Raw genomic sequence first — 119,404 nt, forward strand, 5'->3', positions numbered from 1 at the left:
GTACCAGTTGGTATGTTTTTATTTTACCGAATGTCAATATGAAGTGCAGAAGGAATAATGATGGAATAGTTCATTGCTTAAGTGCAGAAGGAATAATGATGGAATAATTCATTGCTTAAGTGCAGAAGGAATAATGATGGAATAATTCATTGCTTAAGTGCAGAAGGAATAATGATGGAATAATTCATTGCTTTAACTGTATTAAGCCACAAAGATGAAGAAATTTTTACTTTATACACTATAAGATGGAATTTTTTATGACATCGACGATAACGGCCCGTTGTTTTTGATATATATAAATACGGTCAGGTTAGGTTAGGTTAGGTTAGGTTAGGTTGATGTACGCGCGCCGTAGGCGCGTATGCACCGTTGTATACGAGGGGTCTGACCACGTTCACGGCCCTTCTATTGCTAAAAATTAGGTACAGAGTTCGTTTTTTTAATAGGTCTTTCTATTAATTATGTCCGAGATAATATTTTGTTTTCTACGTCACTGCGCTCAGGTTTTTTTTCTGTATATTATTTTTCTTTAGTACAGTTTAAAGAAATAATTATTATTCATAGAGTCTACTGTATCTCATTCTGACTAGATGTTGCCTTTTCGATTTACTCCCAAAAACCAGTAGTTTTACCCTACATTAGCTTTCGATCAAATTTCGTTCGATCAAATGCCATTCGATCAAATGCAATTCGATCAAATGGGACCCGTTCGATCATTTGGGAATCGATTAAATAGACTCAAACCAATAATTCATGTATACAAATAATTTTGTATCAATTGACAAGACGCTTGAAAAGGGGCTTAGGCCCGACACCTTGTTTTTAAAAATAAAAATAGTACCATGAAGTATGTGTCGATGGAAAAATTTTATTATTAAATTAGTTATTAACCATGGTGAAAAATAAAACATATATGATAATAATACTATAATTTGTAACGTTTATTCTTTACACGAAATTTCTTATATTATCAAAGCAAAAGAAAAATTCATGACCCAAGGGCAACTAAGATGGCTAAGAGTTAACGATTATGACAAATGTCAACAATGCCTCGACGACGGCGGCGAAATATGTACGCTTACAACGTCTGGTACCATATGCTTTAGCCTATGAATGTTTTTAAAGTATTTAACGGGAAAACGTATTGACTGGAATAAATAAAAATGCTAAGAGTTCATCATAGAAGTGGCAGTAGTATTCTAGTGTAGAAATTATGATTTTAATACGTAGATTAATTTTTATTTTATCAGGTCATTCTAGACAAAAAATATTTGAAACATGTTCGATTGGTTTTTATATCAGACCAAAGGTCGAATATTACATATTCGATGTCAAGTAACGGTAAGGTAATATAGAATGCTAGTTATGATAAACTTTTATGTATACGTAAACGATTTATGTTGTTGTTAAAGTACACTAAATTGTTTTTCATAAATAGACTGTTATAATTACCTTAATTATAATTATCTAAGGAACCATAAAATATACATAAAAGTTCTATAGGGACCGCTCGTTTAATACCTCAAGGTTAAAACAACTACCGTGAACGTAAAAAGGTAGGTAAATCAGATGGCGCGGATTCAAACGTAACCTTTTAATAATCATTAATTAACGAACCATGTTCATGTTCATATAGGGACAACTGGTTTAAAACCGTTACCTTGAACCCACAGGTCATTCATCTATTTTACAATACACCCCGAAACTATTTTAGTTTTCTAAAGGTTATTCAAATTGGCCAAAAATGTCCGTTACAAATCTAATTAAAATGCACCCTTTTCAAACCACATGAAAAGTTTTAGCACGGACTCCCTAGTTAAATCATCAACCGATACAAACTTTACCCGGAACAAATATGTACGGTTTTAGAAAACAATTAACTTTAAACACGTAGGTCATTGATCTTTTAATGTATTTACTGTAAATATGAACCACAAGCTAACGGTTATTAAAGATGGCGGCCACTGGTACAAAACACGTAAATACAGGTAATTAAATATAACTAAAATATATTTTCTTCTTAAGAGTTCATATAGCGTCACATTTCGTTGAAAACGCGTCAGACGTACTTGGGGGGGGGGGGGGAGGAAACGCGTTTCCCTGCTTTGTACCCCCTTCGCGACAGGTATCTACAAGCGGGGGGGCGGTGGCCACGCCTGAGACTGTTGGAATACGGTTTCTAACTACTGATGATTAAATTATTAAACTATTCCATTGTAGCAACAGCAATCGTTGCCATTTCTGCAGTGAAATATGGTTAATTTTACCGATACCATAACGATTGCTACTGTAAAGGTAAGCTTTTTCGACTATTAGCCTTTTAAATAAAACTGCAACTTATCTAGTGCAGTTCTTAAGTACTTCATTCGATTAATAAAGGTTTTCAATCTAAAATTCAATTTATGAAGAGATTTGCGATATATTTACAAATAATGTAAGAATTACGAAAAAATACATAGCTATCATATTTGGAAATAAGTCCGACACATCTCCCAACTTATGCTTAGCGACGCAGCATACTTATTGTTAGTGAAGTTTTACGAATACTCCAGATAAAACTAAAATATACTCATTATAAATATAATGGAAGCTTCATTACAGTATATTAAGTATACGAAATGGTTTTTTTAGTGTACAGAGCAAGGAATGCGCATTTGAAGTGTGAAATATTATTTTCGATTCTTTATAATCAGTCTTGCTTTGGTCAGTAGCGTGGAAACATGAATTATGCTTTTCGTTAATAGCGCGCAAATTATGCAATAAATACATATTTATTATTAATGTATTTGCGTGCATTTGTGAATTATGGTTAAAATGCTATACTTAAAATTGTAAAGGATTATAAAATTAGCGAATAAGTAGATTAGTCCATTAAGAAAAGGGATAATAAAGTTAACCCTAAACAAATTTGAAGAAATTAAAAAACTTACTAATAGCTCGTACCGATAGGTCTTCGAGCAAACAAAGACGCGAAACTCGGACTAAATAGATCTTCGAGTGAAAAACAAAATTAAATTAAATAAAATTGCCAGAAATTCCAACGGTAGACCGGTTTCGTCCTATTTGGAACTTGTCAGTACCGTGCGGGAAATCTGTCTCGCAACTATAACACCGAATAGAGAAACTAAGCCTAGATATTTCAAAACGAGTTGCATAGCAACGGAAAGCCGAATAGGGGGAGAGTGGTGGAATTGATTTCCTAGTATAAAGTCACAAATATTAATTTCAATAGAATATAGACTACAACGATGAGCACTGGTGGGCGTCTTACAAAGTGGGAACTTCCAAAGGACTCGACCCTTTTCATTATATGTTTCGGTTCGAATATAAAAGGTATTGTGGTTTTAAAAATATAAGTTCACTGTGTGGGCTCAAATTTGTGTTAGGTTCACAATATCAGTTATTCTAAAGGGAGGGGCTAAAATGGTAAACGAGACCAGGAAATATTTACATAATACACGTGGATGAGTGTTTCAAAAGGTTATGCCAAAAATCTAGGAGTTGTAGGGGATGAGTTGAGAAGTATGGCCATTTTCCCCCCATTTTCCTACTTTGAGTTAAAAGAGCGCCAGAGAGCTTCAAAGTGTGGCCTACTAGCCCCTGGAAGTAGGCTGCAACAAGCGCAAAACCAAGCAGCAGGGACTTTAAATACTGTTGAAGTTACCTTTTTACGCTGGTTACGTCGATTTGTTTACAAAGTCCTTTTTTACCTATCACACGAACCCAAACCTTGGTTTTGCGCAGCCTACTTCCAGGGGCTAGTAGGCCACACTTTGAAGGTCTCTCGCGCTCTTTTAACCCATCGCAGGAAAATGGGGAAAAAGCGGCATACTTCTCAACTCACACCCTACAACTCCTTTAATTTTTTGCATAACCTTAAGAAACACCCTGTATTGGAATTGTTCGTACACGAATCGGTAATGTTATTGCTTAAAAGGAAAACAAAATGGACATACTGAAAACGTATTCAACGCTAATAAGCGAAAATACATCTCTATCTATTAAAATTCAAACACAGAAGACTTTTTTGACAGATTGTTTTTCTACAACAACTGAACCTATTCGTTAATTTATTGATGTGAACATGAGTTTATATTATAAACGTGTTAGATAAAACTAAAATAAAGCTTATTTATTATCTATTTTTCAGATTACGTTTTCTGGTTTTGAAGATATTCAATCCAAGAAAATTGAGCCACCATTGGGAAAAGGTATTAACGAAAAAAAATTTCCAAAATAGCGCGGAATATAAAATATATCTCTTACTAGAAAAGTAACAACCTAGACTATACATTGTGTTTGATATTGATCGATGCAGGTGTTTTTCTCAAAAACTATGTATTGTAGAAGTACGAAATTTTCAGGGGCTAGTTATCGTTTTATATTTTAATATTCACGAAAATCGGGGCATTTTTCATGTTTTAAAAAAATATATATTTTTCACCGATAGGTTGCAGTCAAAAAGTTTCAATGAGAAAGTGAAAGAGTAGACTCAAAAAGATTAGAATAAACTTGGATTGGCTAAAATTTCCAAAAACAAAATTAGTTTACATATGTGCTTCAATTATACCACCGTCAGCAGCGAAACACATCTGGGCACGGTAAGAAAGATTTCGAAGAGTCTTGTATCATTTTTGGAGCTTCTATAATTCACTCACGTAACTCTTGAACGGTGGCCATAGGCGTCCGGTATACGTGATCTTTTCTGAAGCCCCACAAAAAAAATCCAGAACTGTTAAGTCCGGGGATCTAGGAGTCCAACGAACGGGTTCTTCATTTCCATCCATCGATTTAAGAATTCATTGGTGAGGTACTCCACGACATCACGATGCTGGTGAGCTGGCGCTCCATCCTTCTGAAACCAAAGACACGTGAAATCGTGCCGAGAAAATCATACAATGCGTACTCTACCTCGTTTTGAAGAAAAACCAAGTAATTCTGTCCATTAAGAGAAGCTGCTAGAAAACATGGACCAGTTAGTCTATCTCCTACCACACCAGCCCACACACTGACGCGAAAATGTTGCTGATGGTGAGGACTCTCATTGCACCACAAGGGATTATTCTGGTGGAGATAGTGCACTCATCGGACATTAGCAAAAACGCTGAGAATCCCGGTTTCGTCAGCCATGATGTTAAGCCAGTTGCAGAATTAGTGTCTCCATTGTGTAGTGCTTGATGGAGTGTCACTCGGTAAGGATGATAATGGTGACTGTTAAGAACGCTCCAGACGTATCTATTTGCCACACCCAGGTCATTTCTCGCAACTCTGACACGCTCGATCGAGGATATGCAATGAAGTACGCCACGATAACAACTTCCAAGTCCAAGTGGTTTCGACCTTGTCCGCGGAACCTCGGATTGATGTTTCCGAAATTGTTCAAGTCCCTGGTGATTCTGAGAACAGTTGTGTGACTAGAGCTACAGTTGGGAAAATGATTTCTAAATAACGAGCTTACTGTACGGGCGCTCAAGCATATGGGTGCGCCGCTTCAAATTTTAACGAGGCATACTTAACTTGAATTGATTATTTCGAATAATAATTTTATTTCGTACCGGTACAGCTTTAAATATTAAAATAATATTTTACAAAACGATGAAAAACGCCCTAATTTTCGTGAATGATTACTAGTCATCGAATACCCCGAAACATTTCCTACTTCTTCAATACATAGTTTTTGCGATAAGTTAAGTTAGAAGAGACCACCTATGGACTGTGAGAAGGATGATAAAATAGGCGAAAAAGTAGATTAGTCCATAATTAAAAGGGATAATATATCTAAATCCTAAACAAATTTGAAGAAATTAAAAAACTTACTAATAACTCGTACCGATAGGTCTTCTTTTCGATATAACAGTCGCCAGCCAGATTTCCCGCACGGTACTGATGAGTTCCAAATAGAACGAAACCGGTCTACCGTTGGAATTTCTGGCTATTTTATTTAGTTTTTATGTAGTTTATTACTCGAAGATCTATTTGATCCGAGATTCGCTCGAAGACCTATCGGTACGAGTTATTAGTAAGTTTTTTAATTTCTTCAAATTTGTTTAGGATTTAGATATATTATCCCTTTTAATTATGGACTAATCTACTTTTTCGCGTATTTTATCATAGTTTTTGCGAAACACGCTTGTATCGATCAATTTCAAACACCTTGTATAAAGTTAAACGTTGTACCTTCGCCTGTTCCACGTGCGTTAAAAAAACAATGTAAAAGGTATTCGAATAACGGATATTTAACTTATAATAATAATCAGCCAGGCTAATACCCAAGGCACCACCTTAGGCCTAAGTCATCGAGCGACTTTTAAAGCCATTTAATTAATGTGGCCGGGTTACAATGCGTAAGAGGGTGGCGGCAAGCCCTGCTAGCCACGCGAGCCAACAGCTCCCTACACTAACTATTACCGTTAACCTCAACAAGTTTTTATGGAAGGGGAAACCGAAGAGCTCGGAAGAGAATTTGCAAACTCAACGCAGAAGGAGTTGTTCCGAGTTTTCACCCAGTGCCACAAGCTGGGATCGAACCCGGCTCCTCTTGCTGCGAGGTGAAAGTGCTAACTACTCCGCCACCCCATATAAACAATATTTACCACCTACGGGAAGGTTTTGATTTATTTTCCCAAATTGTTTCGAAATATATTTCAACAAAGCATAGGAAACCGACGAAGCTTTCAAGTGAGGAACATTTATTGTGTTTTTAAGATAGGAACTTATCTCTAAGCATTATATTTTAACATCTGATTATACCAATTAAGTAACCATAACCAAATTTTTAGGATATCGATATTGTAATCGACCGCGTAATTCCAAACTCCCAATCTTATATTCAAAGTACTATTAGCGAGAGTATATCATCAACCTACACCACTATCCTTTCCCGAAAGAGCACGGTCAAGATCAACGTCGATTACGAAACATTTGTGAATCTTCCGGTTGATGTCTGGTTCTGCTTCGTCATTTCAGCATTTATTCTAGTTCTAGCGAAACGGTGGAGCAAGTTTATAATTGGATACCACGTTTTCAAGCGCGCTCGGATTTCTTTTCGATGTCACCTTCGGCAGTTTGGACGTTTCATAATTTCAAGTAAGTGAAAGACCTAATTCTATTGTTACCTGTTGATTGTAATAGTAGATGGTAATTTCTTTTTACGAGGCGTATATTTTGGAATTTTCCAGTTGACACTGAATTTTAATAATATTCTAGCCTAGTCAGGAAATAATGAATAATTAATGCTGTTTCCAGAAACGAGTGGAAAAATATTAATTGACAAATTTGTATTTGAACTGAATTTTATTCTCAAAGTAAAAGTGGGCAGTAGAAGATTCATCATATGCATTAGGCATGAGATAAAAATAAGAAACATAAATAGGCGGTTTAATCTACTAATTTTCAATACAAAAGAAAAACGAAACGTGTAGGCAGATCATCATGATTTAGCCCTTTATGTGCTTTCTTCGATAGAATTAAGTAGTTTTTCCATTGGGTCAACTCACAAGGAGACTACCCGAGATGTTTATCACCGATTTTGTTGAAACTCAGGGGTTAGGTAGACCTCATGGTAGTATGAAAATTGCCAAAGGGAAAAGTTGCAATGGGCTTTTCCCATGGGATTTTCTCGGTTTTACTTAAAAAAATTAAATTTTCAAAACATACCCAAAAAGATGAATTTGACCTATTTTGGATAAAATTGATCATTGATTTTGGCTAAAATTGATCAATTTTGCTTAAATTTTAACAAAATTTGGGTAACCGAGAAAATTCCATGCTTTTTTAAATGGAGAGGTCAAAAACATTTTGGGTTGCCATAGGAAAACTAAAGCCCATTGCAACTTTTCCCTTTGGCAATTTTCATACTACCATAAGGTCTACCGAACCCACGAGTTTCAACAAAATCGGTGATAACCACCTCGGGTAGTCTCCTTGTCAGAGCTTCCTTTCTCTATCATTTATTTGTGTGAAGTCCAAGGTAAACATACAGGTAAAGTAATTGCAATAATACTAGCGTAAGATCTAGAGTAGCCACAGGGCTTTGACGACGACCAAAAACACTGTCTTCTACTTTTTCATTACAATGTAGGACTAAAAATATCGCGTTGGTAAATGCGTTATAAAATAGTTTTGAAATGTCATTGTTTTCAGACGCCCAACGTCTCCCACAGTGTTTTACTGGGAATTTCATCCACAAAATTCTTATGTTTGATTTAATTTGGCTTGTGGTTTTCTACAATGGAAACTTACAAGCTAACTTTACATTTGACAAAGATGATGATTTGGACACTCTCAATGACTTAATCGAGAAAAGAGTCGAAATAATTTTTGCCCGGAAAGCCAAGTCGTCGTTTGATTTAGTTGCTCAGGTGAGTTTTACAACAACAATTTTACTTTATATTTCCGTCTAAACTTGTTTCAACTGAATGAAACCACGTTTTTGCGCAACCCTTGTTTTTTTATTGGACATTGTAAAGCATGCTTGCAAGGGCTTTAAGAAAATGTTTTTGACCATTTAAAACCAAAATAAGATTTTTTCCTTATTTTACCCAAAAATTGTTACAATTTCGTGATTTTAAATTTTTTTTTAAAACATTTTCGTAGGAAGGACCCTGTGAAACCGAGAAAATCCCATGCTATTTTAAATAGATTGTTTTTGGTTTTAAGTGGTCAAAAAAATTTTTGGTTGCCATGGCAAATCGAATGGGTAGTGCAAAGTCTACTCTTGTGAAATTTCATGTCTCATATAGATCTTCATTACGGCCGACTTTGAACAAAATCGGCAAAAAACACCTCGGGTACTCTCCTTCTAAGTTTGCTTCTTTTATTGTTTAAAAATGTTTTTCAAATATTTTGGGTCACGTGAAAATATTTTTAGTTGAAGCAGGCTACATGTACATGGTTTATTTTAAAGTTGTCTTATAGATGGTTTTAGCTTTCGATATTTTCAATAAAACACTTAAATGTTTTTCAAGTTTTGTAAACAGTTCGAAAAATACGGCTCACTTTTGGAAAAAATGAAAGTATCCTCTCATCAAAATTTAAGAGAGTGTTTTGAAAACGATATTCTAATGAGGAACGTCGTTTCTGGAAAAACAGTAATTATCGATACGAAGAACAATTTACAAGTTAATCTTAAGTACATACAGAAGAAGAAATGGAAACATTTAAGCCTTGGCAGTGGAAAATATTTCTACACACCAATTGCGTACTTAATGCGTAAAAATATTTCGGCGCAAGTCTTAGATCATGTAAACTCGAGGTAAGAAATAAATGTTAGTTCATAGAAAATATATTTTTTTCCAAACGGGAACATAGATTAAGGTTATATCTGTTAACTTGTTAGACAATCGAGGAACAGGTAATTTTAATCTTATAATGATGAGAACCTGAATCTATATTAGCAGCATTACCTAAAATATCTTTCAGACCAAAAATTTCAAACACCGGAACTGCATATATTATTCAATGAAAACATTTGCCATCGCAACCTGCCGCTGATTTCTCAGAAAAAGGTGTAAGAAAAATATTGCAGGAGGCATTATAATAATTTAAAAATGATTAAGATAAGAAAGTGTGGGTTGTAATTGGCTTGTGCAATATCCATTATCCGTGAAGTTAAGTTTGAGCCGTGATGCAGTGTACGCTTCTCCAGATTTTGTGGGAAATTTGCGCTCATTGAAATGTAAATGAATCATTTTTATGACCTAAATGAATAACTAATATTATTATTTACTTCTATTGAGAGCTAGTTGAAGTTACTTAGATAATTTATATTGAATTAGTATACATTGTTAATTAATGTATTCCTCTGAACCTTGTTTTAATGATTCTTTATAGGATATTGTGGTTTGTCTGCACACATCAATATACGCCGTTGCAAAGAAGAGAAGAACGATTTCTTAGTGAAGTTGAACCAGAGCCAAATTCCTCTCTCTATTTCGAAGGACTTTCCATCCGTGATCTCTTACCCCCGATTGCGGCTTACTTCCTGTTTCTACTACTTAATTACATATATTGCGTAATTCAGTTTTCAGTAGTAATCATAAAAAATATTAAAGTTTCCTGAACTGGCGTGAATTTTGTAAGCAATGGCGCTGGAGAAAAAAATAGCACTCGATAATGCTGTACTCTGATGTTATTAAAAGCAATACACCGATTCGGAATTATCTTCTGCGCATGCGCAAAATACACGAGCGCCATCTATAACCTATAAAGTGAAGCTATAGTACGGGAATTTGCTATTAAAAATTTTTCCCTCAGTTTTGCGTGTTGCTCTCTAGAGTAAACATCGACTTCAGAAAATTTAATTTGACCAAGGCTTAAAGAAATTAAAGTTTAGTTTAAACCTATTTTTCTATGGCGAGTACCAGTTTTACAGATTGTGTATTAGACACAAATAAATGGAGGACTTTAGGTTTCAATTATAAAAAGAATAAATCGTGGGTTAAATGTTTAAACGGTTTCCCTTCTGGTTTTGCTGGAACTTGTGGAGATTCTTTTACCAAATTATTCGATGTAAACAGAAAAGCTAAAGGGCTTAGGTTCTTTGAAGAAGGCTATATTCAAAAACTCTAGTAAAATGACCATCCTCTTAAAGCAAGTAATAGGGTATGTGCAATTCGTTTAAATTGCTTTCCGTCAATGAAGAAGGCCAACTACAATATTGTAATCGGATTGTCCAAGCCAGAAGGGCAAATGCTGCATAGCTACTGCGAATGTCCTGCGGGGTAAGACAATTACAACATTTCTTAAATTTGTGAGACTAACATTAATCAAAATTTATCATTACAAAATTACAGGCAAATGCCATCATATGGCTGCCACTTTCTTTGCGTTAAAAGAGTACATGGGCTTAAAGGAGTTGCCTGAGGACGTAACTTGTACTGGGAGGCTCTGTAAATGGATTAACCCTGGAGGGAACAGTGTCAATAAATGTCCTAATTATAACTAAACGTGTGTCAGGAAAACCTACAAAAGTAAAGAACTCGCTCAAGATTCGGTAGGACCCAAGACCAATAAACCGTAGATCTCTCGATGAGGGCAAAAGAGCTCAGTTATTTAAAACTTTAGCGATTCATAATAACACATGTGCCTATTATACAAGTTTTGAAAGCCCTTGATTTTTTCACGTACACTGGAAATCAAAAATATCAACAAATATGTATCAGAATAGTGAAATATGACATTTTTTGTGAGTGCATGGTTCAAAGTTTAACATATTTATTCATGAATACATTTATACCCGAGATAATTTTAAAACGAGTTAAAAAGAATGAACCACTGTATGAAGTATTTATACCATATAAGAATGTTAGCAAAACGGACTATTTAAATGAATTTTTATCAAGATATGAATGTTGACAAGTAATCAAAATAAATATATATCAATGGTTTTTAAATTTTTACACAACTATTGTTTATTTACTTATCGATAACCCGAAAGTTAAAACTCTTCTTCAAGAAGAAATAAATTTCTCCCCTTATTACCAGTAGTTCTTGAGAATCAGGGGTGAGTGTCAGTGGTGGAACAGATTCACTGATTTGTTGCGTACCAAAACTACCAATAGTAACGGAACAGTCTTCTAACTAATATGAGACAAAAAGTTAACGGTTTGTTTACATTACAAGAGGTAATTATAAATAACTTACATTGGTATTCAAAGATAATAAATAAGGTACAGAACCTTTTTTTAGAAACCTTTTCTTGACATTTATTATTTCAAGAAAATATTATGAACATACCCTAGTATGCTTCGTTATATTGATATTAACATTGAATTTTCCTTTTACTTTACTCAACCAAATATCTCGTAATGGACGATCGTTTGGAAAGGAATGCCACGCCAAGCTTTTGTTTAATTTTGGTATATTTCTACAAATACAGTAGGCACACAACAAGAATAACCGCCTGATACAGCGGTTGCCATACCAAGCATATTATTAATCCAAGGCCATACTAACGAACTTTGTTTTCTAAGCCTTGGGAGTTGGTGGTTGTCCAAGGCCCCTAAATGTTTTCTCTCGCGTTAGGCATTTTTTTTTAAAACACAAAATGGTGTCGGCTTAAAGCCTTAGACACCAGCCTTACGTCAGGCATCACCTGCTAATTAAGCTTCCCGCAATACACATTCCCGTACTAGAGTTTCTCGAACTTGCCGCCGCGAGCGCTGCACGTAAAGCCTAAGTGGTGTATTTCTGTCTTCACGCACCCCCTTAAATTGGATATTTAAGTTCAAATTTTGAAAGTGAGAGGTTCAAAATGAATCATATGTAGTTACTATTAATAAATAATTAACCAAAACATTTCTTACCGGTAGTTGTATTTCTATTTGTTATCGTGAGCGCAAAGATAACAAGTTGGCAAGCCAAAATATACCTCTCCTCGGAAGAATTGTCCCTAGTGGTATTAATTTCTCGAGATGACCCTTAAAGATATATCTCCGCAATTCAGAGTTATTTACCTAAAACGTAATCCCGGTTCAATCCCGCCCGGTATAAAATTTTAATTATAATTAATATAATTGAGAGTGAGTTAGACGTACTAAAACAATGCACAATTGAATTTAACCCTATGAACAGTACAAGTTTATCAGTGAAATATAATACGAAGCCAATTTTAATGAAAGAAATATCTACAGAGAGTATTTGTATTTTTCTCGCTTACGAAATACTTGCCGCATCTTTAACGCTCATTTTATTTCAACACTCGCCCTTGCTGAAGATACCGTAGAATAGCTACATTCGACATCTGGTAGTGGACGACTCGTAGACTTCCTGTTGACGTCGTGACACATACCGCATGAAAAAGACCAATGCCGTCCAATTTCAAATATCATATAATGACTCGCACACCCAGGAAATCAATGACTGCATTAGGAATCGTAGATATACAAATAACCACACTAATAGAAAATGTACTAACAAGAAGCGAAAACCTTACCATTAACAAAGCACAAAAAGCCACTTGACTAAACGACAGCTCCTATAGCAATAAAAGTCAAACCAACGCTACCGCATTAATACCACTATATCTAAGTCGATAAGAAAACCCGTAACGAAATTACAAAAAACTAACTTAGTGGACCACCAACAGGTTCTACTCTTTAACCATCTTATCTCTGCTGACTGCGCTAAAACAAGATTTTACCGTTAAAATTTCATACGTAAAAAATGGTAGACACGGTGATTGTCTAACCACTCCTAGGAGAGGTAAAAATACAGCAGTGTACAAAAACGCGTACCTGGGGAATAACTACCTTGCAAACAGAATTGCGGCATTTGATGAGGAAACGACGCGACAATCCGGTTTTGTTATTTTTGATTTGAAGAATTTCCAGACAAATTGAGATATTTAACACAATGAAATTTTTAACGACGTATACTCACTGTAAAACTTATTTGCAAAATGAAAATGCTATAATCTTTTGGGTCATTCTATAAGTATTATTAATGTGAAATTAATTGACACGGGAATTCTCATAGAATTCGATTACCAGTAGGTGTCGACCGGGGAAATTTCGAATTCAGACCCCCCCCCCCCCCCTGATTAGCATAAATCACAGTCACATGAGAAAATTGAACAAAACTCTGTACGCTGTTGTGGACCTTTAACATCTGTCCCTTCTTATCCGTAATATTTACAAGAATAACCACGGTCTACTATGCTAAATTGAATTGCAATGTGTTTATTAATGTCAAAATAAAATAAAGCTTATATACAGGGTCTTTTTTTTGCTCGGAAAAGTGTTTTTTTTTCAAAAACTATTTATAGTACCGATTTCAAATTTCTAAGGTCAATTCTCTATACCGGGGGACATCAGTTTGAGAAATTTGAGCGTTTTCGGTAATGTTTTTCACCAATTTTGAAAAATTATTTTTCGACCACTAGGTGCGAGATAAAAAATTTCTATTATAAAGTTGTAGGCCGTCATCGAAAACCCTTAAAAATTGTTCACTCGACGAAAAACAATTTATTTATCAGTGAAAATTCGAGCTTGAAAAATTTACAAGTTGGTGAAGCCAAATTACGATTGTTTGAAACGATAATTGAAACCGAATTACCTAATCCAGTTGAAACTTTGGTTAAAAAAACGACCGGATTTAAAAAACACGAGGCTATAGGTCAATCCTAAACATGCATTGGGTATTTAAAGGAAAACTTTGGGAGATTATTATCAGTGTTTGATAATATTTCGAACAATGCCTCGTTATTCAGTAGCTGAGCGTACCGAGATAGTTGCCATTTACTATGGAGAAGCAGCGCAAAACCTTAGAAGAGTGACTGAAATCTTCGCAGAAAGACATCCAAATGGAGCACCATCTGTAAATACAGTAAGACGAGCAATTCACGATTTCAATCAATTTGGTAACTTGCAACCTAGGTTTCGCGGATTGGGTCAACCGGATTTAGACTTCGAGAACAATGTACTCGCGTACTTTGTGGCATATCCTCGTCACAGTTGCGCTAACGCCGCTGCTGATTTGGGTTGTTCTGCAAATCGTGTGTGGAAAATTCTTCGTAAGAATCGCTATCACCCATACAGAGCTACGCTCCACCAAGGACTAATTGACGGAGACCATCAAAGACGTTATGAATTTAGCAACTGGTTACTAAATGCTGTCCAAGAAGATAGACAATTTTTGCGCCATGTTTTGTTCTCCGACGAAGCGTCATTTTCTAGAGATGGGCCCTTTAATCATCAAAACAGCCATCTTTGGTCTGACATCAACCCACATTGGGGTTTTGAATATCATCACCAGGTTCAATTTGAACGGGTCAATGTTTGGGTTGGACTTGTTGGAAACCGTTTGATTGGTCCCTTTTTCCTGCCGAAGAACCTCAATGGCCAAAGGTATTTCCATTTTCTACAGAACGAACTGAGTGACGCAATCGACGACCTTCCATTGGCTGAAAGACGTCAGTTGTGGTTTCAGCAAGATGGCGCCCCTCCGCATTTTTCCCGGCAAGTAACTGAGCACCTCAACAACGAGTTTCCTGAAAGGTGGATAGGGAGAAATGGTCCAGTGCATTGGCCAGCAAGGTCACCTGACCTAACACCGCTGGATTATTTTCTCTGGGGATTCGTTAAAGCAAAGGTATACGCCACGCAAATTAAAACTAGGGAGGAACTCATTAGACGAATAATCAGTGCTTGCCGAGACGTCACACCAGAAATGGTAGAGAAAGCGTTTGAGAACTTAATTGTCCGCGCACAAACCTGTGTTACAGCCAATGGTGATATTATTGAAAATGTTTTGTAAAAATTTATGTGAATAAAATATCTGCATTTAAAAACCAAACGTGTACATTTTTTCAAGTGTGAAAACTCTACTACGTTTGTATTAGACTTGTTCCCTTTTCAATTATCGTTTCAAACAATCGTAATTTGGCTTCACCAACTTGTAAATTTTTCAAGCTCGAATTTTCACTGATAAATAAGTTGTTTTTCGTCGAGTGAACAATTTTTAAGGGTTTTCGATGACGGCCTACAACTTTATAATAGAAATTTTTTATCTCGCACCTAGTGGTCGAAAAATAATTTTTCAAAATTGGTGAAAAACATTACCGAAAACGCTCAAATTTCTCAAACTGATGTCCCCCGGTATAGAGAATTGACCTTCCAAATTTGAAATCGGTACTATAAATAGTTTTTGAAAAAAAAAACACTTTTCCGAGCAAAAAAAAAGACCCTGTATATTATGCATATTATTTTATTTGAAAAGAGCCATTAGAATTATTTATACGTGTTCATATAGTAAAATAAAAATAAGACTCAGAAAGAACTATTTTTTGCCAACTGAATTTCCCAAAGCTTTTTTGCATTTGCACTTCGTTTAAATTGAGGTTTCCTTTTAACTAGTTAAAGTACAGAGTCACTGATATTAAAATCATTATCTCAAAGTACTTCATTAATTAAGTGTGCCTCGTTATAGCCGTGACCAGTAGTCCAAGATGGTAGAGTTATACTACGGTGATGGTCATAAAAACGCACGTCTAGTAAGTCAGTTATTTCAAATGTTCTATCCTGACAGTCGACCAGATCATCACCCTCCTACGCATTGTAATTAATTAATGGCGTTAAAAGTCGCTTAATGACTTAGGCCTGAGGTGGTGCCTTGGGTATTAGCCTAATATTATTATTATTATTGCTACTCTCCGTGTTGTTCGTGACTTTGAAAATGATTGCAACGTGATCCCAAATAACGTGGACGTGGACATCATAACGTAAATATGGACAACACAGTCTTTGTGGCCTACCCAAGTGTGTCAGAATTTATAGCCCGGTGTACCTAGTAACAGCCACCGGAGGCCTATAATCATAGTGCCCTACGCCAACGTCCACCTTGCCCGGACAGGTCACAAATCCAGCATGGGTAGCAGGACCCTACTACTGATTGTCGCACCTTTGACGCAAGACACTCAACGCAGCAGAAGGAGCAGCAATGGGTGGACCAATCCCCACTTCGCACACAGCAGTGGGATTAAGAGTGGATGCTGTAGCAACTCCAGCCGACACCCTACCTACGTAGGTAAAGAGTCAAACCTTTTGGAGAGAGCCTACCCAAGTATAAGAACGGCATGCTCCGATTTGAACTGGTCAACGTATTATGTCTGGGGTGTCCTTAACCACCATAACTTTCATCCATACAGTGCCACGCTCTACCAAGCACTTCACGATGGTTTTAGGCGACTTAGATTGGACATTTGAAACTAGTTCAGTACCATGGCCGATATAAATGAGAAGTTCCTCCGTTTGTTCCTCGTGCCCTATGAGTGCTCATTCTCCGCAATTGGGATTTCCTCACCACAATCAGGTCCAAATTCGCTTCAACGTCTGGGCTAGACTACTAGGAGATCGCTTTATTGAACCGTTTTTTCTACACTAAATGAAGTTGTGAGCCAGGTTTTTATGCAAAATCATAACCAACAATATACATAAGTATAACACTAAATGCAGCTGTATTATATTATATTATATTATATTATATTATATTATACAATATCCAAAAGGTTTTATCTACTTATGGGCTGATTTACTAAGGAACTTTACTAAAGAACTTCTAGGAAAAAAACTTAACCTTCAGTTTAATCCCAATCAAATAGTTTGTTCCATTCATTTATTTGGCATGAGATTTTTGATTGTAGTCGCAAAGGCTAGAAAGAGCTTCCCAAATGTTGAATGTTTACGTTTCATAATTTAATACGACAAGGCCTACTTTTCGAAATATAGACTTCGCATTTTGAGATGTATTTGTACATGCTTTGATTGCCAACGCTCTCACTTCATTTTTGTAGTTCAAATTAGTTAGTTCTCCTCCAGCTTGACGTTAAAATGAATAACCCTTAGCACGGTCAGGCCATTCGCGGCGAATAGTTTGTTCTTAGATCTCCATTGAATAACTCCAGCTCAAAATAGGGCTTGCAAGAATCAATCCTGACACGAAGCGCCTATGTCCATAGACCAACGATGACGGATTTTTTTCCCTTAAATCAAAAGTTTTGTTTTTCAGTTTTTACGTCCAATTAAAGGGGCTCAAAAGTTCGGTGGCACAGGGGGGGGGGGGTTGAAACTTCATGGAGAGAGGGGAAAGTATATTCATTTTTTTATTTTTTATGCGGGAACATATCCTTTCCCCTCTCTCCATAAAGTTTCACCCCCCCCCCCCCTGTGCCACCGAACTTTTGAGCCCCTTTAACTTTACGGCCGCTATAGCTGCCATCTTTTTTATTTTATATAATTTATCGCTATTTTAATAAGAAATCTCTTGGCCTTTTTTAGTTTGTAGTTCTGCCGTATTGATGTTGTTCTAAAAGATAGAACTGCCTACTTAAAACTGGGCTTTACTATAGGCTTCGTGCGTAGTTTAAACTTTGGTATTGTATTATATTATATTATATTATATTATATTATATTATATTATATTATATTATATTATATTATATTATATAAAAATGATATTTTGGGGACCCTAGACCCTAGGCCCTTAACGGGTCAGAGTGTGCAATAACTGGTGGCTTTACCGGGGAGTCGGGGTCCGGCTCTTGCAACCTATAAGGGCGGTGGCGCACTGGGAGATGTAAGCTCTGATCAAATGGTCTTATCTCCTCCTCAGGAAAACGGAGAGGGTCCAGGCAAACTGGTCCCCTCGGAGGATTGGGTAGCCTGCTGTGGGGCGGTGGGTCTCCGTGTGAGGCACAGTGGTGCTGTTTCCAGGCCTTTTGGGGTCCACCAGGAAATCCGGTGCCAGCTGTTCTGGGTTCTTTGGGCCGCTGTGTCGTTCCCCTTTAGGAGCTCTTTCCGAAGGGTATGGCCCTCTACCTACGTAGGTAGGGTGTCGGCTGGAGTTGCTATAGCATCCGCTCTTATTCCCACTGCTGTGTGCGAAGTGATGGGCTGGTCGTCCCATTGTTGCAACTTCTGCTGGGTTGAGTGGCTTGCGTCAAACGTGCGACCAACAGTAGTAGGGTACTACTACCCATGCTGGATTTGTCACCTGTCCGGGCTAGGTGGACGCTGTCGTAGGGCACTATGATGATAGGCCTCCGGTGGTATGGTCTCTGTTACTAGGTACACCGGGCTATAAATTCTGACACACTGATGATAGACCTCCTGTTGTGTGGTTGTAATATTACCGGTACACCGGGCTATAAATTGGGACACATGACCCTAGACTCTAATGCGGCAGTGGTGCCCGGGACGGCCACCCCACCTGCCCCTGCCTAGCTACGGGCGTGACCTTTTTTGTTGAAAAAAGAAAGACCAGCCTTTGGTACATACCCTTAAAACTCAATTGGAGGAAGCTATTGCCACCTACTACGAACTTGTTTTGGTCATGAGCTAATATCTCCGTCTAATGTTGGCCTTTTCATCCGAACCAACTTTATTTTAAGTTTCTGAGTACGCTCTACAACTTTTAAATTTAAAGTTTTCGTCTACCACCAGCGGTAAGAAAATATTTTTTCCAAAGCCATGAAAAATTCCACGATTTTTCTGAAATTTACAAATTGAAAATATCTCTCCCAAGTGTATACATCCTGAAAATTGCACATTTCCAGAATATATAGTTTTTGAGAAAATGCCTGGGGTGATCACATCAAAACACATACAGTTCCATTAAAGATGCAATGTTAGGTCGTTCACGATGGATGAAACGCATGAAGATGAGTTCTCCTCCGCACAAAGGGGCGCTTCCTCCTTTTAAAGTTTACCCCAATATCCGTTGACGGGGATACGCAGCATTGCGCCACGTTGGTGGAAAAACACCAAAGTTTGTCCAAACCGTACGATATCGACATTGCTGTTGTGATATTTTTAGTGAACCAGCACTTTAAGGGAAAACCAGCCATTGTATAAAATAATACCTCGCTTCCTTTTCATAACATGGATAATAATAATAATAATAATAATAATAATAATAATAATAATAATAATAATAATAATAATAATAATAATAATAATAATAATAATAATAATAATCAGCTAGGCTAATACCCAAGACACCACCTTAGGCCCAAGTCATCTATCGACTTTTAATGCCTTTAAACAGGTGGCCGAGTTACAATTCGTAGGAGGGTGGTGGCAAGCTCCTCATGCCACGCGAGCCAACAGCTTCCTACACTTACTATTACCGTTTACCTCTACAAGTTAAGCCTTGATCTACTTGACATTTTCACTGTTTAAAAGATGTAAAAAATACCCATAGTCAAAGTATCGTCCTCCATTTTAAGAATAGTTTTCTCTTAGCTAGAAAAATATATAAATTCAATCAGTTTTACAAACTAGTTTAAGTTTTTTGAGGGGAATTTGGACTTTATTTTTATAGTTGCCGTTATCAATATATATTAATAAAACTTTGATCACCAGATGTCGCCAGCATCAAACTATACAGTATGAAAAAAATTTACATCGAAAATCGCATAGGTTTTTAATTTTTCTCTAACGACGGCAGCAGCCAAAATTTGAAAAACGGACCATAGAAGAAAATGCCTCTATTTTCGAAAAAACATTTTTAAGATCGCTTTTTGCGTGATGAACATCAGATGTCGGTAAAGTCTCTACTAATATCTTGTTTAATCTATTGGATAACGTTGAAAAAGGTAACTGCTCTTATCAGCCCTCTCGCTTAGAAACGCCATTCAACGAGCACAAAGATTCAAACGGTATTGTTTCGGGAGTTAAGAGAGACTTGAAATTGTTGTTCGTTGTAACGAAGGAGCTTTGACAAACTATCGCTAAGGTAAGCTATAAATTTTCATTTCATTCTAATTAATCCGGCAATAAGGAACCCGTGCATGGCTAAAAGATGCGAAGCCGTCACAAAGATACAACGCCCAACGACGAAGCCCAATTAATAACGCAACGTCATCAGAGCGTAATGGCGGCAGTCCTGTTCTGCCTGCAGCTTGAAATCGAGGCGTGGTTTCTTTGCCAAAACTTCCGCGGATTTTAGTAATACCTGATATAATATCTCATAAGTTTTGATCTGTATAACCATAAGTCTATAATATTTTTCCACAAATTTGTCACTTTGGGGAATATTTTACTGGCAGCTAGTAACGGAGTGACGTCATCACAAGAAGAAACTATCCTACTAGCGAGGTGCTGTCAAAGGCTACGTGTGACGCGTTATAGCAAGTGGACGCAAAACGGCGACGAAGCCCGTAATGCAGTCTGTCTTGTGAATAGCTCTCAGTAAAACTTTTACATGTGAAGAATAAGAAGTGCCACACTTATGTCACAAATATTATACCCTTATGGTATAACATTTCCAAAGAAAACCATTCAATGAGACCTTACTTTATTCGGAACATACAATTAGTGAGCTGTAAATGTAAAATTCTTTGTGTTTTTGAAAATGGTACCATGGATTTCAAATCTTGTGATTGCCAGGAACGAGCTAAACTATACATTGTCAAAGTCATAGACCTGCATTTTCAAACTCCGCATGCCTAACTTCGGTTTATGACGCGTTTTTCCAACGCGTAGTTTGTAGTGACGTTATTTACTTTATATCCAGGCCGTAAACAATGCTTTGCCACGAGGGAATTAGACGGCAAAAACTCGATTTGACCAAATATTATAATTCTTAAGTTTACGTGCTCATTAGAATGATCAAACAAATAAATCTGAGACATTTTACATAATTATTAAGAAAAGTTCTAACGATAACTTTGGTGGTGCTAAATTTGTGCTTCGTCACTCCGGACTCGTCTCGACTTGTGTCATCTGGCGTCATTTTACTTTTTCCCACCGTGTGTTCCAGGGAGCTCAAAAATCTACGCTCGCTTAAGCCTATCATCATAATCAGGGCCGCCGAGAGAGTGCCCGGGCCCCGGTAAATTATAAATTACGGGACCCAGGAGAGCCGTTACTTCTGGAGATTACTTAACTTTTTCGGAGATAAGTATAAGAGGGGTCGGACATTCCCAAAAAAAGCGTACGGGATTTCGAAATCTCTGTGATTTCGCGATTTCGTCAAAGATTTCGCGATTTCGTCAGATTTTGCGATTTCATCAGATTTCGCGATTTCGTCAAAGATTTCGCGATTTCGTCGAAGATTTCCGATTTCGTCGGAGATTTCGCGATTTCGTCAGAGATTTCACGATTTCGTCAGAGATTTTGCGATTTCGTCAGAGATTTTGCGATTTCGTCAGAGATTTCGCGATTTCGTCAGATTTCGCGATTTCATCAGATTTCGCGATTTCATCAGATTTCGCGATTTCGTCAAAGATTTCGAGATTTTATTAGAGATTTCGCGATTTCGTCAAAGATTTCGGGATTTTATAAGATTTCACGATTTCGTCAAAGATTTCGCGATTTTATTAGAGATTTCGCGATTTCGTCAAAGATTTCGGGATTTCATAAGATTTCGCGACTTCGTCAGAGATTTTGCGATTTCGTCAAAGATTTCGCGATTTCGTCTGAGATTTCACGATTTCGTCAAAGATTTCGCGATTTCGTCAGAGATTTCGCGATTTCGTCAAAGATTTCGGGATTTCGTCAGAGATTTTGAAATTTGGTCAGAGATTTTGCGATTTCGTCAGGGATTTTGCGATTTCGTCAGGGATTTCGCGATTTCGTCGGAGATTTCTTTCGAAGTGTACGGGATTTTGTACAAATGTCCGACCCCTCGTAAGTATACCTCGTTTGTTCAAACCCGGGCCCCTAGGCTGCACGGGCCCCGGGAATTTGTACCAGTTTCCCCACTCTCTTGTCGGGCCTGATCATAATAGTATTTATTTCGCAAATTAAACTTAGCTGGAAACCACAGAGGCAAAGTCTATTAATGGCTTTAAAAGTCGCTTGATGACTTAGACCATAAGTTAATGATACCTCTAAGTAGACAAATGGATATGCTGCCTATGGCGGATAAGCTTGTCCAAATCGACCTATGTCTCTCCGTACTGCGTATCAAAGTTGCCTTAACATACACTTGGAACTGCCGAAGCTGACGTTTCTTTAATCCCGTTTGGTGCAAGGCTAGCTTGAACGTCCCCAAAAGAGATAAATTTCGGTATTCCGTTAGAAAATTCGTTCCCCCCATAGAGGCAAAAGAAAGTTTTTTTGCTATTGGTTTATTTATCTCAGCCCAATATAGTTTCATTCTCGACCGCACAGTGGCGCTGGGTCCGAGATATTTTTCAAATCTTTCATTTTCGCCAGAATCGGAGAGACAAGATTTGACATCACATTTTCTGGACAAAGATTCCACCTTGAAAGGGGCTTATTTGTCTACTTAGAGGTATCATTAACTAATGCTTAGATCTAAGGTGATTAGCCTAGCTATTCGGTGTGATTACCGAGGTATACACAAATTTACAAATAATTAAATTCAAATTTGTAAAATATGCAACCAAATTAAAATAATATAATATAAATAAATAAATAAATAAATAAAATATAAATAAATTAAATTTAGCATAAAAAATCTTAAGAATTTGGAGGAAGCCAATTATTAAAAAACAAATAAGAAAATCAAAATCGCAACTGAGCAATTGAGCAACAGCGATATCGGATAGCGTAGCTTTGTCAAATCTTAGACGAATAAATACGGGACGGCTCGCCGGTAGCTTAGTTCAAGCTTTTCAGTGTAGAACCAACTTTGAAGCAACTGGACGGTTAAAGGGGGCAAAAAAACAGGGGTTTTACTGGAGCGATATAGGTAGCGCCATCTACTAAAACTTTTCAATGTTTTATTTTGACGCTGCGGTGAAAGGGAGCGTCTGTATTTACGCTCCAACTGCGAAGTAAGTTCCTCGGTTATTTGATGCTTAATAAACAAGCTCTTGTTATTGTGATTTAGTAATTTAGTACAGTAATTTCAGTAAACCGTACGAGGAATAAATATTGCATAGTGAAAAGTTGTAAAAGCGACTCTCGATATTATCATCGTAATCATATGGTAGGAGTTCATTTGGTTCCTTGGCCTAAGCCTAAAAGGTCACTAGAAACATGTAAAACTTGGATGTCTTGGCTCAACGGAAAAGATTTTAACGTTAATCAAGTGATACCTACTTACATTTCTTCGAATATTTCATTGGAGACAACGGACCGACCCCTGAGAATCCCAACTCAGTTCATCAAGAAGTATCCCATTCTAACGAAAAAACTGTTTGCGAATTATTAGCAGACTACGGAAACGCTTAACTCTAGCACGTGACGGAAACAGCCTATGATGAAGTTGCCCCGTTTTTCCTGCAAGAGAAAGAGCAGCGTTGCCAGATAGGCAAAATCAAATTATAGACCCAAGGATTAAAAATTATATATTTCCAGTCCAAATTATAGGACACATTGTATTTGGCGGTAATTTCATTTTTTATGAAATTTTAAATGAAAAAAACTTAAATATTAAAAATAATAAAAACACATTTATTCATTTTTATCATTAATTTAGTATTTTTCAGTCTGAAATTATATCGAATTCCCGAACCTGACTTATAAATTTTGAAATTATAGGATTTATAGGACATCAATATAAAAAAATCGGAAAAAATGCCCTATATAGGCCACCGAAAATTTTGTGACAAAATTATAGATTTTCCCTATAATTATAGGGCGTCTGGCAACGCTGAGAAAGAGTAACTAAGCGGTCGAATCAATGTTCGTAGCGTAAAATCGTAGGCGTGAGCCGTCCCGTAAGCTTCAACCGTGATGCTCCTATATTAAGTCATGCCTAGATAAAATCCACTATTGGTTCGATACTGACAACAGGTTTTTTCTAATATAAATATTGAAATTCGTGCAAAAATTTCATTCAAATCGGTTAACAATTACTAAAATCCGTGAATAGGTAGAATAGTCCATAATTAAAAGAGACAAAAAATCTAAACCCTAAACAAATTTGAAGAAATTAAACAACTCGTACCAATAGATTTTCGAGCAAACATAAATACGCGAATCTGAGGAATCTTGGACCAAATAGATCTTCCAGTAAAAAACTAAATAAAATAGCCAGAAAGTCCTATTTGGGACTCATCAGAACCGTGCGGGAAATCTGGCTTACATTTCGCTATTTGAGTCGGTGGTAAGGAAGCTTCGCTTCAGTAACTAAAAATAAATAACCTAACTAGCTTTTAGCTGGAGAAAGTAAATTAAATACAAATTAATATGATAATGCTCTTTGCGAGCTTGAGTCAATGTCCTAAATAGCGGGCCCATAGGGATTGCCGCTTGACTTGGCCCCCAAAGAAAAAGGGACCCCAATAGAAAAATTGGTCCCACGATGAGAACGGGCTCCAGAGACCTTATTTACGCCCACCAAAATTGTCTAATGAAAGCCCAAACATTTTTGAGAAAAATTCTTGGCCAACACTGGTCGAAAACAAAGCTGCTTCGTCCAAATGGAGAAACACATTTCGGCCATTTTTGACAAATGATCATTGGAGCATTTAATATGCCATTCGAACAAATGGTGGCAAATTTGGGAAAAGAGGCAATTAGGGACCTCCAATTTTTATTCAAATTACTAGAAAAATTTATAACAAGTTGTTGTATTTAAAAACGTTTACGTACATCTGGCGGCCATCGGAAAACCCAGCTAAAACGTGACGTTATGAAAGTTGTTAGTACAAATCGCTGCCATCTTATACAACATAGCCGAATGATAAAAGCAACCGTTCAACCATGAATGCTTTTATTTCTACGAAGGGTGAGTTATTATGTCGAGACGATGCACGGGCATTTTGTTGTCTAGTTCTTCCCCACCATGAGAGGGGGAAGGAAACACGTCACCGGCTTGTGGTTCAATGAGATAGTGGCCCGATTTCATTGACATGGAATTTGTCTTACCTGCAACACTCCCCTTGCATTTATACTTCCCGCAAAACATGATTTTGGCGAAGATTGAGCGTCGTGCCTGCTTCTGCGACCGGGACATTAAGCTTACTGGCCAACCGTGAGGTGCACTGGTAGAAACGCTAAAAACCGTCTCAACTTATTCATTTTCTCTCAGTGTAAATAAAGGTATTTTTGGTTCAAAAACGATCTTATTAAACGAAAATCCGAATCCGTTATTTAATCCTTCCTAGCGTTACTTCAAAGAAACGGTAAAGTAACAAGTGCTGATAACTCAAACCCATTGTTAAAGATATTTTTAATATCTTTGGGGAGGGGGCTCAATTGATTAGCATCAGATTACGCCTACATCGGAGAATCAGTAGAAGATAATCGTTCAAACAGCGATTGTTTGTCCATTTAAAAAATAAAAATAAAAAATTATAGGAATTCATGTTGAAATTGAAAACAGATATAGCAATCACATAAACAGCTAGGCTAATACCCAAGGCACCACTTAAGGCCTACGTAATCAAGCGACTTTTAAAGCCTTTAATTCAGGTGGCCGGGTTACAATTATGCGTAGGAGGATGGTGGCAAGTCCTTCACGCCACGCTTGCCAACAGCTCCCTACACTCACTATTACCGTTAACCTCAATACGTTTCGCATATAATGTGAAACAAAAAACGGATAGAAGTAACTAAGAACTATCACTTTGTCCATTGCTGTCTTGATGTTTTAGACTGAAATCGAAGAACTTTAAATATTCTGGTAGCCGTGTTATTTATGAAAATGTCTCTTTCCTCAGTTTGAAAAGTAGAACTTGATGGTAATGGCACCAGTTAACATGTCCATAGTTCTTAGTTTCTTTTACGAGTCCTTAGTAAATTAAATCTTGAATATCTGTGATTTCATAACTGACGTGAAGTTGGTCGAAATGCTACGTAATTTTAGGAGGACATTGAAAATATAGAAAATAAACCGGGTGTAACGGATATATGTGTCACATATTTTAGGGCGTCATCTTTGCGTTCTAATGAGTCAAAAAGGTCTCATGACCATTGGTCCTAAAATGCTTGGTTTCAGAGTTTTAGGTCCACAAAAACCGAAACAAAAACTACGAATTAGCGTGAAGGTGAAGTTCGGTATTCTGCCTTGATCCCAATTGTTACCAATTATTATTCATTTGTTTTTAACGGTGAAACGATAAACACGGTAGCAAATGCCAAAAGCTCATTATTGAACTAGCAGAAATGTTCTAAATCCTACAATGATTTGATCGAGGGGTCGGACACTTTCCATTATTTTGTTCGGGATTTCGGGATTTCGTAGAAATTTTGGCGATTTTATCATTACTTTTTCAAGTGATTTTGGGATTTCAATGTTAATTTACCATAGCGAGAATTAAAAGATTTTGCGATTTTAGACAAAGTGTACGGGATTTTGGTAAATGTCCGACCCCTCGGATTTGATTGCCAAGTTCCATTATTTAAAGGACCCATGTTCACAAGACATTTTTGACTCATTAGGACGCAAAGAAGACGCCCTAAAATTTATGACACACTTAATCGAAGCTCCCTGTGGTCAGTCTTAGTTTATTAGTTTTGATTTAGTTTATACTGTTTTCGAGGTTTTTCAACAGCAGACTTCTACTACAGTTTAATAAGCATACATATTAAAATCTTTCATGTCCATCGTATTAAAATGATTAAATAAATTAAACCCAGATCGTATTTATTTATAATTAGGGAGCACCATTTTAGAATTTTATAAATATTGTCCGAATTCGTCGTCGGGCGATTAACCTATCTCCGACAAAAAGACCTACAGCCCTAAGCAGTGGCGTAGCCAGAAATTCGTCAAGGGGGGTCGAAGTATGTGATTGTTAAGAGGGGTAGATATTTAGTACAGTCGAAGGTAGACCCAAAGGAGATCTGGACCCGGAACCCCCCCCCCTTGTCTACACCACTGGCCCTGAGATAAAGCATTTATCAAAATATATAAGAATAGTGGGGTCTACGGTTTTCATTTAAAAGATCCAAAAGTTTAAATGACTTTAAAATCTGCAAATATTTCCTTGACGTTCATACAGTTTCATGGGTTGATAATTTTTTTTAATATAATGACGTAGTTAATAGGTGGCATTCACGAGCCATTGCTCTAAGGTAGATAATTATGGGGGAAAGGGGGATGACACTAGCCTTCCACTACAGTGATGATGACGTCACGAGAATACACCCTATGTAAACATTTCGTTATCAAAATGCAGGGATATTATATATGTATAGACTTGGAATGTTTAAAACTATTAATTGGCACCGTGCTACGAATGCACCCGGAAAGACCGGTGTTGCTTAAATTACGTTGAATGTAAATAAATTTACCAGAAAATTGATCTAAGAGACCCGAGGGGCTGACCACTATCCGTAATCGGTGTACAAGCCTGTAGCTTTGACTGTACTAAAGTTATTACGTAATCGATTACAACTTTAGCACTACCAAAGGCTGTACTCGCTGTAATCGGTGTACAGAATTTGAGGAAGTGGTTATCCCCTCGAAGAGACCTCACGCTGAATTTGTGGCATAAGTTATAATTTTCTTCGCGAAATTGACTTAGTTTCTTAGTCACGGATGTAGATGGCCTAAAAAGAAGGTCCTATCGCTGCGCCTTTGGGACGGTTGACTGGCTAGCGTCAGCAGTAGCAGGGCCGTCTTAAGACCTTTTGGGGCCATGGGCTAAATTATTTCATCAGACCTTTGCGATCCCCAACGGTTAGCCTTTGCATGTCCGTTGTCCAAATTCAACTACGCAATAATCAAACCAAAGCTTTTAATTTCAAAAGTATAACATAGTCCTACTGAAAATAAGATTTTTACTGACAGTGACTCGCTGTTAGGTTTTAGAAATTGTTGGTACCGTATGATGCGCGATGTGTCGATGAGTCAAATTACTTTAGACGTAACTAAAAGATACATAATATTAAATGAGTATAAATAATATTTCGTTAACTAATCCCTTATCCCTTATCCCTAGAGTAGAGACGGTATGGATGGCCTTTCCAGGGCCCCCAAACTGGCTGGAGGCCCTGGGCTGTACCCCACTTAGCCAATGCCTTAAGACGGCCCTGAGCAGTAGGATTCTCTCGCTGTATATGGCTGTTGCTCACGGGTGATAAACGGCCATTGCTATCCTGAGTAATTTACCATCACAGTAATTAATTGTACAATAACGATTTATTTTTCCAAACAGTGAAAACGATTTCCTCATTCGGAAAACATGGGAGCAATAATCAACCCTGCCGACGTAATTGATTTCATTAAGCGCTTGGTAAGTATCACTGGTAAAACATGTCAGGATTTTCAGGGGCGTGGGAGTATTGGGGCAGGACTACAAAACTCCGGTTAGCTGGGTCGTGGGCCCTCTGGAAAATGGGACTTTATTATTGCACAAAGCGCGTAAAATTTCATAGTTTTTCTTCTTTATACAAAATGTCCATTGTTCTTTAATTTTAATATTTCGATATCGATTGCCAGTGGGTGAATGTTCTCTCCCCCGTTGCTAAGAATAATTTGCCCGGTCGTCTACCCTTAAGATTTTGAGAGTGGGAGAAAAGTGACGGAAGTAGTAGGAAACTAAATATGAACATGTAAAAATCCAAGATGGCCGCCAAGATGGCCACCAAAACAACCCCCCACCCCCCCAAAATATTTTCCAAAAATTTTTGTCCTTCGAAAAATCGAAAATATTTAAATCTCAAATTTCACCTTGAAGATGATCTTTGACCTCGACGTCTGACACCTGTCCACAACCACTAAGCCTCAGTCTATCAAATCAACACGTTTGGTCACGATCGGACAAGGTCGAACCGAGATATCAGCGGTAATATGTGACCCCACCAAATACTTATGTTAATTTACTTTTGGTGTCATTTTTTTGGTTTTTTCGTTTTTTCGCCGTTTAAAATGCTAATTAGTTATTTGCGAGATGGGGAAACGAATTCGCGACCTTCGCTTTATACCCTTGGCGGTTTTGGACCCACCCAAAATACTTTAAACGTCTAAACTTGCGATAATAACTATTTCTATAAAAAATATTTGTTTTTACATTTAAAAGTCAAAGAATATGTGTAAGCGTAAGACGTCTCAAAAATCGAGCTCTTTAAAGGTTAAAAAAATGAAGTTATTTATGGGGAAACCAGAAATTAAATGCAAATCGCCTAACGATAATCCTTGTTATTATAATGAGCCATGTCGCAAACACGCTTTTAATTTCTTTGATAATTTAAACTTTAGTGTTAAATGCTGGATTTGTCAAGAACAATGTCTTGACAAGACAATTTTTAAACAACACTTAATGGATCACTTATCGAGTAGTTATAAAAATCAAATTCGTATTGATGTTTGCGATTGTCTTCATTCAAAGAAACCAGAATATACAACCAAAGAAGAAATATTAGACGATCAAATTATTGATTATTTGAACGAGTTTAACGTAAAACATCAAGAATGGTTAAACGAGTTTGTTAATGGTACTGGAACTCCAAAGAAAATTCATCGTAAAAAAAAGACAACTGGTATTAAGAGTGAAGAAACTTTAAATTCAACAATGAAATCAAATATTGTATTTCCACCGGACTTTGTCATGCCATCTGATGAGCAGATGGAAGCTATTATTTTTTTTCAAGAATATTGTAAAAATAATCAAATTTTAACTCTTAATCAAGTTGAAACACCCATTGAGGTTTTGGAAAATCTTGAACAAACTTGTCAAATGATTGAAAATATGTGAATAAATATGTTTTCTAATATATTGTGATTATATTTCCTACGTAAAATAGATATTTTAACTCTTTCATGTTAAGGTTTAGCGTGGTAGATCGGTAGCGTTGCAGGACGTTATTCAAAGAGTCTCAAGTTCAAATCCCAATCCTTTCGAGCTATCACGCTCAATCTTTTATTAGTATAAAACGAGATGTCGCCCAACTGAAACTGTCATTATAAAGATGTCAAGTTTCGTAGTATTTCTACCTTCGAACGCATCACCCGATATTTACCCGGAAAATACACCTTCTAGCTTTAAAGTACAATTATCAAAACCTTTAAATTTTAACAATGAAAAATGGTCTTGCGCATTAGCAGAAATAATTCTTCCTGAAACTTATTCGAATATAACAAATGAGTATTCGCATTTCCAAGTAGGGCACGTGTCAGATGTTATTTCACCCGAAGAAAATCAATGGGATTATATTAAAATTGAAATTCCACCAAAACGTTACGAGGGTGATCTAGATCGAAATAAGAATAATATTCCAACATCTCTTCAAAATAATATACTCAACGAGTTTGCTAAAACTATTGAGGCCAATCAAACACTTAAAGGAAAAATACATATGAATACGGTAAAAGTTGACGAAAACGAAGACGGTTCAAAATTAAAAATACAGTTACAAAAAGATGTGCAAGTAAGAATACCTCAAGCATCGCCCCTAGCGTCTGTTCTGGAATTTCGAGAAAATGATTTTGTCGACAGTGATTATCTTTCTAATTATCCTCTCTCGAATCACGCCAAAACTATTTCTTTAACTTACGCAACAAATTTTATCGAAGTACGAATTAAAAAAGCGTTAGTTGTGAATAAATATCAACAAAAATATTTACCACGACAAATTCCCGTGGAAGAAATACAATCACAACCCAGGAGAAAAAAAACAGAAAATTAACAAGAAACCGAAACTAAAACCAGAAGTGAAACAAGAGGAAAAACCAAAACTTGAACCAAAAACAAATTTAGAAGAAAAGTCAAATTTGAAACCAGAAGAAAATCTAAACAACATTTTTCCAACAGAACCTTTAATTCCAAATATTAATGGAGACGTCAACCAACCAAAAGTTTTAAATCCTTCCGAAGAAAATAGATTACCAAGTTCTCTCCCAATACCCATTAATCTACCATCTCATCCTGTTATTAAACAAATACAATGGAATAATTACGCGATTGTGTTTGAGGCGGTCAGATATGAGGGAGAAAGACAATATAATAATGAAATTCAACCGTTCACATTACACTTAATTATACGTGATTTATTAGAACGATGTAAACCAAGACAGTTTGATGGATTAAAAACAGCGATATCTTCCGATGATGAAGATAATTTATATTTTAATTTAGAAATACCGGTAGGGATGGAAATTAAATTTCAAAATCCATTAGCAGACCTTTTTAAAATTCCACCAGACACTTATTTTACGGGTAATCAAAAATTTGGACCGTTAAATAATTTAAATAATATTACTTTTAATTCGCGTAACAATTTTATCGACATACGTATTGAGACTACAAAAATACCGCAATTTGAGCAGGAAGATTGGACTTTTTACTCCGTATCAATTATCCAACCTTTTTTATTTGAAGGTCAGAGAGATGATTTTGGAAATATTATCCCATTATCTTTGCATAGGCAATTAAAAAACGAGATTCAACAGGCGACTAACTTCCCCCCTTTGAATCGGTACGAAATTAGTTACGCAATAGAAGAAATAAATCGAGGTCATTACTTAAGAATTTCATTCCCTAAAGATCTACAAATTGCCTTCACTGGGAGATTAGCAAATATTTTTAATATAAACGCGCCAGAATTTCAAAATGGTGTAATTAGCAGTCAAAATCCTTTAAAAGTTTATGAGGAAAAATTTATGTCAGATGAGGAATCTGTTATAGATTTTAGGTACAATAAAAATATTCCAATCGAACACCCTAACTGGGAAAATGACAGTTATACGTTTGAACGAAACTATTACGAGGCTGATAAAGATTTAAGCGGGAATTTTAAACCGTTATCTGTTCATTTCAAAATTTTGAATGAACTTCAAAAATATTTTGATTCGCATATCTCACTTAAGGCTGGATTTTTTATTTTCAAAGAAAATGGAAATTATTATTTTCAAATTGAGTTAATGAGTGGGCTGGAAATTAAAATATTCGGTCCTCTAGCAGACCTCTTACAAATTGAGTACAAAGTAGATTATATATCCTCAGTTTATAAAAGCAAACCATTAGACCCTCTTCAAATTAGATTAGAATTAGATAATACGGCTAATTTTATAATTTTTCGAAACGATTTAAACAGAGTTGAGAATAGTCGACGACAAAAACGTGATATTGATTTCCACAATTACGAACATGGTAAAAATAATAAACTAAATATTGTAGACAAATTCCATTGTCGAATTCCAACTGGTGTGTACCACACTATTGATGATATTTTATTAGCAATGAAACAATCATTGCCACATCAGAGTTGGGCTAAATTCGAGTTTAATTTTAATTCAGATTCGACAGTTTCAGTTAAAGGTTTGGGTGGAAACAGTTTTTTAACCTTTCCAATAGATAACCCCAAACTCGGGCGAATGTTAGGTTTTTCAAACAATCAAATTGAAAGGCCTCTTTTTAACGAAATAGGTATGTACCCCGCAGATCTCAACCACGGAATATCCGGAATTTATGTCTATACAAATATTATACAACCTATAATAACAGGACACACTAATACCCCCCTGCTGAGAATTATCAAATTAAACGAAAATAAAAATCGAGCACAGGTTGAAAGATTTCATTTTTTAGACCATTTTCCAGTTCTCTACGATCAAATACAGACTATAGAAATTTCTTTAAGGTCGGATTACGGTGAACTCCTGCCATATAAAACAGGCAAGACTATTATTAAATTAATATTTAAAAGACTGGATGCTTAGTCTAAAGTACACTTAAAACAAGCTCATCATGGAAAGATATTATCATCATTATGTTCAAACAGGACGCGGATATAACATCTTTCGAGGAAGCCAATATCAGACTGGACGTGGATTTGGGTCAATTTTTAAAAGTTTAGCAAGATTCGTAACACCTCTTTTTCGACCCGTAGCTAAATCACTCGGTATTCAAGGGTTGGTTATGGGGAAAAGGATAATGGACGATGTTGTTGCTGGTCAAAATTTTAAGGAGTCGTTAAAAAAAAATAGTAAAATTGCTGGAACAAATCTTTTAAATAGTCTCGGTGATACCATATTAAATACACAGAAAGGCTCTGGAGCTCGAAGAGTAAAGAAGCGCAAATCAAAATTACGCAATAATCAAAGAAAACGCAAGAGAACAAAAACCGATTTTCTTGACTAAAGCATTATGCCTCAATTTGAATCTATGTGTTCAGAGTTAGAACTTTTTAACGAACCCATGATTAATGGTAATATTGAGGGGAATAAATTTGTAGACTATTTCCCTATAGCTCCGTTATCTAATGCTACACAGATTGATTTTTCTATCCCCGGGGGGGATTATTATATTGACATGTCAAAATTGATGCTTAAAATTCGAATTCGGGTTAAAAAAGAACAAAACGGTGTTTTAACAGATATTCCAGCAGCCGAAAAAAAAGTATCATTATGTAATCTTCCATTGCATTCTATTTTTAGCCAAATAGACGTGTTTATGAATGAGACTTTAGTACAATCTAGCAACAACTGCTACCCATATTTAGCATATTTAGCAACATTTTTAAATTTTGATAAAGGCGCCAAACAATATTACAAAACCGCCGAGGGCTATTACGAAGACGGGTTTTGCGACCCAACGCTAGCGTTTAACGATGTTCATAAAGATAAAAAAAACAATGGAATTTTAAAAAGAAGTAAAGATATTGCGGGATCGAAACTTTGTGAATATATGGGAAGACTTCATGTAGACTCTTGTAAAATAGACAAATTTCTTTTAAACAAAGTGAATTTAAGAATTCGACTCTTGAAAAATTCCGAGGAATTTATAATTATTTCACAAGAAGATGTTAATATCAAATATAGATTGATTATCGAAGAAGCGGTTCTTACTGCTAAACATATTCTCGTAAATCCAGATCTCCAGCTGGCACATAATGCGATATTGCACAAACAGAGGGTTTGGACGATCTAACACAAACTGTTGTTAAAACTCTGACAATTTCAGCAGGCGCGAGCGATTTCGTGAAGTCAAATATTTTTTTAGGTAAAATTCCAAATCGTGTAATAATCGGAATGGTAAACAATTCAGCTTACAATGGATCTAGTAGAGAAAATCCCTTTCAATTTAACCATAATAATCTCTCGTTCTTACAACTTTCATTAGACGACCAGAATATACCAGAAACTGCTCTAACTCCAGATTTTAATAAAAACCTTTACACTAGGTCGTATTATTCACTATTCTCGGCAATGGATTTAATCGGAAATAACTCTGGTAATTGTATTGATTACGAAAATTATAAAAACGGTAATACATTATTCGCGTTTGATTTAACTTACGATTCCTCGGCAAACTCTAACAACCTCTCAATTCAACGAAATGGTAGTTTACGGATGGTAATGAAGTTTTCTTCCCCCTTAACTAATATTCAAAACATAATTATTATTGGAGAATACGAAAACCGATTTGTCATTAACCAAGAGCGTCAAGTTACGTATATTACGGAATAAAATCAATCAACGAGGGCAAAGATTGGTTAGTTGTTTCGCGAAATCGTAGTGGTAAAGATGTCTCGAACTCACAGTCTCTCACCTAAACAAGAAGTAACGGTGCTAGGTTATGTAAATCCATCCATCAAAATTTACCGACTAGACACTTGCGCCGAATTTGAACTGAATTTGGAAGCCTGGCAATCTCTATTCACATTCGAAAAGGAAATAACTGATTTTTTTGAAGACCAAGTTGCTAGTTTTCACACCTGGCTTCCTCTTGAAGGTTCAAAGATAAAAATCGACTGTTTCAAGGGACAAAAGGAAAAACTCGTGGATGTACGCGCTTGTGCCAGAGGAAAAAACCATTTGTATCATCTTTTTTATTCAACAAATTATGGTTTTAATCTCAACCAAGCAGGGTGGAAAAGATTAAAACATTGTAAACATACAATCGATCAGGAAATTAATTTAATTTTGTCGGCAAAAAATATTATGCGTGACATAATTGTACATGAGCTCACGGATAAAATGTTTGAAATTACCGAAAATTGTGAGAATCCGCATTGTAAATCTTCGATTGCTCACGATGTCTCTTGTAAACTAGGATTTAGCACAAATTTTGAAGACCGAGTGGAAAATATGATATTAATAGCTATCCCCCAATTAAACTACGATCATATTGTTGTAAGATTCCAAAAGGAATTTGGTCTTGATCCCTTAATAGTAGAAAGTCAATTATATTTTGATATTGTACAAAATGTTTCAAACTTAAAATGTGATTTAATTTATTAAAATAAAACTTTTACTATAATCTGTTTTTATTATTTCTATTCACACATTTAAAGATGGTGTTGTCAAAAACAGACAAACAATTAAGTAAAGTTTATTACGATGTTGAAAACCCATACAGTTATTCTGACAGTGTTACTTTAAGAAAAAAATTTCCCAAAATTTCGGAAAAAGAAATTAAAAATTTTCTCAGTAAACAACCAACCTACACACAACACAAAGCTAGGAGGTTAAATTTTAAACGTAACAAATTATATGTAACGACGATTGATGAGACATTTATGGCCGATTTATTAGACCTCCCTATTTTACAAACTTTTAATAAAAAGTACCGCTATACGTTATTAGTTCAGGATATATTAAGCAAATTCGCTTTTATTCTGCCAATTAAAAATAAAACCTCGAGCGAGATTGTGAAGGCCTTTAGAGAGATTTTCAAAAAACGGGTACCCCTTAATTTATGTACCGACGCAGGGACAGAATTTCGAAACGCCCCATTTCGCGCTCTCTTAAAACGTTATAACATCCACCATTACCTCACGTACTCCGAGAAAAAAGCTTCTATGGTCGAGAGACTCGTTCGCACGGTAAAATCTAAAATTTTTAAAATAATTACCAAGACCGGCGATTTACACTATCTTAATAAACTACCATTAATTGCAAAATCTTATAACGCTCGAAAACATTCAACAACGGGAATCGCCCCTAAAGATGTCAATAAAAACAATGAATCGGCAATTTGGGAAAAAAACTATGGCAATCTTAGTATGATTGGAAAGGCAAGTTTAAAAATTGGGGATAAAGTTCGATTAGCCGTTGCAAAAACAACATTTGATAAAGCATACAAGGGAACGTTTACAGCCGAAATATTTGAAATTCATAGAGTAATTACGAGAGATCCCTGTATGTATATTGTGAAAGATTTGACCGGCAATATAATTAAAGGAGCTTTTTACGCTCAAGAAATAGTTAAAATTCAAGTGTAAAGCGCTACAGTCTTTATTCAACATTTTGTTATCCATGGGTAAAGTACACATTCTCCTGGGTCTCGCGATTGTAATATTTGGCGTGAGCGCAACAATAGTTTCATCCGCGATGAAATTTAAAAAAAGAAGTCCCGAATACAGCTTAGATATTGGAATTTGCGACAAAGCCTTCGATTTAGGAAGAGACACGTACCTTGTAAAATGTAACGAAACTTTTGACGTGCGACATTTTAAAAAAGAAGACGGGAGTTTGAAACCATCTATCAGAGGAATCAACTTAACAAAAGATCAATATGAGAAATTATGCATTTTGACAGTGACGTGAAAGATGAACACTAATCAAATCCAATCTATACTTAAGTGTGACCCCCGCTCGAGAGATAAATTTATCGGAGTGTTTCCCGCTAATAGATTACCAAAAGTTCCAATTAAAAAAAAATCATATTGTTTCGTAATCAACACCGATCCTGATACGCTTCCAGGGTCTCATTGGACGCCTGTTTACAAATCGGGCGACACTCTGGACTTTTTTTGTTCTCTAGGAAGATCACATCGTGATTATGGATTTTTGCTAGAGCGATATAGCAAGCGTATTCGACACAATACTCATAAATTTCAATCAAATAAAAGCCAAAACTGCGGACCTCATGTAATTTATTTTATAACCTCGAGATGTGTGGGGATTTCTTACAGTAAAATAATTAACGAATTGTATAATTTCGATTTAAAAAGAAATGATAGTTTAGCCATGTTGAATATATGTATTCATTTGATGAAAGAGTGGAAACGAAATAAATCAATCTGTTTAAAATAAAAAAAATGTTTATTTATTTCACACATAATTATTTTTACACATTTTTATTATTCTTGCCAACGAGAAGGAGGGCGGGTCTGTCTTTTAGGCCTTGGCGATTTTTTGGGGGATGGTAATTTTAATTTTCTTTGCGGCGATATTGAAACACCACCGACAGCACCCTCCTCCAAAGACAGCTCTCGATCCCAATCATCTTCCTGGCTTAATTGACTTCCAATATCGGTATTTTCTAAGTATTCTTCAAATATTTCATTTTCTCGATTTAATCGTTTATGCATTCTATCATCGGTAATTGTCTTTTGTTGCTTAACAATCGGCGTAGATGCTTTCCTCTTCCAAGATTCTACATTTTTTAAGAGACTCGGGAATTTTCTACTCTGCTCGTTTTCTCTCTCGCTGAGATATTCTTTCATTTTGCGTGTCATAGTATTTAAACGCACCTCCGCAGCGTCGCCAGCGTTAACTCCCTCGGGCGTTTTGAAAGGTGAATAAATTTGCGAGGTGAACGGGGAATTTAATGGAGCAACAGGTCCGGGGGCTTGAAAGTTTGTAATTTCAACTTTAGGTACCGGTATCGCTTTTCTCATTTCCCGGGCCTCGCTCAGTATTTTTAGAAATTCTCGCAATTTAGAGCGGCTGTTTAATTTAGAAGTTAATATATTTTGCAACTCATTATCTAATAAGTTATAATACGTTTCCTGGGGAGAAACAAGCTGTTTATTTTCTTGAGATATTTGTCCGACACTCGAGGCGGGAACTAAAATCATTTTTTTCATTTTATCTTTTATTGAATAAATTGGCAATTAAAGGAACAATAGAGCCTAATAAAGCCGGTATGAAGAATCCCGTACCTTTCTGAATTATTAGAGCACGCTTCTTTTTTTGCGAAATTTTCGGACTGGCTAAGAACCGTATTGTTTTTTTATATTTAGAAAGTTGTTTTTTTTTGGCTTTAGATAATATAATTCCACCCCCTTTCAAGTTTTTGCAAACGGTTTGTAAGGCTTTTAATTGCTTTGGAGAACTGTTAGCTAATAAATTTTTACGTATCCCTCCTTTAGATTTATACAATAAATTTAAATATGGATAGTGTGTTTTAAACCTGTCAGAGGGATTTGCAATAGGAGTAGTTTTTTTACGTACTGTCTTTTTTGGTGTCATTTTCTTTAATGAACTTGATAATAATATAGTAAATTATTTATTATTGGAAAAAACTACCATTTGTGGTCCGATTTGATTAAATGTGTACGATCTTAATCGTAAGCTATCTGGAGTGGTTACAGATGTGTCTATAAATAGTGAATTGTAAGGTTCTCTAGTAGACATATCGTAGGCCATTTTAATTATTTTTGTGTTATTTGGAGATATTTGATTGGCCAGATATTGGATTTGACTTAGATCTCGAGGAGATTTAAACAGATTTAGATATGACATATTAAGAGAGATTAAACGAGATTGTTTGCCTCGAGGAAATAGGGTTTGTGAGATTAATACGACTGAAATTTCATAATGATGACTGTCTACGGTAACTAATTTAGCAATTTGATCATTTTTGTAAAGCTCTTCTGCTAAGTCGTCAATAATAAGTAAAGAATTTCTATTTGATTCCCAGAACTCGCTGTCCATTGGAGGAAGTCCTTGAATAAACTCTATATCGGTTAAAAACTGAGATAAATCATGGTAACCTGATTGCCAAACAGAATAACAATAAATAATTTTAATAGGAGGTTTATCAATTAATTCATTCCTCCATCTAATTAGTGAGTTCGTCCATGCTGACTTGCCCGACATAGTAGGGCCTGACACCATCATTCGAAACGGTGAAAGAAATTTTATATAAGACATTACTGTTTAAACAAAGACAACATACTACGTATTTTGTTAGTACATTGCCTGTTTTATAGAATATATGAAAAAATAAACAAACACATTTTTAAAATTTAAAAAATTATTTTATTAAAGATTAATGTTTCTTATCAAAACCATCCCTTCACCAGTTATATAAAGTTTCAAAATAACATACAAAAATAACATTTTGAATAAAAAAATAAAATCATAATATCTCCTTCACCAAAAAATAATTAATTCCCGTTTTTTAGTAAAAATTCAATTTTGGAAGTTAAAAGTTTAAATCTTAGGTTATTTAAAAATAAAGTATTTACTCGATTTTCGGAAGAGATTTCATTTACTATAACTATGTGGTTAAATGACACCTGTTTTGCAAGTTTTTTTGTTACATGTTTTTTAGATTTATAATTAAAAGACAACTTTATTTTACAATTCATTATTTTCACATTCTAAATAGCCATAGGGGACACTGGAAATATTATCTTGTAGCACACGTTTACAAAAAGTCTTTTTGAAAGTTTTACTTAAGTTGCCAACACGTAAAAGCATTTTGTACTTATCTTTTATTACGTTAAAGGGAATTTTCACCTTAAACTCGGTATTTGGCACAAAAATCATTTGTTTGAAGGCGTCGAAATGTATGATTTCTGAATTTTCCCTGGTAAGAGTTATTCCTTTAAGTTTTATAATTGTCCGATTATTTTCAAGTTTATAGCTGTAGCTTTTTGGTCCAGTTGATACGAATTTTGTGATATATGAATTCGGAGTCTCGCACGTAAGTTCACCTAAATTACCACCAAGGGGGGGTAGTTACTCGTGTGGTTTATGTGTAAATTTTATTCCGTCAGTGTCATAATAAATTACACGCTTTCCCAGCTTATTAATTAACTTATGAAGATGAATACGACCGTAACTGGTGACAAAGGAAGCCACAATAACATTACCTTTTGAAAATGTTGGGGCTAGCTCACTTTTTTTTTATAGCTTACCATGGCAACATCGTTGTTGATTAAATGAAAGTCTGTTAATTTATTCGATGTGTCTGCTATAATCTCGGTTAATTGGGAGTATCTATGTATAATTTTAGTTGATGATTTATCCATTCTTAACGCCATTCTGCCATATAACGAATTTTGCGCCAATTTCGCGGAAGTTCTTAAGGATGGGTTATCAACAATTTCCTCCGGCTCTAACCTTACTCCATCAGCTTCGTATATCGCGTCTAAATACTCTTTTTCTCTTGATATGTTTTAATATTGGGTGGAAATCCTGAATTTTTAACTTTTGCTCTAAAAAAAATGTCAATATATGTTTTGAAAAAATTGGGTTTAATACTATAGTGGTATACTTCGAAAATTTCTAACAGTTTGTAGTTACATTCTTTTATTGAATAGTAGATTTCCACCGAGGGTAAGACTACCGTTATAGCGCGTTCGTCAATACTGTGGGTACATTTGTAATCATTATTTATTACACAACTTCTGCATAAAGGATAATAAAGTTTTTTATTAAATCGGTATGGAAGAACGGGTAAGTAGAGGTCTCTGAGGGGGAGGATTCGACAACTAATTATTCCAAAATACGCGTCTGGGGCATAATCAAAATTGTGTGTGATAACTTTAACATTTTTACAACCGTATTCCATTTTTTGTAAACAATAGGCGTACAGACTACAAAAGTCAAAATATCGGATTTGTTCTCCAAGTAAGGGTTCAATTTCATGGTACAGCTTAATTGTTTCTACACGACCACCCACTAGCGAATCTCTAGGGTTAATTTTAGGAATGATTTTAATTGTATTAAAAAATACTTTCGCCTCGGCATTTTTTCTCAACAGTTCTAATATTTCACATTCAAAAATTTGAATATATGTATGGTTTGGTAAATTTTGTTCAATAAATTCTTTTCGATCTAATTCTCTTTCTCTAATTTCTTTGAATGTTTTTCCGACAATTGAATTAAAGCTCGAGCTAGAAAAATGTTTTGGACAACCGTGCCAGAAATCACCCATTACATCAATTACTATGGGTGGATTTTCACAGTAGCCATCTACAAAATACGGACCTACAGCCTGTTCCCCTGCCGCGGATCTGACAGTTTGCAAAATTAAATTATTTTCCTTCTCGTACCAAGATAAATATTTTAATGCAATCTCGCTTTGATTCTGTCTACTTGCCAAACCGATAGCAGGAATAGTACATAAGGTATATGGTTCTAAAAACTTGTCGATAAATACATTATTAAGTGCCCCAGAAAGAGAAATACCCCCATAATTACTGATATCAATTTCAATTAGTTCATTATATAAGATGCGAAATTTCTGCATAGCTAAGCGTAATAAATTACAATCTAAAAGACAATACGCTCTGGATTCTGATTTAATACAATAGACCGGTTCGAGCTGTTTGTGTGAATACCAATTTTTAAATTCTCGGTATTCAAATTCTTTCATTTTATGGGGTTCAAAGTATTTTTCGTCCGGTATTTTACCTGAATAGTTCAAAGTGTCTTTCGTCCAAAAAATATAGGGAAAATATCCTTTAGATTGAGGCAAAGAAAACATTTTAGGAAAATGTCTTAAAGGAGCACTAACATAGTTCAAAGAATCTACAAAACGAATGTCTACACTTTTAATATAAATAGTGAGTATCTTGGCTCCATCGTAAATAACCTCGGGAATGACATGATTAATTAATTTAGAAATAATAAACATTCCGTCGAAAGATCTTAGATTATGGGCCATTACGATGAGGTTTGTAAATTTTGGTCTAATAGTTTTTCTCTTTCGTTTCCCATCAGTAGTAAAATAGTTTCATGTTGAAACAAAAAATTGAGAAAGTTATTTACACAATATTGTCCTTCAAAAACCGTGGTTTCCACAGGCTGATTTAAAATTTCACTTTGGGCCACTAAGAGAATTGGTTTATGCACATTATTCTCGATTATAGTCTCAATATCGAAATATACATAGGATCTTGGATTCTTTTTAAATGTCGATTGTTTAACATAATGCTGGTTTGGAGGATGATCGATTTTACAAAACTCGCAAGCTGTTTCACATTTGTGAGTTTTTGAAGTTTCAAATTGAACACAGCATTTTTCGCATCTGTGGAAAAGCTTGCAAGTTTCATTTTTTAGGTGAAAACTGTAACATTCCCCTTGTTTTAAATATCTTTTGCAAAGTTTACAACGAATTAAAGGAATTTCTAAAATTTCGTGAAATTCTCGACCTAAACACCTTTTACATTTAATATTTCTAGTGTCAAAACAGTGGTGTTTGTTCCTACGAGCGGTAGAATAAAAAAAATTTTCACAATCTAAACACGAAGCTACACCGCCCCAAATGGAATGTAGATTTTTAGCTAAATGAACGTGCGTGCCAATTTTTACAAGTAGTATTTTGTGTTCGGCAGGGGGAAAACCCTTGAAATAAATTTGAAAATTTTCCGTGGCGTTAAATATTATTATCTGATACTTTGGGGCTAAAAATGTCTGAAATTTAGCTATATCGCCAATTTCTACAGCGCCTCGAGCAATTCCTACATCATCGTGCAATTTCTTAGCGGCTTTAGTTTGTAATTTACTACGAAAGAATGTTAAGGCTCTATATTCTTTAAGAACACTTGTTAATGGAAGTTTTTTCTTTTTGTACTCGGCAATTTCACAGAGCTTTATTCCTACTGTAAGGGCTCTTGCTACGCATAAATTATCGATATTGTTGATATAGTAAAAATTGGTTTTAGTTTTCAAAAAAGCATCAAGATCGATAATATCCCTGTTTTTTAAAGCTAAAAATTTTTTCCCATTTTCTGTGGGGATTTCAAAAGAATTATACTAAATTTAATTTCTCCATCTAGTAAGAAATCTTTTTTTGATTGAGCAACGCGAGCTATATGGTTAAATATTCGAGAAACAGTTAACTGATCAATTTTAATAAATTTAATGTTAATTGGATGTTCTAAATTTTCCGATTGAATTGCAAATCTGAGGAAATCGAAACCGGGTGCTTCTTGTCTTACGTATTTGATAATTTTGGACAGAATCTTTTCAAATACTGTAAAAAAATAAATGTGTGGGGATTTCGTTTAAGTATATTAGTTCTAGGTCAATATCCAGTTGTTTACATTTCCACTTTTTTGAATTTCTAGGGCTTAATTTTTTAATTTTATAAAACTTTTTATAATTAAAACTGTTTAACGATGAAAAGTCTAATTGAGAGTCCGAATCGTAATCACTCGAGTCTTCCATGTTCTAATTTCGTTTCCAGGTCTAAAATATTATTCTAATTACTATTACGAATAATTAATTAATGAGTTTAACTTGCCTTCGTGGGTGGAACAACAATTTTTCCTTCCGTCTGCTCAATTAATTTTTTCAGCCTGTTTGTTGAGTTTATGATTCGAATAACATCCATGGATAGTGTGTTAGCTAAGAATTTCACCCTCTTATAATCACCCTTCCAGAGTTCATCTTGGGGAAGATGTTTGATGTTTTTATATGAATATATCTGGATATCTAGATATAACCCCTTGTCGCTCGCTTTTTTTCTCGGAGTTTTAGTTTCGTAACACACTCCACCTTTCTTGACTTTCACTGATTGTTCGATTCCAATTTCTTCGATGTTTGACATGCGACGAACCTCTTGAATATAGTCCCCATCCGATTCGTCCGACTCTAATAACATCTCCTGTTCGGACCTATCAAGAACTGAAACTACCTGACTCGCGGAGATTTGACTATTACTTGTGGACGCCATTTTAACCTGTTATGATTCAATAGTAAAATTTTGCCCATTTATACCAAATGTATTTTTCATTAATTTTTTTCAAAATATAAAACCTTGAATATTAAAGTAATTAATACTACAAGGATAGAACACAGTTATAATTTATCAGTATGTAAACGGTATTTAAAATTGTTTGTGAATAACAATTTAAATATGTAGACATGTAAAAAAATATAAAATTATTAATTATTTTTTTGAAGGACTTTATATTTAATTTCGTGACAAAAAAAAGACAACGCCCTAAGAGTTTTAATATTTTTGCTTTAAAAATCGATTATAGATGTAAGAATTTTGGTAATTACAGGGTTAGATGTTTTAAAATTCTATGGGAAGAAATATATTTCTGCGAGGTATAAAATTTAAACGAAGGGATAAAATTATATTTCTGCAGGGTGTCTTTGCTAAAAAATTGTCTTTTGACTTGATTTTAAAACAGGTTAAAATCAGGATGTAAAAATTAAATATTCTGAAATCTTTCTTATAAAAGCGTGATTTTCAACGTATTCCTTTTATAAACCATGGGCTCTCGCGAAGTTTTGACTGTTTCTGGTAAGATTTCTCATCCTCTCGCTATTAACCCTTTTTCACTAAAATATTTAGCTTTACGTAAAGTTAGGAATTATAACCTTTTTAAAATTAACGATATTTCAATTAGAGTTGAAAATTACTGTATGAGAACTGTCTTTCTTGAGTGTAAAGCATTAATAGAACCCTTTAAAAAAATTGTTTTTGCCTGTCCCTTTATAAAAAATTCTTTCAAATTATCGCCAGCTGTTTTCGCTTCGGTTTTTTCTAGAAGAATCAATAACAATTCTTGTCTATTTGACGTTCATTCTGTTAATTTTGTCTGTCCCCACGAGGCTTTTGAGTTTGACGGCTTATTGTTCCACACTCAATCCTCTCTTGAAGGCTGGTTTTCTTACGAAATTTTACGCCTAATTGGAAAACATATGCGCCTATATAAAAATTTAAATAAGATCCCATGGTTCCATCAACACAAAAATCGTAGGAGCCTTCAACGTGATCTTTTGATACTCATTCAATTACAACAAGTTTCCTTTTTTCGAAAAAAACATTTATCTATTACAACTGACTTTCGCCTAACACGATATAACATCCGTTTAGAATTAGGCATGATCGTTCTATTTTTTATTAATGATTTGGATCGACAAGAAGTTAAAATAGTTACAACTTTAGAGTAAGGAATACTAATTTAAAAAAAATAATTACAATAATTAAAATAAATATTTTTATTTAGTTGCAAATTATCTCGACCGAATCAAAATTTAAACGATCGTCGGCAACTTTTCCAACTGCGACTCAAGGTATTTACAATAATTTATTAATTTTTTTAAAAAACTAAAACTATTTATTTTTTGAAATAGGACTTAAACCTTATAAAATTTTAATTTTTTTATTTAAAGATTTTTTTGTGTTTTTATTTTTTAATTTATTTATTTTGGTGAAAGATTTTAATTTTTAAAATGTTTTATATTTTTTATTTTAAATGTTTTTATTTTAGAAAGTTTAAGTGTTTTTTAAATATGTTTTCCAAATCAACTAGCTTTATTAATTTAATTCAGGCGGTGGAGGTTGTTTTTAATATTTCATAATCTACTTTTTCTTTTTTAACTAGCTTTATTAATTTAATGTTGGGATTGGTGTAAAGTTCTTTTTTCTCTATATTAAAAATCCTTTGTTTTCATCTTTTTTATCCAACGCATTTTCAAGAAATTTTATTGGTACGCTTTGTACTAGATTTAATATTTTTCTATTATTATTATTATTATCTTTTTTGTTTTTTTCATCTCTTGCGCTATCTTTTTTGTTTTTCATCTCTTGCGCTATCTTTTTTGTTTTTCATCTCTTGCGCTATATACCCTTGAGCCTAACCGCCTATATCAAACGACCCATTAATTATTTATTATTCTTTCTGGTTTTATTTCATGTATTCTATGTACTTTTTTATACTAATATCGGTTAAACTTTAATGTTTTATGTTTGTTTTTGTAATTGATTAGTATATTAACTGAAAAAATGTATAAGTACATTTTGTACTAGGTTGTTTTTAAAAATTGAATATAATTGTTTTTTATTAATTTATAAAAACAGGTTTAAGAAGGATAGTGATAATTAGTTAACCTTAGTTGTATTAAAAATTAATAATTATTCCCAAAGACAATATTTTTAAATTTTAAAAATATATGTCAGGCTTAAACTATAAAATCTCAAAAGAAATCTATAATTAAGATGTCTGGTGAATTACATCTAAAGCCTGTACTTTCTTTGCCACGATCTTTAAAAAAAAAATTTCTCTTCGAGTAGTAAGAATGTTTATTCTTTGTAATACTCGTCAAATTTCGCGATGGAATCACAAGAATTTAAAGTCTGAACTTCGTGTGTTAGATCAAATTCAACATGTTGGCACTGTACAACATTCGATCTGTTTTAATTCACACATTCTCGAACTGTATACTTCCGAAGCGATTAAGACCAAAACCAGTGTTTTTATTCGTGCGATGTTAGAGCAACAAAAAGAATTCTTGTGGTAAATATTTTTAGATATATTCGTTTTTAATAGGTTAATTTATTTATATTTATAAATTCTAGCCTGAATTTCCAACCCGACATCTTGTTTTGTACCGAAGAGGAAAAATACCTTCTACGAATTGATGTAATTATAATTATTTTTATTATACACTTAAAATATTTTTAACATTGTGTTTTTATATTTTTCATTATTAATTTAATTTGTTAGCTTTTAGTTTTATTGGTAGTGTTTCATATTTTGTTAAATGTTTAAAAAAATATATTGAAAATATTAGTTATTAAATATTACAATAACTAATTGTGTTTTTTTGATTACTTAAACTAGCATTGTTTTTAAAATAATAAAATATTTGCGAAAAATGAAAACTTATTTATATTAGTTTAATTATTTAAAGTATTTTGGGTGGGTCCAAAACCGCCAAGGGTATAAAGCGAAGGTCGTGAATTCGTTTCCCCATCTCGCAAATAACTAATTAGCATTTTAAACGGCGAAAAAACGAAAAAACGAAAAAAATGACACCAAAAGTTAATTAACATAAGTATTTGGTGGGGTCACATATTACCGCCGATATCTCGGTTCGACCTTGTCCGATCGTGACCAAACGTGTTGATTTGATAGACCGAGGCTTAGTGGTTGTGGACAGGTGTCAGACGTCGAGGTCAAAGATCATCTTCAAGGTGAAATTTGAGATTTAAATATTTTCGATTTTTCCAAGGACAAAAATTTTTGGAAAATATTTTGGGGGGGTGGGGGGTTGTTTTGGTGGCCATCTTGGCGGCCATCTTGGATTTTTACATGTTCATATTTAGTTTCCTACTACTGACGGAGCAGACGAAATAGGCGAATTGAATTTTCGCAAATCCCCTCACTAACACTCTTCGAAAGATATGCCTTACCCAAATGACGTCCCTGCCTCCAGCCCTAAGCAGTGGTGTAGCCGGAAATTCGTTAAGGGGTGTCGAAGTATGTGAATGTTAAGAGGGGTCGATATTTAGTACAGTCGGTGCCAATTAATAGTTTTAAACATTCCAAGTCTATAAATATATAATATCCCTTCGAAAGATAAAATACCTATACATTTTTCATTCAGTGCACATGTTGTACCATAAGTAGCATAATAGCTTTGAGTATGGCAATTTCAAAATTAATAATCACCGAACTGATTTGCAGAGTTTTAAAGCAATCAAGGTTTAATTCAACACGGAGACCCACAGTGTCTAAAGCGAAGTATAATGCTCAAAAGTAAAAGTGCCTGTGTCGAAAAAATTCGCATTATAACAATACGAAGTGTCATACTTATAAATCCTATGTTACTTATGGTGGTACTTTTTTTAACCCTAATTTTACCGCCGTTAAATGAAAAAATAGTCATTTTCGTTTCAATTACAGCTCACAGATGGTGCCACCAACCCTTATTGGGTATTGTGCACCGTTTTATTATTGGTTGTTCTGTACTTCTTCGGGAAGGTTAGTACAAAATATCAAAATATCACTATAAACCGCGACACTTTTTTTTTGTAAATCAGGAAACACAACGGTAAAAATGTGTTCAAAGTGCCAACATGAACGTATTACATAATGGGGCAAATGTCACCGGTGTGCGCTTCTATCGCGTTGGCAGACGTCAGTTGCAATGAACCAATGAGCTTAGTCTTCATCATAATTCCTGAATTGGGAAATTTCATGTTTTTACGAAAACAGTGTTGTAGCAAGGGTGTGGCGCCGGGGGCAAAATTCTAAAAACTCACCTAAAATTGAACAATAGCCAATTGTTATGGCGTGGCGTCCAGTTCAAGTGGCTCTTCTTCATATTAGTTTGATGGCCGCCGCCGTATTGTACATAACTCTTCAACTGTTATTGTTAAAATGGTCATGGTGAATAGTATGGCTTAAAAACACATTTGTCTTTCCCAGGGACAAATTACAGCTGGAAGAGACCAAATAAATGTCGTTTCTAATGACGGATCCGAGATTACAGTTAATAAGTCGGTAAGTTAACACCCACGGATCGACTACTAAGTTTCTGGTGTCATTGCGATGATATGAAAGTGAAATAATTCTCATTTCAATTAAATAGTTAAATCCTCAGAAAATATAATTAATCTTTTTTTATTTTTAGCCGATTGGAGGTGGGACTGACGAGAGCAGAGGTATTACGAAAATTACTTTTTTCCTAATTCGCATTTGGAAGTGCTCTGTTTTTTTTTAAAAACTACGTAACCCATATCCCTAACTCAGCGTTGCCAAATAGGCGATCTCGACCCTTAATTAGAAATGAAGACACCCCGTGTAGCATATCAAACCTCGAAAACGGGAAATTTCGCCCTAGGGCAGTAGAAAGTGTGACCGAGTGATCTGCGGCCATTTGTATCTATGTTAGAATTTTCCAAGACGTTTCGATTTGTTGTAACTGAGCCAATTCTCTATTTTTTCGCGACATTTTAGTGTGCGCGTCCAGGTTTACTTTTCACCAAGTGTAGGACCCCAAATAATGGCGGAAGAGCGGTGGGTCATAAGAATGGTAAAAGAGTGAACAGTCAAAGAATTGACCTCGACCTTAAAAATGACAATTTAGATTTTTTTTTTAAATTTCGTAAACGTTTACAATAAAAATGCAACTAATTGAGCAGCTTCGACCTTCAAAATGGCAATTTTTTAAATTTAAAATTTAGGCCCACCTAATAAAGACTCTTATACGCGCCTTTCCAATCGACCGCCATTACCTTACAGAGTACAGGGAGGGTGATGAAAACAAGTTGGCAAGCCAAAATATACCTCTCCTCGGAAGAATTGTCCCTAGTGGTATTAATTTCTCGAGATAACCCTTAAAGATATATCTCCACAATTTCGAGTTATTTGTTAAAAATGTTATCCCAGTTCTATCCAGCCCGGTATAAAATTTTAATTATAATTAAAATAATTGAGACGAAACGACCAATTTTAATTTATTCAGAATATCATAAGTTAAGTAGTTACAACAGTGAGTTAGACGTACTATAACAATGCACAATTGAATTTAACCCTATTTACGGTAGAAGTTTGTCAGTTGAATATAATACAAAGCAAATTTTAATGAAAGATATATCTACAGAGGGTATTATAACGACCGTTCGCTTTTTGGTTTATAATTTTAACGGAATCGGGCCGATTTTAATTAAACGATAGATTATCGAAATTTTGTTAAAAGAATATTCAATAAGGCCGCGCGATAAATTTACGAGAATAATTTCCCTGCGCCGTTATATCGAAAATTTATTTGATTCGGGAATGCCAGAACTATAATGTTGTGGGCGAGTGATTACAAAATAAAATGGCAACCAGAATTATGCAAAATTATAAATGTTTATTTTTATTCAGAACAGTCTATGGAACGTTCTAGATTTAACTTTCATCAATAACCTAACAATATATATCCCTTCTACGTAATTGTACAGAACTGGTACTCAAGTGTCCAAGACTAGATTTGTCTTAGTTCATCGTGATTGAAAAAAAAACACACTTACACTTAAGTAAATATCATAAATTATACTGAGTAATTTTAACTAAATTCAAACTACCTAACTATAAACTGTCTTAATTACTACTAATTACTTCCAATCTCCTTAAATAGCATCACAGGTTGAGTTGATAATTTCAAGGGTATAATTTGGTTATTCCAATTCAAAAAATAATAACAATCAATTTTATCTTACAGCTGACTTGAGTTAGTTCACAATTACTTTAACACTTTCAGTCTTAAACACGCACTGTTCATACACTTAAGTCCATTCACACAATTTAACTCTTTTCTTGACCGAAGACCGAACATACTAATTAAAACCGCAAAGTTACCTCATAACTTTTGACCGACACCAGGACCCCGTCCTGTAGTAGTTCGTCTGACAGCCAAGAACTAAGAAAGACTATATCTTCTATATTGACGGCAACGGCCTTATATACCTTTATTTTGTGTTTTTTTGACCGGTCGAGATTTGACTAAAGTTCGAAAAATTGAAGAGATTATATTTTTTACCCGGTTTGATTGATAGTTCTCCACACGGTGGCGCTATATTATTAATTTGATATAGTTTCCGCGGGAGTTTTGAATAATTATCCTTTTTCTAAGCGTTATTAAAAGGTAACAATGAACTACTTTTTGTGTTTTAACGAAATTTTGTTAAGAATTTAACAAAAATTTAAAACATAACAAAAAACCGTAGCAAAGAATAAACAAACAAAGTTCAATAAACAACATACATGTATACAGATATTGTATTAATCCATTTAGTAAAAAACGCCGCCTTATCATAATGGTTCCTTTACTTTTTTATTTTCCCTAAGGAAGTCAATGGCTCGGCTGTGGACTATCTGCATTGTAACAATGCAATCCGAGTTCAATTTCTGATCACGATCAAATTTTACATTAATATACTAAAATATTTAATTAAATATAAGATTATTATAATTTATAAATAATTAATTAAATACAAGATTAATATAATTTATAAATATTTAATTAAATATAAGATTAATATAATTTATAAATATTTAATTAAATATAAGATTAATATAATTTATAAATATTTAATTAAATATAAGATTAATATAATTAATAAATATTTAATTAAATATAAGATTAAGATAATTTATAAATATTTAATTAAATATAAGATTAAGATATTTTATAAATATTTAATTAAATATAAGATTAATATAATTTATAAATATTTAATTAAATATAAGATTAATATAATTTATAAATATTTAATTAAATATAAGACTAATATAATTTATAAATATTTAATTAAATATAAGATTAATATAATTTATAAATATTTAATTAAATACAAGATTAATATAATTTATAAATATTTAATTAAATATAAGATTAATATAATTTATAAATATTTAATTAAATATAAGACTAATATAATTTATAAATATTTAATTAAATATAAGATTAATATAATTTATAAATATTTAATTAAATACAAGATTAATATAATTTATAAATATTTAATTAAATATAAGATTAATATAATTTATAAATATTTAATCAAATATAAGATTAATATAATTTATAAATATTTAATTAAATATAAGATTAATATAATTTATAAATATTTAATTAAATATAAGATTAATATAATTTATAAATATTTAATTAAATATAAGATTAATATAATTTATAAATATTTAATTAAATATAAGATTAATATAATTTATAAATATTTAATTAAATATAAGATTAATATAATTTATAAATATTTAATTAAATATAAGATTAATATAATTTATAAATATTTAATTAAATATAAGATTAATATAATTTATAAATATTTAAAATGATGTAGAATAAATTATAGTACCTAACGTTATAACTTTGTAAAGGACATTCGCCAAAGAAAACGGCCATACAAACACAACAAACTCAACATCCACAACCGTCATAACACGAACTCAACATCCACAACAATCATAACACAAACTCAACAACCACAACCGTCACAACACGAACTCAACATTCACAACCTACACATAAACATTACAATAACGAAATATCCAATCAAACTGAAGTAAAACTGTCGGGACGGTGAGCGTTGACGAAAAAAAGACCAACCAAACCAAACCCAACCGCAAATCAATCCGTTAACGCTCACCGTCACACGATGGTTTTGCCAACCCTTCGAGAAACTGCGAACGCAGAAATTTCGAGAAACTGCGTACGCAATGATTAACCTTTGCCCCGAAAATGCGAACGCGTTCGCAGGCCTGACAGACAGACCCACAGACAGACAGACAGACACGGTGATTTTATAACCCCTCCTCGGAGAGGTAAAAACGGTTTTTGGGAGATGAAATTTCTGCGGTAGAGCGCTTGCTCGTTGATTGTCTGTACGATAATGGCGGCGCCCATTAAATGTTTCTAAAAAGAGTGTATAAGAAGATAATGAACAGCTAATACAACCTACTTTCTTTAGATTGGTAGATGAACCAAGTTTAAAAGCCCCTAATACATTTTTGTTTCGTTCACGTTGTAATTGTTTTGCGTTTTAGTTGGCGTCCTATTACCCGCATACGAAAGGTAGAAATGCTTTATTAACCAAATAATAGTTATATCTACGTAAGAAATGAAAGAAAACACGAGTCAATTATAAACGCGAGAGTAGGATATTTCAAATCGATTGATATATCAGAAACATTTCTGGCCGTAGCGGTTCCACTGGCGATCCGCTTTATACCGGAGTCCTACAAGAAGAGCTTGAGAATACGTTCGAAGGAGGAATCAGACATATAAGTTCACCGTACAAGATAAAAAATATGACACCGAAAACCACTTTCTTAAAGAATTAAATTAAAGTATATGAGCTTGAGACCAATTTCACGGAGGCACCTACGCGTGGTGCGTGAAACTTGACTGAATGTTTACGAGGGGGTCCATTTAATTAGATTTATCCCGTTCGACCTTGGTTTGGCTAGTAGAGACAATCCACACAAGTAAAAGGACATATAAGAAATGTTATCAGACGTTTTGCAAATAAATATCGATGTGACCCAAAAAGAGTCGCGTATCGAGGGTATACGAGGGAACAATGGTGTGTTCAAATTGTTGAGATTTCAATTGTTCCTTTCAGATGTTCAAAGAGGGGAATGGGCAGAATTGGTAAGTCTTTTCATCAGCTGCATCGACGAGAAAATCCCAGTTTTGTGAAAACCCAGCGATCACCATATTTTAGGCAGTTTCAGTCTATAGTAACCCTGATATTAGATTTAGACCAGCTGACAGTAGGTAAAAAGAGGTGAAGCCCATCGTCCCAGGAATAATGTTTTCACACGAATTAGGTTTATGAGCGTGAACAACCTCCAGCTGGTGTAGATAGGTGTTGGCTCGCGTGGCATGAAAGGCTTTCCACCACCACCCTCCAACGCGTTGTAGCCCCGACACATGGACTAATTATAATTAACACAGGGACACCCCGTTCCCGTGTTATTCCTATACACTCTTTTTCGCCGCCCGCTAGTCGTCCATTACCTGGAACCACCGGTGGGGGGTCTAAGCTCGGGTCTTTGGTCCCAGGGTATGGAGAATGGGGGTTAAGGGGGGCAGTGGCGTAACTTTCGGTGAGCGCCATGGGACAACTTGACAGAAGGCTAGATTGCGGCCGCTACGCTACGTGTTGCCGCCTTTTTTCCGAAATTTTGCCGCCAAGCGCGCGCTAAGCTTCTTACAAGGATGCTGGCGCGTTTATTCCTCCTACTTCGCCTCCCTTCCTATCCTCTATGGATTTACGAATCTTGCCGGAGTCTGAAATTTCATCCCTTACTTCTAACGTCGTTAGTTCTGTTCTACCGAAATTTTTTTATTATTTATTGATTAAATTCCCAACGCTATAAAAACGAGATCCATCCGTCCTTCGACAGTGTTTTTAAAGTGTACTAAGTGTACATTGAGTTGAAACTCCATCTGCGTACACTTAATTTTGCACGAATCTGAATTTTAATTTTATCTTTTTTTTTCAGAGATCAAAAATATATTTAGAAAAGTTCTTAAGAAATGGCGCCCCTGAAAGTGGCGCCCCTTTGGGTCACATTGACCCATTTGCCCCACGTAGTTACGCCACTGAAGGGGGTAAACTCAACTTGAACGCGCACGGCAAAATTAAAAAAAAGAGTGTATATGGAGCTCCGAAGCACCCTTGTTAAATGATCTTCCTCTTTTTATCCCCCCCCCCCCCGACAGAATTTTACTCGGATCGAAAAGTCACAAAAAGGAAACGTCTTCCGAAATAAAGTAGTTTTCAATATCACCACCAGCGGCAGTCGCGGCAACCAAACATTAATATGACAATAATAGTTCTAAATCAGTCAAATTTGGCCATCGCTATCGAGATAAAATTTTATACCTCATGAATCGACGTTTCTTTTACATATGTGGCCTCAGCGGTTTCCGAGAAATCCATGGCCCCCGATGGCTCATACGGGTCTCACGCTTCTGAGAGCTTTTCACGGGCCCTTGAGGGCCCCAATGGGTATCGTGATAGAACAGTTTTTAAATTTAAATGATCATTACCCAAACTGAATTTTGACATATATATAGTTTTAGAAACAGAGTAGCCCATTCCTAGCTACGCCACTGGGCAACGGCACTTTAAGTGTGGGTTATATGAACAAAATTATATGAACAATTTTTCCGGTCACTTACGCAGACCGCTTTATTAGTGTGCGTACATCGAGGCGGGAACAAAAGGAGCGCGAATTTCCCCCTCATTTGTCTAAAATGACGGGACTGCGTTCGAACGGTGGAGACGATCCAGATAAATCTCCTTAAAAAGGAACGACATTGATTAGTAGTTCTGGGCAGGAATCAGTAACGCTACTTGGAATGAATATCTTCACATAGCCCCTGTGGTATTTTGTAGCGGAACATTGTGGGTGTTATATCTCTGGGGAAAGCTATTTGATTCTTTTTAAATTCACACTTAAGTTTCCGCACTGAAACAAAAGCTAAGTCCTATATTTTTACTTTAATTAACTATTTAAATATTAGTTCCCTATCGCGTCAAAGTGCTGAGTTATCTAATTTTTCTATCTTACAAGAAAAACACTGTTTAAGCATAGAAACTATGTAGTTTCTATGGTTTAAGACTACGAATAAAATTATTTATTACTTTGAACTTCCAATTTGACCATTAGGGTCTATCCAAGAGAAAGGTTTTTTCAATTCTGCTCTTCCTCGCTTTCTGGGGTATCGAAGAAAACTCCGCGTCACAATGAAAAAGAGAGGGGCCGATGAACAATATCCGTTGCAGGTGTGACCACTAGGAGTGAAAATTTTGGTGACGTACTTGGGCTTTTCTGGATTTTATCCGGGGAGCGTGGAAGATTTACAAATACAATACAATAAAATAAAATAAAAGACAATAATACATAGGAATTATACAAGGATTTTAACAAATGTTGGAAAGATTTGGCCTACATTTTAAGGTTTACAATTGTTTAAAATTATTTAGTATTTCATATTTAAATTTTAAGTTTTAATTAATGAGTGTGATTAAATATTTAACAGTGGGTGGGGCCAAAAACGCTTATACCGCCATAAATTACATAAAATTCGGTGACTTGAAAGGCCTTGGGTTTGATTGGTTATAACAAATATACAGTTATTTGTATATTTCACCCATGGTTTTTATTAGTCGTCTGCTAGTTTTCATCATCGAGGAAAATGGAAGAACCCGTCGGATTAGTTGATTTAGATGTTTTTCCGGTTTTAGAGTCCGCGATAGATGAGTCATTAAAACCAATTCGTGGTGTCGAAAAGACAGTAGTTTGTGACCAAGCTTGAAAGAAAAGAGCAATAATATTTGTCCGTAAATATCAAGACAATTCCATAAAAATTAGCACAAAGTGTTAAAATCATTAGATCTTTCCTTGCATGAACTGAATAGAGTCTTCAAACCGTCGGGAATATTAAATACGCCGCTCTCTAAAAATATGTTGACTTACGAAACAACTTTCTCAATTAATACTGATTTCAACCGTATTTTAAATTCTTTAATAACTTTTTCTTATTCATATTTTGGTTTACCAGTACTTTATCACCTTCAACTCTGCCAAAGACGCTAAATAGCAAGCAGACGACAGAGCAAACGACGCATTAGTCACGTGGTTTTATGGGAGGAGGAGTTAACACTTTCGACTTATAAGCTCCGCCTACTGTGTTCCGCCACAACGGCGGGGAATCAAAGCCGTTATTCATTCCAAGTAGCGTTATCGATGAAACTTCAGGGGGTGTTCAACTAAAAAGGGCGTGTAATCCCCACAATTACAAGCGGGAAGCCTTATAAATATAAAAAAGAACGGCATTGGTAGACCCACCCGGCGGCAAATTATGTTGCAAAGTAGGACTCCTACTACTCCCATTACTACACTTCAAAGAAACCAATAATTCCACTTTTATCGAAATATATATATTTCAATGTGGAACTAAAAACGGAAAATGCCACGAAATTATTACAATTTGTTAAAATAAATGCATTATCCGAATTCTCAAAAGCAGATCCTAAAAATTCTAGTATATGATATTTATCCCATGATTTGACAATTAGGAGCAATTAACACAGCACCCCACACAAGGAGAACTCAACACGACAAATGGGGAAATGGCGTGCATTTTCTTGCGTACAGTTTTCATTGGCTAGACGCTTTAGCGCCTGCTGCCGTCAGAAGGGAACAATTCGGAAATGTTCTTCCCCCCGCCCGTAAAACGTTCAACCTAAAGGTTCGTCCAATGAAATTTGTACACAACACTTCGTTAGAGTGTTTGAAGGCTAGCTGCGTTCTCCTTGTGTTTGTTGCTCCTAGTTGGCAACATTGCAGGTCTTTGCTTAAAGCCACGTTTTTTCAATTTTGCCCTAGTTCCGTCCGTCCGTTCGAAGAGATGATATCAATGTCAGGGCTAACAAAAAATCAAAAATTAAATTGGATGAATCGGTAAGTTAACTCTTGCAGGCCCTATAATTATCGGTTGACATCTAAAACAATTTAGCCGTAACTCCTTTTTACTTAGTAGTCATTCTGTCAAAAAAAAGATAAACTACTAGCTTGTCTTGAAATAAACTTGTTTTGTTTATGCAGAAACAGTTTATACGGCTTTTAAAGGGTCTCCAAAGTTCGGTGGCAAATGTGTGTAAAGTCCGTAAAGTGCGAAATTTACGGTTGACTCTGCCCGCCTCTGCCAAGGCCGAGTGAGGGGTTGGGGGGAATGAAAAGGATGCTCAATTTTCTTTCTTTTTTGCCACCGAACTTTGGAGCCCCTTTAACTAATACGCGAATAGTGATAACATGAATTTTAATTATATAGCGAAATACTAATAAATCATATTTGGGTCTTCTTCAACTTGTTTATAGGGTCCACTCCTTTTAGCGTTACAGATCGCACGCTCCCTAAAACTTTAAAACGCGCGAGCCTCTTTAGTATTAACAAGTAGAACAAGACGTGAAGAATATTTATACTCTTATTAATTTTATTCCATGTTTAGCCGATTGGTGGGAAGAATACTCAGGTACATATGAATTTTGTTTTTCTTTGTACCCGCTTCGAAGTTATGAATATTTTAGGACAAAAATAAGATTTTGGGAAATATTGGCTCTTACACGTACTCGAGAGACAGGGCCTAAAGATAGCAGCGGCGTCGCTAGTATTTCAAGCGGGCAAATTAATTTGGGGAAATTTTTTAACGAAGGGGGATGAAATGGTCGTCATATCTTTTGAGCTACTGCAATCTTGGATTAATAATAGAAGCTAACGCTTAGCTGCAATGAGTATTACAGGAAAAATCTCAGCTATACGCCTAGGGAAAATATGATATATCGAAGTCAACCATTTCACTACGGCGAAGAATGGACAGATATTGGATACGATACAACAGTAGGATTGGAAAAAAACTGTTTTTTTAAAAAAACAAAATAACCAGATTTTTTGGATTGAACTATGTTTTGTTTGTTTAAATCAGGTTATTTTTTAAAACACTGTTTTATACTACTTTGAAACTATTTTTTTAACTACACATTATTTTCTGTACTAACTGTGAAATCATTGTGTATTGAAGGAGATTTGCATTTAAATTCAGTGTAAAGTTTTTACCTCTCCGAGGGGACTATGTCCCCTAGGAGGGGTTATACAATCATCGTGTCTGTCTCTGTGTGTGTGTGTCTGTCTGTGGGCTGCGAACGCGTTACCGGGGCAAAGTTCAAAACGCGTTACCGGAGCAAAGTCCAAAACCGTTTATGCAGTTGAAAGGTTTGGCAAAACCACCGTCTGACGGTGAGCGTTAACGGAGTAATTTCCGGTTGTTGCGGTTTGGTATGGTTGTTTTTTCGTTAACGCTCACCGTCGTGACGGTTTCAACTCAGTTTCATTGGAAATTATGTTTTTGTAATGTTTATGCGTAATGTGGGAATGTTGAGTTTGCGTTATGGCGGTTGTGGGTGTTGTGGGGGTTCAGTGTGTTGTGTTTGCATTTTGTATGTATAGGCGTTTTCTCTCTTAACTTCTTCCTATTGACTTTTGGGACGGACTAAGTGCTGAGGGTTACGACAAACGTCTCAACGTTCAAATGGCAGGGTTTCCACCAATTGTTTACGGTATTCGTCTTAGTATCAATTTGCGATCGCATCAGGCGGGATTTGAACCCGAGACCTCTTGTTTGACAGGCGGATGTTCTACCAAAGAACCACCGACACTTATTACGCTTTATCGGAAGCGTTTATTACAAATTAACAAAGTATTAAATTTCGGTTTTTATTAAATAGAACGAAATTTCGTGTTCCATTTAAATTATTGCATCGAAGTAATTCTACTGTAGCGTATTCTCTGTTGATTAAAAACGAAAGCGCCGCCCAAGTTTCGAACCCGAGCCCTTCTGCATGACAGGCGAATGTTTTACCACAGAACCACCGATAGATGTTACGCTTCTTTGAAAATTATAAACTCAGCTTAGCGGAAGAGTATATTTATAGTTTTTAAAGTCTAAATTTTTTACGTATGCAATTTTAATGGTCAAATCTTGTTTTAGCGCAGTCAGCCGAGATAAGAGGGTTAAAGGTAGAGGCTTGCGCCGCCGCCGATAATTTTGAACGAGCCGATCGCACCGATTGTTCGAAAATCGGCGCACGCCGCCGTCGCCGCCGCCGATACAAAGAACGGCGCGCCGCCGTTTCTTTTTTTCTTTATACACTTTTTTTATATATATTAAGCTTGGTTTTCATTTACGTGAAAATAACTATATTTGAACACGACGTCGAACGTCAAATTTTGGTTTTCAGATTTCGGTCGACGCAGAGTAATAGCATTTTCACTTAGCGTCAATAGATTCCAGCATTGCTATCTTGGCTATAGAGAGAGTCACTAATATAACCAAGGCTTATCCACATTTTAACTTTCTGTAAATTTAAATGTTGCTTGGTTTATCGATTTGTTTTCTAAAATTGCATTATAATAATCAGTGGCGGACTGGGTCTAATATTTTTTGGTTGCTAGGAGACTAAAGGTCCCAGCTTTAACAACTATAACGCTACCATGTTTACGGAGGCCCACTTCATGAACGGTCCATGGGATCCACGCCATCGGGCAGGTTACCTCTATGGCCAATCCGAGACTGATAATAATTTTTTACTTTAAATTTTCGAACAATCGGCGGCGGCGCGATCGGCGCGTTCAAAATTATCGGCGGTGGCGGCGTTTAGCGGCGGCGCAAGCTTCTATCTGAAATTATATTTAAATGGAAAATAACATATCAAAATAGCAATATGTATGTTCACCGTGCGATGATAACCTTCGGCAGCAAAAATGATATTATTCGTAACTCGGATTTATTTCAGATTGGAAGGCTCAGAGCGTCAGTGGCGCAGCCAGAAATTCGTCAAAGGGGGTAAAAGAATGTTAATATTAAGAAGGGTGTCGAGACATTGAACCCTCCTGGTCTACGCCACTGCCGAGCGTTATCGTGGAGCACGACCAAAAAAATAAAAAGCCAATATCGAGCCTTCAACCGAATTTCGATCCGGCATAACTGCGAATAATTTTGGTTGTCGTTTGACGTCAGGCCAGTGGCCTACCTCGGAAGGACCATGGACTAATTAATGTACTTCGCACATTAAAACATTAAAACAAACGTTTTACAAATTGAGCCAGTCCCACGTGTTTTCCAGCAGCTGAGCTACATTTGTATTTTCCCTCCGCTCACCCCTTTTCTTCTTCCCCGGTTATCATTAGTTAGTTAGTTCCCAACTCCGCCGCTAGAGCGCACATTTAACAATCGTACGAAGCAAATATTCGGGAACGGGGCGTTCCTGTGCGAAGTACATTAATTAGTTCATGGACGGACTAGTACGAGTTGGTATTGCCCTTGCGTTTCTAGTCGCGTGTTTTTTAAACTGTCGCTACAATAAATAGCTCTAAAATTTATACAAACGCCGGCGTACGGCGCCGCCGTAGGCCTAAACGCCGGCGTAAGCCGCCGCCGCCGGTATATTTTGGGTCAAACGCCGCCGCCGCCGACCCATATCAGAACGGCGCAGGCCTCTTGTAGACCCTGTGGGTGGTCCACTTTGTTAGTTTTTTGTTATTTATTTACGGGTTTTATTATCGACCTATATATAGTTGTGTTAATGCAGAGGCGATAATTTAACGTTTATTGCTTTAAGAGCTGGCGGTTAGTCAAGTGGCTCTCTGTGCTTTGTTGATGGAAAGGTTTTTGCTTCTTGTAAATATATTTGGTGTGGATATTTGGATATCTACGATTTCTAACGCAGTCAATGATTTCCTGGGTGTGCGAGTCATTATATGATATTGGAAATTGGATGGTATTGGTTTTTTTCATGTTTTATATGTCACAACGTCAACTGGAAGTCTACGAGTGTTGAAATAAAATGAGCGTTAAAGATGCGGCAAGTATTTCGTAAGCGAGAAAAATACAAATACCATCTGTAGATATTTCTTTCATTAAAATTTGCTTCGTATTATATTCAACTGATAAACTTGTACTGTAAAAAGGGTTAAATTCAATTGTGCATTGTTTTAGTACGTCTAACTCACTGTTGTAACTACTTAATTTATAATATTTTGAATAAATTAAAATCGGTTGTTTCGTATCATTTATTTTAATTATAATTAAAATTTTATACCGGGCGGGATGGACCCGGGATTACGTTTTCAGTAAATAACTCTGAATTGCGGAGATATATCTTTAAGGGTCATCTCGAGAAATTAATACCACTAGGGACAATTCTTCCGAGGAGAGGTATATTTTGGCAAGCTTGCCAACTTGTTTAAATTTCATTTATATTTGTGTAATTTGTAACTTTATAAGGAATGTGTTTGACCCCTTTTTTCTTCAAAAATAGCCTTGAATCCAAGAGAGAAACCGTTCTTGGGCCGAATTCTGAAGCCCCTTTCTTAATCCCCTCTTAACAGGTACTTCCCCCTAGCTCCCCACTATATACCCGCGCCAGCACGACCGAGTCCCTCTGACCTTCAACTAGCGTAAAATAAAACCCCTTTTTATTCTGTTACTACTGTGTATTGTGTTGTAATGTGGAAAGCGATATTTTCCACGTTTTTTGTTTGCCTCCCGACGAGAAGCCTTGAAGGGTCACTATTTTCACCCCGCAATAAATCAATTTTCATTATAACATCGTATCGTTATTTCAAATTTCAACTAGGAGTTATCTACAATTCAAAAAATTACGAGACTAAACCCAACAAATTTTTCAGTTGGTTTGGGGGTTTAATTATCCATAGCTCTCCCTTCAAGTTAATTTAATATTTAGGGCGCGGAAATAAAGAAAAGTCCCTAAGTATTCTTCATAACTAAAATTTCATTAATGACTATGTTTTCATGGAGGTAGGAAATGCGGATTTGAGGAAATCCCGATTTTGTTCCCAGCGGGGAGCTTTTTTAGAAACTCGTATTTGGACGTTTTCATGGATGTCCACTCTCGATTTTCAACCGGGTTATTTTAAATAAAAATTAAAAATGTAAACATTGAATTGTTCGCGTACGATAACAAAAAACCTATTCGCAAAATTTACTAATTTAATCACGTCAACAATTAAATGTATTGTTTATATCTTTAAATTTATGCTTACATTTATTTTTATTTTAAAAAAATGTCGTTAAAACATGTGAAACCACAACTTTTTAGTAGTGCTCGGAATTATTTATTCATTATCATAAATTGCGATATTTTTTTCTTCATCGTTTTTAAGAAATAAACTTGTTATGTAACCAACGATTTCGTTAATCTACTACTCATTCTACTTATTCAAATAAATAATTGTTTTTATTAAGTTTTAGGTGTATCCACTTTCTTTTATTCAGCTATTTCATCTTGAAATATTACTATTTAAATTAAGGTTCAAAGTATTTATTCGTGAATAAAAAAAAACAAAAGTCCGAGCACTACTAATTATTAGTTACTATATTTCCAACTAAATAAACCCCCAGTGTATCAAACACGTGTTCGTGCGTTATCATTCGAAGAAAGTCCAGATTTACCAAGGAAATACGGGTGTGTTTCCCATTCAGAATAGTGTAGCACGGATTTAGAAATACCGATTTCCTCAAACCCGTATTTCCTACCTACTACTCTCGCTAGGTTTGTTTCTCTTTCGCCTTATCCTGGCGTTTGGGGAGGGGTGGTCTCAAGGACGAGTGTATTTTTTTTTCTGTTTGTCATGAGGGGGGAGCAAATCAGCCATTGGATACAATGTGTTGAATGGGGTAGGGGGGTTTGGGGCGAGAGAGTAAGGCGAGTTTTTGAGTTATTTTTGCCAGGGAGTGAGGATCCTTACTCCCTGATTTTGCGGGGGTAAAAGGGTACCACGGAAAATCTCGCATATGAAAAAGGGCTGGGTGGGGGGGGGGGGCTTACTGGGGTGGTTCGACTATAGGTCTTTGGGACGAGAAAGATACGAGTTTTTGACCACGGAATATTTTGGGGTGAAGTCTTATTGAGTTCGTTACATTTTAACATTAACTTACTTTTCTAAAGTACAAAACCACAAATAACTTTATATGATTAATTAATGCGTCTCGAAGCACACAACTAGCTTTTATCCAATACACAACTGCAAAAAACGATCGTTTGAAAATGTGTAGTTTTAGTTTTCATTTCATTTGTGTAGAAATATTTTGATCAAGAAGACCGTTTTAGTTTTTGTTTCGTAGGCTTCTGGTAAGAAAAGGTACAAATAATTGGGAACTATTTATAATAAATTAAAGCAAAGTTAAAACGTCAAAGGATTAAAAACATTTAGTTTAAACCTGTGTGGTTTAAAACAGTACCAACCGAGGATAACAGAGTTGTAAAGGAAGCAAATATGGATATATTGAATTTTTCTTTTAATATGCTTGAAAATAATTATATCAAAGATTTAAGATCAATGTCCGAAAATGTTCGTGTTGTGGATTAGAGTGTCTAAATTTCATATCCAATTAATATTACTGCGAATAAATATATTACGTTATGGACAAAAAGTCCTTAAGACGGCTCTGACTAAAAATGGTTGTTTAGTTTATTAGTATACGTTTAGTATTCAACTAATCTTGCGGTTGTTAAAAGTTTGTATTACTAAATTTAGTTTGTGATTAAAATTTTACAATTATACTTAAATTCAACGCCCCTTAAAGGGATTTTCAAGGGAGGTGTGAGGGTTCGGAAGTCGATTCAAAGGACGTCATTGAAACCTAGGAGCAACAAACACAACACTCCACACAAGGAGAACGCAACCCGTCAAAAGTCGTGGATTTTCTTGTGTACGTTTTTCATTGGCTAGACGCTTTAGCGCCTGCTGCCATCGGAAGCGGAAAATTCGGGATTTGTCTTCCCCCCTGCCTGTAAAACGTTCAGCGTAAAGGCTCGTGACGCTCGTCCAATGAAATTCGTACACAACCCTTCGTTAGCGTGTTTAAAGGCAAGCTGCGTTCTCCTTGTGTTTGTTGCTCCTAGTTGAAAGTTGAAACCACATCAGAGTGTAAAGTTGTAATTGCGAATGACCTATTTTAAATGGATTTCAAGTGACCGTCGTTCAGTTGGTAAACACTTATTTATGTAATTATAATTTTAAAGTTAAATGGCTTCAGAACATTGAAAGAAGTACATACGTTAGTACTTACACATAAACTACTTACTAAACAGAGACACTTGACGAGTTTCGTGATTTGGATTACATCATAAGATACATTGTGGCCATTATCAAAATCTTGTAATTCACCTTCGGTCACCAGATGGCCCCACCAACAGAGGTACACAATTTAAAAGTGACCGGGAACATAGCTTCTATTATTAATCCAAGATGCGAACGCTTCCTGGATATAGCACTTTAGCCTTTAGCAAGGCATTCCGCTTCGGCCACGATTTATGTCAGAAAAATTGGGGAAATGAAATTTTACCCCTCCTCCCAATCGGAGATGACGTAGAAATTGAGGCAAACGTTTTTGTCGCGCATGAGCGTTGTGGCCCTACCCACGTGACTAGTTGGCTAATAATAACGGATTCGCGTTTTCAAATTCTTAGTTGTGCTTAATCGTTTTAGTTTTCCATTGTTAGTCAGAGTTCATTAAATTAAAATGGTGCGAAATAAAAACTGCGCGTACCCGTCTGGCAAAAGTGATTCCCGATACGCTGATAGGCCAAATATGGTTGGGGTAAATATATTTATTTATAACTGAAGAAGGAGGAAGAGTTCATCCTAAACGTTGTATGTTATAAATAAAAAAATTCTGAATTTAAAACCGTTTAAGTATCTTTTAATTTAAGGAATAACAAAACTTTTCATGCTAAATAAATAATTGTGGAAGTAGTTTACAAACTTTACATCCGCCCCAATACTAGTTTTGGGTGACGTAGGGTAAGCGACGATTGTATTAATAGTTGTAAACTAAACTAAGGCTTGTTTCATTATAAAACAGGGTATTTAAATACGGAGCAGCTACAAAAGAGCGATAAATGGCTTGTTACAATAGAAAACAGTGTAATTATATACGGAATAACTACAAAAGAAACAGAAATTTTTTATTTCAATGAAAAACAGGGAATGTGCATTCGGAGAAGCTACAAAGAGCCAAAGATGGCTGGTTTCAATGGAAAACAAGGTAATTAATTACGAATCAGCTACAAAAGAACCAGAAATTGCTAACCTAACCTAACCTAACCTTAACCTAACCTAACCTAAACCTAACCTAACCTTATGGTAGAATAAAAACAAATACTGGAGAAAAAACAAAAATGACAAATAGAAAACATTTTATAAGATAATAAGAAACTAAAATCTTAGTTTAGTCTACAACTATTAATACAATCGTCGCGTACCCAACGTCACCCAAAACTAGTATTGGGGCAGATGTAAACTACAGTCATAATTGTACTTACACAATTCACTTTTATTATCTTTGGTTGCTGCTCAGCTATGTGCTCGTTTGAATTTCTAACCGTTTGAATTCCACACCCTTCCTACACCCCCCCCCCCCCCCAAAGTGTTTGCCTGAAAAACTACGTCACAACCGCTTGAGCTACGTCCACCGATAGATGGCGCTAGGACGCGTGGGAAAAATGTTGGGCACATTCTCAGGGTAGTGCTATATCCAGGAAGCGTTAGCTTCTATTATTAATCCAAGATCGCATAGGTTTTTAATGTGGCTCCAGCCTCGGCAGCAGCCAAAATTTAAAAAAACGGACCATAGAGGAAAATACCTCTATTTTCCAAAAGACTTTTTTAAGATCGCTTTTTGCGTGATGAACATCAGATGGCGGCATTGTCTCTACTAATATCAAGAAACTATATAGGTATACACTTGGAATATTTTTACGGCTGTGATGAGGCTCATAGAAACGGGCGTGTCTTGAAGCGGGAAAACTCACGAGAAAAACTCTCGCGCCTGGCGCCTCGCTACCCTAATTCGACGAAAACTCGTCATTAAGCTTAGTCATGGTTATTATATTACTAGCTTACCTGATTATCTCTTTTATAACCATACAAATACCTGAAATTAGGTATCACTAAACTTCTTTCGTGAAGAACGTTATAATCACTTCCAGTAGCGCCGCCAGCAACAGGCCGGGGTAGGCCTGGGCCTACTTGAAATTTTGGAAGGGGCCTCCAAAAGTCGTCTTAAGGGGCCTCTAAAATTTAATATATGAGCCTCCAAATTATTATATATCAGAAAATTTTGTAATTTATTTGCAAAATAATTTATTTATTTATTTATTTATTAATTTTTCGCTTAACGACACTGCTGTTTTTATTCCTTTCGAAGGTACGAGTAACTTTTCTTTGACAGTAGTTTTTTTTTTAGTTTTCATTTTTTGCGAGCTCTACTGTGTCCAAATTGTAACTTTAATTTTAACTTTACAAATAAATGGTTCTTAAACGTACTTCACATTTATTTTCATAATGTTGTAAGTTCTGATGTAAGGAATGTACATGCGAATTACCGAAGGAATGGATGTAAATTGATAGACTGGAGTTCAGTAGTATAAATATTTAAATAACCACTCATTTAATAAGTGTTATCCAGGGGCGTAGGAACGTTCTAGAAGTTGGAGGGGGCAAAGATAAACGAAAAGGGGTCTGGAGAATGGTTTTTAATTTTTAATGGAGTGTAGCTTCTCCGAATGCAAGTGTACTTGTTACTACTATGTAAATTGGCGGGAAAAGACAAATTTAATTACAGTTGAGGTTCTACAAACTGTATATGCTTTTAAAATGATAATTTGAGTCTTTTGAAGATTTCAACTGGCCAAAGGTTGGAGGGGGCAATAAAATTAGTTGCCCCTCCCAGCAAAATTCTAGGGAGGGACATTGCCCCCCTGCCCCTCCCGGTTCCTACGCCCTGGTGTTATCGGTACTTAAAAAAGGATCACCACACACTCTGTTTTAAGTAATGTTTAAAATCATAATTAGTTCTAATTTTTTCGACGCGTACCCATTTTACACAAAACTTGCACTATTTAAATAATCCACGTGAACGGAATTGAAAACATTGTGGTGGGGGGCGTCCAAATGGTTGGCCTATCTCTCCAAAAATCCTGGCGCCGCTACTGATTACTTCAAAATATTAAGTACGATAACAAATTGAGGTTTTTAAATCCATTGTTTTATAAGCCTTTTTTGCGCGGGAAGATCGCCTATTTGTTACCTTGACGACGCATTCTTTTCGCGTCAAACCTCGAGCCAATGAATTTCACGTAGTTAAGCCTCGCCTTTTTCTCGACGCGCTTTCGTATCACCGTCCCAATGGAACCTTAGATATTCCAAGTGTATACCTCTATAGTTTTAATCTATTGGATAACTTTGAAAAAGGTAGCTGGTCTTATCAGTGCTCTCACTTAGAAACAAGATTCAACGAGCTCAAAGATTCAAACGGTATTGTTTCGCGAGTTACGAGAGACTTGAAATTGTTGTTCGTTGTAACGAAGGAGCTTTCAGAAGCTATAGTTAAGAAGTGGTAAGCTATACATTTTCATTTCCTACTAATTAATCCGGCAATGAGGCAGCCGTGCACGGCTAAAGATCCGAAGCCGGTCCAAAGATACAACGCCCAATGACGAAGCCCAATTAAGAACGCATCGTCATCATAGCGTAATGGCGGCAGTCCTGTTCTGCCTGCAGCTTGAGATACATTCAAATCTTGGCCAAAACATCCGCGGATTTTAGGGATATCTAATACAAGTTTTAATCTGTATAACATTTCTATAGAAAACAATTCAATGATACCTTGCTTCACAAGGAACATACAATTAGTGGACTGTAAATAAAATACTCTTTGCGATATTGAAAATATTACCATGGATACCAAAATCTCGTGATGACGAGACATGACCTAAGCTAAACATTGTCAAAGTCAAACTCTGCTTGCCTAACTTCTAGGCAAGTGCTTTATTAGGGCTCTAGCCTCGTTTCGGGGCCCTTATCTTTTAGGGACCCTCCGGGCCTTACTCAGTCTATTGATTAATCCGCCTCTGAACAGGGTACTTCAGTAACGCTCATCATAACATTTGTGAGTGATCTATATCAACATTTTCTACCGTGTGACGTTTTGCGTGCCCGCTTTTGACGTCATCATGACGGCCATTGGAAACATCAGACGTAATGCGCGTCGTTAGTTCAAACCGCCGCCATGTTTGACAATATCGCTAACTCACAAACGAAACCATTCTAACCCACACGACCTCAAATATAATGTCTAACCAATTTTCGTTGGCTTAACCTTGCTACCTTAACCTGATGGAAGTTGGAATGTTTCCCTAGGAACGCTGATAAGCCCCACCCTTTGTTCAAAATATGTTTAATATATTTGGTGGGTGAGGAGTGATCAATTTGTTCGAATAAGAGATACGCCTATGGGTTACTCGAAGCAGGCATTCGAACGACGTTTGCTTTTGTTTGTAATCTGCTACTGCGCTATTGGTTATGCAATATGCATAGCTTAAAAAATTATCTTTGCACCATTTTCCGGCAGTGAAAAGTGGGCTTTCATTTGTACTTGTTCACAACGGCCCCACACCATGGCGTAGCGACGGTGTGGCGCCTGAAGCAAACTTTTAACTTGTGTTAATTTGGTTTTTTGACAAAAAGGAAGTCAACCATTTTTCCCTCTCCCTACCACCACCTCTATCGTGTTATTCAGGGTTCGTAAACGAGCTGGAAAACCTGGAAAACTCAGGAAATTTGAAAATGTTTCCAAAAGGTCAGGGAAAAGTCAGGGAATGTCAAAATTTTCCAAAAGGTCCGGGAATTGGAAAATGATTCCAAAATGTCAGGGAAAAGTTAAGGATTTGGAAAATGATTCCAAAATGTCAGGGAAAAGTCAAGGAATTGGAAAATGATTCCAAAATGTCAGGGAAGTCAGGGAATTTTAAAGTTTTCCAAAAGGTCAGCGAATTTGAAAATGATTCCAAAATCTCAGGGAAAAGTCAAGGAATTTGAAAATGATTCCAAAATGTCAGGGAAGCCAGGGAATTTTAAAGTTTTCCAAAAGGTCAGGGAATTTGAAAATGATTCCAAAATCTCAGGGAAAAGTCAAGGAATTTGAAAATGATTCCAAAATGTCAGGGAAAAGTCAAGGAATTTGAAAATGATTCCAAAATGTCAGGGAAGCCAGGGAATTTTAAAGTTTTCCAAAAGGTCAGGGAATTTGAAAATGATTCCAAAATCTCAGGGAAAAGTCAAGGATTTTGAAAATGATTCCAAAATGTCAGGGAAAAGTCAAGGAATTTGAAAATGATTCCAAAATGTCAGGGAAAAGTCAAGGAGTTTGAAAATGATTCCAAAATGTCAGGGAAGTCAAGGAATTTTAAAATGATTCCAAAATGTCAGGGAAGTCAGGGAATTTTAAAGTTTTCCATAAGGTCAGGGAATTTGAAAATGATTCCAAAATCTCAGGGAAAAGTCAAGGAATTTGAAAATGATTCCAAAATGTCAGGGAAGTCAGGGAATTTTAAAGTTTTCCAAAAGGTCAGGGAAAAGTCAAAGAATTTGAAAATGATTCCAAAATGTCAGGGAAAAGTCAAGGAATTTGAAAATGATTCCAAAATGTCAGGGAAAAGTCAAGGAATTTGAAAATGATTCCAAAATGTCAGGGAAGTCAGGGAATTTTTAAGTTTTCCAAAAGGTCAGGCAATTTGAAAATGATTCCAAAATCTCAGGGAAAAGTCAAGGAATTTGAAAATGATTCCAAAATGTCAGGGAAGAAGTCAGGGAATTTTTAAGTTTTCCAAAAGGTCAGGGAATCTGAAAATGATTCCAAAATCTCAGGGAAAAGCCAAGGAATTTGAAAATGATTCCCAAAATGTCAGGGAAAAGTCAAGGAATTTGAAAATGATTCCAAAATGTCAGGGAAAAGTTAAAAAATTTGAAAAGGGTCTCAAAAAGTAAGGGAATTTTAAAATGACCCCAAAAAAATCAGGCAAATAAATTTTTTAAAGAAAATATTTTTCAAGATTTTTACCTCAAACCATTCATTAATTCTACAAAAATGATCAGGGAATATTGGGCAATTTGGTCAGGGAAAACCTGGAAATGTCAGGGAATTTAATTGCGGAAATTTGGTACTGTAACGTGGAATTCTGGACATTCCTAAGTCCCAAGATTTCCACGCAGAATTCCGCGGTCGTAATGGACTTCTGTTTCTGGGAAATTGGTGCTTGTTTGGCCAGGAAGTGCCGATTCTTCGCTCGGCATATTTCCATCTAGTTTTGGCTTTCACGAATTCCATTTTATCTCCCTTCGTAATTTCATTTTACTGTAAATAAAAGTTTGCCAATGTTTTCAGTTTCATTTGTATTTTATCTATTTTTCGACCCTTTTGCAATGTTAAAGCTCTCTTTCCCTTACCAACAAAATTGTTAGTAATTTATGTATGGAAAACTTTTAAAAAGATGTTCGAGGATTACAGCTTCAGAAATCGGGGTTACGCGGAACAAATGCTTCACTGACTGTAAACTTTATCATTCGGCGGTGGCGCCTTCTATCTTTTTCAAAAAGTGATATATTTTTCCGAATATCGTGTGCTTATTATGGATGCAACCAATAATGTATTGAGGTTACTAAGAATATTTGAGCATAGCATTAACCCCTGGTACCATCCTCACAGCTTTTGTGGAGAAAGTTCGTCTGCATTTAAGGCGCATTCAAGGTTATACCATATGGCAAACTTGAATGGGAAAGCAGACGAACTTAAGCTCCAAAGTAGAGAGCTGCAGAGTAGCGAAAATACCACACCGTTTCCGCTCCGTTTTGTTTCCCGTTATGGTACATATATCCGTTTCCGGTCCGCTTTGTTTCTCGTCCGTTGTTTCCGTCCGTTTCCGGTCCGTTTAGTTTATCACCTATTATTTCCGTCCGTTTCCGGTCCGCTTTGTTTATCGTCCGTTATTTCCGTCCGTTTCCGGTCCGCTTTGTTTATCGTCCGTTATTTCCGTCCGTTTCCGCTCCGGTTTATTTCTAGCCCAATATCTCCGTCCGTTTCCGCTCCGGTTTATTTCTAGCCCAATATTTCCGTCCGTTTCCGCTACGGTTTATTTCAAGCCCATTTTTTCCGTCCGTTTCCGCACCGTTTTGTTTGTCGCCTATCATTTCAGTCCGTTTCCGCTCCGTTTCATTTATCGTCAATATTTTCCGTCCGTTTCCGCTCCGTTTGTTTCTCCGATATTATTTCCGTTCGTGTTCCGCTCCGTTTCATTAATCGTCTATAAAGCCCCATTTTCATGCTCGCTGGTAGCGGGTAAAAATCGACAAAATCCGCTTCAGCTATACACTTTATCACTTTCCGCGTCGATCTGTTTCAAACAGATATTTTAGCTTTATTTTCACGCTTGCGAGTGGCGGAAGCAAATTTTGAGTTTTATCCACTACCAGCGAGCATGAAAATGGGGCTTATTACTTAATGCTCAGTTTCCGCTCCCGTTTAATATTTTGCTTTCCCTCAGTATACACTCTTTTTAGAAACGTTTACTGGGCGCCGCCATTATCGTACAGACAACCAACGAGCCAGTCATCTACCGCAGAAATTTCATCCCCCAAAACCGGTTTTCTCATCACCCTCCCCGTAGACTGTAAGGTAATGGCGGTCGATTTTGAAGGCGCGTTTAAGAGTCTATAGTCTTGAAAAATGAGGAAAAATTATTATTTACCTGAATACAGAAATTTACAGAAACAATTATTATTTATATAGAATTGAATGTAAAACTAAAACTTTACGGCAAGCTGGGTCACCCCGCCAATTTATTCCCCCTTTTCGCTAAACGGCGTTTGTACCTTTTGCGATTCTTCGCATTGATGTACCCAACGTTGTCGTAGAGAAAAAGGCTTCAGTTGAAGTTATGTTTCCCATGAGCCGGTGAAGAAGGGGGATTATGATCTCACTGTCTGGAAAAGTGGGAGACCCAATCAGCAGCCAAGAGAGAAATGAAAACAGTGTCCATGCTTCAATATATGACGTTTTTTTTTCGGAATTTTGTTCCGATCCCGTTCTATTACAAAGGTTTTGGAAAATTTTACTCCGATCCCGTTCCGCTATAATGATTTTTCGGAAATTTGCTCCGATCCCGTTCCGTTACAAAGATTTTTCGGAAGTTTGCTCCGATCCCGTTCCGTTACAAAGATTTTTCGGAATTTTGCTCCGATCCCGTTCCGTTACAAAGATTTTTCGGAAATTTGCTCCGATCCCGTTCCGTTACAACGATTTTTAGGAATTTTGCTCCGATTCCGTTCCGATACAACAAATTTTCGGAAATTTGCTCCGATTCCATTCCGTTCCTCTACTTTCTTATAAATTAGCTCCGATTCCGTTCCAGCGCCGCGGAACGGAACGGAGTCCGCGGAAACGGAATAATTTCCGCTCCGTTGCAGCTCTCTACTCCAAAGGCTGCGAGGATGGGAATCATAATCCTGTAGTCCAATATTCTTAGTAACTTCAATACATTCTTGATGCAACGGATAACCGGAACCGGGACCTGGAACCGAGAAGAACCGAGTAAATTCTAGGAACCGGAACCGATAATATAAAAATTTGATAACCTTATCCTTATCCGGAACCGGAACCGATATTTATAAAACAAATGATAACCGAAACCGGAACCGGAACCGAGTTTTTCATTGTTTTAAATGGTTTTTAAACGGTTCTATAATTTTATTTACCAATATTTAGCGCATGTTGAAATTAAGTAATTAAACTAACTAATTTACTATAAGTTTTTCATATAAGCTCATCTTTATCCTATCTCAGATAACTCTATGTGGGTTTCTACGTAACTGTCAACTGACACACACTTACGTATCCTCAATTGAAAATGGGCTCGTCCTCCAAATTTTTGCTTTAAAAACTGCCATAATCCGCGATAGTTTTAGTTTTATTTCCTTCAGTAGGAAAACTCGACACAATTTCAGATATGTAGCTAAGGCACTAGTGTGCCTTCCGAGCAATTATTTTGTCGGGCAATGGGCAAGCATAATTTTTTATCCCCTTCGCAACCGACTTAGAGGAGAAAAAGCAGAAAAGCCAGTGGCGTAAATAACGCCCCGGGAGACTCCGGAATGTGGTTGGGGGGGGGGTCTTTCCAACGAGGGGCCCCCAAATCGCCTATGGGACTGTGTACAGTCTAGAACAGCGGTTCCCAATTTTATTTTGCTATGGAACCCTAAATTATCCACCTAATTCTGGCGGAACCCCAACTCATTTTTTTTACTCATCTTAAACTCTTGACACAAACAAAGATGGCCGCGCTGCGAATTCTCGGAACCCTTGTGACCCTTTTACGGAACCCCAGGGTTCCGCGGAACACCTTTTGGGAACCGCTGGTCTAGAAAATCTAAAATTTCATTTGCTTACATTTCACAAATGACAATGCTTATTGAACGAAATAATATGGACTCCATTTAGAACGATATAATCAACTGAAATCAAAACGAGTCATAGAAATCCCGTCTTCACATTTTTCAATGAAATGAGGCAGGGGCGTAGGAACCAGGGGGCAATGCCCCTCCCTAGAATTTTGCTGGGAGGGGCAACTAATATTATTGCCTCTTCAACTTTTTGGTCAGTTGAAATCTTCAAAATCTCAAATTCTCATTTTAAAAGCATATAAAGCTTATAGAAGCTCAACTGTGTCTTTTCCCGCCAATTTTCATAGTAGTCAAACAGTACCACATGCATTCGTTGTTAGTACTCCTATAAAAATTCAAAACCATTCTCATTTTATTATTGTGGATTTGTGTATCTTAAATTAATAAACGACTCTAAAGACTAAAATACACTTCGTATGATAACTGTTGTTACTGTTAATGCCTTAATGACATTCGCGACCGATTACTCACATCGATAAAGCAAAAATTTAGGAACCGAAACCGGATCCGGAACCGAGATAGTCCAAAAAAAGTGGAACCGTTGCATCCCTAGTGCGTATATACTTTTTTGCACGTGTTCACGTTTATCTTAGTTGTAATTTGTATTAAGATATTTAAAGGAAAAGTCCAGCTTCGGTAAAACTTGGGTCTATTTGAAAGATCATGTCTAAATATACTCAAAAATATCAGTCGTAAAATTGTATCTTTTTTAATGACGATAAATTAATTTTTAAACGAGCGAAATTTACCCGGCAAGCGAGCTGCCATTTTCTTTCGCCTTCCCTCCGCAGACCGCACGCGGAGCAAGCGCGCGCGGGGAACAAAGCGCTGTTATAGCGTGAACAGCGCGTGATTAAAGTCCTAAAACGTCACCGCGAAAGAAAATGGCAGATTGCTTGGCGGGTAAATTTCGCTCGTTTAAAAATTAATTTATCGTCATTAAAAAAAGATACAAGATATTTTTGAGTATATTTAGACATGATCTTTCAAATAGACCCAAGTTTTAACCAACCTGGACTTTTCCTTTAAATTACTGTTAAGAAACTCCAAATAACGTTTAATTTTCTGATTATAATAAAAAGTAAATATTGTATTATTCTAACATAACTCCAAACTGTTAGAATGAAAATAACTTTTGGCATTTGAACAATATAAATTAAGTATTTTCCTGATGCATTGCCTTTTCACCTTCGTATTAATATTCTTCGCTATTTTACTAAGTTTTAAGTGGGTGTGAAAGTTAATTACTTTAGGGACGGGGAAATTTAAATGATATAGTCAGTGGCGTAACTATAGGGTGGCAGGGCTGGCAAAATGCCACGCCCGACCCGAGAGGGCCCCGGCCCAAGCAGCCGCGAGTTCAGAAATAGCCTAACTTTTTTTAACAAAATATTGTACCTAGGTACTTAAAAATGTGACGATTTTTACTGGGAGGGCCCCATCCAAAGAATTTGCCACGGGCCTCAGATTGTATAGTTACGCCACTGGATATAGTTCAAACCAACCTCTTGGTCAAACATGTGATCATTCAAATCTGGGAGAAGTGTTACATCAGGGTCAAATATGATCATGGATGAGGCACCTTCGAACCAGCAACTCGATCGCGTTGGAAGACGACAGTTGCAATGAACCAATGAGATACGAACCTGATTTGGTTTTGTTTTAGCCGTTAGGTTTCGATTGGTCATTTTTTAATCATTCCTGAACTAAAAAAATTTCATGTGTTTACGTAAACAGTGGTGTAACAAGGGTGTGGTGCCGAGGCCAAATTCTAGAAATGCGACCTTTTTGGCTAAAAACACACCTAAAATTGAACAATAGCAAATTTTCATCGCGGGGCGTCTAGTTCAAGTGGCGATGGCCGCCGCGGTATTGTACTCTTCAACTGTTACTGTTAAAAGGGTCATGGTAAATTGCATGGCTTAAAAGCACGTTGGTTTTCCCAGGGACAGATGGCAGACAAAATAGCTATCGAATGTGATGACAAATCCGAGATTGAACTTAAAAAGTCGGTAAGTTAACACCCACGGATTGACTACTAAGTTTCTGGTGTCATTGCGATGATACGAAAGTGAAATAATCCTCATTTCAAAGAAATAGTTTAAACCTCAGGAAATCTAATCAATTTTTTTCATTTTTAGGCGATTGGAGGTCGGCCGGACGAGAGAAGAGGTTTTTCGAAATTTATACTTCCTATAATTCCCGCTTCGAAGTGCTCTGTTTTTTCAACTACGACCTTAAAAATGGCGACTTTTTATTCGGAAATTCGGACACACCTGCCGTAAATGAAACTTCTGAAACAGTAAAATTGGTCCTAGGACAGTCGAATGTGTGATAGAGCGATCTCTGCGTGTTACCTTATAGAGTGGTTGATCCCGATTGACTGTGACACCAGGCCTCTAGCTCCGGGCTGGCAGGGATACCAAAGGAATCCGATTTTTTTCCGGAGCGATCTGAGAGCGCTCGGAGAAGCCCAATGCAAATCGCTATTAGTTAGAAAGCATATTATGAATTTTTCAAAACATTTTTAACTCAATCGGCCTAGCTACTAATAACATTCAAACTAGAGGTCGGGGATGGTTAACTTTTATTCAATAGATAAAGCTCTCAAAATTATTCGTAAAATGTTTTGATCAAGTAATTTATATTTCCGTATTATCCGATTAAATTTTTGATAAATTTTGTAAAATTAATCGGAAAAATGACGTTTTTTTCGATAAAAAGCTCAAACTTTACGAATAATACATGTTTTTTAATCATATTCCGAAACATTAACCGGTAAATTTCTTTGTTTACATTTTTCCCCGCAAAAAATCTATTTAAACATGAATAACGATTAACCGTCCCCGACCTCTAATTCAAACGAAACAATATTTCCCCATCGAAATAAAGGACCCCGCACATTTAACATTAGGAATGGCTTTCGGTTAATTTTTCTGAAATTTGGGTGCAATATAGTTTTCGTCATGCGGCACACTGTTTCAATGAGACGAAACGCTGTAATATGTACGGTTCGGCCACTAGAGGGCTTCGAAAGTCGAGAAATCGGAACAGTAATTGTGGGATTTTATTCCTGAAAATAGGAATAGTTACAAAAAATATCAGTCTTGCGGTAAAAATTCAAACAGGTGGCGCTTTTTCGTTCCCTTCTCAATAAAAATATTGGCTTATATTTAAAAAAAATACTGTTTTCGGTTAATTGTTTTACCGCAAGACTGATATTTTTGGTATCGCCGTTGCAAACTATTCCTATTTTCAGGAATAAAATCCCACAAATACTGTTCCGATTTCTTGACTTTCGAAGCCCTCTAGTGGCCGAACCGTACATTTTACAGCGTTTCGTCTCATTGAAACAGTGTTCAGCATGACGAAAACTATATTGCACCCAAATTTCAGAAAAATTAACCGAGAGCCATTCCTAATGTTAAATGTGCGGGGTCCTTTCGATGTGGAACTTCAAACAGTAGCGCGCTTCGAGCGTATATGAGGGAACAATAGTGTTTTTTAAAATTGATGAGATTTCAATTGTTCATTTCAGGTGTTGGCCAAGAAGGGGGACGGAGGTTAAAGGTAATTATTTCCATCGAACTACATCGACTGAGAAATGGCACAGTTTTTAAAAACTCCACAGCCCCGCCACTGCGATAGTGGCCTCTTTATCAAAGATTGTACGTAGTTGCAGTCAGAAAACTGCAATTGCTAGATGCTTGACAGTCAAACTGAATGCAGTTTGTAGTTTATAAATTAGATGCAGTTAAATTGCAGTCTTCATGGTTTAGACTAAAATTTTACTGAAATTTACTAAAGTTCAGTGCACCAACTTGTAGCTAAATTTGAAACTAGCAGCCCCAAAAACATCCCAACCGAATATAAATAGTAGCTTCTTACTTTTGCAAGGGTGATCGAAACTTTGAGGGAAATATACATACATTTTTGAAACCAAATACTTTTCATTTTATATTTGATGATTGTCATAAGACAAACAATTTGAAAACGACAAATCGTACAATTCTAAACAGCAGTTTTATTGAAAATATATTTTCGCAGTGTGAAGTTCATAATACTGAAGTTCTGATAGTTTCATCTAGATGACCTTAAGAAATTACCGAAAGTGTGTCAATGGAAGCGTTTTTGAACTGAATGTTACACGCGAATTAAACCTTTGGAGAGATTGTAGCACAAAAGTAGAAACAGTGACGCCTGGTGAGCGCTCCTAGAACTAATGAAGCGCTGGAGAATGCTTGCAGGCTTATTGATATTTTCCCCTTCGACGGAAAAACTACAGCCATCTATCTACGTTTTCATACAAAGCACGAAAGAACAATTGAGAAAGTGCATGGGCACATCATCCATCCTAGTCTCGCGTTCTACGCGCTCTTCCCGATATCATCATTCAGTAAATCTTTAGCATTGGGAAATATAGGAACTGGTACACTTTCGGTAGTTAAGTCACTTTTGAAATTACTAAATCGAGTTGCAAATATCACAAAATTTAATTTGGCAACATTGCAAGTCACTGAATAAAGCCATTTTTTTTATTTTGGTCCCAGGACCGTCCGTTCATTGCCGGAGATGATATCTCTATCAAGGCTACAAAAAATTCAAAAATTAAATTGGATGAATCGGTAAGTTAACTCTCGTTTGACAGCTAAAGCAATTTATAGCCTTGACGCGTTTTCACCTGGTAGTCATTCAATTACAGGCCCTATAAACCTCTTGGATCCCTAAACCATTATCGACCTGATTACGTAGTTCACACATACGAGCTTGGTGTTGTAGGTATCTTCCAGATAACGAGGAATCTTCTTCGCCAACTAATTTTTTATTGAAAATTAATACGTTATCAAAAGTAGAAAAAGCTTTAACTTTGGGGAATTAATGGCAAATTATTAAATATAAAACTGACTGTTATGAACTCTCGCTTAGTTTCTGGAGGTACTTATTTTATTTGAGATCAAACACGCTTTTTGACGGGTATTGATCGCCATCAAATTCACCTGGTACTCATTCTGTCAACAGAACGCGTTGTAAGTTAGCTTCCCCTTAAAGGAGCTCGCGCTAAAAATGACAAGGTGCGAACCTCTTTAAGCGCGCGCATTTTGAACTAGACATGCGGAATGTCGATACTGTTATTACAAACGATTCTATTTTACTTCATTTTAGCCGATTGGTGGCAGAACTACGTCCACAGGTATGGATATATTTTATATATTTTTCGCTTCAAAGGGATCTGTTAGAAATTTCCCAACTAAAAAAGCCATACCTTTAAATCATACGTCACAATATCAGCTTTGACATGGCGAAGAACACCCTTGTCGAAGCCCAACCGATAATGGCCGATCTTAAGTAGACGGAGATCTACATCTCCGTAAAATTTAAAAAGAATTAATAAATAGCGTGACCTCGACCTTGAAAATGTCGATACGACCTTCAAAATGGCGATCTTCAGAATTGGAAAGTTTGGAATCCTTGGCTTGGAGCTGGACTTGTTAATAATACTAATAATATATACAAAATGTATTATATAACAGTTATAATGTTCTTTATTCTGCGATATTCTCACCCTTGCACAAATTATGACCAAAATTGTGACGCCCATTTTTGTTTTACTAGAATCCAAGTCTTATTAAAGACATAGTATGGCCCTATCTCGGGCCATATAAAAAAGAGGTGCCCAAATTTCCAAATTTAAAATATAGCCATTTTGAAGGTCGAGATCACCATTTTCAAGGTTAAATGGTCGCAAACAAAACAAGATTTTAGTATATTTTCGAAATCAACATTTACTTTTAGACGGTAAAAAAAATGAGGCTGGATCAAAAGTTTAAAACTAGAATCATTAATTTTAAATGTAACTCTCGGCTTGAAAAGGGACCGCGGCCCGAAAGCTGGACAATGTAAATAAACAAAAAAAAATTTTAACCATGAAGTATCTTGGCTTTTAAAATACTGTTGTTTTTATTTTTAAAACTAGAAGTTAACCAGGGAGGGAACACCGAATTGATTGATATTTGAGCATGCGCAGACGCCACAGGGACTGTATTTTGTTTGTTGCCGAGAGACAAATATCTATAGCAGACACTAATCACGATGCTTCATGAAGCACGAGGCGCCATCTAAATACATTGATCCGATTTGATCGCCATATTTCCAAATTAAGGCTTGATAAAATGCTCGTTTTACTATAAGCTTAGCTAAATCTTTAAACTTTGTTTATTGAAAGGCAAATTATGAATTGAGATGAATCATCATAGACGTGGAAAACGCGGACCGGCGTTAGGGTGTGCGGGGGGAGAGTTTCGTTTGGCCGACTTCTCATTTGGCCGACCACCAAATACACGTTACGCCGACTGTGCATTTGACCGACTGCTCATTTTTCCGACTACTCATTTGACCGACTGCTCATTTGACCGACTGCTCATTTGCTCGACTGCTCATTTGGCCGACTGCTCGTTTGGCCGACTTCTCGGTTGGTCGACTACTCATTTGGCCGACTAATCATTTGGCCGACTATTCATTTCGCCGACTACTCGTTTGGCCGACTGCTCATTTGGCCGACTGCTCATTTGGCCGACTGCTCATTTGGTATTTGGACGATACTAGGTGCGTTTGGCTAGGTACTGTGCTCTAGGTCGCATTTTAGAAGGCCCAGCTTGGTTATAAAGAACGGGGCTGGGGGGGCGCCGGTCCGGCCCCCAGCGCTCGAGCGAAGTGAGTGCGCGGCGCCATCAGGCGCCAATACTTAGAAATCATTGCCCTTTCTATAAGTCAACCTAACACTAAAGACATAGAGAAGGACAGGCTATGGTATAAGAGTCGGTGAAATGAGCAGTCGTTCAAAAGAGCAGTCGGCCAAACAAGCAGTCGGCCAAACGAGCAGTTGGCCAAACGAGCAGTCGGCCAAACGAGCAGTCAGTCAAACGAGCAGTCGGCCAAATGAGCAGTCGGCCAAATGAGCAGACGGTCAAATGAGTAGTCGGTAAAATGGGCTGCTCATTTGGCCGACCAGAATTTCGGCTAAAAGAGTAGTCGGCCAAATGAGTAGTCGGCCAAATGAGTAGTCGGCCTAATGAGTAGTCAGCCAAATGGTCTGCTCATTTGGCCGACCGAAAAGTCGTTCAAATGAGCTGTCGGCCAAATGGGCATTCGGACATATGAGCAGTCGGCCAAATGAAAAGTCGGTCAAATGAGGAGTCGGCCAAATGCACCCCACCCTGTGCGGGGCCCTAGGCAGCAAGAGATGAGCTAAGAGCCCAAAAATAGTTTTTGCCTTCTGAAGTCGGTAATTTATTTTAACGTCTACTAATCGGAAAAAAATCAAATCGATTGAATTTTGGAAGTGGTGATTTCAGGAACGTACTTCCTCCAATCACAGAACATATTTTTGAAGCAGTTTTGAGGTAAAACGTTCTATTAGATTTTCCGCTCAGTGCGCCACCTATGAAACAAATTTTCTTCCTTTTTTAAATTTGGCGCGAAGATTGATTTTAAAAAACAGCAAATTAATGAGTCTAGAATTTGTACTTTTTTTTCGAAATTTTGTTGAAATTTATTTGCACAATTTTTGGTTACACGGTATAAGCCAATAAGAAAAGGAATACATTGAAACATATTTACCTGGTTAATTTATCATCTATCGAAAAGAAATTGCCAGTTGCAAAATAAAAAACTAATCAGTGGGAATTTTCTTTTTTTAAATGAATCGCTAGGCTCCTAGTTAAAATGCTTTTTAGTTAAAAGTAAACCATTACACGTATTGGTTGAGAGTGCATTCCAGTAATCTGTTTTTATTAGGTTTAAATGAGAAAAAAATCTCAATATCTGCCCTTGAGTGTGGTAAAGAAATAAGCGCCTTTGAAAAACTGGATCAAATAGTTGATTTTATAAAATAAAAAGTGGTCTTGCCCAACTTGTTAAACTGTTGCTCTTACGTCACAAGACCCAGCTTTATTAGTGTATTCCTCGCACGAGCGATTTGCACGCGCTCTAGAAAAAGCTATATTCCTCGCGACTGTAGCGCGCGCTCGTAGGCTTGTCAAAGTAAGAGACTGTGACGTAAGAGCAACATTTCAACAAGAAGGCCACGTTATTTTATAAAAAGAACTATTGGGAACAACTTATTTTTTGACACTTCATTCGAAAACCCCTAAAAAGAGGTCTCCGGAGAGTTACTCTATTAAAATGTTCGAACTCGTTTGACTGAACTGTTCGAAAAATATTTATCTAAACGAACCAGACTTGGTATATTACCGGAAACGGTTTCTCTTGGTTCTAACCAAGCTACTCTCGTTAAAAACTCGTAGTTAAAGGAAAATCTGCTCCTAATTTTTGAGCCAAGCTCTTCGTAAAAGTCGATTACCCTCGAGTAAAAGTGACCTAACACCGCAAAATTTTCGTTTTGAAAACCAAAACATTTGAGAGAGTTGGCCGTTTTCGGTCTATCAAAATCTGGCAGTTTTGCTTGCCTTCCGGCCTGTATCTCCATACCGAAAATGGCCGACAATTACGCCGCCGAAAATATTTTACTAAACTGATCGGCGGCGTTTTAGACCGTTATTTTCAATTATCGACTAAGTCTATATTTCAGCATACGTCCCTACATAAACATTGTTCATCGTAAAGTAAATTGGTTTTATTTTTAATTAGAAACCGATCCATAATGGATATTCAACATTAAAACAATTTTAACGCGAATTATAAATGGAAAATTATTGATCTCGTGAGAAAATGGGAATCTGAATAGTGAATAGCCAAGGCTTAGAGGATCATGAATCCATGATGAATCTACCCGCGGAGTATATTTAGAGCTCATCTTTTCCCCCCATTTCCACATCTGCTGCGCGTATATTGGCAATTTACCGGTTTGGTCGTGGAAGACGTCAACTCAGCTTGAGATACTTTTAGGCCTTTTTTGGGTCGCGCTCTAACCTCAACCACTTGTCGTATTTTAATTCTGTAAACTGATTTAAAATCAGCGTGTTTCACTTCATAGGCCCGTCTTTTCCCGATTTATAATTTAATCAATAACGCCGAGAAAATATAAGTTTTTGAAGCCAGGAAATTACGGTTTCGAGGCATCCATTTTCCCTCTTAAGTTTCAGTTTGGCGCGCATGCGCAACGGGAACGGGTTTAAATTTGGTGGCGGCTTTAATGCCGCGTGCCCGCGTGAAATGTTAATTTTCATATTCTAACATGTTTAAACATCTATAATGATTTAAAACGAACAAATCTTCGATGATAAAAGGTAAATAATATAGTTGGATTTCATTTCAACCTAAGTTTTGTCACTTTACGGTATTTGGTAATTCTAAATCGATTTAAATAAAAGTTAGGTTAAAATTTTGGGCATTGGGTATTATCACTGGCATAATTTAGCAGCCCGACTTTTCGGAATTTCGCTTGGAATTCGGTAACAGCTTCATGGCTTATAGTCAATGTAAAAGCACCGTAATATCGAATACAGGATACGTATTATCTTTGGTTGAACTAAACTATCAGTATTTTTGAATGTTCGATTTTTGACGGCTGTTAAGTTTGACAACTAATAATTTTCGAGCTTTAAAATTTGAAATGCCAAGGAGGCAAAACGACGGGCTGAGTATTTGCGCAGCAAAGGTAATAAGTTTAATGTGGTTGAACTAATATAACAATATTTTTTGAGTTTTAAATTATTTTTCTATGCAGGCCTTAGTTCGGCACTTTTATTAGAGACACTACAAACATTTAATTTTTAATTTTAGAAAGCACTAATATTTTAACAAATTATAAAATTGGGATGTAATTCTTGTAAAGCCCCACGTCTCATAAATGGGCATATATTATAACAAAAACAGTTCTTCGAACTGAAAAAACAGTTTAGAGCTCGTTAAAGGGAATATAACCTCAGGTATTTGGTGTGGAACACCAACGCTTGCAGCTCTGGCCGCTCTTGCCTTTAGCTTTAAAAATGTTGGGCGCCACTGTACAGGTAAATTTTAAAAATTGAAGGGGTCTTCCATAAAGATTGCTTTGCAGGTTATATTCCCTTTAAATGTGCAGCCTTAAAGGGACATATATTATTTTTATTGTTGATTAATATGTCAAATTCATTTAAAGTATTAAAAAATATTCCTGAGAACAACAGAATGACGTCATTCCGCCTTTCAAATCACAGTCCACTGCTCCTCCAATTTTTAACACAAAATCTTTTATCCAATTTTGCCCACAAAGGTATCCATATTTATATTTATTTTCTTCCCTACACATTTAACATAAAAAAAATTAAAATTTATTATTATTTATTATTTATTTATTGCAATAATCTGCAACAAAAATAAAATAATAATAAGAATAAATTTTTAAACTTTTATGTTAAATGTGTAGGGAAGAAAATAAATATAAATATGGATACCTTTGTGGGCAAAATTGGATAAAAGATTTTGTGTTAAAAATTGGAGGAGCAGTGGACTGTGATTTGAAAGGCGGAATGACGTCATTCTGTTGTTCTCAGGAATATTTTTTAATACTTTAAATGAATTTGACATATTAATCAAACATAAAAATAATATATGTCCCTTTAAGGCTGCACATTTAACGAGCTCTAAACTGTTTTTTCAGTTCGAAGAACTGTTTTTGTTATAATTTCAGTTAGTGCTCGGAATTGTTTATTCATTATCCACAAATTTTCCGATTTATTTAAAAAACGTTGGTAAAAAGAATATCATTTTAACTTATTTAATTATGTTTTTTACGCAACCAAGCATTTATTTCAATAAAAGTGGTATTTATTTAAATAATTGTTTGTTTTATTTAAATAATAGGCTTATTCACTTTCGATTTTTTAAACATTTCACAATTTTTATTCAACTATTGGTTATTTAAATAAATATTATTTAAATATCGCCGAGCTTATTTTATTCATGGATAAAAATTAATCGAATGCCGAGCACTACTTGGTCTAAAGACTATAGTGTACAATCAGTATCAATCTCTAAATAATTAGTGTAATAGAACATAGTAAGTTTAGAGGTCGGGGATGGTTAACTTTTATTCAATAGATAAAGGTCTCAAAATTATTCGAAAACGTTTTGATCAAGTAATTTATATTTCTGTATTATCCGATTAATTTTTTGATAAATTTGTAAAATTAATCGGAAAAACGACGTTTTTTTCGATAAAAAGCTCAAATTTTACGAATAATTCATGTTTTTTAATCATTTTCCGAAATTTTAACCGGTAAATTTCTTTGTTTACATTTTTTCCCGAAAAAAAACCATTTAAACATGGATAATGATTAACCGTTACCGACCTCTAAGTAAGTTGTCCGCCTCAAAGTTCCAATCCCCTTAAAAAGACCAATCCCCAATGTCCCTGGTATCTTGCGTTCAGATTCTGGGGAAACCCCGGAAAGATACAATAGCTGAAAACTATTCGTGAGTTCTGAACCGTTAACAGAACGGCCCAGGACCGAGCTGTGACGTCACGAAAAAGTTCTGGATAGTTCAGAACTTTTGTACGAATAGTTGTCATTCAAATTAGGATCGTCCGATTTGACGTACGCAGCCCGATGTGCAGACGAATTTTAGAGATTTTAACCTTGAGTTCCGGCCAGTACTTGCTCTTGAGCAGGTACCGTTAGAACGGTTCCGAATGGTTCAACAAGAGGTTCTTGTCTGCGAATAGTTTGCATTTGGGTAGTTCTAGAATTTGTTTTTGCCGAATAGTGCGCATGGGGACTGGTTGAACGGTTCAGAACTCACGAATAGTTTTCAGCTAGTAATAGTACTTTATCTCCCCGCTGGTTTAAGAGGTTTTTTCCCCCGAGCTCTGCGGTTTCCCCTTCCATAAAAACCTTTCGAGGTTAACGGTAATAGTGATTGTAGGGAGCTGTGGGCTAGCGTGGTATGAAGGGCTGGCCACCACCTTCTTACGCATTTTAGACCGGCCACCTGAATTCATGGCTTTAAAAGTCGCTTGATGACTTCGGCCTAAGGTGGTGCCTTGGGTATTAGCCCAGCTGATTATTACTTAAGAAATCACAAAAGGGAAACCCCGCGATTGCATGAGATAAAATTGAAAAGTCGCTCGGAATAACACTGCCACTACGGTTTCTTTCGGAAGCCCGGAGGAATACCCGGGTCACGTGATGGAAGAGGAGGAGCTACGTCAAATTCGGCTCAAATATCTCAAACGATTCTCTGGACTTTAATTAGAATCCATCTTTTCACTTTTTCAAAAATCAAAAGTCCCCAACGCCCCACAGCGTTCTCCAAATCAAAAATAAACTACTCGACACGCGGAATCAACGGCAAACATTCTTCAAATTGCATTGCTCGCCAGCGATCCTATCGAGTGAATCGCGAAACGTTTTCACCCCAAATACAAAGAGCGTGAGTTGACCAGCCAAAGATACGAGGCCAAATGGTGTTCCCTTGTTACATCGCGCGCCAGTTAACTATTTGGCTGGAAATATGTCGCAGAAGGGGGTATTAGAATCCAGTAGTGTATTTGTCCAAGGCTCTAGCCAATTGACTCTGGGAAAATTAACCAGATTTGATTGTATGATTTAAAAAGGAAGGAGCTTAATCTGAATTCACTCCTAAATTTTTCGACGCCATTGGCTTTTTTCTAGAAGAGTTGGTTTAAATTTAACTTTTCTTTTTTTCAGGTGTTGCCCCAAAAGAGGAACGCACTGAAGAAGTGAGATTTTTTAACGGATTATATTTCATTGTGTATTGGAATGTACCAGAACATTTAAGCCTAGTTCACACTATACAATTAATTGGGCCACTTAATTGAATCCAACTAATTGTAAGCAAGAAAATTGAATAGTGTGAACAGAAAAATTGTATCTATTGTTCCAACCTTTTCTGTTCACACTGTACAATTTTCTTGCTTACAATTACTTGGATTCAATTAAGTGGCCCAATTAATTGTATAGTGTGTGAACTGGGCTTTAGAGCAGTTGACACTAATTAATTTAATTTTAGCAAAATGTCTCGAAATGAGCGTATCAGAGATTTCATTAACAAAAATAAAATTTCCAAAATGTTATAGACGTATTGAAAATAGTATTTCAAATAATATAGTATTTTATTTTAATCAAATCAAACCCAACACTGTCCATCTTTGGAAAGCGGCGGGGATTTGTTCTGGGACACATTCCGCAATCTTGTCACCTTCTCCCCAATCTAGTATTTGACATTTATGTTGGTTTCTTGTAGGAAAATAGTTCCGGTTACGAAACACCTTGATTGTAGTTGAAGAGAGAAGAGAGTAAGTAATTTTAATGGATTCAAGTCTTGCCGAGGCCCGGAATAGCGTGAACGCGGCCCCGTTAAGCCGGGCAAATCTCTTTTAGGGTTTGAACATTTACCTCGTTGGCGCACGAGATTTCGGATTGTTAATCAATGATAAAATTAGCGAACTAGTAGATTATTCCATTATAAAAAGGGATAAAAAAGCTAAACCCTAAACAAATTTGAAGAAAATTTAAAAACTTACATAGCTCGGACCGATAGGTCTTCGAGCAAACAAAGACGCGAAACTCGGACCAAATAGGTCTTCGAGTGAAAAACTAAATTATATTAAATAAATACCCAGAATTTCCAACGGTAGACCGGTTTCGTCCTAGTTGGAACTCATCAGTACCGTGCGAAAAATCTGGCTTGCGACTATTGACATTCATTTTGCGCGTGAAAATACCTCTACATGTTATGGTCAAAATAGCACGCAAAGAAGGCTGTGAGCCCAAGACGTGTACCTGTAGTGTCGCGCGCTAAAACGTAATTTCAAAATCCGTCAATTAAACCGCAAAGAGATAAGCTTGGTTTCCACCAACGCGCGTAAGAGCGCGTCATAATGTTAATTTTTTGTCGCGCGTAAAAACATTTGCACGTTTCAAAGTTGAGTGTCGCTTTTTGACGCGTGCTGGTGGAAACCAAGCTTTACGCGTAAACATTAAAAATTTCAAAACGAGTTGCGTAGCAACGGAAAGCCGAATTGGGGGAGAGTGGTGGAGAATAGTAAATCAATACCACGATTTCCATATGAAGTCTATGGGAAGGAATTTCTGGGATTTGCATTTATTATTTTTAACTTAAATTTTGTTCGGGATTTTAGGTTATGTCGGACCCCTCGTTTAGGGCAATCATAACCTGTATTTATAGACTGGAAACTTTCGCCTGGTTTCACCAATGCACTGCGCTGTTTATCCCAGTTGCCGTATACCTACTTTCGCGAGTATTAATCCCTTCAGAGAGATTTCTGTCCCTACTTCGTATCAGAAGCTTATCACGATAGGAGTATTCAAATATGAAGTTTAGAAAACGTAGATAGGATTTGAATTAGGAGGGGTCGTTACCAACGACTTGTTTCGTTTCTGTCCCGTTGCCCGTTGGTTACAAAAACATTGAAAGATCTCCTATAACATGTTTCGAACGTAATAGTCGCTCTGAATGGCCTATTTGTTTGATATTAATCATAATTCGGATTAGCTGGTCAGCATGTTCCCTATGGGAAAGGGTGAATTGCGAATACAATTTGAGCTTCCGCATTTGAATCATCCCGTCACGATGAGCTCCAGTTCGTACTTCATACCGGTATATTGCATTTATAAACCTTCGCGCTGACAGCCACTGATTATGGCAAATGCCAATTATTTATTCTTTTGTTATTACTTTAATTACTTAAATTTTATATTTTACAGATCGGAGAATTGCGACATCCAGGGCCTTTCAATTATTATTGTTTTCTTCTAATTGCGCTTTAACGAGTGTACCTTAACAGAATGAATTCGGAAATAGTTTTTTTCTCTCAAAATTAATTACCAATAAAACAATTAGTTTAAAAAACGTTCATTTTAAACAGTCATACAATTATTACAATTTAAATAGGTTTCTTTTGAAATTAGTTGTGAAAAGGCTAAGGCCACCTACTACCAACTTGTTATATTTCATGACCTAATATCTCAGTGACAAATTGGTTTATTCCGACCATCCAATTTCATTTAAGGTTTTCGAGTATGCTCTTCAAGTTGTTCCTTGACAGTTTTCGTCTACCACCTAGCGTTTAAAAATACAAATTCCAAAACCGTGAACCATGTCACGATTTTTCCATATAACTACGACCTTCCCTGATAGTGTCCATCCTAAAAATTTAACATTTCTAGGTTATATAGGTTTTGAAAAAAATGCCTGGGTGATCAAATTAAAACACCCTTTATACAGAAAAAGATTACTTAAGGAACTCACTTATCTCTGAGGCAAAAAAACTCAAAATTTACACCTTACATTTTTAATACACACCCGCGGATGGTGGGCATTTTTCGGGTAACCAGTTATTTTACAAGAAAATATGGTTTTCAGGTAACTACAGAGTGTAATTTTTACATTTGAAATCGAAAAACCAAGTGTATGTTTCCAGGCTTTGACGGGTAATTCGTTCTATTGAAAAGTATCTCAACCTTGCGGAGGTACGTGTTTCATTTGGGATAGTTACTGATCCCGCAAGAGACAAATTATAAACATCTAGTGTACTGATAACGAGTAAAGTTAGCTAATTTTCAACGTTAATATTTTCTCGATTTTAGGGGAAAATAATAACCAATAATCTAGTCATAAAAGACAAGAAATATGCATCAGAGATCCTCCTTGGATTGAAATTTGGGGATTTGTGAATTGTTAATTTTATCATAAATAAATGAGAGATTAAGCAAAGCACTGTAGAAGTTTGAATAACAACGTCGTGAGTCACGTGAACATTTTGGACGTTTTACTTTTCCCATTTGTACTTCGGAGTCGAATATTTAACAATTTGAATTTCTATAGTTTTAGTTTATTCACAGTTCCTTTAAACATTTTCATTCTTAAAAATATATTTATTTTCCACCTTGTAATTAATTAGTTGGGATGACTTTGGGCTACTCTGTCGGAAATGCTATTCGTCACCACCAGGGGGCCCGGGAGAAGCTCTTCGTAGTTTATCGTTCTCACTGAAGTGACCTCGCAACGGAAGGTCATGGGGAAGGGTTTGTCAAAGGTAACCTAGTGGCCAAAGGAATCCTGATTTTTCTCTTTCTGCGTAAAGCCGTCGCGAAAACTTTCACATTTTCCACTAGCCACCTTGTATTTTCATTTCTAGTCCGAATTGAGGGTTTCCTATTTCCGAGAAATTATCTATTGTAAAAAATTTCTGGAAATGTTGAATTTATTGATTGATGTATGCCTGGCGTCTTGGTGGCGCCACGTTTGACTTTATTTTAACCAAAGATTTCTGGAGGACCCTTTGTGTTTTCCCGACGTTGGGTACGAAATTATTAAAATGAGCGTCAGGACGCTATGGTCGTGATTGGATGGGTCCATCCAGTAGTTTTCGAAACTGGGTCACCGATTGGTTGAAACATCGCGAACCACGTGACCTGTACAAGAACCAAACCAGTGAGTTGCTGCTTCCTTTCGGCTGATTTATTAAAAAAATTGTATCCAAAAGGTGAAACGGAAAGGCGAAAATCCGTTAGGCCATGAACTTTCTATTACCGGGACGATAAAGTGTATGCAGAGTCTCTGTTTTTCCTCGTGCCGAAAGTGTCCATATTTTTCATAAAACAAAAAAGGTTAGCAGATGACAGAAAAGGAAAATTTCCGATATTCGTGGGGTACAATGTAAACAAACAAAATGGACGTTTCAACAAGTCGCTCGTATTTCGGTTAAGGCTTAACTCCCTCAGTGAGTTGTAAATATTATTTTTAGTATTAATTTATAATAACTAAAATGGTAAAAATAAAGCTATGCGCGTACGGTAACTGTAAAAGCAATTCGCGAAAGTTAACAAGTAAAGGTATAAAATTCATACCATTTCCAAAACCAAAAACCAACCTCATCAAATGCATGGAATGGGTTGATAAATGTGGAAGACTTGATGATTTAAGTGTTCATAGCGGTACTCGATCAACGTGTCTTTTATTTTTTAGTGTCAATGAATTGCCGTTCTCTAAACATAATCGCTTTTTAAATAATTCATTTCTTGTACGTACATCCATGTTATAGATATTTAAATGAATAGCGAATATATAGAATATACTTCCTTCGCTAAGCCTTCACAAAAACATTTTGAGCAGACTAAAATAGCACGTGGCGATCTAAAATGACGCAACGGTTTGTTTACATTGTTCCGCTATTCGCGAAAATGTAGACCCTTAGACGTTGTACGTCGAAGAAAAAACGGCTTGTTTCTCGTCCCGGTAATAGAAAGTTCATGGTTAGGCGCTGGCGATGGCTCTTGAGTTAGTCGTGGTAGAATAGTAGATACGGTATGGAAAACCGCGTAATATTTTAAGGGCTTCAATTTCGGACGCCGCAATAAGTCTATAAGATCAAGGCAGCAATGGACAAAGTGATAGTTTCTTCTATACGTTTTTGGTTTCACTTTATATGTGATAGCTATATCTGTTTTCAATTTCAACATGAATTCTTATATTTTTCTCTATTATGTTCTAATCGACAAACAAACGGGGTTTGAACGATTAACATCTACTGATCCCCAAATATATAGGCGTATCTCTAATGCTAATCAATGAAGCCCTCCCCAAAGATATTAATCATTTCTTTAACAATGGGTTTGAGTTATCGGCACTGAGCCCTTCAAGTACCGCTCTTGTTACTTTACCGTTTCTTTGAAGTAACGCTAGGGAGGATAGAGTAACTGATTCGGATATTCCTTCGATAAGATTGTGTAGAAATCGGACCACTATCTCAGTGAAACACACGGCGGTGACGTGTTTCCTCCCACCCCCCTCATGGTGGGGGAAACTAAACCACGATGCCCGTGCATGGTCTCGATATAACCATTCGCCCTTGGTAGAAAGAAAAGCATTCATCGCTTTTGCCAGTCAGCTATTTGAAACCTGGTGAAACATAAAATTAAACCCGAAGCAGCCGTTGGAGGGTGTAGCGTGAAAATTTTCCAAATCCAAACTACTTAATTTCGGTAAGCAAACGGACGGACATACCATCTACATGTATACCAGAGTCCATAAGATTCCTAGCTACAATTAACTACTACGACCAGGAACTCGCTTAACGTCTATGATCGGGTTAGCGAGGGTTCCAAGATATTAAATTGATGTCTATGTCTAGGGGTTTGTTTAGATTTATATTATAATTAAATTTGTCAGGGGGTTTTTTAGATTTATATTATAATTAAATTTGTCAGGGGTTTTTTTAGATTTATATTATAATTAAATTTGTCAGGGGTTTTTTTTAGATTTACATTACAATTAAATTTGTCTAGGGGTTTGTTTAGATTTATATTATAATTAAATTTGTCAGGGGTTTTTTTAGATTTATATTATAATTAAATTTGTCAGGGGTTTTTTTAGATTTATATTATAATTAAATTTGTCAGGGGTTTTTTTAGATTTATATTATAATTAAATTTGTCAGGGGTTTTTTTTAGATTTACATTACAATTAAATTTGTCTAGGGGTTTGTTTAGATTTATATTATAATTAAATTTGTCAGGGGTTTTTTTAGATTTATATTATAATTAAATTTGTCAGGGGTTTTTTTTAGATTTACATTACAATTAAATTTGTCTAGGGGTTTGTTTAGATTTATATTATAATTAAATTTGTCAGGGGTTTTTTTAGATTTATATTATAATTAAATTTGTCAGGGGTTTTTTTTAGATTTACATTACAATTAAATTTGTCTAGGGGTTTGTTTAGATTTATATTATAATTAAATTTGTCAGGGGTTTTTTTAGATTTATATTATAATTAAATTTGTCAGGGGTTTTTTTTAGATTTACATTACAATTAAATTTGTCTAGGGGTTTGTTTAGATTTATATTATAATTAAATTTGTCAGGGGTTTTTTTAGATTTATATTATAATTAAATTTGTCAGGGGTTTTTTTTAGATTTACATTACAATTAAATTTGTCTAGGGGTTTGTTTAGATTTATATTATAATTAAATTTGTCAGGGGTTTTTTTAGATTTATATTATAATTAAATTTGTCAGGGGTTTTTTTTAGATTTACATTACAATTAAATTTGTCTAGGGGTTTGTTTAGATTTATATTATAATTAAATTTGTCAGGGGTTTTTTTAGATTTATATTATAATTAAATTTGTCAGGGGTTTTTTTAGATTTATATTATAATTAAATTTGTCAGGGGTTTTTTTAGATTTATATTATAATTAAATTTGTCAGGGGTTTTTTTTAGATTTACATTACAATTAAATTTGTCTAGGGGTTTGTTTAGATTTATATTATAATTAAATTTGTCAGGGGTTTTTTTAGATTTATATTATAATTAAATTTGTCAGGGGTTTTTTTTAGATTTACATTACAATTAAATTTGTCTAGGGGTTTGTTTAGATTTCTATTATAATTAAATTTGTCAGGGGTTTTTTTAGATTTATATTATAATTAAATTTGTCAGGGGTTTTTTTTAGATTTACATTACAATTAAATTTGTCTAGGGGTTTGTTTAGATTTATATTATAATTAAATTTGTCAGGGGTTTTTTTAGATTTATATTATAATTAAATTTGTCAGGGGTTTTTTTAGATTTACATTACAATTAAATTTGTCTAGGGGTTTATTTAGATTTATATTATAATTAAATTTGTCAGGGGTTTTTTTAGATTTATATTATAATTAAATTTGTCAGGGGTTTTTTTTAGATTTACATTACAATTAAATTTGTCTAGGGGTTTGTTTAGATTTATATTATAATTAAATTTGTCAGGGGTTTTTTTAGATTTATATTATAATTAAATTTGTCAGGGGTTTTTTTTAGATTTACATTACAATTAAATTTGTCTAGGGGTTTGTTTAGATTTATATTATAATTAAATTTGTCAGGGGTTTTTTTAGATTTATATTATAATTAAATTTGTCAGGGGGTTTTTTTAGATTTACATTACAATTAAATTTGTCTAGGGGTTTGTTTAGATTTATATTATAATTAAATTTGTCAGGGGTTTTTTTAGATTTATATTATAATTAAATTTGTCAGGGGTTTTTTTTAGATTTACATTACAATTAAATTTGTCTAGGGGTTTGTTTAGATTTATATTATAATTAAATTTGTCAGGGGTTTTTTTAGATTTATATTATAATTAAATTTGTCAGGGGTTTTTTTTAGATTTACATTACAATTAAATTTGTCTTGGGGTTTGTTTAGATTTATATTATAATTAAATTTGTCAAGGGTTTTTTTAGATTTATATTATAATTAAATTTGTCAGGGGTTTTTTTTAGATTTACATTACAATTAAATTTGTCTAGGGGTTTGTTTAGATTTATATTATAATTAAATTTGTCAGGGGTTTTTTTAGATTTATATTATAATTAAATTTGTCAGGGGTTTTTTTTAGATTTACATTACAATTAAATTTGTCTAGGGGTTTGTTTAGATTTATATTATAATTAAATTTGTCAGGGGTTTTTTTAGATTTATATTATAATTAAATTTGTCAGGGGTTTTTTTAGATTTACATTACAATTAAATTTGTCTAGGGGTTTGTTTAGATTTATATTATAATTAAATTTGTCAGGGGTTTTTTTAGATTTATATTATAATTAAATTTGTCAGGGGTTTTTTTTAGATTTACATTACAATTAAATTTGTCTAGGGGTTTGTTTAGATTTATATTATAATTAAATTTGTCAGGGGTTTTTTTAGATTTATATTATAATTAAATTTGTCAGGGGTTTTTTTAGATTTACATTACAATTAAATTTGTCTAGGGGTTTGTTTAGATTTACATTATAATTAAATTTGTCTAGGGGTTTGTTAATTTCAATATATCCATATTTGTTTCCTTTACAACTCTGTTGTCCTGGGTTGGTACTGTTTTAAACAACACAGGTTTAAACTAAATGTTTTTAATCCTTTGACGTTTTAACTTTCCTTTAATTTATTATAAATAATTCCCAATTATTTGTACCTTTTCTTACCAGAAGCCAACGAAATAAAAAACTAAAACGTCTTCTTGATCAAAATATTTCTACACAAATGAAATGGAAACTAAAACTACACATTTTCAAACGATACTGCTGTTCTGCAGTTGTTTAGTGGATAAAAGCTAGTGGTGTGTTTCGAGACGCATTAATTAATCATATAAAGTTATTTGTGGTATTGTATTTTACAAAAGTAAGATAATGTTAAAATGAAACGAACTCAATAAGACTTCACCCCAAAATATTACGCGGTCAAAAGCTCTTATCTTTCTCGTCCCAAAGACCAATTATAACAAAAACAGTTCTCCGAGCTGAAAAAACTGTTTATATTACAGCTCTTACCAGTTAAAGCCTCAAAGGTGCAAATATTACTTTTAATCTAATTTTATATCTTCATTTATTTAGTAATGTAGTCAACCATACGTTCAGTCATCCAAATGACAAATACCATATTTCTGGGTCGAGGTCAATTCTTCGACTGTTCACTCTTTTACCCTTCTTATGACCCACCGCTCTTCCGCCATTATTTGGGGCCCTACACTCGGGGAAAAGTAAACCTGGACGCGCCCACCAAAATGTCGCGAAAAAATAGAGAATTTGCTCAGTAACAGAAAATCGAAACGTTTTGATAAATTCTAACATAGATACAAATGGCCGCAGATCAAAGGAAATATAAAAACAATTATTAACAATAAATAATTATTAATAACTTAATTTGGCCAATAACAAAGCCCAAACGTACAATCTATCGTTGCCTACATTATAATAACGTAGGCAACGAATCTAAACTATATTCCTAAGTGTCTTCTGTCTGTCTGTCTTGCGTCTGTTTCTCTAATATATACATCCGAGCCGTTCAACCAGGGCCGGCGGATAATGTGGGTATGGTGGGTAGAAGTACCCACCCGGGAAATTCTGGGTGGGTATTTTACAAACCCGGAATTGATGTCATCAAAGTCGGTACTATGGGGATAGAGCCACGGCCATTGTCACAGAATAGCTAGGTTTCCACAATTTTCCAGGGACTACGTATTTTTCCTATCCCCTCCTTGATTAAGTTAATTCATTCAGTATAAAAACTGCAGAAGTAAATTTGTAAAATAGGTTATTAAATATTAGTTTTTAATTCTAATGAGACAAGCGTGAATAGTAAAATGCAGTCTTCCCAAAAGGGCAAATCACAACTTAAGCATAGACCTTTGACAAGTCTTTTCATTTCCTTCGCGTCCATCCCCTTTCTATTTCTGAAAATACGGTAAAGACTGACTTCTATCGGGAAGTGATGCAGAAGTTAAATACAACACTATCTTTATCTCATGCTTTAAATATCGGTGCTGTTGAAAACTATGCACGCGGCACTGCCCCGATTGAAATAGATTAAAGTAAATCATCAAAATCAAAATTTAAAAATACATAAAATGACAAAAGCATAATTTTCATAAGTGTATTTAAACGTTAATGTTTGTCGTCATTAGTCTCTTTGTATCAAACATTTATATAAAATAGTTATTAGCTACCTCCCGTTGTGAAGTAGGAATTATAAGTGCATATGCATACACTATAAATTTTAGAAGGTAAACGATACTAAATGTATATTACATATGTGATATTGAGTTGATTATTTGGTTAGTAGTGGGCTCTAATGTAAGTGTTCAAAAAATAAATAACTGATTCTCCCTAAACTGCTTATTTGACACCAAAGCCATAAAGTCTCCATTTATTTTTTAAATAATTGTAATTTAAATAATCGGTGCCTAATTTTAAGGAACGAAGTCTTCTACCACAAATTGGGGTAGTAAAAGTACCCACAGTTGTCAGTACTACGTTTTATAACGTTGTCTCTACCTTTCTATATAATTGAGTTTAAATATTAGTACTCAGATCCTTCAAACATCGTTACACGTAGCCATATGAATTTTAATAGCTACATGAAATCACGCGTCAAAATATTTGGAAAAATTGTTGAATCAGTTCATTTCCGAATATGCAAAGCGCAGTACAGTTTTTGCATTTCGCAATTAATACTATGTAATAATAAATTTGAATAATACTAAAATTTTGTAGTTTTTACCTCTATCAATTTCTCTTAATTAGTATTATATAGGCCTATCGTTTTATGTAGGATAACCCAATAAATCCGCCCCCCCCCCCCTTCTTCTGACTACCCACCCGAGATTAACACGATCCGCCGGCCCTGCGTTCAACCTAGAACCTCAAAACTTTCTCACAGCTATTCTTATGCCAGCGAGTCGCACTATTTTCATCGATTTCCAATTTGGGGTAAGTTAATTAATTAAATAATGTTAAAAAGGGAGTCGAAATCTATGTATTTTTGCCCCTGGAAAGGTGCCGTGAGTCCTGCAACCTACATACACCTATACAACCAATATTTTTCTGCCTCCGTCAATGTCGCTGCTGAGTCTTCGTCACTTGGAGCAAGGATTCTATATTTTTAGAAGGATTATAGGATAGGAAGTGATGGCGCTTTTGCGCCGGGAAGAAAACGCGCGACTGTGCGGTAGCTCCTTCCAAAAATTACCCAGCCAAGGTCAAATATCGCTACCGTGAACTTGTGAAGGCGCCAAAGCTTCAAAGCCCATTTCGCCATTGAGCGATTTGGCCTTGGGGGTGAGTAAAAGCGGTAAAAGTGACGTCACTCTTTTGTAAAACTCCACGCTCTTCCCGCCAGGCCGTTTATACAGGGGAACCTCACTTCCTATCCTTCGAAAAATATAGAATCCTTGCTTGGAGAATGGAGACTGGGGGGGGGGGGGCATAGGGTGTTTTTTATGACTCAGTCCTCACGGGATTTTAGTTCTAGCTGGCGCCAGCCCGAAAGCCGGGCTTCCCAGCTAGTAACATAATATGCTGACGTTAAAGACAGTAAATCTAATGTGGCCACCGGCCAGTGATGGTCTTTGTTCTACCCCTGTGTGAACAGTGTGAGAATCTGAGAGGAGATGAGATGCGCCAAAAATCAAAAGGAGAGAAGCGTGAGAGGAGATTCACAAAGTTGCCATTTCAATGGTTTCATAGAGAGGAGATTGAAAGGAGATATATTATGACTTCCGTAAACGGAAGAGAGCGTGGGATGAGATCAGATTTTCAACAAAATTATAGCGGGAGTGTGCGCGAGGTTAGATTAATTAGCGAAATTCGATGAGAGGAGATGAGATAAAAAGTTAGTTGGTGGTGGTGGTTAGAGGAGACGAGTTTCAGTTTAAAATTTTAGAAACGGAAATGAGGTGGAGTGAGAGTTATCACAAAATTTTCAAAATGCCCATCACTGCTGAAGAGTAAGCTTCTTCCCTCTAAAAAAAAGCAAATCGGGTTCGTATCTCATTGTTTATTACAACTGCCGTCTGCCAACTCGATAGAAGCGCACACCGGTGACATTTCCCCCATTACGTAATACGTTCATGTCGGCACTTTGAACACATATTTACCGTTGTGTTTCCTGATTTACAAAAAAAAAGGTATCGCGGTTTATAGTGATATTTTGTACTAACCTTGCAGAAGAAGTACGGAACAACCAATAATAAAACGATGCCCAATCTATACTACATTCCTAAGTGTCTGTTTCTCTATAGGCGTCCGAGCCGTTCAACCTAGGACTGCCAAATTTCTCACAGCTATTCTTATGGCGCCAAGGTAGCGAGTCGCGCTATTTTCATCGATTTCCAATTAAGTTAAGTTAATTAATTAAATATTTTTCTGCCTCAGTCAATTTCGCGGCTGCGTCATCGTCACTTCGAGAATGGAGACTGGGAGGGGGGGAGATAATGTAACGTAACATTCAGGAGACCCCTCCTTTATGATAAAACCACGAGTTATGTCACCAGGTTTAATATAAGGTGATTGGCGCCACATTTCTCACAGCTATTCTTATGGCGCCAAGGTAGCGAGTCGCGCTATTTTCATCGATTTCCAATTAAGTTAAGTTAATTAATTAAATATTTTTCTGCCTCAGTCAATTTCGCGGCTGCGTCATCGTCACTTCGAGAATGGAGACTGGGAGGGGGGGAGATAATGTAACGTAACATTCCGGAGACCCCTCCTTTATGATAAAACCACGAGTTATGTCACCAGGTTTAATATAAGGTGATTGGCGCCACATTTCTCACAGCTATTCTTATGGCGCCAAGGTAGCGAGTCGCGCTATTTTCATCGATTTCCAATTAAGTTAAGTTAATTAATTAAATATTTTTCTGCCTCAGTCAATTTCGCGGCTGCGTCATCGTCACTTCGAGAATAGAGACTGGGAGGGGGGGAGATAATGTAACGTAACATTCCGGAGACCCCTCCTTTATGATAAAACCACGAGTTATGTCACCAGGTTTAATATAAGGGGATTGGCGCCACATTTATCACAGCTATTCTTATGGCGCCAAGGTAGCGAGTCGCGCTATTTTCATCGATTTTCAATTAAGTTAAGTTAATTAATTAAATATTTTTCTGCCTCAGTCAATTTCACGGCTGCGTCATCGTCACTTCGAGAATGGAGACTGGGAGGGGGGGAGATAATGTAACGTAACATTCCGGAGACCCCTCCTTTATGATAAAACCACGAGTTATGTCACCAGGTTTAATATAAGGTGATTGGCGCCACATTTCTCACAGCTATTCTTATGGCGCCAAGGTAGCGAGTCGCGCTATTTTCATCGATTTTCAATTAAGTTAAGTTAATTAATTAAATATTTTTCTGCCTCAGTCAATTTCGCGGCTGCGTCATCGTCACTTCGAGAATAGAGACTGGGAGGGGGGGAGATAATGTAACGTAACATTCCGGAGACCCCTCCTTTATGATAAAACCACGAGTTATGTCACCAGGTTTAATATAAGGTGATTGGCGCCACATTTATCACAGCTATTCTTATGGCGCCAAGGTAGCGAGTCGCGCTATTTTCATCGATTTTCAATTATGTTAAGTTAATTAATTAAATATTTTTCTGCCTCAGTCAATTTCGCGGCTGCGTCATCGTCACTTCGAGAATGGAGACTGGGAGGGGGGGAGATAATGTAACGTAACATTCCGGAGACCCCTCCTTTATGATAAAACCACGAGTTATGTCACCAGGTTTAATATAAGGTGATTGGCGCCACATTTATCACAGCTATTCTTATGGCGCCAAGGTAGCGAGTCGCGCTATTTTCATCGATTTTCAATTATGTTAAGTTAATTAATTAAATATTTTTCTGCCTCAGTCAATTTCGCGGCTGCGTCATCGTCACTTCGAGAATGGAGACTGGGAGGGGGGGAGATAATGTAACGTAACATTCCGGAGACCCCTCCTTTATGATAAAACCACGAGTTATGTCAACAGGTTTAATATAAGGTGATTGGCGCCACATTTCTCACAGCTATTCTTATGGCGCTAAGGTAGCGAGTCGCGCTATTTTCATCAATTTCCAATTAAGTTAAGTTAATTAATTAAATATTTTTCGCCTCAGTCAATTTCGCGGCTGCGTCATCGTCACTTCGCGAATGGAGACTGGGAGGGGGGGAGATAATGTAACGTAACATTCCGGAGACCCCTCCTTTATGATAAAACCACGAGTTATGTCACCAGGTTTAATATAAGGTGATTGGCGCCACATTTCTCACAGCTATTCTTATGGCGCCAAGGTAGCGAGTCGCGCTATTTTCATCGATTTCCAATTAAGTTAAGTTAATTAATTAAATATTTTTCTGCCTCAGTCAATTTCGCGGCTGCGTCATCGTCACTTCGAGAATGGAGACTGGGAGGGGGGGAGATAATGTAACGTAACATTCCGGAGACCCCTCCTTTATGATAAAACCACGAGTTATGTCACCAGGTTTAATATAAGGTGATTGGCGCCACATTTCTCACAGCTATTCTTATGGCGCCAAGGTAGCGAGTCGCGCTATTTTCATCGATTTCCAATTAAGTTAAGTTAATTAATTAAATATTTTTCTGCCTCAGTCAATTTCGCGGCTGCGTCATCGTCACTTCGAGAATGGAGACTGGGAGGGGGGGGGAGATAATGTAACGTAACATTCCGGAGACCCCTCCTTTATGATAAAACCACGAGTTATGTCACCAGGTTTAATATAAGGTGATTGGCGCCACATTTCTCACAGCTATTCTTATGGCGCCAAGGTAGCGAGTCGCGCTATTTTCATCGATTTCCAATTAAGTTAAGTTAATTAATTAAATATTTTTCTGCCTCAGTCAATTTCGCGGCTGCGTCATCGTCACTTCGAGAATAGAGACTGGGAGGGGGGGAGATAATGTAACGTAACATTCCGGAGACCCCTCCTTTATGATAAAACCACGAGTTATGTCACCAGGTTTAATATAAGGTGATTGGCGCCACATTTATTACAGCTATTCTTATGGCGCCAAGGTAGCGAGTCGCGCTATTTTCATCGATTTTCAATTATGTTAAGTTAATTAATTAAATATTTTTCTGCCTCAGTCAATTTCGCGGCTGCGTCATCGTCACTTCGAGAATGGAGACTGGGAGGGGGGGAGATAATGTAACGTAACATTCCGGAGACCCCTCCTTTATGATAAAACCACGAGTTATGTCAACAGGTTTAATATAAGGTGATTGGCGCCACATTTCTCACAGCTATTCTTATGGCGCTAAGGTAGCGAGTCGCGCTATTTTCATCAATTTCCAATTAAGTTAAGTTAATTAATTAAATATTTTTCGCCTCAGTCAATTTCGCGGCTGCGTCATCGTCACTTCGAGAATGGAGACTGGGAGGGGGGGAGATAATGTAACGTAACATTCCGGAGACCCCTCCTTTATGATAAAACCACGAGTTATGTCACCAGGTTTAATATAAGGTGATTGGCGCCACATTTCTCACAGCTATTCTTATGGCGCCAAGGTAGCGAGTCGCGCTATTTTCATCGATTTCCAATTAAGTTAAGTTAATTAATTAAATATTTTTCTGCCTCAGTCAATTTCGCGTCTGCGTCATCGTCACTTCGAGAATGGAGACTGGGAGGGGGGGGGGGGAGATAATGTAACGTAACATTCCGGAGACCCCTCCTTTATGATAAAACCACGAGTTATGTCACCAGGTTTATTATAAGGTGATTGGCGCCACATTTCTCACAGCTATTCTTATGGCGCCAAGGTAGCGAGTCGCGCTATTATCATCGATTTCCAATTAAGTTAAGTTAAATATTTTTCGGCCTCAGTCAATTTCGCGGCTGCGTCATCGTCACTTCGAGAATGGAGACTGGGAGGGGGGGAGATAATGTAACGTAACATTCCGGAGACCCCTCCTTTATGATAAAACCACGAGTTATGTCACCAGGTTTATTATAAGATGATTGGCGCCACATTTCTCACAGCTATTCTTATGGCGCCAAGGTAGCGAGTCGCGCTATTTTCATCGATTTCCAATTAAGTTAATTAATTAAATATTTTTCTGCCTCAGTCAATTTCGCGGCTGCGTCATCGTCATTTCGAGAATAGAGACTGGGAGGGGGGGAGATAATGTAACGTAACATTCCGGAGACCCCTCCTTTATGATAAAACCACGAGTTATGTCACCAGGGTTAATATAAGGTGATTGGCGCCACATTTATCACAGCTATTCTTATGGCGCCAAGGTAGCGAGTCGCGCTATTTTCATCGATTTCCAATTAAGTAAAGTTAATTAATTAAATATTTTTCGGCCTCAGTCAATTTCGCGGCTGCGTCATCGTCACTTCGAGAATGGAGACTGGGAGGGGGGGAGATAATGTAACGTAACATTCCGGAGACCCCTCCTTTATGATAAAACCACGAGTTATGTCACCAGGTTTAATATAAGGTGATTGGCGCCACATTTCTCACAGCTATTCTTATGGCGCCAAGGTAGCGAGTCGCGCTATTTTCATCGATTTCCAATTAAGTTAAGTTAATTAATTAAATATTTTTCTGCCTCAGTCAATTTCGCGGCTGCGTCATCGTCACTTCGAGAATGGAGACTGGGAGGGGGGGAGATAATGTAACGTAACATTCCGGAGACCCCTCCTTTATGATAAAACCACCAGTTATGTCACCAGGTTTAATATAAGGTGATTGGCGCCACATTTCTCACAGCTATTCTTATGGCGCCAAGGTAGCGAGTCGCGCTATTTTCATCGATTTCCAATTAAGTTAAGTTAATTAATTAAATATTTTTCTGCCTCAGTCAATTTCGCGGCTGCGTCATCGTCACTTCGAGAATAGAGACTGGGAGGGGGGGGAGATAATGTAACGTAACATTCCGGAGACCCCTCCTTTATGATAAAACCACGAGTTATGTCACCAGGTTTAATATAAGGTGATTGGCGCCACATTTATTACAGCTATTCTTATGGCGCCAAGGTAGCGAGTCGCGCTATTTTCATCGATTTTCAATTATGTTAAGTTAATTAATTAAATATTTTTCTGCCTCAGTCAATTTCGCGGCTGCGTCATCGTCACTTCGAGAATGGAGACTGGGAGGGGGGGAGATAATGTAACGTAACATTCCGGAGACCCCTCCTTTATGATAAAACCACGAGTTATGTCAACAGGTTTAATATAAGGTGATTGGCGCCACATTTCTCACAGCTATTCTTATGGCGCTAAGGTAGCGAGTCGCGCTATTTTCATCAATTTCCAATTAAGTTAAGTTAATTAATTAAATATTTTTCGCCTCAGTCAATTTCGCGGCTGCGTCATCGTCACTTCGAGAATGGAGACTGGGAGGGGGGGAGATAATGTAACGTAACATTCCGGAGACCCCTCCTTTATGATAAAACCACGAGTTATGTCACCAGGTTTAATATAAGGTGATTGGCGCCACATTTCTCACAGCTATTCTTATGGCGCCAAGGTAGCGAGTCGCGCTATTTTCATCGATTTCCAATTAAGTTAAGTTAATTAATTAAATATTTTTCTGCCTCAGTCAATTTCGCGTCTGCGTCATCGTCACTTCGAGAATGGAGACTGGGAGGGGGGGGGGAGATAATGTAACGTAACATTCCGGAGACCCCTCCTTTATGATAAAACCACGAGTTATGTCACCAGGTTTATTATAAGGTGATTGGCGCCACATTTCTCACAGCTATTCTTATGGCGCCAAGGTAGCGAGTCGCGCTATTTTCATCGATTTCCAATTAAGTTAAGTTAAATATTTTTCGGCCTCAGTCAATTTCGCGGCTGCGTCATCGTCACTTCGAGAATGGAGACTGGGAGGGGGGGAGATAATGTAACGTAACATTCCGGAGACCCCTCCTTTATGATAAAACCACGAGTTATGTCACCAGGTTTATTATAAGATGATTGGCGCCACATTTCTCACAGCTATTCTTATGGCGCCAAGGTAGCGAGTCGCGCTATTTTCATCGATTTCCAATTAAGTTAAGTTAATTAATTAAATATTTTTCTGCCTCAGTCAATTTCGCGGCTGCGTCATCGTCACTTCGAGAATGGAGACTGGGAGGGGGGGGAGATAATGTAACGTAACATTCCGGAGACCCCTCCTTTATGATAAAACCACCAGTTATGTCACCAGGTTTAATATAAGGTGATTGGCGCCACATTTCTCACAGCTATTCTTATGGCGCCAAGGTAGCGAGTCGCGCTATTTTCATCGATTTCCAATTAAGTTAAGTTAATTAATTAAATATTTTTCTGCCTCAGTCAATTTCGCGGCTGCGTCATCGTCACTTCGAGAATAGAGACTGGGAGGGGGGGAGATAATGTAACGTAACATTCCGGAGACCCCTCCTTTATGATAAAACCACGAGTTATGTCACCAGGTTTAATATAAGGTGATTGGCGCCACATTTATTACAGCTATTCTTATGGCGCCAAGGTAGCGAGTCGCGCTATTTTCATCGATTTTCAATTATGTTAAGTTAATTAATTAAATATTTTTCTGCCTCAGTCAATTTCGCGGCTGCGTCATCGTCACTTCGAGAATGGAGACTGGGAGGGGGGGAGATAATGTAACGTAACATTCCGGAGACCCCTCCTTTATGATAAAACCACGAGTTATGTCAACAGGTTTAATATAAGGTGATTGGCGCCACATTTCTCACAGCTATTCTTATGGCGCTAAGGTAGCGAGTCGCGCTATTTTCATCAATTTCCAATTAAGTTAAGTTAATTAATTAAATATTTTTCGCCTCAGTCAATTTCGCGGCTGCGTCATCGTCACTTCGAGAATGGAGACTGGGAGGGGGGGAGATAATGTAACGTAACATTCCGGAGACCCCTCCTTTATGATAAAACCACGAGTTATGTCACCAGGTTTAATATAAGGTGATTGGCGCCACATTTCTCACAGCTATTCTTATGGCGCCAAGGTAGCGAGTCGCGCTATTTTCATCGATTTCCAATTAAGTTAAGTTAATTAATTAAATATTTTTCTGCCTCAGTCAATTTCGCGTCTGCGTCATCGTCACTTCGAGAATGGAGACTGGGAGGGGGGGGGAGATAATGTAACGTAACATTCCGGAGACCCCTCCTTTATGATAAAACCACGAGTTATGTCACCAGGTTTATTATAAGGTGATTGGCGCCACATTTCTCACAGCTATTCTTATGGCGCCAAGGTAGCGAGTCGCGCTATTTTCATCGATTTCCAATTAAGTTAAGTTAAATATTTTTCGGCCTCAGTCAATTTCGCGGCTGCGTCATCGTCACTTCGAGAATGGAGACTGGGAGGGGGGGAGATAATGTAACGTAACATTCCGGAGACCCCTCCTTTATGATAAAACCACGAGTTATGTCACCAGGTTTATTATAAGATGATTGGCGCCACATTTCTCACAGCTATTCTTATGGCGCCAAGGTAGCGAGTCGCGCTATTTTCATCGATTTCCAATTAAGTTAATTAATTAAATATTTTTCTGCCTCAGTCAATTTCGCGGCTGCGTCATCGTCATTTCGAGAATAGAGACTGGGAGGGGGGGAGATAATGTAACGTAACATTCCGGAGACCCCTCCTTTATGATAAAACCACGAGTTATGTCACCAGGGTTAATATAAGGTGATTGGCGCCACATTTATCACAGCTATTCTTATGGCGCCAAGGTAGCGAGTCGCGCTATTTTCATCGATTTCCAATTAAGTAAAGTTAATTAATTAAATATTTTTCGGCCTCAGTCAATTTCGCGGCTGCGTCATCGTCACTTCGAGAATGGAGACTGGGAGGGGGGGAGATAATGTAACGTAACATTCCGGAGACCCCTCCTTTATGATAAAACCACGAGTTATGTCACCAGGTTTAATATAAGGTGATTGGCGCCACATTTCTCACAGCTATTCTTATGGCGCCAAGGTAGCGAGTCGCGCTATTTTCATCGATTTCCAATTAAGTTAAGTTAATTAATTAAATATTTTTCTGCCTCAGTCAATTTCGCGGCTGCGTCATCGTCACTTCGAGAATAGAGACTGGGAGGGGGGGAGATAATGTAACGTAACATTCCGGAGACCCCTCCTTTATGATAAAACCACGAGTTATGTCACCAGGTTTAATATAAGGTGATTGGCGCCACATTTATTACAGCTATTCTTATGGCGCCAAGGTAGCGAGTCGCGCTATTTTCATCGATTTTCAATTATGTTAAGTTAATTAATTAAATATTTTTCTGCGTCAGTCAATTTCGCGGCTGCGTCATCGTCACTTCGAGAATGGAGACTGGGAGGGGGGGAGATAATGTAACGTAACATTCCGGAGACCCCTCCTTTATGATAAAACCACGAGTTATGTCAACAGGTTTAATATAAGGTGATTGGCGCCACATTTCTCACAGCTATTCTTATGGCGCTAAGGTAGCGAGTCGCGCTATTTTCATCAATTTCCAATTAAGTTAAGTTAATTAATTAAATATTTTTCGCCTCAGTCAATTTCGCGGCTGCGTCATCGTCACTTCGAGAATGGAGACTGGGAGGGGGGGAGATAATGTAACGTAACATTCCGGAGACCCCTCCTTTATGATAAAACCACGAGTTATGTCACCAGGTTTAATATAAGGTGATTGGCGCCACATTTCTCACAGCTATTCTTATGGCGCCAAGGTAGCGAGTCGCGCTATTTTCATCGATTTCCAATTAAGTTAAGTTAATTAATTAAATATTTTTCTGCCTCAGTCAATTTCGCGTCTGCGTCATCGTCACTTCGAGAATGGAGACTGGGAGGGGGGGGGGAGATAATGTAACGTAACATTCCGGAGACCCCTCCTTTATGATAAAACCACGAGTTATGTCACCAGGTTTATTATAAGGTGATTGGCGCCACATTTCTCACAGCTATTCTTATGGCGCCAAGGTAGCGAGTCGCGCTATTTTCATCGATTTCCAATTAAGTTAAGTTAAATATTTTTCGGCCTCAGTCAATTTCGCGGCTGCGTCATCGTCACTTCGAGAATGGAGACTGGGAGGGGGGGAGATAATGTAACGTAACATTCCGGAGACCCCTCCTTTATGATAAAACCACGAGTTATGTCACCAGGTTTATTATAAGATGATTGGCGCCACATTTCTCACAGCTATTCTTATGGCGCCAAGGTAGCGAGTCGCGCTATTTTCATCGATTTCCAATTAAGTTAATTAATTAAATATTTTTCTGCCTCAGTCAATTTCGCGGCTGCGTCATCGTCATTTCGAGAATTGAGACTGGGAGGGGGGGAGATAATGTAACGTAACATTCCGGAGACCCCTCCTTTATGATAAAACCACGAGTTATGTCACCAGGGTTAATATAAGGTGATTGGCGCCACATTTATCACAGCTATTCTTATGGCGCCAAGGTAGCGAGTCGCGCTATTTTCATCGATTTCCAATTAAGTAAAGTTAATTAATTAAATATTTTTCGGCCTCAGTCAATTTCGCGGCTGCGTCATCGTCACTTCGAGAATGGAGACTGGGAGGGGGGGAGATAATGTAACGTAACATTCCGGAGACCCCTCCTTTATGATAAAACCACGAGTTATGTCACCAGGTTTAATATAAGGTGATTTATCGCCACATTTCTCACAGCTATTCTTATGGCGCCAAGGTAGCGAGTCGCGCTATTTTCATCGATTTCCAATTAAGTTAAGTTAATTAATTAAATATTTTTCTGCCTCAGTCAATTTCGCGGCTGCGTCATCGTCACTTCGAGAATGGAGACTGGGAGGGGGGGGGAGATAATGTAACGTATCATTCCGGAGACCCCTCTTTTATGATAAAACCACGAGTTATGTCACCAGGTTTAATATAAGATGATTGGCGCCACATTTCTCACAGCTATTCTTATGGCGCAAAAGCAGCGAGTCGCGCTATTTTCATCGATTTCCAATTAATTTAATTAATTAAATAATGTTTTTTTTGCCCCTGGAAAGGTGCCGTGAATCCTGCAACCTACAATATTTTTCTGCCTCAGTCAATTTAGCGGCTGCAATGGGAGGGGGGGGGAGGGTTTGGTCTTCACGGGATTTTAGTTCTCGCTGGGGCCCGGCCGAAGGACGGGTTACCCAGCTAGTACCCAATAAGGCTTAGTGGCACAAGCACTTGGACTTTTGACCGAACTAAGCAGTATATTTCGCTTTAGACACTGGGGGGCTCCGTGTTGAATTAAACCTTGATTGCTTTAGAACTCTGCAAATCAGTTCGGTGATGTTTTTTTAAAATTGCCATCCTCAAAGCTATTATGTTACTTATGGTACAACATGTGCACTGAATGAAAAATGTATAGGTAATTTATCTTTCGAAGTTTAAATTAATACATTCTTGGTTCAGGTAAATGTTTGTTTGTGTCCATACAATAAGTGGTTTCAGACTCAGAGTGTTAGTAAGGGGATTTGTGAAGCCTCATTTCGCCTATTTCGTCTGCTCCGTCACTTTTGTCGTACTCACACCCCCAGACCGCCGGAGTTTTGTAGTCCTGCCCAAATACTCCCACGCCCCTGAAAATCCTGACATGTTTTACCAGTGATACTTACCAAGCGCTTAATGAAATCAAATACGTCGGCGGGTTGATTATTGCTCCCATGTTTTCCGAATCAGGAAATCGTTTTCACTGTTTGGAAAAGTAAATCGTTATTGTAAAATTAATTACTGTGATGGTAAATTCTCAGGATAGCAATGGCCGTTTATCACCCGTGAGCAACAGCCATATACAGCGAGAGAATCCTACTGCTGACGCTAGCCATTCAACCGTCCCAAAGGCGCAGCAATGGGACTACCTTTTTAGGCCATCTACATCCGTGACTAACAAGGAGACTACCCGAGGTGTTACACACCGATTTTGTTGAACCTCGGGTATTAGGTAAACCTTATGGTAGTGTGAAAATTCCCAAAGGAAAAAGTTTCAATAGGCATTCGTGTTGCCATGGCACGGGATTTTTTAAGTTTCACCTTTGAATATTTAAAAAAAAAAAGTCAAAAAAGTAAAGTTTACCCAAAATCACCAAATGGGCTAGTTAGCAAGTTTTTGGGTAATTTTTACGAAATTTGGATAAATTTGACCCAATTTTGGTTGAAATTGAGAAAATGTCTACAAATTTGGTAAATTAAGGAACATTGGCCAAATCTAAACTAAATTCATTAAAACCAAATATAATTGTTCAGAATCGGGTAAAATTCGATTAAATATTATTTCGTATACTGTGCAATACTTAATTAGCATGGCCGGGAAGATTTTCGGAAATGTATATGTGTGTTTGCAGTAAAGGTCAGGTAGACTGGGACCTGTAGTCCAGGAAGGGCTTTTTATTGAGCCAACCGTAATGCTGAAAAATTAACAACTTCCCACGTGCAATATTTTCTTGACAATGATGTTCTGAAATCAGTAGATCGAGACTTTATTTTAATTTTGGACTCATGGGGAGGTCAAACGAACCAAAAGATTTATGATAAACGTTTTGGTTTTAATGGTTATCCTAATTGTGAAATAAAGTTGATTCCTGAAAAAACCACCTCGATTTGACAGCCTGCTGCTGGATACAATATACATTCCACCGTCAGCTAAAATATTTCGCGAAGGAAATATAAGCCACGGCTACTGTAAACTTTTCATCTGAAAATCGCGCCGATGAAATTACTACAAGGAACAACAAAATACGATTACAATCAGGACTACACAACCAATTTTCGTCACCCATTTTCAACACTTCGATCAAATACTCTTGGTTCTCCTCTGGACTATCGGATGAAAAACAACTTTTTTACACAGTTAAAGAAGCGTGCTTTGCATTTGATGCAAAAGACTCTCTTACTTGTGTACGTCCTAATCGTGATAAGAATAGGTTTATGAAATGTGCGCATTGCAGATATATTTTGCGCTTCGAGTGTTTCTACTACGATTATCATATGCATTTTTAAACTCAACTATTGATTATTTTAAAAAACAGTGTAATACAAAATTGTTTTTATTCGTTGTCATTAAACGTTTTTCGGTTTTTCTAATCATTTGTTTTCCCATATTTTACCGTTTTAGGTACGTTACATTTAAACAAACATATTTATATACAGTACTATTAAATATACTATATTGGAAAGAAATTAGTTCGTAAATTCCGTTTTCTACCAATAAACATGAGTTTTTAATAATAATAATAATAATAATAATAATTTTATTGGTAAGGAAAATATCTTTGTACATTTTGTTCGACTTTTAGCCTCGCGAAATCACAATAAGACAAATAGACAAATGTATATATATATAAATCGTGTGCATTGAAATAAACAAGTCGGCCCACATCAGTCTATTAGAGTCGAAAAACCTAAACACACTTAGAAGACACAGGTAGGCAAACTAATACAAAAGCTGTTGAGGCTACGTGATTTCTTGTCGTTTTATATATATATTACCACCCTAAGTTAAAAAGTGGATGCCGCCCACCATCAGGAGACCCGGGTGGGCAAACTAATATAAAAGCTGTTTAGCTCATGCGATTTCCTATTGTTTGAAATATAATTCACCATCCTATGTTAAAGAGTGGGCACCGCCCACCCGCGTATTCTGAGGGTGGGCGGTGCCTACTCTTTAACATAGTAATACAATACAATATAATATTATATATATCTATTATATTTTAGGGGACGCCAAATTCTCACTCGCCTCGGGCGCAATTTTTGCTAGCTACGGCCCTTAAAAAGGTAGATGTTAAAATGAATTTAACAAAGCATTTTTCACATTTCTGTTTCGTAAAAAAGTTTGTTTTCATTTAGTACTTAAACTGCCACCTTTTTAATTTTATAATCATCCTCAAAATTTTTTAGATTAAAAATTTATGACTCGTTATTCCCGTAAACAGCGCGCATGGATGTTAACCAACGGAGTCTGAAGCGACAGCAGAGAGGCTAACTTTACATAGCCACCAAGAGTCGCGTTCAATACAATCATCTCTGTCAAGCAAGTTCAAAATATGATCACGAACTGTTTACAACGCAAACTGCTTGACATCTTAGAGCAGAAATCAACCAACTTTCTCCCAAAGCTGCTAGCTCAACTGATGAGAGCTACGGAACAGGAAGATGTAGAATGGCTACGCATCTCGCGCAGATGACTGCCTTCTTATTGCTTGCATCTTCTAGACTTTTCCACAAGATGAGTACTATACTTTACGCGGAGAAAAGCAGACTGTCGCAGAATTGAAACGACTACCATTTCCAGCGACGGAAACAACATTTTATTGAATGTTACTGAAAATTAAGTGAAAATACAAACCTGGCAAATAATCTTCTTCCTTAAAGGGGCTAGAAAGTGGGGTTTTGAAATCGTCTAGTGACGTGATATCTCCAAAAAAATTTGGACCCTGCTTTATTTTCTTTTTTCCCCGCTTGAGGAATTTGGCTCTGACGGAGATGTTTTGAAAATAGTGAGGAGCGACCCGAGAGAGAGAGACTAGTGAGAGGTATTCATACGCGAACTAAGATATTCGGGCCTTCGTTAACGTTGTTTTTGTTCTAGTATTTTAATATTTATTTAATTATAATGAACGAGTTTAATTCAAATAAAAACGGAAACGTGATGATACGAAAATATCTCTTGTTGATGAATTAGATAAATGGGAAAAGGCAAAAGAACTGTGGTTGAGTTCTAAGGTTTATCAAAATGCTCCAGTGAAACCAAGGCCCTTAGAAATTGGCTCCGATTCATTTAGCGTTTTTTTTACAAAATTCGATGAAACTCAAATAATAATTTAAAAATTACGAACACACTACTACCAAAAGACCTTATCACTCAAATGAATTTTTCGTTAAACATTTGTTGTTCACTAAACTAAATCTCATTAAAGATTAACGAAATTTTAAAACTTCCTACGAGCTCAGCTAACACTAACCAAGACCACGCTGGATTTCGTCATACAAAAGTCCCAACACAGCGGTGCCTGTTTACGTCTTCGCCAATTTGAGAAAAAGTAGTTCTACGCGCCAAATTTCGTTAATAACGTCACGGGTGACGTTTTTCAAAACCCCACTTTCCAGCCCCTTTAAAATGCAGGCTGCATACCACATCTGAACGGCAGCTTGTATCATTTACTTGGTTTTTACCTCTCCGAGGGGACAAAGTCCCCTAGGAGGGGTTATACAACGACCGTGTCTGTCTGTGGGTCGGTCTGTGGGTGGGTCTGTGGGTGGGTCTGTGGGTGGGTCTGTGGGTGTGTCTGTCTGTCAGGACTGCGAACGCGTTCGCATTTTCGGTGCAAAGTGTAATCACTGCGTACGCAGTTTCTCAAAGGGTTGGCAAAACCACCGTGTGACGGTGAGCGTTAACGGATGCATTTGCGGTTTGGTTTGGATGGTGTTTTTTCGCTCACCGTCGTGACGGTTTGGTGTATTACGGTTTTTGTAATGTTTATGCGTAGGTTGTGAGTGTTGAATTTGTTGTGTTTGTGTTCTGATGGATGTGCATGTTGAGTCTGTTGTGTTTATATGGGCGTTTTCTCTCCAACTTCTTCTTCTTAATGACTTTGGGACGGACCGAGTGCTGAGTGTAATGCTACCTCTCAACGTCCAATGGCAGGGTTTCCACCAGTTGTACACGGTATTCGTCTTAGTATCAATTTGCGATCGCATCGGGCGGGATTTGAACCCGAGACCTCCTGATTGACAGGCGGACGTTCTACCACAGAACCACCGACACTTGTTACGCCTTATTGAAAATTAGACCTTCAGCTTTATCGGAAGCGTATTTAATAGAGTACGAAATTTTGGTTTAATTGAAATAGAATTGAAATTGAAATTATTGCATCGAAGAAATTCTAATTTAGCGTTTGTCTATTGATTAAAAACAAATGCGCCACCCAAGTTTCGAACCCAGACCATTCGGCTTGGCAGTCGAGCGCTCTACCACAGAACCACCGATAGCTGCTTAGATTCACTGAAATTAAGACAGGCATCGTAAGCATAATAGGTAATAAAGTCTTTTTTTATTAATGAATTTATGAAGGCCTAATCTGGTATTTTTTAAAGGTTAAATCTTGTTTTAGCGCAGTCAGCCGAGATTAGAGGGTTAAAGGGTAGACCCTGTGGGTGGTCCACTTTCTTAACGACCTATATATAGTTCTGTTAATTCAAAGGAGATAATTTAACGTTAATTGCTTTAAGAGGTGGCGGTTAGTCAAGTGGCTCTCTGTGCTTTGTTGATGGTAAGGTTTTTGCTTCTTGTAAATACATGTGGTGTGGATATTTGGATATCTACGATTTCTAACGCAGTCAATGATTTCTTGGGTGTGCGAGTCATTATATGATATTGGAAATTGGACGGCATTGGTCTTTTTCATGTGGTATGCGTCACAACGTCAACAGGAAGTGAACGAGTCGTCCACTACCAGATATCTACGGTATCTTCATCAAGGGCGAGTGTTGAAATAAAATGAGCGTTAAAGATGCGGCAAGTATTTCGTAAGCGAGTAATTCCAAAAAGCCTCTGTAGATATTTCTTTCATTAAAATTTGCTTCGTATTATATTTAACTGATAAACTTGTTCTGTAAAAGGGTTTAATTCAATTGTGCATTGTTATAGTACGTCTAACTTACTGTTGTAACTACTTAACTTATGATATTCTGAATAAATTAAAATTGGTCGTTTCGTCTCAATTATTTTAATTATAATTAAAATTTTATACCGGGCGTGATAGAAATGGGTTAATATTTTTAACAAATAACTCTAAATTGCGGAGATATATCTTTAAGGGTTATCTCGAGAAATTAATACCACTAGGGACAATTCTACCGAGGAGAGGTATATTTTGGCTTGCCAACTTGTTTAAACTATATTATTTAAGATAAAATGGTATCTTACCTAAATAACCTTTCTTTCTTGGCTTAGGTGAAAAGAAGCTGCACATTTGACACATTTCTTGAAGTCAAATAGCCTTCAAAGTAACGGATCTAGGACATTTCGGTGTGTAGGATGTTTCCGTGCCGGACGTTTTGGTGCCTGGGTCGCTTCGGTGTACAAATAAAAAAAATGTTTTCAGGGGGAATTGTCTTTTAACTTCAAAAATAAGGTTTATTAATTAATCTCTATTTAAAGCAATACATTTTACTAAACTAAATCAGTGGTTAAAAAAAATGTTTTCAGTGGGAAGTTTTATCTTATAGGGAGCTAACAGTTCTACGTCTCACGAAGTCACCCATGCTTTTTCCTATTGAAAAAAAATTCTACCCAACATGGCGGCCACAGCCAAAGCTACGGAGTGTTAGTTCCCTATAGGGGGAGTTTGGTTATTTAACTTAAAAAATAAGGTTTATTAAGGCCTAAAATATTTTATACCACCTTTTATTAAGTTTTTAATATGAAATTTTTATATCATAGAAGGAACCGTTCAAAGCTGAATGGACCGTTACCGCTGCCTCTTTCCTTAAGTACTTAAGAGATCCCAGATGAGTACCAAGTAACTAGTACTGGCAAACCATTTTTACTTTTTGATTCTGGTAAAGAAGACCCCGATCGGTTCATCATGTTTAAGTTCCTATGCAAGGGAAATTTTAGAACACTCAAGTTATTGGTTCGTTGATGGGACATTCAAAGTTGTCCCGAATCTTTTTTATCAACTTTACACTATTCATGGCAAAATACATTCAGCAGTGGTTCCTTTGGTATTCATTTTAATGACAAAGGAGAATAAGGATTCCTACACGAAGGTCTTTCATTTGTGCCAGTGTGTCTATCGTGTTATACAGAAAGAAGGCCTCCAGGAACTCTAGTACTCTACCAAAATGACGAAGAGTTTTCTTTACAATGCCGAATGATAGAATCCAGTGACGACTCGGGGCCCTTTTAAATAGCACCGATTTTAATCATAAACGTTTGGGGGCGGGGTCTGCGGGGGCGCTATTTACGCCACTGTTTTAGAATCTCTCGCTTTAGTACCAGAGAACCACGTAAAAGAAGTCTTTATCACTTTAGCCCATTCTCTTCCTAACTCTTTGTTGCCTGTATTGGATTATTTTGAAGACAATTTCATTGGTCGTCAAGGAGTGCGACAAAGCCGAGAAGGTCGTTTCCCTATATTGCTCTGGAACCACTATGATGAAATTTCCTCTGGGGCGGAAAAAACAAACAACGCCGTAGAAGGTTGGCACCGAGGTTTTAATGCTCACGTGTCAGCATCACATCCAAACATTTGGAGTCTCTAACAACATTAATTTTTAGACAGGGTGCATTTTGAATAAAATTAATTATTTTAAAAATTTAATTTTAATCATTCAATAACACCGAAAGGTGCTAGACACCGAAACGACCTAGGCACCGAAAAGTCCTAGACCTCAAAACGTCCTAGACACCGAAAAGTCCTAGACCCCAAAACGTCCTAGACACCGAAAAGTCCTAGACCCCGAAACGTCCTAGACACCGAAACGTCCGTATACCAAAAGTAACACGTTCGAAAATGGCGCCGTTGTATCACGAATTCGACCTTCTTACACGCGAAGAAGCTTTGTAACTTATAACTATCTTAATTTTATAAAGACATATTGAATTTTAAAAACCTCGCAAAGAAAAGAAACCAAACTTTAGATCTGAGTTAAATAGAATTACTCGCCTTTAACGTACGCTTCAAGCTTGAAGGAGAGAAGGGGTTCCTAGAGGGGAAAATATGGAAACCATAGCTCGGGACGTTTTTTTTGGTCGGACTCTCGTTAAATGCTGCCACCATTGAGGGGAATTTGGAACTATATTATTATTTTTTTCCTGTTTGACCTTGACCGACAACACAGATCGCGACTAGCAAGCTTTTTAGGATCATTTGATCGGAATGTTTTATACAGTTTTTGATAACGTTATAAACTTATAATGGAAGATGAAATATTTTTAAAGTCGGTTGTTTATCAAGAGCATAATTACACCTGTATTTTCATTTTTGTTTACTTCAAATTAAAAAAAATCTGGTCGCTCATCACGCGTAACATCAATAGCCTCAATTGGTTTTTGAGATGGATATGGATATGGGTTTTCTTGCGTTGGGCCTCGTTTATCAATGAAATGCAAAATTGCAAACAAGATGTTTTTTTAAATTGATGCAGTAATGGAGTTTCGGTTAATACTAAAAATCCATTTTTGGGTGAGCTGTTACTTAGCATTTCACTTTCCGCGATTAGGTACTGGATTAAAAGTTATATTCTTGTGAAATCTTGAATCACTTCTACAATTTATATAACAACAGTACTTTCCCATAATAATGAATTAATTGTAAAAGTTTTAATATTTAAACTAACGCATAAAAGACCGTTGGGCATTCCTAAGCCTTGTGAGATCTAAAAACGTCTTCCAAATGTGCAGACGACTAATTCGAATTTTTTAATAAATTTATCCACAGCTAGATGCTACTAAAGTCCTAGGGTCCAACCATAAATTACCGCTCCCGCCTTCCCCCTGTCCGGCGCTCGGGTACCTATCGCCTATGCTCTTGGTATTATATTTTCCCCTCCAGGAACCCCTTCTCTTCTCCAAGCTTCAAGTTACAGATTTCATGTCTATACGTGGTGCCTCTATTTTTCATCACGCTCGCTATCATAGAAAACAAAACAATTGTTTCGGTCGCTATAGCGTAGTGCGCGCAGTCGAAATTGGCCGTACGCTGACACTGAACCTATATGCTTATTTATGGGCCATTTCACTCATATTTTATTTTGATAATGAATCAATGATATTATGAACCAGACTTGGAAATAGTGATATTTTTAACAGGGGTCCTACGGGCTCCCGACCCCCCATAACTTTATTTTTATTGAGAGCCACTGGCCCAAGGGGGTTAAGAAGCGGCGTAAAAAAATTAATTTCCAGATGTGTCCATGATATTTGTAATAAATATTTTTTAATTAATTTGGGAGCCATGGTGGCCCGTAACACCCGTTCGAATGATTTATTTTAAGGGCCACCTGATTTTTTTTAAGAGCCATTGGCCCCAAGACTCCCGCTATTTCCAAGTCTGTTATGAACAGCCTTGGAAATAAGGTATTTTTTTAAACTGGTCCTTATATGACCAGTGACCCCTTAGATTATGAATTATTAAAATGGTCATTATGACCAGGGTCCCCCTAGGTTATGAATTATTAAACTGGTCTCATATAAAATGTTCTAATGTCATTTTATAAGCCTAAAAATTCCTATACATTATAAATTCTAAAATTTTGCTCCATAGTTGATATATCTTAATGTAAAATTTAATAAAAGTTCCGCTACTACATGGAGGTCAAATAAAATAAAATAAAATTTATTATCGGTAGCTTTCGGACCGCGGTCCTTCGTCAGCCATTATTACAAACCCACTGAAATATTCAAATATGTATTACATTTTATAATTTTTTACATGTTTTTTTATCCACAAACATTTAAATTTGGAAGAGGGTAAAATCATGGAAGAAGTAGAGAAGGAACGGCGGCGTCATGTTAAAAAACCTGTCGCAAAAAGCTTTAGAATTTCCCCTTTTTGTTCATTCCCCCATACTTTTACCCGGCATCAAGTTTCGTTTGCGCAACCCTCACGCGCATCCTACCTTATGTTATTGGTCTGAATGTCCGTATTCAATGCTCTTTAGTAAGGTACAACTTATTTGTTTGGTCATCTACTGCGTACTATATTACTATTTTTAAAATTATAACGGATATTTTTTCATGTATAAGGCTTAGGTAGTTTAGTTAAGTTAGAAGAAACCAAGAAACCACCTATGGACTCTGCGTATTTTATCATCCTTAGGTAGTTTAGGGCAAATTAAATTGCTGATTTAACTTTTAATTATAATGATTATATATATAGCTAAACTTAAAACTATTTAAAAAAAAATTAAATAAATTAGGCCTTTGCGCCTTGTGAAGCTCAACACAAACACACGAAAGATATATTGTAAGTTTTGTAACCTAGGAGGCTAGGAGGATCTAGTTGTAATGTTTACAGCTGACTATACTCCGCCTCGTGGCGTGGTGCGCGTCGAATAATGCGCATTAAGGACGGAGTGCCCTAACCAAAAGGGGGTTGAAATGAGGGAAGACAACAACATTTTCGGAACCAGCTTTCCTATTCTGGCCGCCGTTCCTTCTCTACTTCTTCCATAGTAAAATCATAGACTAAGGAAGGTAAAACAACTATTTCTAACAGTAACCTGAAAAAAGATATGTTTTTGTTTGAGTAATTACTCCTAAAATATTTAATTATGGAATTTTGAACCATTCTTCATTTTTTATTAAAAAAAAACTAGCTTTCTATGATTTGAAAGAAACGCGTTTTCTAGTGCGTTCTTAGCGATTGGAAATTATGGTAAAAAGAAAACTATTTGTAACACTAACCTGTGAAAAGATGTTTTCTTTTGAGTATGTACTCTTACACGATTTGATTACGCAGTTTTGAGCCATTCTTCAACTTTAATTAAACATAAGTTACTTTAAAGATTTAAAAAAAACCGCGTTAGCGTCGAGCTAAAGTCGGGCATTTAATTTAAGGTGAAATAGAGTGTTAGTTCACCAGTTTGGCACCGATGGCGTAACTTTCGTTGCCAGCCAAACGAAAAGCATGGGCCAAAGGCAGGGTTTTTTAAAAGTTCTAATCGGAACCCGCGACAAAATTTCAAAAATCGTTCTAGTTTGTTATCCGATTTCTATGGGCATTTCTAAAGTATTTTCACCCAATTACACGAGAGTAGATATTTCATTAAATAGTTAAAAAAATCTTTGGAAATCCGAACTATTTTAAAAGGTAAGCTTAAAATAAGATTACTTTATATATTCACATTTCACAATCAGAAACACGTGTTTTGTGGGATAAATTAAAAGTACGTGCTACTAGATTTAGGTCCTTAAAGTGTATATGGTGTATGCTTCGCTATTCACTAGGATTTGGTTCGCCCCCTATTTTGAATCACTGGCGCCATCTAGCGATGAGACTTATCATGAACGAAAAAATCGCGCGGGATGTCCTTGTGAAACCTTCCTTAGTCTATGGTAAAATAAACGTGAAAGGTTGGGGAGGTTTTCAATGTAAAAAATAATTTTTATGAAATGTTGATTAGTGATGGATTTATGTGTAAATTTCAGTGGGTTTGTAATAACGGCTGACGAAGGACCGTGGTCCGAAAGCTACCGATAATAAATTTTATTTTATTTTATTTGACCTCCATGTAGTAGCAGAACTTTTATTAAATTTTACAATAAAATACCTATACATGTTTAGAAGTTAGATTATGTTGGTAACATTAATTTTAAACGTATACAAAATAGTTAACTTTATTTTATGAGCATCACAAGAATAGTACTATATAGTACTATCTCATATAAGACTACTGCCATAGCCTAGAAGACCCTCGTAATTTAAAGTATTCTCTCTCTCTACTCTAGGCCCCGTAGCTCCCGAGTCCTCTGTCTGTTTCCACGTAGCCTAACGTACTCCGGGGAACGCAAGGCTAGAGGATTGAGAGTTTGAGGCTTTGAGGGCAGAGGGGGCTTCGACAGTTTGACTCGCTCGAGGGATGCGAGCGAGGTACTCTGCAATGCCTCGACGCGGTACATAGAAATCCGGTGAATAGGGAAATCAAAATTGATAGAAACTTTGAATTAATAAACTGGTCATCTCCTATTATTTGATATTAGCTGAAAACTATTCGTGAGTTCTGAA

General features: G+C 36.4%; 1 protein-coding gene and 1 pseudogene across 3 annotated transcripts; both read left to right on the forward strand.

Moving 5' to 3' along the window:
* Positions 1 to 20,139: 20,139 nt before the first annotated feature.
* LOC149926112 (uncharacterized) lies at positions 20,140 to 88,248 on the forward strand. Of its 3 annotated transcripts, none has more exons than XM_090162018.1 (14): positions 20,140 to 20,232; positions 28,520 to 28,597; positions 47,916 to 47,993; positions 48,441 to 48,515; positions 48,646 to 48,676; positions 53,141 to 53,169; positions 56,922 to 56,996; positions 75,552 to 75,582; positions 76,949 to 76,980; positions 77,961 to 78,035; positions 78,574 to 78,601; positions 86,058 to 86,089; positions 86,614 to 86,665; positions 88,098 to 88,248. In XM_090162018.1, exons 2-13 carry the CDS (start codon positions 28,547 to 28,549, stop codon positions 86,641 to 86,643), a joined length of 567 nt encoding a protein of 188 aa, XP_090018144.1. In that variant the 5' UTR covers positions 20,140 to 20,232; positions 28,520 to 28,546; the 3' UTR covers positions 86,644 to 86,665; positions 88,098 to 88,248. The 3 variants fall into 3 exon arrangements, with proteins under 3 accessions (XP_090018144.1, XP_090018145.1, XP_090018143.1); XM_090162017.1 differs by lacking the exons at positions 20,140 to 20,232; positions 28,520 to 28,597 and adding exons at positions 46,480 to 46,523; positions 46,586 to 46,649; XM_090162019.1 differs by lacking the exon at positions 47,916 to 47,993.
* Positions 88,249 to 108,409: 20,161 nt separating this feature from the next.
* LOC149926113 (uncharacterized) lies at positions 108,410 to 114,938 on the forward strand (annotated as a pseudogene).
* Positions 114,939 to 119,404: the final 4,466 nt, after the last annotated feature.

Source organism: Leiobunum rupestre, chromosome 10 (genome assembly GCF_980474605.1).
Source record: "Leiobunum rupestre chromosome 10, qqLeiRupe1.1.hap1, whole genome shotgun sequence".
NCBI lineage: Eukaryota > Metazoa > Arthropoda > Arachnida > Opiliones > Sclerosomatidae > Leiobunum > Leiobunum rupestre.

What these genes read in the sequence shown, in the direction of transcription:
- LOC149926112 (XM_090162017.1), top strand. Translation starts at nt 46,495, where the DNA reads ATGTTAGAGCAACAAAAAGAATTCTTGTG. An exon ending in CAACAAAAAGAATTCTTGTG is followed by an intron (nt 46,524 to 46,585) that starts GTAAATATTTTT and finishes TATAAATTCTAG; the next exon opens with CCTGAATTTCCAACCCGACA. An exon ending in TCGGCCGGACGAGAGAAGAG is followed by an intron (nt 75,583 to 76,948) that starts GTTTTTCGAAAT and finishes TGTTCATTTCAG; the next exon opens with GTGTTGGCCAAGAAGGGGGA.